Source organism: Buteo buteo, chromosome 22, assembly GCF_964188355.1.
Source record: "Buteo buteo chromosome 22, bButBut1.hap1.1, whole genome shotgun sequence".
In the NCBI taxonomy this organism is placed as follows: domain Eukaryota; kingdom Metazoa; phylum Chordata; class Aves; order Accipitriformes; family Accipitridae; genus Buteo; species Buteo buteo.
In genome coordinates, this window is record NC_134192.1 from 15,336,715 (window position 1) to 15,477,599 (window position 140,885).

The 140,885-nt window shown below is 45.2% G+C and overlaps 6 protein-coding genes, 1 long non-coding RNA gene and 1 pseudogene across 14 annotated transcripts; 5 read left to right on the top strand and 3 right to left on the bottom strand.

The window, feature by feature from the left end:
* Positions 1–6,073: 6,073 nt before the first annotated feature.
* Positions 6,074–7,360, bottom strand: LOC142043061 (uncharacterized). Its single transcript, XM_075053748.1, has one exon. It carries the CDS (start codon positions 7,358–7,360, stop codon positions 6,074–6,076), a length of 1,287 nt encoding a protein of 428 aa, XP_074909849.1.
* A 1,262-nt stretch (positions 7,361–8,622) lies between these two features.
* AGTR2 (angiotensin II receptor type 2) lies at positions 8,623–21,892 on the top strand. 4 transcript variants are annotated; one of them, XM_075053642.1, is made up of 5 exons: positions 9,405–9,640; positions 12,502–14,365; positions 14,781–14,957; positions 16,170–16,349; positions 18,061–21,892. In XM_075053642.1, the coding sequence occupies exon 5, from the start codon at positions 18,134–18,136 to the stop codon at positions 19,250–19,252; it is 1,119 nt and encodes a 372-aa protein (XP_074909743.1). In that variant the 5' UTR covers positions 9,405–9,640; positions 12,502–14,365; positions 14,781–14,957; positions 16,170–16,349; positions 18,061–18,133; the 3' UTR covers positions 19,253–21,892. The 4 variants fall into 4 exon arrangements, with proteins under 4 accessions (XP_074909744.1, XP_074909743.1, XP_074909745.1 ...); XM_075053644.1 differs by having other exon boundaries at positions 16,201–16,349; XM_075053643.1 differs by lacking the exons at positions 9,405–9,640; positions 12,502–14,365 and adding an exon at positions 8,623–9,085.
* A 1,213-nt stretch (positions 21,893–23,105) lies between these two features.
* On the top strand, positions 23,106–58,475 carry LOC142043012 (uncharacterized). The gene is made up of 4 exons (XR_012653920.1): positions 23,106–24,734; positions 26,271–26,476; positions 27,969–28,492; positions 55,716–58,475. It is a non-coding gene; the product is annotated as an uncharacterized LOC142043012 (long non-coding RNA).
* Positions 58,476–58,528: 53 nt separating this feature from the next.
* SLC6A14 (solute carrier family 6 member 14) lies at positions 58,529–75,590 on the top strand. Of its 5 annotated transcripts, none has more exons than XM_075053638.1 (14): positions 58,529–59,038; positions 60,411–60,579; positions 62,370–62,501; positions 64,075–64,236; positions 65,554–65,689; positions 66,430–66,562; positions 68,457–68,597; positions 69,664–69,892; positions 69,977–70,102; positions 70,194–70,312; positions 71,530–71,629; positions 71,868–71,977; positions 73,024–73,191; positions 73,797–75,589. In XM_075053638.1, the coding sequence occupies exons 2-14, from the start codon at positions 60,510–60,512 to the stop codon at positions 73,944–73,946; spliced, it is 1,776 nt and encodes a 591-aa protein (XP_074909739.1). In that variant the 5' UTR covers positions 58,529–59,038; positions 60,411–60,509; the 3' UTR covers positions 73,947–75,589. The 5 variants fall into 5 exon arrangements, with proteins under 5 accessions (XP_074909739.1, XP_074909737.1, XP_074909740.1 ...); XM_075053636.1 differs by lacking the exon at positions 58,529–59,038 and adding an exon at positions 59,599–59,676 and having other exon boundaries at positions 73,797–75,590; XM_075053639.1 differs by lacking the exon at positions 58,529–59,038 and adding an exon at positions 59,607–59,676 and having other exon boundaries at positions 60,419–60,579; positions 73,797–75,590.
* Positions 75,591–77,795: 2,205 nt separating this feature from the next.
* On the bottom strand, positions 77,796–90,757 carry LOC142043400 (sodium- and chloride-dependent neutral and basic amino acid transporter B(0+)-like). Its single transcript, XM_075054563.1, has 5 exons — positions 90,732–90,757; positions 87,717–87,886; positions 85,795–85,926; positions 85,291–85,452; positions 77,796–78,001 (listed from the first exon to the last, which is right to left on the bottom strand). The coding sequence occupies exons 1-5, from the start codon at positions 90,755–90,757 to the stop codon at positions 77,796–77,798; spliced, it is 696 nt and encodes a 231-aa protein (XP_074910664.1).
* Positions 90,758–102,629: 11,872 nt separating this feature from the next.
* On the bottom strand, positions 102,630–106,854 carry LOC142043401 (ubiquitin-conjugating enzyme E2 J2-like; annotated as a pseudogene).
* Positions 106,855–107,090: 236 nt separating this feature from the next.
* On the top strand, positions 107,091–114,348 carry LOC142043402 (sodium- and chloride-dependent neutral and basic amino acid transporter B(0+)-like). Its single transcript, XM_075054564.1, has 8 exons — positions 107,091–107,162; positions 109,616–109,844; positions 109,929–110,054; positions 110,146–110,264; positions 111,490–111,589; positions 111,828–111,937; positions 112,984–113,151; positions 114,259–114,348. The coding sequence occupies exons 1-8, from the start codon at positions 107,091–107,093 to the stop codon at positions 114,346–114,348; spliced, it is 1,014 nt and encodes a 337-aa protein (XP_074910665.1).
* Positions 114,349–128,034: 13,686 nt separating this feature from the next.
* Positions 128,035–134,861, top strand: LOC142043254 (protein FAM162B-like). Its single transcript, XM_075054192.1, has 4 exons — positions 128,035–128,318; positions 130,177–130,282; positions 131,691–131,799; positions 132,455–134,861. Exons 1-4 carry the CDS (start codon positions 128,186–128,188, stop codon positions 132,560–132,562), a joined length of 456 nt encoding a protein of 151 aa, XP_074910293.1. The 5' UTR covers positions 128,035–128,185; the 3' UTR covers positions 132,563–134,861.
* Positions 134,862–140,885: the final 6,024 nt, after the last annotated feature.

A 140,885-nucleotide genomic window follows, 5' to 3' on the forward strand; every position in this document is an offset into this window, starting at 1 on the left:
TTCATGAAAGTCAAGAAAAATTTGTGTGAGACTGGTGTCATGTAAACAACCTTCTTTGACCTTGACTACATAAACCTGGTCTGGATGTCCCCCTCCTCACCTGTCTGGAATGCTTTTTTTTTTTTTTTTTTTCCAGTGGTGAAAACAGGTAGGTGTGTTTTGTGCAAGAGGCATGTTGCAGCTTGTCTGCTGATGGAATGGGGATGAATTTGTGGATTAACCCAGATTACAGGTTGGTGCCTGGCCTTCTCTTTGGGCATCATCTTGGGCAAACAAGGTGGCACAGCTGTGGGCTTAAGCTACTTCAAAACTCCCACAAGCCAAATGCTTGGAGGAGTGTGGGAGCCCAACTACCACTATGTCATTCCCCATCCCATGCTCCAAACGATCCTATGGTGTAAAGGTGCTGGTGTGAGGGAGCTCTGTTCAAGTGCTATGTTGTCAGTGCTCCTGAACCATGTACATGATTGTGTCCTCACTTTTCTTTTTAAAGCGAGGAGGAAAAAAAAAAAACAACAAAAAACCCCAAGCCCCTCTTACTGTGACCTTGTCCTCCATGAGGCCGCTGCAGAAGCAGATACTGCTGGAAAGCGATTTCTGTTGAAGCAGATGTTACATAGATCATCTGGAGCCCGTGGTAAGAATCGCGTGGCTTCCCTTGGTTCCCCTCTTAGGGTTTTTCAGGTAATTAAGTGTAATCGTATTAGCAAGATTATCCGAGACCCGCAAGGCTCTGCCGTGGCAGCGCGGTGGGGTGACGTGGGTGGCGGTGGGCGCTGGATGAGTCCCCGGTGGCGCAGGTGATGTGATGCGCTGCAAACACGCGGGTCGTGCGGCAGAAGCTCCCACCCCACGAGAGCTGCTCTTGGCAGCCAGATGCGCGGGTCCCCTGGGCAGTAGCAGCCCCTGAACGCGTCCCCAGCACAGGAGCGACCGAGAGAAGCCTGGGGCTGGGCTGCCATCCAGGGGCGAGCGCCCGGTACTGCAGCCGGCTGTGCCCGCAGGGCGAGGGCTCCCGGGCCGGGAGCGGTCCCCCCGGGTCGGGCCGGGCCGGGTCGGGTCGGGTCCCCCCCTGAAGCGGGGTGCGGGGTCACCTGCTCCGGGTTGGGAGGCCAGGAGAGCGCAGGGAGCAGTTTGGAGCGCGGAGGACGGGGAGTCGCTAACGCCTGAAAACGCGGAGGGCCGTGATGCTTTGGGAATCGCAAGTTTGGGACGGGAGAGTGTGGCGATGCGGCTTCTTGGAGAAACTTTTGGGTTTAGCGCTTGAAAGATTATCTATTTATCTACTTACCTTGCTTGGTTTGAAAATGGTGGTTGGAGTGAGATGCCGCCTCCTTCTTGGCCCCTCTTCTCTGGTCAGAAATCTTCCTGTGCCCCTCCTGCAGCTGGTGCTTCTGGGCTGCGATGCCACGTACGGGCATCTTTCCTCATCTTTAACGGCCAGGTGCAAATCTCCTATTAGGTGCTGGTCCTTCAAAGCGTGTTGAGAGGTTGGTGCTGCTGGGAGCACAGCAGGGAACGCTCCATTAAAAGCAAAGGAAGAACAAGTTTATTTGAAGCAGCAGCTGCTTCTCTACTGTTATGCCTCATGTAGGCTTCAGAGATGAAAGTTTATATGAGAGCTAGTTGAGTGATAGGGACTTAACTTTTCTATGTGTAGGAGATGAAAACAGGGCGGGTGAAAGGGAGGAATTTGGCAGGGAGCTGGAGAGGGGCTGATGCGTCTGAGAGGAGACATGCAGGCGTCTTGCCTGCCTGCTGCGGGGGTCAGGGCATGGGATGTGATGGCACCGGCTGGGAAGCGCTCACTCTTCAGAGAATGCCAGGAGTGTCAGCAAACCCTCTCAGTGGTTTATTGCACGAAGCCTCATGTACAGCCAGCTGGGAACTTTCCACTGGTACAATTTTTTTATATGAAAATATGTAAACAAACCTTCCCACAGGAAATCGCGTATGTTTTCACTAAAGATGGAGCGATATACCGTAAGTAGAGTCACATCTATTCTGCTGAAACAGTGGTCTGGTGATTTATAGCACTGGGTAGAGGTATGGTATAATTAAGGTCAAAATTCTTAGACTTCGGAAGTGACCTATGCATCTGTTCTTTCTTGCTTCTTTTGCCTCCTGGTACCAGGTTAAAGGGGGAAGAATGGATATGCTGATAATTACTGAATGGGAAAGCATCTCCTTGTACTGGATATACTTAGGAAATGGGCTAACTCAGAGAAAACTTTTGGGTCAAAGCAAAGCAGAGATCTCACAGTGCAGGTCCAGTGCAGGGCAGGCAGGATAAACCTCTGTGCTTTCTCAAAAGAAAGCCCCTGGCAAGCAAGCTTTCAAAATAGTTTGTTTTCTGACAGGAGTCAGAGATGTAAACTTTAGCATATTTCTTTGTTCCTGCAAGTCTTTTTGCTCTTTCATATTCAATTATTTGTTTTCATTTATTCAATTACTTGGTTTTGCTTATTCAATTACATCCTTTTGTTTCCAAGGTTTTTTTAGCAGTGTCAGCTTTGTTCATGCTGAAATATTTATTTTTTTTTTTAAACAGTAGAGCTTGCTGCTGCCTTCATGAGTCATGTTCTTAATCTCAAGGATTATCCTTCAAATGTCTTTCCAAGCCCAGACTGCATCTTCAAGGCCTGTGTTTTTTGATGGAAATTTTTCTTGTATTCCTTGCAAGTTTCATTTTTTTCTGGATAAATATGTAGCCACATGTTCTTCCCAAGCGTGCTGTGTACAACTTGTTAAGTATTTCTATTGCTGCTTCATCATAGCACAGAAGCAATTTAGTTGTGCTCCTGTTAAGAGTTTAATGAGGTGGTGTCGTAAAAGTGGAAGGAATATTTTCTGCAAGCATCCAGATGAGACAAGGCTCTCCTTCATATCAACTTTTCACCAATTTATATTTTTGAATGGAAAAATCTAATTTTGTAGGGACTTTAAAATATCTCTGAGGTGGATTTTGCTTGCTTGTTTTTTACTTCTGTCTTCTTCTGTTGCAGATCAATAGCAGAGTGTAATGCAAAAGCAAGAAACAAACTGGAGATTTTTTTCGACTACCTCCCAAAGTATGTGAAGCTGAGGAAAGTGAGGATGGTGATGAATGTGCAAATAAAATGCTGAAACAGCACAAACAAAACGTAAGCAAAAATGTATTGACCATTGAATACTTTGCACAAATCTAATCACAAATCTGATCTGATAACCCGGAAGACGCAGCATGCGTGGTTTTATTGTGCAGCCCTAGTTTGTCCCTTCACTGGTGCAACAACAAAGGTTGGTCTTGCTCTGCGCTCCAAGGCAGGTTTCCCTTGTCAAAATGTGCTGGTTTCTATGTTTTCAGCACTAAGCAAAGGTTTATTTCTCTCTTACCTCTTATCAGCTTGGGATAATTCTTCTAAGGGTGGACAAATGTGGTGTGTCTGCCACATGTTCTATTGCTTCCTTCTGTGAGTGCTCAGTAAACACTGGGCATGTCTTGTGGCAAGTGTTTATACAGTGATAAATGCTGAAGATTTGGTCGTCTCTCTGGAATGTTATCTAGGTGCTCTTGCTTTTAGAAGTCAGGTGAGAAGTAATCACTGAAAGCATCTCAGAGAAAAAGCCAAAGAGCTGTAAAGAGCAACATTCTTTAGACCCAGCTGTGCTGCCACCAACCCACATCGCTGATGGCAAGGTCAGAACAAGGGAGGCAGCTGTGGTCAGCAGGGGTTCTGCTCATTGTGGCTTTAGGAATTACTAAATTCCTGAAGTCTTCCAATGGTGGAGAACAAAGAGACGCTGTGAGGCACAAATTCTGTCTGTGCAGATCGTGTCTTCTGTGCGCTGGCGGCCGAAGTCAAGGGAAGACTATGCTAATTCTGCAGGACAGGTCTCTGCAGGCAGATTTACTCACTCTACCTATGGTGCAATTTAATCTCTGCAGGAAATCCAGATCTGCCAAGTGCAAATAGCCAGGGTTGACTGTGCCTGGTGCCTGAAGGATGGGATTTGCCATCGCCGTTACTGTGAGCACTGGCAAATGGTGCTGCTGGTTCTGGAGGTTGTGGGACTGCTCCTGCAACCTGGCATGGAGAAGTGCTTCCTGCAGACCAGAGGGGTTTCCCCCTGCAAGGAGCTCTGTGCCAGGCAGGGGTTTAGCCCAGCGAGGTGTGCTGTTTGGCCAGGGACATGTTGCAAGTCAATAATCTTGCAAAGGAGAAATCATCCAAAAATACTTAGTATTTCTGGATGTGAAGACATCAGTGGACAAGGGAAGAGCTATGGATGTCATCTATCTGGACTTCTGTAAGGCCTTTGACACAGTGCCCCACAACGTTCTTCTCTCTAAATTGGAGAGATACAGATTTGATGGATGGACTGTTCAGTGTCTGAGGAATTGGTTGGATGGTCGCATCCAGAGGGTAGTGGTCAATGGCTCAATGTCGAGATGGAGATCAGTGACAAGTGGTGTCCCCCAGGGGTCCGCATTGGGACCAGTACTGTTTAATATCTTCATCAATGACATAGACAGTGGGATTGAGTGCACCCTCAGCAAGTTTGCAGGTGACACCAAGCTGAGTGGTGTGGTTGACATGTCTGAGGGACAAGATGCCATCCAGAGGGACCTGGACAACTTGAGAAATGGGCCCTTGTGAACCTCGGGAGGTTCAACAAGGCCAAGTGCAAGGTCCTGCACCTGGGTCGGGGCAACACCCAGTATCAACACCGGCTGAGGGATGAAGGGATTGAGAGCAGCCCTGTGGAGAAGGACTTGGGGGTACTGGTGGATGAAAAACTAGACATGAGCCAGCAATGTGCGCTTGCAGCCCAGAAAGCCAACTGTATCCTGGGCTGCACAAAAAGAAGCGTGGCCAGCAGGTTGAGGGAGGTGATTCCGCCCCTCTACTTTGCTCTGTTGAGACCCCATCTGCAGTACTGCATCCAGCTCTGGAGTCTTCAGCACAGGAAAGACATGGACCTGTTGGAGCAGGTCCAGAGGAGGGCCACAAAAATGATCAGAGGGATGGAACACATCTCCTATGAGACTGAGTTGGAGTTGTTCAGCCTGGAAAAGAGAAGGCTCCAGGGAGACCTTATTGTGACCTTTCAATACTTAAAGGGGGCTTATAAGAAAGATAGGGACAAACTTTTTAGTAGGGCCTGTTGAGATAGGACAGGGGGTAATGGTTTTAAACTAAAAGAGGGCAGATTTAGACTAGATGGGCAGTGACACCTTTCACTAGACCAGGTTGCTCAAAGCCACATCCAACCTGGTCTTGAACACTTCCAAGGATGGGGCATCCCCAACTTCTCTGGGCAACCTGTTCCAGTGCCTCACCACCCTGGCAGTGACCTGGCAGTGTCTCCCAGCAGCTGGAGGGAGGCAGCTCAGGCATATGACACTGGTGCGATGCCATGCCAGAGCTCATCAACAAAATGTGGGGAGACACAACTCGTACAGACCATCCCTGAAGCAAATGAGCTCTTTGCAGGGGTAAATGCAGAGCCGTGTTACCTGAGGCTCAATACCGTGAGGAGCAGCTGAGAAATGAAATGTTTTACTGGGTGACGTTTTCACCCACTCCTCCAAGACTGTCTTATACTCTAATAGCAAAGCACCTCATGTGCCAGCTGTGGGAAGCTATGACATGTTCACAGAGATGCTGATGGACTGAGCCTTTTCTAGGGACTCCAGATGTGCTGGAACACGTGCAATTTATTCCTGCTTCAGCAGTACTCACAATATCCCCAGTGCGGGCTGAAGGCAGGAAGGCAGCCCTTCCCCGAGAGATCACACGTGGCTGTGGTCAGTCTGGAAATGGCCGTGGTGGGGCCATGCTTCCCGGCCCTGCATCACCCAGCACAAGCCCCAGCCCTGAACTTGCTAATGTGAGCTTCTCCTTTGCACGAACATTTATATTGAATTTTGATATTAGCGTTTCAGATTTGAGAGTTGCCCATGAATGAAAGCATTTGTTCCTATATAATAAAATCCTTCTATTTCCATATAAAACTCACCTGTAATGAAAACCATTGTTCACAAACAAATAGTGAGAAAATAAAAAATTTATTTATAATTTAAATGTTGTCAAAATGTGGCCATGGAAGTGTCCCATCCCCTTGCAAAATACCATATGTGGCAGACAAGTGCCAGCAGGATGACCTTGCTGGGGAGAGTGGGGGGCCCGGAAGCCACGCTGGTCCTGGCCACCCTGCACTTGTCTTCGCTTGCTGGCTCAGGTGGCACTGTGCAGTCCATCAGGTCCCCTGGCTGGGGGACATCGAGTGCTGTCATGTTGTGAGGGCCCAGGAAGGCACAGTGCAGCCCTTTGATGGCTCCCCTCTGCATTGCGGTCCTCCGCCAGAACCAAAACATCTTGCAGTTGCATTTCCAGGGATTGTGGGATAAAAACACGTACTTCAGTTTTGGCAGTTCAGCTAACAAGCGGATGGGGAGGGAGCTGAGGTTGTTCTTGCTCAGGTGAAGGAAGTGCAGCTTGTTTAAGTATGAGAAAGCAGAGTCTGAGATCGAGGAGATCTGGTTGTTGTTCAGGTACAAGTTTCTCAAGTTCAGCAGATGTCTGAAGGTGCAGTCGACAGCAGTGATTCTGTTGGCTTCAAGGTGCATGGTCTTGAGCTGGATCAACCCGTTGAAAAGCTGATTAGGCAAATCGGCGATGAAGTTGTGTCCTAAATTTAACATGCCCAATCTGAGAAGCTTTGTAAAAGCGCCATTTTGAATGATCCATATCCGATTCTTCCTGAGATTCAGATCGTACAGGCTTTCCAGGTCCTTCAGGGAATCTCTGCCAATGGCTTCTATGTGGTTGCCCTCCAGCGACAGCCTTGTGAGGCTGGAGAGGTTCCTAAAGGCTTGTGGGACATACCGCATGTTATTGGAGGCTAAATCGAGCCTTTCTAAAGAAGGCAAGTGTGAAAATAGAAGCGGGTGGATTTCGAAGATATTGCAGTGGGACAAATCCAGGCTGATGAGGTTTAATAGTCCTCTGAAAGTGTTTGCGTGCAGGTAGGTGAGGCGTGAGTTCCTGCTGAGGTGCAGCTCTCGCAGCTGGCTGAGAGAGTGGAAGGTCCCCGGGGACAGGAAAGTCAGATTGTTTCCATCTAGCCAGAGGCTGTGGAGGAAAGTCAGGTTTCTGAAGGTGTTGGTGGTGAGAATCCGCAAATAATTATTGGAGAGGTTTAGAGACACGGTGGATGCTGCTATTTCTCCAGGGAGGGCTCTCAGTCCAGCTCTGTTACAGTGGATAATCTCTTCAGTTGCACATTTGCACATGCTTGGGCATGAATCGGAGATATTCAGACTCAGTCCAGCCTTTGCTGCACAAGTAAGTATATATATAACAAGAAAGAACATGACCAGCCACAAGCCAGCCACCGCATCTAATACCTGATGGTTAGCAGAGAAGGAGGCAAGAAAAAGAGCATGTACCTTTTGGATAGGTGAACCGCAAGCATTGCAGCGTCGTTTGGGCTGTGCTTTTAGTGCACAGTGAAAATAAATTAGCTGGTCCTTCCTGCTGCAGACCAATGGGGATCAAGTCTTTAGGCAGATAAAAGCCGATTAAGTGCCGCCCTGCTGTAAAGAGCATTACTGAAAGGCAAGGAGATTTCTCAGCTGAGCATCATGCTCTGACAGTGGTTTTTCCTGCAAGCAGCAGCAGGTAACAGACTTCCCTCAGGATCTGTCTGGGAGAAGGTCCTGCTCCTGGGTTGATGACCATTCTCAGGACCTGTTTGGTAGTTTGCTCAAAAACCTCTCTGTTTGGGGGGAGAGTGGTGGGGGGGCGTTTTTGTACTTTTGTCCAGTTAGGGCTTCAGTAAAGGCAGCTGAGAGCGGCTCTGCCATGCGGATATGAGATGGGGGCTCTCACCCTGGTGTGGCTGCTCATGCTGGCAGGTGCCCTGGGCTCAGGCTGTGATCCGGACGCTGAGGAAAGCGGAGCTGCCACTGAGCCCTGAGCACAGCCTTGTCCATGCCTGTGACTCCTCTGCAGTAAAACTGGAGACTGTCAGGAGCTGTGCAAACCTCACAGTCCCTGCCAGCTGGGAACATGTGGGGGAGTGCCATGTCCTGGTGGAGCCTCTTCTCGGGATAAGCCCTGAGCCATCTATGCGTGGTAAAAGATGATCCCCATGGGTGAAATGTGGAGCACCCCAAGGGCACGCTGCCCTTCCCAGGGCACTGCCTGTCTCCAGCAGTTCTGAAAATGCCGCTGAGCAGCTGGAGCTGGGCTTGGGTCCCTAAAAACCCATGTCCTTGGGCCCCTCTCTGTTTTTTATCCTACATCCAGAGTGCAAAGGAAAAGTGCAATGGGGGGACTGATTGATGCATCCAGCAGCCAGGAATCATCAGGCTGATTATTTTGCTTACGATGCCAAGAGGACTAGACTGGGGCCTTGCAGCTGATGTGTCAGCAGGGCTACCAGTGACACAGTTGCTGCTCTTGTTTTTTCTCACTCTTTTAATTTTTGTTTTCCCCCTCACTTCTCTCTGCTGGAGTTCTCATGTTTTTGATGTGTTTGTAGCACCTTCTGTCAGCCCCCTCCCTTCAGGTGCATTTCCCTGCTTTTAGTTTCTTGTTCTGTGTCAGCTTTTTTCTTTTTCATGTTTTACAGGTTTCCTTTCTCTCCCCTGCTCTGCCAGCTCTGTCCAGACAGTGGCCTAAAAACCCAAATATATGATATGCCCAACGGTAAGTGTGAATTGGACAAATTTGCAGATCCATTCTTTTCTCAGCAGAAGCAGATTGGGTTTCCTGTGCTGTTAAATTGCTAGTTCTGTTTTCTTCTTCATTTTTTCAAGAAACAACCCCCCAAAGAACAGCTTCTCCCTGGAAGCTTGGCTGGGATGGCCGTGTTGTGTAATAGAGACCATCTTCCAGCTGTAAACAACATCATTTATTTAGTTAGACAGGCTTTACCGCAGTGTTACTAGGGGCCAAAAGCTGGTTTTCATGCTGAGAGCAGCAGTGATGGCACATTGCTAAGGGGCTTGTCCTGGGAGCCCCAGAAGAAGGTGGAAATGTGTGCTGCTCATCCCATCCAGCTACTCACATCTGGGGCTATGCCAAAGGTTTTGGTGGGTGAATCTTTGTTTTCTGTATTCCCAGCTCAGCTGGGACTGCTCCTTTGAGGACATCACTTTGGAGGGGTGTCCTGCTGCTGGGATCTCCACAGCTTCTCTTACCTCCTGCTGCAGCACGGCTGGGAATATGCATTGCTCCACGACTTTGCCTGTGCATCCCTGTGAAGGAGGCAGGTTTCTGCTGGTCTTTGTGCAGGATGCGTGAGCTGCTCTGTGTCTGCTACGAATGGTCTCACCTCTAGCTGAAGTTTTGTAGCTCAGGCCGGCGAAGATGGATCACTTGCTCTGGTGTCCTTTTCATTCTACACAGGCTTTATTTCTGGCTGTAATTCCAGCAGTGTTGCCATGTTCTAGCCCTTATTTAAGCCCAGTGGTCTCTCTAATGCTCCTTGATTTCATATTGGAAATTTTCAGAGACGAAAAGCATGCCGCTCTTAGAGCTCATCATTGCCAGACGTTGCTTAACTGGATTAAAACATAGTGGTGAAACAGGACCACACAGCTGTACAATGTCTCCTTGCTTCAGAGCCTGTAGGCCCAAGGAATACTGTAAGTATCAAAATGACCAGAGCTTTACACCTTGTTGTGGGTTTAGCAATTCCAGCTGTTCCCTGTAACGACTCCATCATGCATGGGGGGGTGGCAGCTGCCTTGTCAGGATTTCAGCTCTGGTTGCAGCAGCCCTTGGAGTGGAAGGAACACAGCGGTATGCCATCACTCAACACTGTGGAGAGCTAAACCTTTGCTGGGGGCTGAGTGCTCCTTTGCAAGAAGCACTCAGCATTGCCTGTCCAGCTTCAGCTTCCTGAGCATCATTGCTGCAGTCAGCAGTAGCCAGCATCGCTAGCACATCAGATGCTGCAGAGACAAGGTAGAGACATGGTCCCTGAGAAGAACAGCCACATGATTTTTCTCTCCAGCTACATTTTTAACAAACACTTTCCCACTATGGTCCATTCAATTATGAGCATTCAGCTCTTGGGTGGTCTTTTCCAGGCTCAGCTCTTTGTGCTCCACATGCAGGGATTTTGGTTGTCTCAGTCTATCTGCTAGGAGGGTTTTCTGGAGTGCATCATGTGTTTTGGCTGAGGTGGCTCATCCTTCCGGCTCTAATGGAAAGGCTGAGCCACTGCAGGTCTTCTGTTAAAATGTATTCCACCCATTGGATGACCATGATTGTGTTTTGTCTTTTCTTCAGTAACTGATTTATCTGACATTTGGGATTTATAGCCCAGCACACCCACTTCAGAAATTGTTTGTAGCTGATGTCAAGAGCCTTGCCTAATACTGTAGATTTTAAGGAGCTGTATTCTCTACAGGATCGAGGTTTGATACAAGTAGTCCAAACATCTAATTTGGGGTGGTCTTGCTGGTCTAATGAGTTAAAGGAGCAAAGTTTGCTTTCTTTAGACTTTCTGGTGGGCAAAGGCAGGGTGAGCAGAATCGCTTAATAGCTTTGCTGATTAAAAAAAGGATTAAATAAGTTGGAATACCCAAGTGTCAGGAATATTCTGACTTCCCCAAAGCTTTATCTAGCTGGTGAACTTTCATGTGTATCTCAGCATTTTTGGTACATAAGAGAAATTCCTGACAAAAACACTTAAAAAGTGGGAAATTAAGCTTGCAGTGAGTATAGTTCAAAACAGCAAAGGAAGGAAGATTTTTATTTTTAATGGATTTCTGGAAAGAGACCCCCTGAGTACTCTGTAGCTCTATAAAACTGGCCATGGAGTCCTAGCTCTTCCTAAAAAATCACTTTGAGACCCTAAAAAGAAATGTGAAGTATGCTCCCACATCGTTTAAATGCCAAGTTATGTACAGATATCTTAATACTAATAAAGCCAAAGTTAGACAGGAGGGAGCTCTCTCCCACAAGCTGTGGGCATCAATGTCTTCACTTCTACTGCTTATCACAGCAACTCATCTGGGAGAAGTGAGCAGGAGAAAATTACCTGTGATGAAAAATTGTTCTTTATGAAAGCTGAATGTGGATTCCCGTTCTGATCTGGCTGAGCAGGTCTCAATTGCTGAAATGCTGTGCTTCAGCCATAGCAGCGTCAGCAGGATTTAGGCTCTATGCCCATTGTGGGCAAGCCCTGGTGCCTGGTGGTTTATCTTTACCTAGGGCCATGGCTCAGAGCTGTGCAGCACTCAAGAATGGAGCTCTGGCCAAGTCCGCTGCCTTCAGCAAGGCCAGGCGTGCTGCGGTGCTCCCCCCAAGAGCAGGCAGCAGTGCCAGGGTGCATGTGTACTCGCTGCCTTTAATAGCATCGGGTGCAGCATGTTTTCAAAGGCACTTATGAGCTTGTTTTCTTTACTACTTTTAGTAACTTGTAAAACACTCACAGCCAATTATTTGAACAAACAATGTCATGGACGATAATCTCAGTCTTGGCAGCACTATCAGCTGGACACAAACATCTCAGAAGAAATGCTTTGGAAAAGTTTTCTGGATGCTGGAGGTGAAAGGGGCGTTCCTCTTCCCTCCAAACTGCCTCTGCCACACTCTAGACACTGAACTGCTTCAAAAACTGACTTCTTCCAGCGTGGAAGGTCCACTGAATGGGACCAGAGCTCTCTGATACTGTACTCTGATGGGTCCTGGCTGGGTGGCCCTTGGGTTCACCACTGTGCTGCTGTGAAGGGGGAAAAGCAGAGCTTTCCCCAGGCCTGCTCAGTGCTTCCATGTGAAATCATGGCTCCAGGAGGGAAAATGAAACACTGACCAAGGTCTTCACTTTAAAAATGCTACTAGTTGTCCCTCCTGGCCAAAACACAGGGTTTGCAGACACCCACTGTCAGACCTGATCATGCTTCAGAGGTACATGAGACAGTGTTAAGACCCAGCATGCCAAGGCAAGAACCAAGGATGCTGGGTGTGAGCAGGACCCGCTGCCTTGGCCATCAATTTTCAACTGGTTGCGGCTCACAACCGTTCTCCTCCCTAAGGCCCCAAAAAGGATGAGAGGAAGCAGCCTTCTCTGCAGGAGTGCTCTGGTGCTGGGGAAGGATGAGGTAGATACTCCAATCTTACTTGCAAGACTGAGCAATTAATCCCTAAATAAACCCTTAAACAAACAAATGCGGGAAGCAGGAATGCATATAAAAGTTTATGGAGTGCTAGGGGAACCCAGCTGCAGGCGGGATGGTTTCGGTGAGCGTGTGCAAAAGGCCTGTCATTCGGCATGATGCAAATGCACTATCCAGCATGATGGAAATCATCACTCCTCCAGCAGTCTGTGGGTGCTGGATCCCCTCCTCCTGCTGCCAGTGCTTGGGCCAGGGAGTCAGGGCATCCTGCTGTAAATCGGCAACAGAGGAGTCAGAGCCATACTGACCTACGTTGGGTTATGCATCCTGGGGACCACATGTATGAGAGGGTTTTTTTCCCGTTTTCTGTTCTCCAAAAGGAACAAATCAAGCCCGTGAATACAGTCTGCATCTGGATCCCACACTGGTTTGAAGATTTGGCAGGCTGGCAAGGTTTAACCTCAAGAGCTGGCTCTGACAGTCTGCTGGCGCAGTCGGACACACTGCCTGTTTAGAATATTTCATCCCTGACAGCAGCACTTCCCTGCAAAAAACCAAGACGTAGGACTTGGAGTGTATGAATCCTTTTTTTTTTTTTTCTAATTTGCAGAACTGATCAGAAGTTGCTATTTGAAGTGTGTGTGTGTGTGTGTGGTTTTGTGGGAGTGGGTTTTTTTGCGTTTGCTTGGGGGTTTTTTAAATGCTTCTAGGACCTCTAGGTGCATGAGATCAAGGATAGAAAGGTAAACCTGAGTGCTGCATGTGAACATGCAGGAAAATTTCTTGCTTCTCTTGACTTGTAATTTTTTTTTTATTTTTTGTTTTCCTTGGTATAAAAGACATGCATAAAATCCTCCCCCAAATACATGCCCTAGGAAGCAGTAACTCCTCACCATTTAACATCAAACAGGTCGTCTTGTGGTGAAAACTCCCAGCTTTTGCAACTTTCCAGCCAAATGAATGGTAAAAAGGCCGAAGACTCTGCGCCTGTGCTGAGCTGTGTGCTGGACTCTGATGCAGTGACCCATGTGCTGGATTAACCAGCCTGGCTGTACAAGCTGGACAAACATGTCCTGCAAGCTCAGGGGGCATTAGCTCAGCTGCAGCACTACAGGCACAATGTTGGCTTGTGTACAGACAGCTTGGGCATCCGTACCAGGTGTACCTTCTATTTCACAGCCATTTGTTACAGGCAATGCTGAGAAATAGTGGGAGGAAGAAAGATGTAGTGGGGGAAATAGAAGAGGGAGGGGGTTTGTACATTGGCTAAATAAAGCTTTGGAGTGACAACTTGGGATCAGATAAGGAATCGGATGCATTGAGCACTGGCGGGGGGAAGAATGGGAGCAAGATTTGGCAAAGGGCAGCCTGAGGTATGACCCCCATTCCACCAGGCGCATCAGGCCCATGTCTTGCCTACAAAGAGGTATGAACCCAGCACAAAGTTTCAAACAGTTTTGGGGGTAGAACAGAATAGACACAGTCAGTATCTGTGAGGATCAGAAGCATTTCTTATCTTTTCAAAATAAACATTCTTATGCATTTGACTTTTTCCTCCGCTTACAAAGCACGCTGGATATTTGGTGAAGGATGGAGCAAGATCTTTCACCGGTCGTTTGTGTGCAAAGCAACTAGCAGCAAGAATTCCTGGCTGAGGGTGTCTTAACATACTGTTAGTAAAAAATTGAATGAATATGGGTCAGAGTGAGTGCCAACATCTCAGGTAACTTGCCTGAGAGCCAGCAGGCCTTCAGACCCGAGGCACGGTATGTACAGAGGGGACTGGTGGCAAAACGTGCATTTCTTCTCCTTTGCAGTTGGACAGGTGACCTCTGCACTTGCACATCCCACGTGTTCCTACTGACCTGCTTGGTAGAGGTTTGTTTTGAAGAAAGGACAGAGTTCTTGCAGCATGTCTCTAGAAGGTGCATCATCCGTTGAATGCCTCTTGAACAAAACAACAAGTCTCCTAGTAGTGGTTGTAGAATGCGGGAACTGAGTGCAAATCTTCATCTTAAAGCTTTTAGGTTAAGCCTTAACTTTTTCAGCCCCCAAGCTATTATGGATGTTACTGTTTCCTTTACAAATTTTGTTTATTTTTTTGTTGAGTGATGCAAATTTCAGTGGTTCCAGGGTGCCTTCTCTGCCTTTTCCATGACAACCTCAAAGGAGGGTGAAGAGAAATGAGTAGAAAAAGGAAAAGGAAGGGATGCCCCAAAATCAAACTAAATATTTATAGAATGGGTGAGTGTGTGCATTGGGGAGGTTTATATATATCTATCTTGAAATAACAAGGATATGCTAACATGTATGTTGTCTAACTCTGGCTGTGACATGCAGTGCTTGAGCCTTTGCGACAGATGAGGTTTCCCATCCTGTGCAGTGATTTGGTATTACCCTCCCTCAAGATACTGTGATGTTTGGATCTGTTTCTGGTTTATCTGCTCCCAGCATGTCATTTCATTGAGCTATTTCAGCTTGCTTTCCCTTCCAGTGTTTGCCCCAAGCACAGGGACTGTGCGTGCTTGCAGCCTGACAGTTCTGACCACTGACTGCTTTGTCATTATGTCCATGAAGCAGTAAATCAGGTGCACTGTGATAAATTGAAATGCTGCATGGGATTCCCCTTCTTTAAATAACCCATTGTCCTTTTGCACAGAAATGCCAAGAACTGGACTCTTAATATGAGGCAGATAAAGCCAGAAGCTGCCAAGGACTCCTCTCCCTGCCTTGAGAAGTAGTGCTCTCCTCCAGGGGATGGATATGAGTTTGCTGATGAGCTTTTCTAGCACTCTCTGCAGCTCTTTCTGGATCAAAGGCACAGCTGGGCAGAAAGGTGAGTTTGTTCTCCACAACCTGCTTAGCCCTTGGTTCCTCTGAAAATGCTGGTAAAAGGCTATTTTCCCTGTTGCATCATTCTTCTGGGTCACCTTGCTGTAAGCAGAGCTGGTTATAGAGCCTGTGGTGCCTGTTGCATCTGGTGTGCTATACAGTCCCAGAGCAGGGGCAGGCACTGGGGTTCCCCCAAGACACCACGGTTGGATACCCCTCACTGCAAAGCTACGCCAGTGTTCAAGGAATGGGATGAGCTTGGGTCCAGCTCCGGCTGGTGATGGACAGCCAGCCAGCAACACCTGGCTGGGGCAAAGGGGCATGTCACTAGCAGGGACTTCTGTGGTTGCTTTCCATCTGGCACATGCAGCCTTGCCTGGTGAGCACAGCACACATGTCCGCAGTAGATGGGCTGCTGCTGCAGAGGAGATCACACTCAGGGTATCAGGGCAAAACGTTTAAGGCTTACAGATACTTACTTTGCCCCAGTACTCATCCTCCAGGAGCTCCCTTGGAGCTCTTTCCAGGGGGAGGAGGCTGGGGCCAGACGGACCGCGTGACGCGAGGAAGAAGCAGATGTAAAAACTCAGTTTTACGTGAATGGGAAGTCGGTGTGAGCATGCAGCCTTGCCGATCTGCTCGCTTTCATTGTGTGCTACGCCAGTGCAGCCTCAGAGCCGAGCCTGCTCTCTGCCACGTGGATTTGTCCTGCTGCCCTCCTCGGTTCGAGCAGTGTGCCTGTCTTTGCAAGGACTCGGGCAGTGGCTTTCCCATCCTACTAAATGGGAGAAAGGGTCAGCCCCCTTACACAGGCAATGCTGGTGTGAATGCTGTGATGTTCCTCTGCTTTCTGTCTCTGTGTGTCCACATTACGGTCAGCTCTGCCAGAACTAACAGCCTATTCCGCTCTCAAATGTTAGCAAGTGCTGGGACTCCATAGAGTGCCTGCCCTCAGAGATGCCTGAATCCTTGCATGGAGGCTCACATGTGTTGCATGTACACCTTGGGGGCAGAAGAGGCTTGCGTGTGGGTGTATCCTCCTGGGTCAAGAGCTGCAGTAGAAAACTGCGGAGATATTTCTGTGAATTTCCTTTCTCTTTCTTGCCTTTTTTTTTTTTTTTGGATGTCTTGTTCTTCTCCCCTGATTTACTGCATGTGCTCACGTGGCTTTGGAAAGTTGGAAAGGGGGGTTCTCACACTGTTTTCCTTCCAAAAGGAAAAGAAGCTGGCAGGCGTTCATATTTCAGTTCTCGAGTTATGTAGGTTAAAGTCTCCCAGTGGGAAAATGGAAGATATGAGAGATCAGATTGCCGGTGGTGATACTTACTAAAAGGAAAACAGAAAAAAGGAGCATGTAATTCTAGAGCTACATCCAGACGAATGAGAGGTTTGAGAGGTATGTTTTCTATCTGCTGTTAGAACATAATTTCCATTGATTTGATTCAATTTGTGATAAAATGCCTCATTGTGTCTTAAGTAATAGTGTAAGTAATAGGAATGACTAGTTTAGAAGCAGATTCTAAGCCACCAGTTGTTCATGTGCGGGGGGGGAGTGTGTTTGTCAATGAAACCTTGTTCTCAGTAATGTAGCTAAAATTAATTATGGTGTGGTCCCTCTGTTAGGAGTGTGAGATACATAGTGCTTTGTGACTAGTTCTGAGATTTCAGCTTCTGTAGGTTTAAGTGAGGGGTTCAGGACATGATCGTTAAGGATGAAATGGGGCTGCAGACCCTCTCCTGAATCTTTGTCGTCCTCAAACAAAAAGCTTTCCTCTGGTTTAAGACATATTTGCTTATAGAACGTGGGCTTGTGATCCAGTATTTGGAAATTTAAATATCGGCACTCTGCAGAAATGTGCATTAATATTCTCCAATTGAATTTTCATTGTTGAGACAATATAATTAAAATCAAATTTCTGTCAGTATGTTTGAAGTAGCATATTGCATATTTTGCATTGAGCAGATGATAAGCTACGGTACACTAAACTGTTAATACAGAAAAATACATTTGGAATGACTAGTTGCCTTCTGTTAAATGAGAGATCATTGCCCAACTCCATTGTCTTGTCTTGGTCAAAATTTCTGTTGTTTTTAGGGCCCCTTGAGAATTCTTAAATGCCTGACTGGTTCCAGAAGGACTTAATTAAAAAGGAATTATCTCTTTCTATCATGTAAAATAAAATATTTGGGTATGATATCTTCTTTATTGACTATAAAGTCTTAAAGTTTGAAAAATGCCCTGCTTAGAGTGCAGACACAAGCTGTTGAACTGGAACAAAGACAGACCTGTCAATTAACTTTCTGATTTTAGGTGTTTTGTAGCTACATTTTCCCCTACTGAAACTCAGTTCTGATCTTTCTAAATGAATGTCAAATACTACAGTTAAATCCAATGCCTGGAAGGACTGAGTACTTGGCTGTCTATTGCTTGTATCTGCATTGAAAATATTTCTTTTACTCTTCTGATTGAAAGCCGTTGTGAGGGCAGGAGATGCAGATTTGCTTTGAGAAGGACTCTGATAGTAAATGGTATTTTGTAAAGACCTTTCAGTGTCTTTGTATCCAGCCCTGTGAATTTTAAAAACATCAAAGCTTGCTTTCCTAATAGCCTTGTTTAAAAGGCTGCTTTCATGCCTGTGAAGTCCCAGGAGACCCTCAGGTGTGAAGTACCTGATCCCCACTGGCAAGTGCTGCCTTTCTACATTATTTTAACTGTGCAGAGTGCTGGAAATAGTATGAGAAAGCTGAGAAAAGGATCATGAGGAGCTTCGATAATGTCTTTTGTCATGGAAGTTCCTGAAGTATCTCCAGCTCCTTAGTCAATAATTTTTCTGCTCTATTGGCCACAGAAAGCACCATCCGTAATCACAGATAAAACCCAGCTGCTCGCTTCTCTGCCAGGCTAATTAAAAAGTGCTGTGACCTCCCTAGGGCTAGCTGTGTCCTGTCAGTGGGATGGAGGAAAGGAGTCCAGCAGGGTTGCCTGGTATTTCAGCACTCAGCTTACTGACATAAGTTGAAATGGTTTTTATTTTATTGTGACTGTGTGATTCCAGAGCTAAGACAGCTGCAGAGTGCATGTCTAACACACGGTTTCTGATCTGCAGGTGAGCAATGTGATAGAAAAGTGCTGCTAGCACATGAATTTCCTCCAGAACCTCCCTTTTTACTGGCACCAACATGCAGAGCAACTACTCCCTGGTCGTCACCACCAGAGAAACTCTCCAAGTCCTCCATACATCACTGACAAACTCATCAGCTGCATCGCGCTCGCCCCCTCCCTGTCCACTTATCTCTTCAGATTATCAGTTTTCACTAATTCCAGCACTCTTCTCTGTGGTTTTTGTTCTGGGGTTGGTTGGCAACAGTGTGGTGGTTGTGGTGCTTTGTCGTCACAGTGGCCACAAAATAGTTGCTAATATCTACATTTTCAACCTGGCCATGGCGGATTTGCTGTGCCTTGCCACGCTTCCCTTCTGGGCTACCTACTACGCGCAGGGGTACAACTGGCTCTTTGGGTCTCTCATGTGCAAAATCTCCAGTTCTGTCCTGTGCTTGAACATGTTTGCAAGTATATTTTTCATTACGTGCATGAGTGTGGACCGGTACCACGCTATTGTCCATCCTATTCGCTCTCAAAGAAGAACTCCAGAACAAGCTTATTTTATAGCACTGGTTGTGTGGGGCCTTGCGTGTTCATCTTCCCTCCCAACTTTTTATTTCCGTGACACTCAATACATTGAAAGCTTGGGGGTCAATGCTTGCATTATGGCCTTTCCTCATGAGAATTATGCAAAATGGTCTGTGGCAACAGCCTTCCTGAAAAATGCACTCGGGTTCTTCATCCCCTTGACAGTGATCACCACATGCTACATCTGGATCAGAATGCACTTGCTCAAAGCACAGGAGTTTGGGAAAAACAAGCAGAAGAGGGACAAAGTCCTAAAGCTGGTGGCTGCTGTTGTTGTGGCCTTCTTAATTTCCTGGCTTCCATTCCACATTTTAACATTTTTGGATGCTTTGGCTCATATGAACATCATTAACAACTGTGACGTGACAGGGATCATCGACACAGCACTGCCATTCGCCATCTGCATGGCATTTGCCAACAGCTGCATCAACCCTTTGCTGTACTGCTTTATTGGGAACCAGTTCCAGGAGAAGCTCCATCGCTTGTTTAAGCGACAAGTTTATCAGTTCAACAGCCATCAAGAAAGCTCTTCTTTGAGGAAAGGGAGCTACTTCAGAGATGCTGAGACCCCCATGGGCAGGGAAGGGGGGCCCAAGTCCTTGCTGTAGGCACTGGGGCATGATGTGGGGCCAGGTCAGTGCAGCTGGCTGTCCCTGCAGTGGTGACACTCCTCTCTCCTGTTCCCTTTGTTTTGTGCCCATTCGTTCACCAGCTGTTTGAAGGAGAATCTGTTTTTTTCTCATACATGGGGATTTATTTTTCCTTCCTTTCTGCAATGAGCACTCAAGTTTTACATAGACAGAAGATTCAGGCAAATAAATATATTGATGGCATTTTAAATATTAGCTTCTGCGTGGCTGAGGTCAGGCGAGTGTTTAGTGTAACACAAAAAACCAAAATATACCAAAGGACCATTGCAAGATAGCTACAATTGCTTAGGTGCTGAGTATTATTCCCTAAGCTGATTTTCTAAAAGAGATTCTCACTAAAGAATGTGTAAATAAAGCAGTGCAGATACTTCTGTACCTATCTGTAAGAAAATATTTTGACCTTGATTTTATATATATATATATATATATATAAATTTTTAAAAATGTATGGGTAGAGATGTTGTATGTAAAATGCATCAAATATACCTCCTGCCTGCTTAGGCTTGGGATCCTCAGAACAGGTGGAGACATAGTTCTGCAAACTGCTGGAGGCAGGATAGTAGCCTTGGAGGAAAGTACAACCACATGCATGTTTTTATACCTTTCTCATAGCAGGTAACAGGTTCACAGGCCAGATGGTCCTTTGCTTTGTTTCAGTGTGGTCACTTTTGACAGTAATGCCCCAGGAACATGCTATGTCCCACTGCTGCTTGGGCATGCTGAGCCCCACGAACTGTCCAGCAGCCTTCAGGGAAAGGACTCGTTGATTGTCTAGAGTTTTTGCGTTTTAAATGTCAATTGCTACTGGAATTTTGAGGTACTGCGTACAGAAAGCCTAAGTGACTCTGTGTTAACACCCAGAAGCAAAACCATGGTGTGACTCACCCACATCTCAGTATGGGATTTTACTAATTTGTAAATAAAAGAAAGAGGGGGGGAAAAAACCCCTATTTGGCAAATATGATTCTATTTTGAGGTCACTTCTTTTGATGATTATTTGAAATTTTCTTTTGCTGGAGAGATACTGGTGCTTGTGGATCCTTCTGAAAGGATCATGTTTGATAGGGTTAGTCTATAAGGGATCTGTTTGCACCTTGCTCAATTGCCAGCAGGTTGTCCTCAGGCTGGGTGACCCAGGGTGACCGAAAGATCATTAGCGGTTTTGGGTCAGAAATTATACCTGCCGGTTGGGTAACCAGGAGTCTGGCCTCCCTGGAATTCCCAACACTGGCTGGTGCCTGGAGGCTGTGGGAACCCAGTGCAGGAGCCGTCCTTCACTGTCAGGGTGGGGTAAGTTTCTTCACTGGTGCCCGTGAAAATGGGATTATGCAAGGAATCTACCAGTCTCAGAGTGATGCAAGACGAAAAGTTTGTGCAGAACTTGGCAAAATGGGGGCTTGACCACAAATAACCCCTTCTCCCTGTCCCGTGTTCTGTAATGGGGTACATAGCTGGAGAGATGCTTGTCCCAGAAAGTGGAAGAGCTGCTAATGCTTCTCCCCTGGAATGTTTTTGTTGAAAATGTTCCGAGGAGCTAACAGTGTCTGGGGCGTCGGATATTTCTGGAAGGACAAACTGTTAATTGCTTAGCAATGAGCACAACAGCGCAGTCATGCTACAGCAAAACAAATCATCATACTACGAAAATTACCAGGTGTTCAAAGTGGCAGGCTCAGAGGAGTAATAAGAGGTTGTGGAGGCTTTTTACCTTTGCTGCAATACAGGTCAGTAATAAACACAATTGTGCCATTAATTGGCATCTTTGTAGTCTCAAAACAAAAGCTAAACTGCACCATCTGACCCCAGATGTGTGTACCTGTGTTTAAACTGTACCCATCCTGAGCAGAAATGCAGACTGCATGTTTTCTACACATCATTTTGGACCTGCTCAGAAAGAACAGTTTTTAACAAGTATCATGCCTTCTGCCTGGTGTGCAGCCCTGTGCAGATAGGGAAATACTACAGGAATCTGAAATCCAACTTCAGTTGCATTTACACCTGTGAGAGGCTGGAGAAAATTAGGACAAAACTTTCCCGAGCAGAGGGCAGTGATTGAGTATCTCCCACTGCTGCAGCTGGAGGGCAGGGATTAAAGACTGCTTGCTGGGGCTGGGGCAGCTGCACTCAGTGTTACTCTCCTAGAAACAAGGAAACAAAAAAAGAGTGTTAAATGGGAGGCAAAACCGAGAGGGGAGGAAAATTCCCTCTTTCAAAATGCAGTTTCAAAAGAAGTCTACCTTGAAGGTCATATTCTGCAAGAGTGACAAACCAAGTGACCCCATGAGCTCGGCAGTGTGATGTTTCTGTTTGCCAAATCTGCCTTGTACCTCTAATAGGTCATGAATTTAAGTAGTGTGGTTAAACAAACATCCAAAAAACTCTGTCTGGAGGGGAACCTGAGATGGAAGTGGGGGAGGTTCTGTATCAAGGGTTTTGCTTTATTTTTAGAGAAAATTGAATAATGTTGAGCTCTTCGAATTTCTTCCATCATGCTCAAGTTTATAATGAGACTTTTCAGGGATTTTTAACAGAAAATGTGGGGTTTTTTCACAGTTTCAGTGTGATGTGTTTATTTTTTCAGGATTTTCTGCAAAAGAATGTGGACAAAAATTTAAGCAGATATTTTTCCTTGCAAATTTAGAAGCTATTTTTTTCCTTTCAAGAGAACATTTTGCTGACATTTGCAAATTATTCTAATAGTTGTGCAGTGCTACAGCCTCTTTCCATCAGACCCCAATTCCCCCTCCTATCCTGGTCCTTTGCAAGCCCGGTGTTCCCTTAGGTGCTCCTAGAAAACAGCAGACAGCCTGTCCAAGGCAGGAGCCCTGCAGCCCTTTGGCAGAGTGCCCAAGCCTGGGAGCCCCGCTCAGGCCAGCCTTGCCATCCCAAAGTCCCCTGCGCCTGTCCTGAGATTGTGCTCTAGAGTGATTCACGCAATTTTGGCAGGGACATTGGGAGTGTGTGCAGTTGCTCAGCATCATGCTCACTCTGCAAGTATGGCGAGATGAATTTATGAGCAACAGCTGGTTTTTGGCTGGGGCTGCACCCGCTCTGCCCTGCCCATGGTGCAGTCAATGTCAGTGGAGAGGAAAGCCTGCTGTGGAAGGGGTGCGTTGTGATCTACCAGGCAGAATTGCTGATGAAGGTTTGGAGCCAAAGCTGAGTGTAGTAGAAAGGTTTCTTTGGAGAGGGGAATGTCCTGGAGCACTTCTGGGTCTGTCAGTGGGTCTTTCCCCAAAGAGGAATGGAAGGGATGGTTTCCTGCAAGGGTCAGTTGGTCTCTGTCATATTTGCACACCAAATCCTGTTTGTGGCTTCCTTTTCTAGCTGTAGTTGAGTACACTCAGCTTAAATGAACTGCAGAAAGAGTCTCAGTCCAAACTGAGCATCCTGTGTGTGTCCCTGAGCTGACTTGAATATGCAACTTCAATATATGAAGCAGAGAAAGTCACCAGCATTTATTAGCAGGAGCTAGTGCTGGGTGGTGAGCTAAATGCTTTGTTTATGTAAGATATACAATAAGAAATGTTTGGTACAGCATGTTCTCTCTGACAAGTCAACACAGCCTGAGCCTGGGCTGGCACCCACTCAGCACAATTGTCCCATTCCTCAGGCCAGATTTTGGGCACGAATATGATCTTGCCACCCTGCAGCCGACTGCCACAAATTGACTGCCCTTCACAACGCATCCCCTTGTCCTGGCTGAAGGGCAAGGAGGTGCCGTGGAGCAAGTGAACTGCTCATGTTTCCCCATGAAAATGAAGACTTTTGGATACTGTATTTGAATGCTCCTGGCAGGAATGCAGGAAACCTGAAACATGGGGATTGAGGTGGTCTGGCAGCCTTTACTCCATGCTGGCAGACTTGCTTCTCTCCTCTCAAATCTCCTTCCCTTAGAGGAAAATGACTGATGTTGTTGGGGGCTGCTCCATCCAGCAAGGTCCTGGGATGTGCCTTCCTCACGTCTGCCTGCTGCGGGATCCAGCTGGGTTCAACAGAGGGGCCTGTTGCTCTGGCCCATGGGCTCTGCTGGGAAGGGTTTGTGAGTCTCCTATGGCTTCATCTTACCAGATACCTGTCTACAGAAGGAGTCCAGGGCTATTGGCTTCAACATCACATATCATCTGGTCTGGGTACAGTGGTCAGCTATCGACTTGCCGTTTGGCAGAGCATCCAGTGAGGTACCTGGGTGAGAGCCAATGCTCCCCCCTGTTGCTAGGTTTCATTAGAATCAAAAGAGGAAAGGAAAAAAAACAACCCAAACCACCAGAGTAAAAATTGAGATTTGTTTATGGAAAACAGCAGGGTGTGTGTTTAAAGGGAAGTAATGCCTAACCCTGTAGGATACCCAGCTGCCAGCAGCAAGCCTGCGTGCATTCACCTCACCTAATGAGGTGTTTGCAGACCTTCTCCCACACCGGCATTTCCACATCTGTAATCACCACTCTGCAGTATTGCGGTGCCCTCAGCTTCCCCACCACTGGGAAGCAGGGCTGTGGGGTGCTGGGCCCATGTTTCAATGGGGGCACACCTACTGCCATGGACAGTAAGGATGGGAACCAGGGGGTCTAACACTGCTTCTGCACGGGAAGCCCAGAGGCCTCCCAACAGCACTCCTGTCCTTGATAATCCATAAGTTGTCCACCCATTCGTCCATCCATCCATCCATGCCTGCCTCCCCCCCCCCCTTCCCTCTCTGTTCCCAAGCTGTAATTCTGCCCGCTTAAAATGTCAGCCCTTACATCTCTCAAAGACCATAGATGGTGTTGTAACTCCTTCAGTTTCCAAAACCAGCTTTTTCAGCTTTGCTGTTTGTCTGCCACTGGGAGTGATGTGGGGCAAGAAGCCAGCGGGCAATTGCACAGGCCTGGCTAAAACGTTTCTGGACCTTGGACTTGGAGTGGAGAGCCTGGGAGAGGGAGTGAGCCAGCCTTCCTCATTGCCTCTTTCAAATGTTTACTTTTTGCTTCCTCTTCAGCTGAGACAGAATCTGAATTTGACACTATAAGCTCTGGATAGAACTCTGTTAATCCCCAAAACATTTCACAGGGACAAAGCAGAGTAATATGGAAGTGGATGAGGGTCATGACATTAATTTCCCTGCCGTGAGACACATCTGAACTTACCCCTTTCTCCCCTGCTGACAACCAGTAGCTCTTCAGTTTAAGCAAACATAAGTTTGTGAAGCTCCACTCCATGCCTGTAAGAAAGACAAGCAGTTATGGGAAGCCAGGTTCCAGTGTGAGTGTTGGCTTTAAGAACTGTAAATTTAAATATTTTATTGTTTTTACAGCAAAGAAGAAAATCAACAATACCCAACCCAATGAACTGCAGCAGTGCAAATGTGACATATCCAACACAGCTGCCAAGTCAACATGACAGCTAAAATGAAACAGAGGATGAGGCTGTCTCTAGAAATCTGACTCACCTTGTAACAAATGTAAGAAGCCTTTCTAGCAGCAAGGAAAATGATATAATCATTAAATGCATTTAGACAGAGATTTATTGGGTATATAATATACAGTTACTGTTGAATGATGTGTGGGAGAGCTTGCAGAGACTTAATGCAATGAAATGGGAGGATGTCACATTCACAATATATCCATAAGGAAGCGGAAGCAGCACATTATTGTTGCAGTTTAAACTTTGGATTAGCAGCGTCTTCTGCATTCCCTAGGGATGCCTCTGAGGTTGTGCTCTGAAGCTATCTGCCCACACATAATGCAGTTCATTCGTCGTGGAGGAAGTACATGCATGTAAAGGTGTTTGCTGTGCTGGAAGCATGGGGCTGAACTCTGAAATAACTTGCCTGTGCCCTAAACTTGCCCCTTTGTGCTTTGCTGCAAGATGGCACGTGGGCAGCTGGCGTGTAAGCCCTGAGGCTGGGCAGTGGGGAGCTGTCAGCTGCAGCCAGCCCTGCCCCAGGCACTCCAGGGCGTCCCGCTAGCTGGGGTGCCATGCCATATGCAACACACAGCCTCCTTCAAAAAGCACAGCAAAACATCTGCATTAAGCATTAGGATAGCATCCAAACATGCGGCTCTTTCGCAATGTCAGGAAAGTGAAAATTATGAATACAACGTGTGCTAGGCATGCAGCTGTGTCATGACAGAGTAGAAAAAATGTAGCAACTACCACTGTCTCTGGAGAAAATGAAGCACTCCATCTGTAGTCTTAAAATCTGTTGCTTCCCAAAATCTTTGATGAGATGATGTTTATGTAGTATGCAACTGTTTAGGGTCTTCACTTGCAGGGGAACATGGTAAGTTTTCTTTGCAGGTGCTGAGCAGCATTACTCTGTATTGTTTGACTTGCTCTAGTAAGTGCTTTAAGGAGTTTTACACATAATGAAATAGATCCCATGACCCTCATGCTGCTAGCATCTTACCCTGCAAACACCTTCACTGACCGCAGTGAGGTTTCTTCCAAAGTAAGGACAGTGCAATTTGGCTCTATACAAATCTACTGTTGTGAACTCCAGGGTTTTAGAGCATCACGAATCCCTTTTTATCATAAAGTGCTGAATGTCCTCATTTTACTGTATTAACTGCCTCCTTTTAGATGAGTATGGTGTGCAGAATTTGTTCTTCAAAGGGTTTGTGCTTCTTTGGAAGAGGATTCCTCTGTGTGCAATTCAGTATGCAGTAAATATGTTTGATAAAGGTCTACTTAAGAATGTACTTTCAGACCCACATAGACTTTGTAATGCAATCAACACATTTAATAGTAAAAAGATTTGTTTTTCTTTCAAATCTGTGGTATTAGACTGCTGCAGTTCAGAACATGTGGGCTATTATTAGGGAAATGATACAACCCAAGGGAGTTGTTTTCAAGGACAAGTCTAGGAAAAAAGACATCAGAGTATGATACTAAATGTGCTATGTTAACTGGTGAGACCCCCATGGACATCACTGGCTCTCAGCCTGGGATCTGGCAGTCTTTCATCTGATTTTATTTTGATCTTCATCCCCCACAGGAATGCAAAGAGATCTTTCTTTCATCCACTGTAACACCCAAAAAAGAAATTACCCAGAAGAGTCAGGAATGTTTGTTCCTTCAGCTCTAAGTCCAGCATGGATCTGAACTACAAGACAACTAGCTGCTTTTCTAGCTACTAGCTACTTTTCTGCTGAGATTTGATGCTTTGCAGGTAACTCTAGGATGAACTGGAAATACAAACAGGTAATGAAAACAGATAGGAAAGTTCTTAATGTTGGGCTACCCTGTAGCTAATTGAGCTGCAAGAGTACTCAGAGCAGATTTCATGCTGAAGGCAATAGCAAATTTTATCCATACCCAAGCTGGGTGGGAAATTATGTTGCTGTCGATTGCTAAGACAGCACTTGGGTTAAGCAAGACTCTTCTAAGGCATACCATTGAAAAAAAAAATTTGCTATTTGAAAAAATGTCAAAATTTCATGTGGAACGAACAGGGTGGATTCAGCATGAGGGTCTGTGAAAGCCTCTGAATAATTGCTGAGGAGTGTTCACAGGTTTTCCTTGGGTTGCAGAGCAGGTGATAGCACTGAGGACTTGTTGTGGTGTGCTGGGACATTGGTAACATGTGGCCCAGTGAACCAAGCTAGATGTGATTGGAAACACATGAAGAATTGAGAGGTTGCTCCCAGAGCTCCCTCCTACTGTGGATCCCGTCACAAATCTTTGCTGTGTTCATGTTGCCACCTGTGCGTGTCCTATAATCTTTGTCATAACATTACTACAGGTACATGTATTAGACCAGCTGAAAATATAACAGTAAATTCAATAACATTTAACATCCTCTCTGAACAGCTCATAATAAAGTAGCGTAATGTTGGCAGTTAACATCTACAGCTTTCGAACAGAGCATTTCCTTTGCCCTTGCTCCCTTTGTGTCTCCAAGCTCTTTCTAGACCCAATATTTAATGAGAGCACACAGAGGAGTTCTGTCTTCAGCTTCATTGGGGTCTTAAACCCTCTCTGTCACTGGTTCAAGAAGAAAAATACTCCAAAGAAGCAGTGGAGCTAAGTCAGAGGTACAGCAGCACAGCAGGGCAAAGGAAGAGCTATGTGTTCTTCTTCATGCAGTGACCTAAAGAAGTCACTAACCACTTTCCTCTTCATGGGGGTGTCCATATGACTCTCCAGAGTAGCAGCGGGCTGTAGATCACCCTTGTGATGGCTCTTCATTTAGTAGCTCTGCATGCTCTGGTCTTCGTTCTCTGCCTAGCATGAAGCATTTACCTCCTCTGTAAACAAATTCATCCCATTTCTACTAATGGAGGAAGTTGCTGTTCAGCCACACCGTGACAAAATACGCTTTATTTCCTCATATGATCTCACATCATAGCACATACTGCTCTAAAGGCTGAACGTGCTTGCAGGCATTTGTTTAGCACAAAGCTTATCCCACAGAAGCACAGTGATTTTGCAATAAAGGGATTGTGCTTTCTGTGGTTGGGAAATACTGAAAGGCAAATTAAGAACCCCTGTCCTGAAGCCATTTTGCCAGAGTGCTCTCTTGCTGTAGGCAAAACCTCATTTCCTCGTTAGCCTCTTCAAGAAAGCTAAATGCTCCAATTAAACTATTATGTGCTGGTCTCTGTGTTAGAAACCTCAATCCCATTAGATTTTTTACCAACCACGAAAGTCTCTTAAATGCTCCATGATTCATCACAGTTTTCTGCTTTTGCAGCCCACTTGGCAGCAAGAAGACACACTACTGGAGTACAAGAGCTTTGTTCAAAGGCAGGGGAGTAAGGCTCTGATTCCTTTTTTGGATCTCACCGGGGAAAACCTAAGCAGAGTAGAGTATTCTATGTTCACATCCTCTTTCCTTCTGTACGCTCTTGCACATATGAGTTTGATGAAGGGACATTGTGGGGTTTTTTTCAGGAATAAAATACTATGTGTACCTCCTTGGAGGTTGCTGTGTGGATAAAACATTGTTCAAGGCTCAGGCTGCTAGCCAAGTTACAGATACTCGGTTCTGTGTTCTGATTCGCAGTGAATGCGTTCCAGTTCAGAAACAATGAGCTGTTTTGCAATATTCATCTTAAAGCCCTGCTGAACAAAGTTCTGTAGATTTGCTTAACGATTTTTTTTACTTTTGGTTAAGTCCTTAGGTGATATAATGAGATATTAGACCTTCTCTGAAAGAAGACAGAGGCCACCTAGTGCCGAATTATAGGCTGCTGCAGAAAACCGTCCACTTGGAAGGTATGAAAACATAACTTCAATGTAATAAGAATACTATTTGTATTTTAAAAAAAAAAAGAGAGAGAGAATTAGACATTGAAAATCAAATTGCAATTGGCTGTACTTTTTAAAGTTCAGCATGTCTATTTTATGGGTGGATCTACTGCTTATCATAAAAAAAGAGTGAAATTTGGCAGTCTTTAAGTTACTGAAAGTTCAGTGTAGCACTCAGAAGACCAGTTCCACTCTGTTTGGTAACTATACTGACATATTTGTGAAAACCCCACTACCTCACAGAATACTATCAAAGCTGAGTGAGAGTTGAAGGGTAATTGAACAAAGGTAACTGGGGATGCCAGAGCAGCTGCTAGGGCACTCCAGAAAATCCCTGTGGGCCACTCTCACCTGTGAGCAGAGGTACCACTGGCACTCCAGGACCTCTGGCTTCCTTTATATTCAGTGGTGAAAAAGGTGCCCGAGCAGTTTGTTTCATGTCTTCTAAGTCTGAATTGCCTGCTGGCATTGCTCCTCTTTCTGACTTTTAAGGGAGCTTAGGGCTACTGGTCTGTTTGGAGGAGGGTCTGTCTCACGGGTTTTTTGACCTGATGTCCTTTTGTTGTCCTCTGGAGATACTTAGCTTTTAATGCATTGTCTGCACAAGGAAACTGGGCTCCTAGCTGGCTGTGCTTAATCTCACTTGCATGACTAATGTAGATGACGTGAATAGCTCTCCAAGGTGTGTATCAAGCATCTCTGTTAAGTATTGGTCTTGCATGCTTTAGGTGTTCAACCAGGCTTCCAGTGACACGTTTGCTTTCAAAGGGAATCTACTGTATAGAGAGTGCAGGGTAATCTGGATATATACAACCACTGTAGGGATATGCCTGTATCCATCTGGAATGAGTCTGTCTATATAACATGAAAGAATTTCCATGGGAGAAGAAAAAAACACTTTTCCATGCCTCCTTCTGAGCCATGGTGTTGTCCAAAAAGATGGCTGAAACAATTAAAGTTCTTAAATTTTAAATACATCATATTTTGGTGCTTAGTTTCTCTTGTCAGTCGCTGGCAGCTGGAACCTTCTCAAAGTTCAGTAGTTTTCAAATTAGACCCTAAGTATCTTCTCTAAAGCACCTAGAAACTGAGGTGCCCAAAATCAATGTCTCTGTGCACTTGTGCCCATTTTATTGTATTCAGGCAGTATCATGAAAATACTTCCTCCCTACAAATAGTCACTATGCACATCAAGACTTTATTTTAGTAAAGTCTGCAAGCCCAGGGAATGCTAGCATGGGACTTCACAAGTCATCGTATGTTGCCCGTATTATGGTCCCCGGTGGCATGGAATTCCAGTAAGGTCAGTTTTATTTTTTACTTAGCTATAATAAGAGTAGAGCTCTTGTGTACATGACTTCTCAAAAAAATTCTACATAGAAGTAAAAGGTAAAACAGAAGACCAGGTAAGATTCCATCTAAGATTACACATTGATGAAATCAGCTTTGTTCTGTGTTTGAGGCTTTTTGCTGCAGGCAGCCATAAATTGTTGTCTTCCAGATTAGATGGGAATAGCAAAAATAATAATAATTTTTTTAAAGTTGCATAACTTCAGAGGAAAAAAACATATTTAGAGGACTCAATGTGACAAACTCCACAGATGTGAATATTACTTTATACTTAAATTAAATATTTAATATGTTTGGAAAATGCTTGTGGCAGTGTCATGTGGCAATTCCAGCCCTTTTACATATTTCAGTAGAAGCTCTAACTCAGTCTGGCACCTACGTGGGTATTAAATTAATTTCAGAGCAAAGCAGTTTGTTTTCTATTTGCTGGAATCGAAGTTAGTCATAAGTTAATAGGAGCAGAAGTCCTCAGTGTCTGGCTTTAATGCCTCCCAGTTGTTTGGCTCATAACGAGTCTATCCCAGGTGTGCTGTTAGGTATGTCCTCTGTTCATGAATAGGACAGTTCACATAAGCTAGTGTGAGCTTAGGCTTTTCTCTACGCCTGTCTAATATCTGAAATTCTGAGATTTATAGACAGGAGGGATGTTTAGAATTGTCTACTCTTATCTCCTGCACAGGACCCTGGTGAATTAAATCTTGCTTCAGCCAGGGCTTGTGGTTGAACTTAATCAATGGTTTTCTACCTCTTTGGATGTATGAATCCTAAAAATGAAAGTCCTATGAAAGTGCAAGCACAAGAGAGTACTAGTAGGCTGTTGGTTTATAACTGTTCCTTGTAGACCCTTAGAAGTAGTCCACTGGATCTACGGATCACGGACAAGAGACTGAAAACCATTGAGCTGTGTTTTCCAACAGATTGGAATATATGATTGACGTCGAATATGACGGTTGAATATGATTTTAAGATGCTGGAAACAAATGTGCATGTGCCAAGGTGTACGTACGCAAACTCACTTGATCTTAAGTCAAAAGGTATCATAGGCACTAATGTTGATCCTCTTAGGTCTACAGAGTAGTGCCTCTACCTGTGAGCCATTGATATCAGTATTATTTACAAACCAGTCAGGTTGATCATGGAGAAGGAAAACACTCACTGCATGGAGGTTATCGAAAGTTCTCAGAAAATATTTTAGGTAAATACGGCATTCTTTGCTGATGGTGATCTACCTGGTAGGTGGTTCGTTAACTTTGAAGCAGCAGCAGATTGTATCTTCATGTCCCCTTCCAAAACACAGTCCAGGAACAGGGCACTATAATCAGAGTCTACAAATGGTGTGTTTGACTGTGTGTTCACTGCAATGAGCAGTCCCTCCTCTGGGGAACTTCTGGGCTGCAACTAAATATTGGAGTCCTCTCTTCAATATGTAGGGTCACAAGCAGCAAATTTGCTGTGTCTTTCTTTTGTACCTTTACCAAAAGCTGTTCCCTCCTCTATCTGAAGCAAAATGATTACTTGAGTAAATAAACACCACCTGGAAGATTTATCAGCAGCTCCCTTTCCTTTCAGAGTGCTAACTTCTGCCTGCAGAGTCCTCCAGTGTCTTCTGTCTTGTGCAATTGAGGAAATGTTCATAAATCCTTAAGATGATACAAGAACTGAAAGAATGCTCCAGAGCTTTTCTGATAAGCTTCAAAATTCCCTGGTAGTATTAATGTCTTAACTTTCCAAAACTGAAGAAATAATACAGATAAAAATTGCACACAGAATGAACAAACACATAAAAAATGCCATGTTTCAGCCAAGAGGGAACATTCTTCTGTAAGGTTCTTTTTAACAAGATACTACCAGATTTTTTGTCATTTCCAACAAAAACTAAAGCTAATATTGAGAAATCCGATGCTGCCTGTTAGTCTCATTCACTGCAATAACTCCTGATGAAAGACAGAAGCACCGAAAGGTTCACCTTGCTTTCCCTTTTCCCACATTTGCTTTTGTGCAAGCCTACTGAAGCTGTCTTTTAAAAGCTGTCAGATCAGTGTTTCAGAGCTGAACCTGACTGTCTTTGCCCTGAGTAGGGCTGGAGTCAGTCATCCTTGTTAGTAATGATCTCGTCGGTTCCACTTTTCTTTTTTTAAACTTCCCTTTTCTACTTTGCAAACCTCTGACCCTCTCTACTCACACATCTTCCTATCTGGCTCACAGCTCTTTACAGAGCTTTGGCACTGCATTCCTCAGAGCTGAAGTTAGATTTTGTGTCTGATTTTACTTGTCTTTTGTCTCCTGTGCCATGCTTGCTTTCTTTCTTCTGACCTTCCTTGGTTTCAGTAGAACTGGTTAAGCTTTATTTTTGTTTTCCTTCTGATAGAAAACACATTTTGCCGAGTGATTTTACTTTTTAATGCAGCAAGTTGCATATGGTCAGACACAAGAGTTAGTAATTTACACTGAGTTTCTTCCAAATTTGTTAACCTTATCCTCTTTCTTCCCTCAAACACCATTACACAAGTGACCAGAGTAGTGCTGGGATGCTCCTGGCATACGTAACTGTTACAGAACTTAGTACAGGAATCCTACCTTGTACTCCGTTAAAAAAGCAAGCACATCACCTCCTTTGGCTGTCTGAGTTTGCTGCTTGATTTACAAAGTGGGAAGCTATGGCTTCCTTCTTTACTTCAGCTCCTTCCTTCATTTTAGCTTTGGAGACTGAGGTTTCTTGCTGTTGGGAATGCTTGGTAATAGCAGTAAAACCAGTAAGTCTTCTTTTAGAAGAAAGGGTGTGGGTGGGCTGTCAAGGCACCTTCGACCTCCAGCATCAAACCCTCTTCCTCCTTCTTCCAAAATGTACAAAAAGGCCTTGTAACAGAGCGTCCTCAGGGAAGAGAATCCACTCCAAAAGACTTGCAATGGGAATTTTCTTACTTTTTAGCAAATACATTTCTTTAAACTACTATGCTGAGATAAATCCAAGGAAACCCCTAAATAAACCATCCAGTAATTATGCCTACATCTAAATTTGTCCCAGGATCTGTACTGGAGAATAAGACACCTCCCTAGAGGATCTTTCTTTAGCTCTTCCTAATTGTCTTTCTGTGTTACTTTTTTTTTAATCCCTGCCTGATGTAGGAAACCTAGTGGTGTTTGTCCAAGATTTTTGATCTAATAGCTTTCTAAGGGTCAGCTCGTTTTTTCACAACCTTCTAAATGACTTGTGTGAGTCATAAAGAACAATTATTTGTATAGGTGTGAATGTTCCTCTGGGTTCCTGCACAGAAAATCTGCCCCCCAAAATTACGCCATGAAAAATCTGTGACATACTTCCTGAAGAACTGGTCAAGTATTGATTCAGTGTGATCCTCTAAACTTTTTGCTGCAGGCCTTAATCCTCTAAACAGGTATTTCTCTAATTCTCAGTAGTGTACTTTGGGATGCCATCCAACACAGTCAGCGACAGCGCTTCCTTTTCTTTCTCCAACCAGGTGGCAGGTCAGAGGTTTTACTGTCACTTGTTTTTTTGGTGGGAGAGAAAGTGTTGCTGGGAGCACCTGGGGAGGGGGGAAAGGCTGCTGTTGTATCTACCTTTGGATGGAGGAAGGGAGAGGGACTGGTCAGTGTTTGGTTTTGATCTGGCAGCCAACAGGTTCCTGGTTTTGTTACAACTCCTTGGAAGCCTTGTCTCATGGAATCGCAAAACTCTCCCTATAGAGCAACAATTTTGTTCCTCCTCTGGAGCATAACTACTTTGGAAAGGTCCAGCTGGAGCACAGAGTAACCACAGGGTGAGGGGCTGCAAATCTGAGATCTGTCTTGGGCTGTTCAGTGGAGAGATCTGCTCAGAGCAGTTTGGAGGGGATGATGCTCTGCAGTCCATGCCTGGCTGCTGCGCTGCGCTCAGTGGGGAGGTCTCCAACACCAGCTAATGAGAACTGTGCTCACCAGCCCTGTTGCTGGGAAAGCAGAGCCCATTCTGATCAGACTGGGTGTGATTCCTAGACCAGCCTCTGATGAGGGGGAACACTTCTTTCCAACTACAGCTATGTATGCATCAGAGAACGCCCCACTGTTTATTAGTTGAGCAGTCTGAGGGGACAAGCCTTTAAGGGAAAGGCTTTTCTACATAGGAGGAAAGTTGTCCACGTTCTTCTCACTGTTGCATTACAGTGGAGAGGTTCTATGCCTTGGCACTCTCAGTGGACGCCATGCCAAACTACCACATAAGACACGACATCAGATGTGGCCTGTGTGGGTGGGCTCCAGTCTCGTGGAGGCAGGCTGGGGGGTTTTAACTTTCCCCAGGTGCAGGGCCAGAGGGGAGTCCTGAGATGGGGAGTCCTGAGAGGGGGTGAATATGGTGGGGTAGGAACCTGGGAAGGAGGAAATCTGTCTCACCTCTACTTTCTGCTTCAGCAGTGTCATGGTTTAACCCCAGCCAGCAGCTGAGCCCCACACAGCGGCTCACTCGCACCCCCTGTGGTGGGCTAGGGTAGAGAATTGGAAGGGTAAAAGTGAGAAAACTCGTGGGTTGAGAATAAGACAGTTTAAAAGGTAAAGCAAAAGCCACACATGCAAGCAAAGTGAAACAAGGAATTCATTCACCACTTCCCATCGGCAGGCAGGTGTTCAGCCATCTGCAGGAAAGCAGGGCTCCATCATGTGTAATGGTGACTTGGGAAGACAAACACCATCACTCTGAACATCTCCCCCCTTCCTTCTCCCCCCAGCTTTATAGGCTGAGCATGACATCCTATGGTCTGGAATATCCCTTTGGTCAGTTGGGGTCAGCTGTCCCAGCTGTGTCCCCTCCCAACTTCTTGTGTCCCCCCCAGCCTCCTCGCTGGTGGGGTGGGGTGAGAAGCAGAAGAGGCCTTGACTTAGTATAAACACTTCTTAGCAACAACTGAAAACATCAGTGTGTTATCAACATTACTCTCATACTAAATCCAAAACATAACACTATACCAGCTGCTAGGAAGAAAATTAACTCTATCCCAGCTGAAACCAGGATAAGCAGAAACACCTTTATCTTGAGGTGAAGTCCTCCTCCCATTCCTCCACCCTTTCAGTGAGGTCACTGTAGCTGAGGAATGTGTACACGAGTTTTGGTAGAGAGAAAAACACCCCTCTCTCACACCCAGATATGTCCCTTAGAGCCTACACTGTCCTAAGACTTAATAGCATGTCACCCGCTGGTATCATGATAATTTAATGAAAGATTAAACAGTATCTTCTCTTGCTAGTACTCTTCCCCAGTCTAGTCTGGGTCTGCTATCAGCTTCTGAGAGGCTGCCAGAGGTTCAGCTTTGTTGTCTTGAAGGGCTACAGAGTCCATGGACATTCCTCTTGTACGTGGATATTTTTACCCCCAGTGTGATCCTCAAGCAGGCATCAAGGAGCAAGCTGGCAGCTGGTCAACCTTTGCTTTCAGACAATGTTCTACAAACGTGTGCCAGCATGCCGCAGCTGATCGGGTATCTGCTCCCAGTCTGGGTCTGAAATGACAAATTCCAGGGAAGATTGGCTAGTGGGCGAGGGGAGGAGGGAGGTTAAGGACATGGAGCTCTTGGTCGTACGATGGAGAACATCTGCCTCTTTCTTCACTGCACTCAGATTGTGGAAGGGATGTATCAAGGGCTCAGGGCCCTGCCTGTGTTGAGGAACACACATCTATACATACAGCTTTTTGGAATAACCACACATAATCTTCAATACTGTACTAGTCCTACCGATAAATCAAATAGGTACAAGGTCTTGAGTTGCTCTGCACTACAAAATGCTATGCAAGGATAATCTTAGGTTAGATACATAGCTTAGTAGTTATCCCAGTTTTATATAAGAGGAAACAGAAAGTTGAAATTGCCCTCTCAAGCTGCGTGTCTGCATTCCAGGCATATCCCAGCCTCCCACAGGCTCCCTGACAGCTGTGGGTGAGAAAGAAGATGGAGGCTGGTCAGCAGTGAGTCTGTGTCAGACACAGGATGGATGTTTGTAGTTTTGAGTTCCCTGTTATGTCTGGCAAGCTATATGGTCTCTGCTTTAAAATTTGTAAGAATGTGCTATAAGCCATGAAAAAGTGAGATGATGCCAGTAATTCCATTTATCTCACCTGCTTTTACAAGGTAATAAAAAAAGAAAAATTGGTCTGTCTAGAACTTCTGGGAATTCTTTTCTTTGGAAACATTATGAAAAGCTGAATTTTTTTAGTTTACTATAATAGAATTTTTCTGGTAGAGTTTACTTCTAAAAGATCAAACCAACCTGATTAAAATATTTTTTTTTACTAGATCAAGGCATTTCATAACTTTACCATTGCAGCAATGTTAAAACCAAGATTTGTAATTGTATTAGACTGAAAGGAACATTAAAATTAAGTTCATTTAAATTGAAACAAAATATTTCCGTAGAGAACAGATACAAAATTAATGTTGCCAAAGACCCATTACACAACTCTACCAAGTTACTGCTCATTTGGAGAATTGTTCTGTGGGTAAATTTCCAGCCAGTTCTAACAGCAGTTGAAAGAAGGAGACTGGTGGGCTTTTTCCATCATTCCTAAGGCAAATAGTTTTTATAGGAACATAGAATTAAGGGCATCTTTTAATGAGAAGTGCCACAGCTTTTCATAGCAATGTGGTAAATACAAACATAATTTTATGAAGCAAGTAGAACATTTAGTTCAGAAGATTTAGTTTGGCAAATGCCAATTATTTTTAGAGTAGTTTCTGAATTCACCCTTGAAACTACCATGAGCATGGCGTTCCTGAGAGCTGTCTGTGCCCCTTACAGGAAGGGCAGATGATTGGTTTCTCTACAGTGCTTGTCCTCTGCAATTGCCTTGGATCCAGTCATGCACCTGTAGGGCAAGAGCGACTGTTTTGGTATTCCCTGTGAGAAGGCTCAGACTGTCTTTTCCTGGAGGTGATGAAATCCTGATCCCGCAGTGCCAGTTCTGTTTGCAGCTTTCTGATGTGTGCTTTTGTTTGCCATTCACTGGCGTTTAAGTCATTTCCACTAAATCAGGTTGGGTTACTACACTGGGGAATTCCAGTTCTCGAGAGAATGAATTATTCTGACCTGACAGTTATTTCTAGTCTTTACCCTGGTTCTCTCCTGGAACATCTCACCTTGCTCTCTGCCCAACTTTGGCATTCATTCTGTGATTATCTGTGACCTTTAGAAGTATTTCCTTGCCAAAACCAACCCAAATTCTCCTTACTGGTTCAGTAACAATTTCTTCAATCAGTGCAGTGCTTTAGTCAGTAGTGATTATCAGTTTTGTTTTAAGCTGCTTTCTGCCCACAACTGTGTACATGGCTTCATACAATATTCTTGATCAAATATGAGTCCCTACCAGATTTCTAATCTAATCAACGTATTCTGTGGAAAGACACAGTATTTTACCTAAGACAGATTGAAACTCAGCCCCAAATTCTGGGTTGCAGTTCAGAGCTCTGATTCTGAATTCGTCTGATGGCTCCACTTCTGAACTTGACCTTGTTTTCTAGTTGTTGTTCAGATAAACTGGCCTTCCTATAACATTTCAGCCGTTCAGAGAATAAGGGAGCTTATAGTCTTTCCTCTATGTGCACTCCCAAGAACAGCTTTTGAATTCAAAGCTTAACTTTATAGTCCTTACAGCCATCCTAATGAATCTGGACATTTATTGGAGTGCTTTCAAGATGAAAAGGGAGCATTGTACATAAGCAATCGTAAAATCTGTACTCAGTAAACTTTGGAACACTGATGGATTTCTTGTTTTTACACATTATTTGACTCAGAAAAACTATACAGATAGCCTTTCAGAAGATTTTCAAAGTACGGAAATACTGCTTTATTAATAGTGAGTGCAAAATGTCTTCACAACATATAAATCATCACACCGTCTTTACATGAAGAGCAAGTACTCAGTGGCAAAGTACACTTCAGTCTGAGAACTGGAATATGGGCAGACTTCACTGTAATCAGCAACCAAAAGATCTATATGCATGTAAGACCTAGGCAGAAATGTGGACATTGCATCACAGGAAAGTAGGGTTTTTCATTAGTGTTTTGCACAATATATAAGAGTTTTCGTAGACTGTAAATCATTGCTTGAACAAATTGTTGTGTAATGTGAATGCCCAGACCCATTTCCTAGTTTAGCTCCCTGTACCTTCAGCAAAAGTGAAATATCATTTTAAAGTTTTACTAAATCTTAAGAATTTTCATTTGTCTTACAAATAATAAGATTTACAAATAATATGAAGCAGTACCTTTGCATTAGAACAAGATATTAAAATTGAAGTTACTAGCAGCAGTTGGAGCCTTTACCCATTAAGTTGATAGTGCTGCTAGATTCCCTGTCCATAGTGAGTTGTACCTAGCTAATGGGGCTGACTTCCACGTACCTCATGATATGGTCAGGGTCTTCTACCTCAGAAGTTTATTTCTGATGGTATTGCTGTCAGAAGTTGTCCCAGTTAGAAAGCCTGTATCTTGAGAATCCTGTAGAATAAAAATTGCGAGGCTTATAATTAACAATGGACTTAATGACTAACTAAGCTTGACAGCAATGAAAACTTCCTGATTAAGAACACTGTAGAAACTTATATAAGAAGACATTTCTTTTTGTTTACACATTCTACTCTCAACAGTGTGTGTGTGTCTGTGATCTCGTATGATTTTTATGGTCATTCAAACAAACTATCTTTCTATTGCATTGACATCACCATTTAAGTTCATGCAATACTTTCCTTCCTGTAAGTACACACAGTACAAACAAAAATCAGTCAGAGCAGAAATGGAACTAAAAGAGGAAACTGTAACTGGTGTTGCTACATTTAGTAAAACAAGATCGAGACACATACCAACCTTGACCTGAATGCCACAGTGACGGTGATGAAAGGCAGTACAAGAATGGGTGCCGCTCCCACGTGAGTTGACACTGAACTCTGCCAGATGGTCCTACAGCCTCTCTATTTCTGTGGTGAATCTGCTCCTGCTGTTCATATTTCTTCAGCAGCACAAACACAAAGATATTTTTCTTCCTTACAAGAATGCCTTTTGTTTCATCAACTGCAGTGTGACCGCAGAGGTGTCAGAGACTGCAAGAACTGATGTGCATTTTATATGCCTCAGCATTTCCTAAAAAATAGGCAATAAACACCCCAAAACATTTATGTCCTTTCAAAGTCCTTATATCCTTAGATGATAATTGGGCTGCAGTTTTTGTGAGAGTAAGCTTTCTTCTGAGAAGTTCAGAATCTCTCTCTTTTTTTTTTTTTTTTTTTTGAGTGGAAAGGATCTTTTATTGGCTAGTTTAAGACCCAGTAGGAGCTGTGAGGAAGGCACATTAGCAGCTGTACAGTACCTTCCTTTTTTAAAGTGCTTTACAACACTAAGTATCTCCTTCCCCCGGATTTTATTCCCTCTCTCCCAATTGAACCACCACTCTGACTGAATGTCTGCTCTGCCTCAAATCAGTTTTCCTGTACGGGTCTGTTTCTCAGCACCTGTCTGCCTTTAATCAGCATGGCCAGGAAGCTCTTGGGGACCAGGACGGCCCTCAGTACCTCTGGCACATGGGCTGAGTCTCTTTGACCACCATTACCATACCAATCAAATAGCAATAAAACAAAAGGGTGAAATATTACCAATACTTCTTTGTAGCTGGAGTTATCTAAATATAAGTCTTCTAATAACCTGCATGAATTAGTGGCAAAAACATGGGCAGGGAATAGCATATGTGAAGAACAGGATGGGGAGTCTTTCTGAGGGAAGGATGTGACAGGGAGGGAGCTACTACAGGAGGGGGTCCCGTGTGTACTTTTCCCCAGGTATTACATGTTTGCTGCATAGGAAAGTGTAATAAATGAGCCTTGCCTTGCTCCAGCAAGGGAAGCGTGGCTTGGATCTCTTGTCTCATTGTGTATATCTGTACCTAACATTGTTCTGATTTGGATACTTTTGAAGATGATGATTCATACTTCAGAGGTTCTTGCTCCTCGATTAGTCATGACCTTGCAGTCCTTTTGCCTTCCAGGGATCCTAGCCATGGCCGTGTGTTCTGTCTGGTGTGAACAGAATTTCACTACATGTTCACACTCTCTGGTTGTCACCATGACATGGTTGGGTTTTTCAGGTCAGCATTGTAGGCACTGCAGAAATGCCTGCTTGGAAAGTTTTTATCTATGCAAATAAAGGGATCTGTGGGGAAAGGAACGACTGCTCTGTGGCCAAGATAACAGAGTGGTTTGTGCCAGATATTAAATTTCCTCTACCAGGTGCCAACTTCTCAGCACTCTCAGGCAGCAGCTGCTGTCCAGTCCAGCTCCCGTGCACTCACTGCCAAGGTGTTCAAGTCCAGGCAGACTGTGAATGAGAAAAGGTAGCTTCAGTGGTGTCTCTATTCCAAAGCATGTAACTTCCAGGATCTTTTGTGTTCAAAGATTTTGGACATGTTATTTTTCAATACACAGCCTTTCTCTAGCAGTAGCAGTTAAGCTAATATTGTAGGCCAGCTAGTTAAAGACAGAAACAGATTTTAACTGTGGTAAATACTAGGGCCAGATCTCGCCATAGCAAGAGCAGTAAGAGAAGGAGAGACGAAAATGAAAGCAAAAAATGGTTGAACCCTGCTGCTGGCACTTACAGAAGAACATTGCAGGTCTTTAAGGCAGTGCTGGGTGGGAAGAGGAGGCTGCTGGAGGGAGCACAAGGAGAGATTTTTTTTGCAGCTGTAGGACATAATTCCTTGTGTTAATCAGTACAGGAGCTTCCTCTTCTCTGAAGATAAGGAAATTGCAAGAAAGACAGGCCTGAGCAGTAGGTGAAGTCTCACCTTGCTTAAGTCAACAGAGTATCCTATTCTCTGTATGTGTGGTTTCCATAAATGCACAGGATTTTCTAGGCTGGTGGAAAGTTAGTGAGTTTGATAGTTCTGTATCTTGAATCTGCATAAAATACCAGTCGGATCCTGTTTGAAAAAAAGAAATCACTATTTCTCACAGATCTTTCAGCATGTTCCTGTTGACTCTGGAGGCACTTCAGGCAGTTAGGAGTTATTACAAGAATATATTGCAGTTTGGAGTTTGAAAGAGCGCTGTAGAAAGATAATCAAATTGTTAAAGATGCTCATAATGTTGTCAAAATTTTATTTATATTGAGGGATTGTCTGCTTAGATTCTCCTGAGCAGAATCCAAACTGAAAAATGACTGATTTTGAGTCTTGCTTTCAGGCTTGGAGTGCTGGCATGAGCTTCCAATTGTACAAACAAAGTTGAATCTAATTTTCAGCACTGTAATCTCTGTTCGATCCAAATTTAGGCATGATTTTTTTGCCCATTTTTGGAAAAAAAAAAAGCAAAGGGTGAATGCAACTAAGCTACAGAGAACTAGAAGCAAGTTTTTATGAAGTGCTAAATACACAGAGAATGAGCTGTGAGACGTATACACTTTCACCTTTGTTACTACAACTATAGCCTAGCCCTGGTGAGGTTATGTCTCTGAACAGGATAAAATAATGGCCTTCTGCAGTAATTGTTGTAGTTACTACACTGTTTCTTCACCTGCAGAGTATCTTTATTGCAGAAAGATGCCCATTAAAACAGGACACTGCCTTTGAACAAGGGGCTATAATGATTTTATGATTTTGGAAATGGCATTAATAAAAAATAACTGAAGCTGAGCACCAAAAAAATGCTCTTGGACATTAGAAAATATAATTTTATGGAAAGCTAGCTAAGAAAAAGGTCAGATAAAGCAAGACAGAGACTAACTACACCAGCTCAATACTTTTGGAACAGTAGAAGTATTAATGAATATGACACATGAAGCTATAACTTAAGATGTGCTACAAATTAGAAGCAGATGCTCATACCAGCTTGCCACAGGATGTTACCAGATAATAGAGTTCAAATCTAATAAAGGCAAGCTTGGTGTTGTAGCTTTTTCAACTTCAGCATCATTAGAAGGAAACACGAAATTATTTAACATCAGAAGTGACCAATAAACAAGAACACTTAATATGGGCTTGCTTGGACAGCATCCAAGATAGCCAAAGGTGTTTTCTGGTGGAAAACGTCATCTGAAAATTCAGTAGAGAATTTAATTTTTCTGTTTTCCACACAGAAGACCTGAAAACAGTTCACTGCCAGTTGAACTAGCATTGCCATTGCTTTTGATTTCTTTTGTCTCGTTGCTTGAATGAGGATTTTTAGCTTAAAAAAAATTTATGAATTTTAATTCAAAGCTAAAGTTTTTCAGTGTTTTTTTTAAACAAATGTCCAATATTTTTGCCTTAGGAGAAGAGACTTGAAATTCTTCACCTGTCCAAGGTCATCAACAGTACAAAATGCTACAAAACAGTACAGTACAGCTCTCTTCACAGCCTCTGTCACCCAGAACTACAGCAGAGGCTTAAACAGACAGAGAACTGAAGGGCCAAGAGCTGCCGCTTGTGCCAAGGGTGGGGACAGAGCCAACCCCTCTGAGTCCCACTTGTGCTTTTACTGGAAGGGAGAAGTATGATAAAAACTTGTAGTTAGCAGTACAGCACATTCCTCCTTACTGAGCTTGAGTACTTCCTCTCATTGCGGTGTCAGACTCAATCTTGTTTTCAGGTTTTTGCTTCAAAGGCTGGGCCAGGCCCATGCTGTGCGTGTGTGTTTCACAAGGTTCTGTTGACCTGGTCCCCAGACCTTTGCGGTATGACGATATTACCTATTTTCTTGAACTTTTCACTGGTTGGCCTTTACACTGTGACTGCTGCAGGTGGAACTACGTGCTAATCCATTTATGTCGTTTTCCTGCTCACAAGTCTATGGGAGGAGAGGGTTCGATAAAAGCTATGAGTAAACTCCTTTGGGGTAAAACAGAGAAGGCAAGGTTATCTTGGGTTATCTTTGTGTTTAAACTCCAGCCACTTCTATGTAAATAAATTACCTTCCTCAATGCCAGGCCAAGTAACTTTAAGGAAAGTTTAAAAAATAAACCTCACACCTTTGAAACAAACCGGCCAGAAAACGAAAACAGAGCCAAAAAATTGGTAATAACTGGGAGTTGCCACTTCACACAGCTCCATGACAGGTATTAAAGCATCCTACATTTCCACCTGCCACGGCTTCACAGCATGATATGTGGTTCCAGGAATCTGTGAGCAGGGAAAAGCAAAGTGGGGACACAGCAGGAGGTGTGCTGTGTGCATTTAATGCTGTCCTGCGGGGTGTCTCTCCTGTTACATGGGTTGGTGAGCACGAACAAATAGAGTTTGTGGCATAGTGAAGCTGACACTTCTAACTAGACATCCCTGCTCCTCAGCCCCTTCATTTTCTGATATTTTAACTACGAGGACTGCAGTGTATGTGGAGGCGATAGCCATAGCTGGAGGGCGGACAGGAGCACAGGAGGCTGTACTGAGTTTCAGAGGAGAGGCATGTCCGAGCAAGGACAGGAGTGCATTTGGGACGCTGGATGCCACGATTCTCCTACCACCTCTTCCTGCCTGACAGCATGAAGCTGGGAGCAGTGTTAAGGCCTGATGTTCCCAAATAAAACCACAGCGTTAGAGGATCACAATCACTGATATTGTCTCTCACAGTATCCTTCTGGATACACTGTCCAGCACGCTGCTAGACAAGTCCATAATACGTTGGGTGAGCACTTGGCTGACAGGTCAGGCTCAAAGGGTTATAGTAAATGGGGTTACATCAGGCTGGCATCCAGTCACCAGAGGGGCTCCCCAGGGCTCAATTTTAGTGGTAGAGCTCTTTAATGTTTTTATGAATGATCTGGACACAGGAATCAAATGTACATTAAATAAGTTTGCTGACAATACTAAACTGGGAGGAGCTGTGGGCTCCCTCGAGGGTAGAAGGGCCTTACAGAGAGATCTGGATAGACTGGAGAGCTGAGCAGTCACCAATGGTATGAAATTTAACAAGAGCAAGAGCCGGATTCACCACCTGGGACAGAGTAATCCTGGTTATACATGCAAATTAGGGGACGAGAGGCTGGAGAGCAGCCCTGCAGAAAGAGGTCTGGGGGTTTGGGTTGATGGCAACTTAAATATGAGTCAACAGTGTGCCCTGGAAGCCAAAAGGACCAACTGTGTCCTGGGTGCATCAAGCACAGCGTAGCTAGCTGGTCGAGGGAGGTGATCATCCCACTCTCCATAGCACTGGTGCAGCCCCACCTCAAGTACTGTGTGCAGTTTTGGGCACTTCACTCCAAGAAGGACATCAAACTATTAAAGGGTGTCCAGAGGAGGGGGACCAAGATGGTGAAAGGCCTCGAGCGCAAGACTTCCGAGGAGCAGCTGAGGTCACTTGGTTTGTTCATCTTGGAGAAGAGAAGGCTGAGGGGTGACCTCATCACAGTTGACACCTTCCTCAAGGGGGACAGCAGAGGGGGAGCTGCTGATCTCCTCTCTCTGGTGACCAGTGATGGGACACGAGGAAATGGACTGAAGCTGTGTCAGGGGAAGTTCAGACTGGACATAGAAAAATGTTTTTTACTGAGAGAGTGGTCGGTCACTAGAACAGGGTCCCAGGGCAGTGGTCATGGCACTAAGACTGTCAGACTTCAAGGAGCATCTGGATGATGCTGTTAGTCATACGGTTTAGTTTCAGGTCGTCCTGTGAGGAGCAGGGAGTTGGACTTGATGATCCCTATGGGTCCCTTCTGACTTGAGATATTCTATGATTCTATGATTCATTTAGCTCAGCATGGGCTTGCAGGGGAGGAGGCTTTTTAAGTTTTCCTGTGTTCAGGACTTGCTGACAGCATCAGGAATACAATTATTCAGAAAAACAAGGAAAAGACATTAGCTTCCCAATTTGCAACCTAAAAGATTCAGCTTAGCTTGGCAGGAGTTTACTGTAATCTTAAAAGCAAACAGCAAAGGTTCATAGGGTCCATTTAGTGGGTTCTGTGAAAATATATATAATTAAATGTAACTTGAACTAGTCTCTGGCAACTTCCATGGGGACCTACTGCGTCCTATTTGGGAAGCAAAAGGAATTTTATGTAGCCTTTTGGAATCCAATTCTCCACCTGGCCTACTGGTCTCTTTGCTCATACAGAAATCTTTTGATCTGAATGTAGCTGCAAATAAAAAAGAGAATGGCTGTTACATCTGTTAGGCATCGCACATGACAGATGAAGGTATAGTTTAACAAAGAATTGGAACAAGTCTGACATTTTCTTCCTGGTCTGAATAGTTGAATCCACAGAAATCATACTAGGCACAGAACTATTAAATTATTTGAGGGTTTTTAAAACAGAAACTAAGGAATAGGATTAAATAGGAGAAAATAAAATCCTAAGAGAAGGAAATTGATGATATTTTCTCATTTTGAATGAATACAAGAATTAAATCATCACATTTTCTTACAAAAGCTATATACACCCTTTGACTACTAGCTTAGGCCAACTATAAGTCCATTGCTATCTGACTTCAATCTTTCCTCTAAAAAGAGAGAGGGAAAAGTTTATTTTAAAAGAAGGTTCTCTTCACTGAGTAAGACTGATTGTATCCAAGTGTTTTGCCATAAAAAGAGCTGAAGGGGGACAGGAAGAATAAAATATCTAGAAAAAGGTGTTTTGTGGATTGCTTGACATGATTTTTAGGCTGTACTAGCATTTTATCTAGCTGCTGACTGTTGTTCATAGACACAGCCAAACTGCATATGTGGGACTTTGTTCCAATACCAGAATGTTGCTATTGAATAAACAGCCTTAGTCTCAACTACCTCTGAAAAAGCCCCTCGCTAGAGCAAAGAGCCATTGTTCCCAACACTAAAGGGTTGCCCATGTGCAGATGCCTCCTTGGAAGAGGTCACACTTAGCAAGCTCCCTCACAAGGTGTTTCAAGTCAAATGCCCAAGAAGGTCCCAGATCATTGCTGAGGCTTGAAAACTTGGCCAAGGAGGAGGACTGGTCAGGAAAACCAACCTGATGGGTTTCAGTACTCTTTAACACAGCTTGGTTTCTTCAGCAACTGTAAACACAAGTAATCCTTCTACAGAAAATAGTTGCCATGGAGCTTCTGGAACAGGAAGAAGTAGGTATTTATAGAAGTGGCTTGGAGGTCATCTGAGTGTCTTTGACCAATATGACTGACACAGGCTCCAAGGCTCATGCTCATCTCAGCTTTGCATGTGCAAATGCTAAGCCTGGAATCTCATTAGAGAGGCGGGGAATGGTGATAGTGTTAGTCAAACAAACAAGTTACACTTGTTATCCTTCTTCCACAATTAAGCTTGAACTTTGTCTCTTTCTCACCATCCTGCTGTGAAATTGGAATTTCTGTTGTGATTGCATGTGGCTTAGGTTTTGTGTATATTGGTTAAATGGTGTCTGGGCTACATATCAGTCGGTCTAAACTGGAAGAAGCAGGAGCAGATGCTCAAGAAATTTGTTGAAGAGAGAAAAGGAAATGGACAACACACACACAAACAGACCTTACCTACTTCATCTGCAAACTCTTGACACAAAATAAGTGTGGTCAAAAACCTTAGAGGCTGGCAGATTTCAGTAAAGGTGAGAAATTAGATATTGTGATCTCATAAAAGAGCTTTTGAAATATACTTAAATCCAATGAGGATAGATACAGCAGATTGACTCATAGAGATAGTTGCAGAGGACAACTGCAGGGTTTGGGTGACATCACAGAGCTTTATTATATCATTTTTGTAAGGTTTCCTAGTGTCATCACAACATTCGTGTATGTGACCGACCCACCATATTGTCTAAGCATGGGAGAGACAGCAGTGACTCTGGAGCTAATAGTTGCTGTGATTTCTTGTTTTAATGGCTCCTGTCAAGTCTTCAGTTTCCTGTCATCTCAAATGCCATCTCAGCAGAAGAGTTGGGGGGGAGGGGGAAATGCTTGGATTCTTTATTTGGTTTGGTTTTTTCTCTGAAGAAAAGTATCTTTTATTTTCCTGGCATTAGTCTGGCAAGAATTTGTGTTTTGTGGGCATGAGGAGATGACCTATGTACTGCTTTCTACCTGCTGAGCCTGTGAAGTGCCATACTATACCCAAACTGCATCTCCAGGCTTCAGAAACATTAGTATCTTTTATCTGCCTTTTCCTGTTTAATTGCTTCTCTATTGCTGTCAAAGCCTTGTTTTGAATTTTTTCCATAACTTTAAATGGCTTTAGGGTGTTAGAAGTTTTAGTTGTTCTATTTCCCTATTGTTTCTTTCTCTCATCTCCAGCAGGCTTTTGCTTTGGTGTTGATTTTTTAAGCACAGAGATTTTTTCTGAATTTCTCTTTTTCAGGAGTCTCACTTATATTACTACTGGTGTTCATTAAAGTAGATCTCAGGACTTTCAGCAGAAATGTTTGATATAACAAAATTAAAAGAGGACATCTCTGACTGCATCTGTTCAGCCTGAGATGAGGATAAGCTATTTCTCTTGGCTAGCTTTTAAAGGAAAAAAAAGTTTCAGCAGAAGGGCCAGAAAAAGCAAGACCTGAGTCCTTGCTTCAGCCGAGATTTCCATCCTTTTCAGTGGCATAACAATATTTCAACTGCAGAGGTTTACTTAATTTTATATGAAAAAAGCAAAAAGCCCATTCACCTCATAGGCAGGAAGCTGGACTATAGGTACATTCTAGCCTAAGTTGTTCTGTGATTCTAAATAGTATATTCCTGAGTTCTGTGGCAGAACTGATACAAATGCTCAGGTTAAGTTTAAGGAAAAAAAATGGCTATTACAACAAAATTTTAAAAATGTTTTGAAAGAAAAGTTAAAAACTTATGTCACAACATTTTTCCACCTTTTTTTTTTTTTTTTTAAATGCTTGAGCTTGTTGCTGAATTTGAGACAATTTAGTCTTTTGGAAAATCAGTTCTGATGAATTTGCAAAAACAAAGACATGTGTCCCATCTCCAGTGACCTCCTCCCAGACACTTTTCTCATTATAAAACAGACTAATATGATCTAATCTTCTCCAAATAGAGTTTAGCTTGTTTTGTCTCCAGTGGGAAATTACCTTCAAACATTAACCAAAGACACACCTTAATAAATAAATGTATTAAAGTGATAAAAACTTAGACTTACTGGTTCTGCTTTATCACTGCGCTAGGATCAACAGCTTTTCAAAAGGCTGGAGAATGTGCCTCTTCTGTTTGGGCTCTCATGTAAACAGGATGCTTAGATTGTCTTCAAAGGTTGCATCCTTGTCCTCCTCACTCTTTGTCCCTGCCTGTGGTTACCCATGTTCAAAGAAGCTTAATCCAGACTGGAAGAGGTGCAGAGAAGGAATGTCAGAATGACCAGAGGAACTGAGATGTAACTAGAGGAATTTGGTTTATTTACCTTAGAAATACCAAAGACTGAGAGGAGATATGACAGGTCTCAATAGACAAGGGCAAAGGGAAAGATGGGAGGAAAGAAGGGGAAGGGGGGGGATAGCAGCAAAGGAGGAAAAGCAAGCTGATTAAGCACAAGTACAGTTGTTAAAAAAAGTCCGTCTGATCTTCAGAACAGGGGGAAAACCCTAACTGGTTGAATTGAGGTTTGATCATTTTGAAGGAAATGGAATGACACTATGGTCCATAACGTATTAGATTGCATGACCTAGATCTGCCCTTCTCCAACCTCCTGCTTTGTGTCTTCTGACACCACAGTGACCCTTTCTGCTAAAGAAGCTAAGATCAACCCTTCCAGATCATCCATTCTAACAAATCTTTATAGAAGTGTTTACTTTTTTTTCCGATCCTGTAATAAGAATGCTTGATACCTTCTTTTGATAAAGACGAAGATCCAGGTGCCAAGTTGGTAAATATCCGTACGATTTTGGAGCAAAGCCAGCAAGTTAGCCATTTGCAGTCTGTTTTATCATTTGTGACCTTAGTGTGCCTGTGAAACCCCTGACCTTGTTTGGAGTGCCATGTGGTGATTGTATTCTTGTGTTTGCAATCTTTATCTTTCTAAGTGAAAGGCCTAAAACAGGTGTCCATGTCATTAAATATTGTGCCTGAAATATTCAAACTAGTGGAGATATTATCTGGCCTTGATTTAGGCAGATAAGGAAGGACCGGACCTCGATCTTTATATAAACAGCCAACAGCATAGCAGTAAATCTGTATGCCAGTGTGGCAGATTGAACTCTTCTCTCGGGTTCAGTTTCCTCTCCACCGTCCACACCCACTTTATCAGCCAATGCATGCCCATGGAGAAAGCATATTCATTGTCAAGTAAGCCAGTGAACCCTGAAAAACCTTAGGAGACAATCAAGGTGTAGCAGAATGTACCAGAATTTCTGATTGAATTGGTATCATCAATAGTCTTTTAGTCTTTGATGGGAAAAATGTTTCTTTCACAACTCCGTCAACCTCCTCGTAATCTTGTTGAGGTTAACAAATGAGAACATCTATTTGTCTAGTGTCTCAGCCAGTTACCTCAAACACACCCAGAGCAAGCCCCAACTGCATGTCATTTGAATGCAAATGAAAAAACATGATTGTCTTCTCATCAGTTAAGCAAGTGGGTAAATGCAGCCCTCATTGTTTGGCTTTATTTTCTACCATGATATTTCCTTACCCTCTTCAACATTCACTTAGCTAGGAAGGATGCTAGTTAAAGAAGTTTTGACACAAAACTGTGTAATTTAGCCTGTAAAGCAACACTATATATGGGCAAAAGCCAAGAAATGGGAAGCACTGAAACATCTGAAAGAGAAAGCCAGCCAATATTAACCCCTTGCTGGAAGGACTGACGTACCTGTGTTGTCCCTTGTACTACCAGTGCCTAGTTTAGTATCAGTGTCAACTTTAATGCTGCACACATACCTAGAGCCCTTCCTCAGTGTCCCAGTAAAGGCGGTAACCATGATTTACACCCTAGGAAGATTCAGGTAATGTCTTGTTCTATTTCCATGCATGCATAGCAGAATAGAGGTGACCAAGTTACATGCTGAACAATTCCTTCTTTCTGGAACTACATTCCAACATCAAAGCTCATTTTCCAGGAAACAAATAAAAAATAACAACAAAAGAACCCCTCAATCCAAAGCAAAAAGCAAATTTTCACGTAATTAACAAAGCTATGTCTTATGGGAGTGTCTCCTACCCACAGAATCTTGTATAAGCAAGACTGGCATGTCTTCCCCAAACTGGATGTTTGCTGGCACCATAACAAGCGCTGCTGAAAACAATGCTTGTAAGGTTACCATTTTGTTGACATATAACACTAGAATGGCTTAAATGAAATGCTACCTTAAAACATCCGTAGAACAAAGTGGCATGGGATTGGTTAATGAAATTCTGCAGTGACAATCAATAAACACAGGATCCTACAGTTTGGACATGAATCATCAATTTTAAAATGAAAAGTAACACTCAAAAATCATTGTTTTGAATGAATCTTATTTCTCCATACTGCAACAGCTCTGGAGTGTTTGTACTAAGTCCTGGAGTATCAGCTCAAGTGTGTTTGGAATTGGATGGAGTAACAGAAGGAAGTTTCCCAGGATGTTTCCTAGGCCTTCCCATCACAGACAGAAAATCTAATTCTCTCCTTCAGCTTTTGCAACTGTTTGTAAAAAAAACAAGAGAGACGATGATCCTTTGGCAATATGAAAATGAACATTATACAGCCATCACACCCAGATTTTCACTATAAACTGGAGCATTTCTCATACCTAGTCTTCTACGGATCAGTATTTGCTATCCATCCAGATTATATGTTAACTTCCCAGGGGCTGCTCAATCCCCTTTTTTCAGTAGTTGCTGCTGCTGTGAACGTGTCCTGGTGTTCCCTGCCAGGTGCATAAGTGCAGGTTCTTGTGTCTTGCTCCATCGCATGGAAAGGATGTCAGCGCAGTTTCTCACTTTGCATTCCTACACTCTTGTGCAAACCTTACTCCCTTGCTTGCCAGTCAAGGAGAGGTTTGTAATGAGGAGTGTGGGAGATTACAGGATTGCCAGACCAAGATTATACAAAGAAATTCATGAATGAAGAAAAGTTTGCAGAGCTTCACAGTCCAAAAGTATCTGAATGAGTGCCATCAGATGTTCGTAATTGCCCCAACTTGAAGGAAAAAACATGCCTTCATAATACTTTTTTCACTTGAACATTAAAACCAGCTACAGAAAATGCAGGTTCTTTGAGGATAAAAAAACAACAGTGTAAAACTCAACACATTAAACCTCTTCAGCTTTGAGGAAAGTGGAGTGTATTTTTTTTATCCTCTGCAGTAGAACATTTTTAGAAGTGGGCATCCTTTATGCTGCAGAGCAGCTGTAACCTGGTGGAAGCAGGTTGTTAACATTGGGTATACTGATACTTTCAGCAATTCAGCAGAGCAAAAAATGACACCATTTTTGTAAATTTTTCCCAAACTTTAGGAATGGTGGATGTACATTTTTTCTGCTAATTGTAGCAGAAGTATATATTTCAATCTCTTATATCTGAAGTAAAAAAGACAAAAAAAGCTTTCTCTGTTCATTGTGCAGTGATACTTGCCATGGAGAAAGAAGAGATAAAATTCTGTTTGTTCCATCTGGAGCCCTGATCCCACACAAATCATGGACACTAAAATGCTGACATGAGATGTGAATGAGTTGAGCTGCCAAGAAAGATGAATATTTCTCTGCATAACTAATAGCAAAATGTCTTCTGAGAGATTCCTTTCAGATGCACATCTGCACTGAGGCTTCAGATCAGGACTGTACTCAGTCCCTTACCTTTCTGTAGTGAGACTTCTTGAAGTCTGATAGAGACTTTGGCCCTTTCCCAAAATAAATTACCAGCCCAGAGTGGCAATTAGGTGGAACTGTAATCCAAAACTGTAATCCTAGAAACCTCATGCTGGGATGCTGCCTAAGCCTAACACGATTAGGCACAGGAAGTCAGGCAGCCTGGAAGACCCTGAGGTTCCTCAGTGTTGGCATCTCTAAGCGGCTTGATTAAAATCAGTGTTTCATCAGAAAATGGCATCTCTTTGGCTCTTGGGGTAGCTGCTCTGGGAGCCTGCTAAAAGGATGCACCTCCAAGCAGGTGTTACCACTGCCACCTTGCTGATGGCATGGCTATGTGAAGGGGGGAGTTGCCTTCACACTCATTTTACCCAGCCAAGGCTCTGGCCCTTTTGCTGGGCTTTTGTGGCCAGATATGGCTGTTCCCGGTACTGCTGGAGAAGAGGAGCTGCTGGACTGTGAGGATGGGCCGCTCAGAAGAGCCTGAGCCAGAGGGAGAGAGCCTCAGGGCTTGGAAAGGAAAGCCAGGGGAGTGGCCAGGTTTGTGGAAACCAGGGTGTGTGTTGTGGGTATTAAAATAACTTACGGTGTTTCTGGTTAAAGCTTTTTCCAATCAATTATGGATTATCTGGAGGGTGGTCAGCTTTCTTCCCTGCTTGAGGGGAATACAAATGCACTCCCTAGTTTTAGAGGTGAGGAGGCCCCGTGGTGACCATAAAGGAAATTATGGGTTCTGGGATTCATGGGGTCCAGTGTTTGTGTCCACTGCAGTTCACGTGTTTTCTGCTAAACAGGTACTGCAGAAAATACTTTAGCAACCCTACCTCTGCTCTCCTCTTTGTAAAAAGAGTGTAAAAAGACTATGTTCTGTTAAAAGGATTTCTGAGTCTAGTGATGGAAAGAGCTGTATAAGAACTAGATAGTAGTAGGAATATCTCTATCATTCATATTCTTTTTCTCTTTAGACTTAGAATTGTGTTATTTTAACAGGTGATTTTATGGTGTTATTACTTGACATGGGTATGCTTTTGCTTACGTGAGGAGTCCCACTGACTTGGATGAGCTATTTCTGAGAGTAAATTGCTAACCTGCTGGAACAGGTATCACACAAAGGAAAGTGTTGATGGAGGTATTTCCCTTCCTAAGATGTCGGGCAGGGCTAACAGCCTGACTTTTATCATGTTGTGAAGGAGGGCAATCACAAGGATAATTCTTTTAGAGAACCTATAGAAGGACTGCATGTAAATATGTAAAATTACCTCAAGGAAAAGTGGACTGAGCTGAAAGGTCTTCTTTTTGCTGTGTGGTAGTCAATGCCTGTATTTCAAAGCCTTACTGTTAGTCAAAATCTTCTCCAGAATATGCATTTATGTTATCTTCTGTGAAAAGCTGTTTGTGTGTAACTAGCAAGAAGGTATAGAACTTAAAAAAAACCAAAAACCCCAAACAAATAAAAAAACCCCTGTCCACAATCTCCTGGCTTTGCTGGATTCCAGAAGTATTAGCACTTGATACTGGGGAAGAATTTGAAAATTAAACTGTTAATGAGATTGATGAACTCAGTTCAGCATATTTGAAAACTAGTATTGTACTCATTCCTAGGCTTTATTTTACTCAATTAAAAATGACTCCTTAGTTTCTACTGGCCACGCCTCTGAAATATTTCCCAATAGGCAAGTCATTATATTCTGACACCTATGTGCTCCCCGATCATTAAATTTTGATAATTGCATGCTCCCAGGATTTAGTTCTTCCATACTTTATCTCTTCTCTTCTATTAGTTGTATCTGTTGTTATGTCTTCCACTCTATGATACTTGAGGTTTTGCATTTACATAGTGTTGCAGTTGCTCAAAGAACGTGTTTGGAGCATGCCTCTAGGATGGTCAGGAAGGGGGCAGGTGGAGTGAGACCTGGCTGATCCATCTTGAACAGGCTTGGATGTTTGTTTGGCACCAGGCTGCTTTGTCCAGGGAAAGCTGAGATGCTCTGGACCATGTGCGGAAGCAGAACTGGGGGAATTAGGAGTCCTGGGATGCAAATGCTGTTGTTCACAGCACTTTGGTAACTCTAATGCAAGTTAGTATTTCAGCAGAGATTTTCAGAGGTTTACGCAATTGATATAAACATCTAGCCTCTATTTAATCCTACTTTGAACATCCTAGTCTTTTTTTTTTTTTTGTTGCTTTGCTCCTTATTCTAGATGGAGCTCCGTGTTTGAGAAATATCATATATTCCCATATGGCAACTTTAGTAGTATCAGCCAAATTGACACGTTCTTAGGGACTGAAGACAGCCAGTGCTACAAGGAAGGCTATGGTATCCTGGAAAGAACTTTGGTCTGAGAGAGCGAAGGATTTGACAAGCACGTTCCATCCAAAAATTCCTGAAGAGACTCAAGTCTCTTCTCAGGTTCTCTTCAATTAAAACTCAAAAATAATAAAATCAACTAATGTGGAGATCAATGTACCATAGACACAAAACTGACAACCTTGAAAACAGTCTTGAAAACACCTTGATTAATTTTGTGGATGGAGATTTGTGGCTCCCTTTTTAGTGGCTGTGACAGTAAAATCTTCCAGACTTAGTGTCGTGGAAGAGCAGTACTGTAGAGCCTTTCAGTTCTACTGGTATATTTGAGTGAGTTTATTTCTGCCTTGTATTGTCTTCCCACATGCATATGTAAAACTTCCCCATCACTAACCTGATTACTGTGTATTATGTTAACTGCAGGTTGCAGCCTGCCAAAAATGCCCAAAGGCAAATTTGCTTTCCATACAGTTTCAAGTCCCCGCCCTCAAATATAAAAAAGGGATTTTCCTAGGAGCATGACTTAGAAGGCTTACGCATTTTGCTCTTAAAGCAATTTTGCAACTGTTCTGTTGTGAGGACATGAGCAAGTGAGCTTTCAGCTGCCTCTTTTGGGTTATGATAGCAGACTGTCCATAGAGGCAAGTAGCTCTGCAGGAATGACCTTTCTGCACTTCTCACCTCTGAGTTGGTCACATAGATGAATCCCAAAGTGCTGAAGTTGGGGAAAAATCTGATCAAGCGCCAGTCGTTGAGATTAGGCCAATACGGGTCTTTAATATAATTACATAATGCATAATAGAGTGTATTATTTAGTATTACATTAGTGAACCAAACTCTTCAGACATTACTGAAAACTTTCAATAGCCCCTTTCTAAGTTTCTGAATCAAATTTTCTTAGAATTTCCATTCCATTAAACCTTTAATGAAAATGAACTTGTGGCTTGAGATCCAAATGGAGTAGATGTGTGCTTCCTGATGGCCTGTTGAACAGCAGCAATGAACATCCCAGCTATACAGAACAGGCACAAAACTGATAAAGAAGGAAAACAGATCCAGGAAGAAGGATGTATAAAAGATAATCTCCTTTTACCATGAGCAAAATCTCAACCCTCACCCTAAAGGGATCAGCAGGGTTGGAAGCAGAATCTGCTTCATATCTCAGTTGTCTGGGTCATACAAACTGATGGATGGGGACCATTAGAACTAGGAAAGCCAGTATTGGCATGAGGCCTCAAGTAATTATTTTCCACTCTCCTTGTGTTTTGTTATAAACTCTGACAGTCTGCTTCCAGAAGCACCTCTCTCAAGCTGCAGAGGCTATTTCAGAAACAACTGCCTTTGTCTCTGTAATTTGCATTGCCTGTGCCCTTGACAATACCATCGTCACCTCTCCATCCTGTCTTCATAGCAGGAGGGTCACTTCTTGCCATGCCTTCTTTCTAAACACACTTCCACCTTGCTTACAGCTGGCACACAGTGAAATAATACATTTCTCACAAGATGGAGAATGCTGCCTTACTTTCATGGGTTGTTTGACCAATGACTTTTTATTTATTTATTTATTAAGTTAGTGGCAAAGGTTTGTTCTAGATCACCTGCAGTTCAGTTCACGACCAAGGAAACTGGCTTGCTCATTATCACTTCATCTTTAAATCAAGGCTGATGCTTTCTTAAGCAGAAAGCATTAATTTAAATGTGAACTGTAGGTTTTGATTCTGTTCACCTGTAGAGGAGTGGATAATTCATGCTGCTGCAGGAGCCAACAGCCTAAATTTTCTGCCTTGCTTCGCCTGTCAGTTTATAGCAATCCCTTCTGACTTTCTGATCCTCTCTTCTACAGAGTGCAACATGGCTGTGGAGTTCTGGATGAGAGTAAGTACGTGCTGTTGAGGATGGTTAGATGGTTTATGTCATCTTCCTCAGATTCTGAAGGCCAAGGTATAGTGGTTTTGTTTGATTTGGTTTTTTTTCGGTTTGGGTTTGTTTGGTTGGGAGTTTTTTGGTTTTCATGGGGGTTTTTTTTGTTGTGTTTTGTTTGTTTGTTTTTTCTTTCTGGTTGCTTGCTTTACAGCCATTTGGTTACCTGATGTTTGCCTGTAGCTGTAGGGAAGCTGCTGTGCTGATGCTGGAATAAAATAGGAGGGGACTGTTTCTGTCAGCCAGCAAATACAGCTATGGTGTTCCTCACTGCCATCTTTACCTTTGTGGGAAGGTGCTATCATCCTTGCATGGCTGTCTAATGCACTCTGGCATATGCCTTATTGTTCAGAGGTGTGGAGCTGGTTCATAACACCACACTGGGTACCATGGGGCAAGTGTCAAGTAGCTGCACTCGCAGGCATACCAGAATGGCAGATGTGTGTAGTTTGATTCCTGTGGCAGGGATCTCCATGGATAAAATGTGTTGATCTGTAGGTAGCCAGGCCCAGCTTCCATCAGCTTTTCACGTAGCATCCCTGTGTGCTGCTGGTGGGTTTGACTGTTAGCCTTGCAGAACACCAATAATTATTCCTGCACTTGAGCTCTTGTTTATTTTGGGCTGTCAGCTAGGGCAGATGTTATTTTGAACTACATGATTCATGTCTGGTAGGTGGACACTTCCACGTGCAGCTGCCAGTGCTGCTTGGTCTTCTCTGGGTGGGAGAAAGCTTAATTTGTTTTGAGATTCATGACTCTTTTTTGAGGACTCGTGCATGTTAGAGATGGCAAGGCTGCAGGCATCTCTTGCGTTCACTCTTGCTCCTCTTCTGGATCACTTTATCGTAGAAAGGACTGCCTGCGTTGTAGACACACCAGTGATTTCCTTTTACCACTTTAATGCCAGGATTAGTGCTATTCTAAAGCTGTTGCTTCTACGTGCAGAGTGGGTTTTCTGGTCTTTAGCTCCATCCAATTGGGAATGGGAGAGGTAAAGGAGTCCTGGCTTTGTCTGCTGAATTGGTTTTGAATTTGTGTGCCAGGTGCTGACATTAGTAAGCACTGCTATTGCAGAAAATACAGATTAAGAAACAGAATTTACTCATCGTGTTCTTAAATAAGCACACTAAACACATCTACTTCATCGCCATAGCTGTGTTTGTGTTAGCTGAGGGCAATACCCAACATCTAATAGCACTGGTGCAACCGAATGGAAAATATGGGTATCTCACTGCTCCTAGGAAATGTCCAAATTGTTTGCTGTGTAGTCGGCATGTTAAGGTTATCATTAATGGTTGGGGTGGGTTTTTTTCCTTTTCTTTTTTTCCCCCCATTGGATTAACAGAGTGTTCAGCAAATGGAGTTCATAGTAATCCAGGGGTGCTTTCCAAAGAAAAGAGGTTACTTAGGTACCTCAGTTATGCTGCTGGTCAGGAGATGGGGTATGTCATCTGTGGCAGAACCAAGCTGGCTTTGGTTTGCTGGTTGTTATCTCTGTCTTTCTAGCTGAGACATTCCAGTGGTAACTGGCTCGCAGGGTGCTTGGCCGATGGGTGGCTATGCTAGCTGTGAGGAACCAGCCTTCAGGGCTCAACCTGATGGCCTCAACCTCTAGTGAATGCAAATCAAACTGCTGTGCTATTCAGCTGCGTAGCTAACAGGGAGGCAAAAAAAGGCCCTGCTTCAGGCACAGTTCTCTTAATGATACTCATCTCTCCACTGATCACACCTGGAATTATGACTGTGCTGTGATTTTTATTTTTCCTCTTTAAATACAGAAAATGCATTAGAAATGAACATTCACATGGTCAGAAACAGAACACATCCCAGGAGTGGTACCTCCAGTATAGTTTTACTTTTAGTCATCTTGAGTTACACAGAGAGAATGCCAGCCAATGACTCCGCAACATTACAACATGCACTTAATCCTAATAAGGAGGGAGAGGCTGTGGCTAACAGGTTGTTTTTCATCTCATTTCATTTCTAAACAAGCTGATACCCAATTCTGAATCACAAGTTTGGAAGATAACTCGGTGCTTTTGTCAGGTCCAGCATTGTTTACAGGAACACTTTTGTTTCCCCCTGGGTAGACAGTGACCCACAGATACTGAAGTTACCCAAAATCCAACACCAAACCATGCTATCTCATTTTATTTCAAATTCATAACTCAAATCGGGATTGTCAAAAAGGTTCTTTTAGTTTATGTACAGTTCAAATAGGCTTTAGAAGATTGACTGATTTCTCAGTGTGTCCTCGTGGTTTGGGATAAAGACAGTTTAATGGGACAGAGAGGAAGAAAATAATAATGATAATAATAATAATAAAATGACAATAATAATAACGAATTAGGATATACAAAACAAGTGATGCACAACGCAATTGCTCACCACTTGCTGACTGATGCTCAGGTAGTTCCCGAGCAGCGATCTGTCCCTCTGGCCAACTCCCCCCCCAGTTTATATACTAGACATGACGTCCCATGGTATGGAATACCCCTTTGGCTGGTTTGGGTCAGCTGTCCTGGCTGTGTCCCCTCCCAGCTTCTCGTGCCCCTCCAGCCTTCTTGCTGGCTGGGCATGAGAAGCTGGAAAACCCTTGACTGAGTATAAACACTGTTTAGCAACAACTGAACACATCAGTGTGTTATCAACATTCTTCTCCTACTAAATTCAAAATGTAACACTATAGTGGCTACTAGAAAGAAAATTAACTCTATCCCAGCTGAAACCGGGACGCCCACACACTTCTCACTTCTGGTACACCTCTTAGTCATGACTACATCGAGCCATCCTGAGTAGCACTTTACTCAACGAGAAGTCCCACTAATTGAGGACAGAAAGTGTGTTTGTCACGGTGTGGATCTGGAAGAGCCATAGAAAAGAGGAGTTAGAAACGGAGGAGGGCAATTAAGCAGCCAGCCACCAGTGTCCCCTTGTGCCTGTACGGGGAGTGTGCTTTGGCCAGTGTCCTCCTGCGTGTCCCTAGGGGATGCCTGGGGAAGGTGGCTTTGGTGGGTGAATCAGGGGAGTGCTTCAGAAAATGCCTTTGAGTCGTTGCTCGTTAAATTCCTCCTCTGGCGACGGCTTCGCTTTTATGACCTGCCCTTTCCATGCCTCTCGGGTAGGTGGAAGGTGTATTGAGAAGCCGAAATCTCCATGCTGGTTAACCCCCTTGTGCCCTTGGCTTCGCGCGTCCCCTGAGCCCGGACTCCAGCCCGGAGCAGGCTAAGGAGGAATGAGAGGCAGGTGCGGGTGGGGAGGGAGCCACGAGCGGGGTCTCCCGCGAGTGAACTAGGCGAGGCAGGCGGGCAGCGCCGCTGTGGGGAGGGCTGGGGAGGTAGCGGGGTCCGTGCGTGACGGGGACGTGGCGGCCCTGTGGGCAGCAGGCGAGGGGGTGGGAGCGTGGGTAGGTGCCGGCGGAGGGAAGGGGAAGGTGGGGGGCGAGGGGGCGGGCAGGCGGGGGGGGGCTGAAGAGCCCGGGCCGAGGCGGCGAGCGGCGGGCGGTGCGCGGCAGGGGAAGTGGGTCGGGGAAAGGTGAGGAGGGGAGGGCGTGCGGAGGGCAGGGGGTGTTTAGGAGGGGAAGTGGGCAGGCGGCCGGGCAGGGCAGGGTGTTCCCAAGGAAGTGGGCGCCGGGCTGGAGGAGGGTCGGCGGGCGGGGGCGGGCGGCCGGGGGGTGCCCCGGGGGCGGGAGGTGCCGGCCCGCCCGGGCCGTGGGGCAGCCCAGGGGCTGCGGTTCCCGGCAGGGCGGCGGGGGGCGGGCGGGAGGCGGCGGCTCCGATAAAGGGCCGGGCGCCGGCCGGCGCGGGCAGAGCGGAGCGGTCTCGGCGGCGGCGGCTATGGGGATGCTCAGCCTGCCGGGCTTCCTCTCCTGCGGGAAGAAGAAGGTGAGGCGGCCGCGGGGGGTGGCCGGCCGGGGGCGGCCGGCCGGGGGCACCCGGGCAGGTAGGGGGAACCTGGGCAGGTGTGAATGCGCCTGGGCAGGTGTGGGAGGACACAGGCAGGTGTGGGCGCATCTGAGCGGGAAGGGTATGGAGGTGCCCAGGTAGGCATAGGGGCACTCGGGCAAGTGGGGTGCAGGTACCTGGGCAGCTATGGACGCGCCGGGCAGGTGAGGTATGGTGCACCTGGCCAGGTATGAAATTAACCGGGCAGGTGAGATCTGGACAGGTATGGGGATGTGGGGGCACTGGGGTAGGCAAAGAGGGATGAGCACCTGGGCAGGTCTGGGGGCATCAGGGCAGGTCTGAAGTGGGCATACAGGTGTGTGCTGGGGTGACTATCTGAGCAGGTGTGGGGATCTGGGCACATGCAGGGGCAGAGTAGGGGAGTCCACTGGAGGCGCAGCCCCCAGGAGCTGACAGCACAGGGGACTAAGGTAGGAGCAGGGCAAAACTGGCCATGAAGGCTGTTTGGGCTCTCTGGTGGGACCCTCCCTCACAGGTCCGTGCTGTCCTGTCACAGGGATCAGCTGCACTGACAGCCCACCTGGCTCTGCCCACCCTGTCTAGCTGCCCTGCCCAGCGACACAAAAGTGCTGCTCTGGACAGAGAAATGAGGATATGACTGCCCCGCTTGCCTATGTGGCAATCTTGAGCCTCCCTTCTTCTTCTCTTCCAAGGACTTCAGTTTGTCAAATGAAAAAGATGCCCACGCCAGTGACAGCGATGAGAACTTGGAGCGTGGCAACTGGTCAAGCAAAGGCGACTACCTGCTCTCCATGGTGGGCTACGCTGTGGGCCTGGGCAACGTCTGGCGGTTTCCCTACCTCACCTACCAGAATGGCGGAGGTACCTGTATTGAATGGCAGCATCGGGTGGGCACATCTTGCTATCCCCAAGAGAGAGGAAGGCCAGATCCGAGGGCCAGCCCTGAGGTCAGGCACATTTTGTCAAAGCTGGATGTGAGCATCACCCTGGGAACTGGGATAGTGCCCGCTGATGGGAATGGGAAGAGGAGGAGGAGGCATCCCTGTGCTTTTTGGGTACCAGCTGAAGAGGCAAATAGTATTTAGTTTTAATTGCAAAATTCCACCTGAGAATTCCAGAACTCTTCTGATTTACTTGTGAGCAACATGCATCTTTTTGTCAATGTGCCAATACCCTCTACTTAGCTAAATAGCTGTTCTCCCTCCCCAGTGCTTACCTCCCTGATATGTTTATAGAGAGCAATTGAATCCCCTCTCAACCTTTGTTTTGCCAGGCAAACAAGCTAGGCTGGAATAATTACCCAAGCTCAATAATTATCCCCATCAGATACTTGGGAAGTGCGAGGCAGAGAGAGCCTCTACGTGCTTGCACAATGAACTGGTGGCAAAGCCAAACAGAGGCCACTGGCTTCCCCGGCTGCTATTCCGGAGTTCTGTCTACTTGCCAGGCAACCACTGGTAATTAAAGAGAGCGTAAATGCCAAGTAACTGCGGAGGACTTGCTCGTATGTACTTACTTGCTCTGCCTAACAGTCGTTGGAAGTCAAATTCTGGACTGTAAATGCAGCACTGCCCATACAACTGCACTGCATGTGCACAAGGTGGCATTCATGGTACAGGAGCTTTACTGGAGCAAGCTTGGCTGGCTTGTATTACTTATGAATAATGAAGAAAATTGTGAAAACAAAATAACTCATGATATCAGCCCTTGAACTAGATGTTTCTTTTCTTATGTGCTGCAGCAGAAAGCTTTGCATTTTAAGCATATTCGTGCTGCTGCTTGTATCCTGCTCTGTGCCCCTTGCCCATGATTGATAAAGACAGCTGTTACATCCTTGTTTCGAAACACAGGAGTAATCCAGTTAATTCTGTGGGACTATTTACTTCCTTAAATTACAGCAGGTATTTGCAGTTCCTTGCACAACTGGGTCCTCGATTGCTTGAAGTTCACTGAGGGAGGAGAGGACAGATTTCCGTGGGGATATCAGGTCACGCTTAGGAAACCTGTGCTCTCACTTTCCATATCTTTTGTGCACACCCAAAGACGTGCCAGTCCCTTTCACAGAACAGGGCTCACATTGATATCAGGTTAATGTGCACTTCAAAATGGCCTCGAACAAGAGCCACGCTGCGATGCTGTTTGACACAGGAGTCAGCCAACCATAGAAAATAATTTTCATGCTTGGACGTCCAGTAGCTACTCTAACAGGGCAGTTGGAAATCACAGCTAAGTACGTGAAGGAATGGATCTGTTCCTTTTTAAACTAAAAGCTGGTAGATGAAATAGAAAGCAGGCAAAGCCGATGGTGCCTACAGCTGAGCAGTGTCCCTGCTTGTATGAGAGCAGTATGTCTTTAAGAGTTTTTGTAAAATCCTTTGAACTCTGTAAAAGAGAAGCCATCCCACGTAAATCACCAGTTCTCCTGGTAATCTGTGTCTCTTCATCGCAGGTACTGTTTAGCCTTAGAGAAAACAGGAATTAGAAACAAATCTCTCTATTCTGCAAAGAGCAAAAAAACCCCCACAGTGGGATATTTGAGGCAGGGGGGGGAAAGGGGTGTATAAAATGTGATGGAACTGTGGTGAATACTGAAAGATTCATTGTTTTCCCTGTGTGTGTGTTTGTGGGTTTTCTTCCCTCTCTCCCCTCAGGTGCTTTTCTAATCCCATACACCCTGATGTTGGCCTTAGCTGGCTTGCCCTTATTTTTCATGGAATGTTCCCTTGGGCAGTTTGCCAGTCTAGGGCCAATTTCCGTCTGGAGAATATTACCGTTGTTTCAAGGTTGGTATTATTATGTTTCCTCAGATCTTTTTTACGCTATTAATAAGCAGATGTGAAATAATGATTTCTTCACAAAGTTACTAATTCTGAGAAGCCGGTTTCTGTGTAGAGAATATTCGCAAGCTTACGAGGTCAGCATTATGTTCTCAAGTAGAAATTCCTTATTACTCAATTAATAAACAGATCTGGATTAAAGATTTCCCCAAAAAAGGTTGTCAGTTGTGAGAGGCTTTATCAATGATTCTTCTGGTGTTACACAGCACACCACCCTAACTGCAGCTGTCCAGACAGAAGGAAATCACCCTGTTTGCTCTGTGAGGGAAAACCTCAGTTAAACACCTTGCACTGCGTGCAACAGACAGAAAATCACTTTTAGAAATTAACTTTATTGCTGTTTCTTTACACTTTAACGTCCTATATAGCTTGCAAGGCAGTTCCATGTTGGATGAGCTAATTCTGTATTTGGCTGCCAGCAGTGGCACAGGCACGTGGGTCTGATTGATTCATGCAATGCTGTGCACATATTCATCCAACTCATTGCCTTGTGAGTCATTTGCTGGTGTGACAAAATAGGCTAGACTCCGACTTTGTAAGGTGACGTGCCTTTTGTGATAAGAGAAATAGTTGCATTCTGTAATGATAGTTTGCCTGTCTCTGTGAGGGTTTGAATTTCATAGGTGATTCCTGTGTTTGGAAACAATTAACCATGTGCTTTACTCACTCCTATACATCCAGGTCTTGTAGCCATGGGTGTAAAGGACTATGCAATTGGTCTTGTTTGTCCTCTTTATCTACCAGAGGAATTAGTGTAGGAACAAGGAATTTTCTTTCTGATGCAATAAGAACATTACTCGCCACCTTCTACAGAAACAAAAGGGATTACAGTCTGGCTGGTTGCCTGAACACTTACTCTTTTTGCCAGTCTCTGTTCTGCAGCACAACCAACCTTTCAGGAGAGCAGTGTTTTTAACTTTAAAGCAGAAGTCTATAGACACATTAAATCTTTTACGTGTCTGTGAAGATATAAACTTAAATATGGTCTCTAAGATGATTAGGACAGTTTGGCAGACTTTCCCAAACTTGCAGAACAATGTTCATTTTAACAAAGGAGGAGAACAGTATTATTGGCACAGATTTACTGTTCTGTGTTGCTTCTCATTTATTAGCAAAACCATTCATTACAGTGGGATCTTTAAAATGGCTTAGTCAGTCCTAGTGTAGTTTCTTTTATTTTACTAAGCAACCAAAGCTTCCCACTGAACTGGGAAAGAATAAAATATTGACTTTCTCCTTTAGACTTGGACTTAGCAACTAGTCCAATTTTTCTGTGGGCCTGATTCAAATTCTGTGTCAAAACCATATTTGAGATGGTCAGTTTGGATCACATCCCTTGTTTCATGGCTTTAGCCTTTCCCTGTTCAGTTGCTGTTAAAAATTATTTAAAAAACAAACAAAAAAACAGCTCAAATTCTTCCCAAGTAGCCTTTTAGAAGTCAAGTGAAGGGCATTCTTTTTTCCTTTTTTTCAACCCAAGTTTGGGGTATTTAAGACATTGTGTCTTTCTCTTTCCTAGGAGTGGGCATCACAATGGTCATCATCTCAACATTTGTGGCGATCTACTACAATGTTATCATTGCTTATGCGCTCTACTACTTATTTGCCTCATTTCAAAGAGTGCTACCGTGGTCAGACTGCTTTTCCTGGGCAGATGAGTTCTGCAGCAAAACACGACTAGGTACTGTACTTAACAGATGGGTCTTAATATTATTGTTTTGGATAATTGCACTTTGTACTGTTTTCTGGGAGAAATTACAGGAGCAAGACAGCTACCCGTGGCTTGAAAAATCCTTCCTGCTGTTTTGTCTCTGAACACACAGGAGTGATGCTTGTCTGCTTCCCTGGCAGCAGCTCTGGGTGCTTGGGAAATCTACAGAGAGCTGGGCTGAAACCTCCTTGTTGCATCCTTTTTATTCTCCTTTAAAACCTAGGGTTTCTTCTAGTACGTACAGTCCTCAGAAATACTGCGTTCCCATTTCATCAGGCTTCGTGGCAAAGCACATACCTTCCTGTCATGAAGCAAGAGTATTGCTGTAGCTTTTATCAGAGGTTCTTTCATTGCCCCTTGCCTCCTCTGTAGCTATGGTAATCCTGAGCACCAGTGAGGCACTGGTTTCACACTTTATTATCTTTTAGAACATATCTCCAAACTATTGTTCTTGATGTTTGGCAGCACATGTACGGCCAAACACTTGTTATCTCACCAGTTTCCGTATCAGACCAGTTTAAGGCAAAAGGTGAAGTTGGTGAGGGAATTAGTAGTTAGTAGCTGGAAGTGTGTTGCCAAGTGTTAATGTAATTGTAACGCTCTTAACCATATATCTGAAAATCTCTTCTAAGATTTGTAGGTTTCATAGAATGAAGTTGAGATGCTTTATTTAACAAAAAGTTGATGCTTGCTTATGGGCTAAACAAAAATATTTTAGCTCAAAATGTCTAAGTGCTGGAGGAATACAAAACTGAACTGAAGAAGCTGTCCTGAAATAGGCTTCAACAAGACTTTTTCAGAAAATGCCGATATAGTGTCCTTCACTTTATATTCTGGCAAAAAAAAAGTCCCAGCCCAAAAAACCCAAAGAGTGTTCACCCTGCCATGCCCCCCACCCCCCACCCCAGCGAAATGTTCAAAGAGCTCTAGTAAGACCTCTGCCATAATAAGATGAAGTTGCTAGAGGATGATCTGTGTGTAACCTTAGTTTGAGACAAAGGTTTTCATAGAGTAACCAAGGCTACAATCTTAACTATCCTCAGTTCTGATTTTTGCAAGTATTCTGGACAGTAAGTGAAAGGTGGAGCGAGCACACCACATTCTTGGTGTTTTGATTTACAGTCAAAGTAACAAAGTCACAGCTGCAAGTGATAGATCAGGTTTGTTTATAAATATTGTTAGTAGGCAAACTGAAGCTGTAACTCTTTAGAAAACGGTTGCTATAATAGTCTGATTTTTATACAGTCATCACTGTGTTAACAATCCCTTTTTCTTGCTTGCTTTCAGTAAGCGACTGCAATGCAACCTTAGATGGAGAAATCATTCATGCAAACTACTCGTTCATCACAAGCAACAATCTCACGTGTATAAACGGCACCATGAACTACAAAACAGTGCAATTTCCCAGTGAGCAATACTGGAAGTAAGTAAATATTTTAAAGAAATTGCTAAAAATGCATTTATTATGCATTGTGGTTTTGAATGCATCTTTTATTTTTGTCTTATCTTGCTGTCCAGAAACAATCTAGCCAAGGGAGGTGGGTATGCAAATCTGTGCAGAGGGGACTTAAAATTTAATTGATGAGTATAGGCCCTTAAAAAAAAAAAAAGAAAAAGAGAGAAACAAATGAGTCAACCTGTAGCAAACTGAAAAATACTCCAGCTTAAAGAAGTCCTCATGTCTGTAGTCGTGGTAGGGGCTACTTAGCATCTTTATGTATAGTATACACTTTTTTCAGGAGTTACTGTGCAAAATCTATTCACCTTATTCTGAATCTGGGCCTGTTGCAAAATTGCGATTTCTTTAGCTACATGGTTTCAATTTGCCTCATGTTCCTTGGGTTCCTGGGAACTGATTCTTCTCATGGGCTCTTCTCTTGCCATCAGAATTTCATGGTTAACATGAAAGAGCTGAGGTAGGCCTGATGGAAGATGTATGGAGAGCTGAGGGCTGGTAGACTTTAAAAAGAGGGGGAAAATGCACTTAAATATTAAATTTTTCAATGCCAATCATGCAGTTCTAACTGCACGCTCATGGAAGCTGCTGCAGGGTCTTGTAATATCTACAGAAACCAGCTCACTTCTTTCCTTCAAGAAGTAGCTGAAGGGGAGGATTGTGTGCTGTTGTCACCCTCTTCTCATTGCAGCATTTTGTGTTTTCAGTAAAGTGGCTCTTCAGCGCTCGAGTGGATTGGATGAGACTGGTAACATCGTGTGGTATCTGGCTCTCTGCCTCCTCCTGTCCTGGATGATAGTTGGAGCTGCATTGTTTAAAGGAATAAAATCTTCTGGAAAGGTAAGAGGAAGAGCAAGTAGCAGTCTTTTGGCCTGATCCTGCTCTTCCAATGTCAGTTGGACTCAGGGAAGATTAGCACAAGGCAGTATGCAGTCGTAACCCACTGCCCTCTACTGGGCTTGGCATTAGACCTTTTCTCTGCTCTTTGGCTTTTGTGACTGTTACATAAAATATGAGTAAGGTGCTGATTACACAGCAATTACTTAACACATGGGTCTTTTAGCGCCACCAGGGCTGCCATGTATTTGAGGATCTTGCTGTCATGCAGGTGATTCCAGCTGAGTTTTGGCAGTCACCTGGCCTGTTATGATGGATATGTGCATGTGACTGCACATGCGTGCACACACCCTGGGAACACCCGGTAATTATTTGCACCTCCAGACTATTTGAGATGTTTGGACAATACAGGTCAAGTCCAGCGAACAAATGTGCATGTGCAGGTTCCTGACAGATTGTGAAATGTTGTTTGTACTCAAGATTTCAAGCTGCTTTTAGGGAGCAGGTCCATAGGTGCTTGTTTTCAGGCTCTGGCTCTGCTGAGCTCCCATTTCCATGTGCTGGAGCATGGCTGCCTGGAGTTTTCCTTGGGCTAGGCTGGCTCCTCTCCAGACTTCAGGCAGGATGAATTCCATTCTTTCCCGCCTGAGGCCCTTTTCCTGGTTTAGTTCCTTCCTCCCCATACTTCTTACTTACCCCATGTTGCATCTCCATCGGTCACTTCTTCAGCCTTTGTTGCCTTCATTCTTTCTCTCACCCTTCCTGCACTGTTTTTTCGGTTTTTTTTTCTCCTTTTGATTCCTTCTGTCATTGTGCCTTTCCATGGTTCCTTGCTGCCTGTCTTCCTTTCCTCAGTCTGATGTCTCCTCCTATTCTCCTTTTTATTTGGAGCTTTCAGCCTTCCGTCTCAGCGCTTCAGGGTGGAGTATCTGTGCTTTCCCAGCCACAGTTGTTCTGCCGCATGGCTCCTCTTAAACTCGCATTCTTTGGGTTCCTGGCAATTGGCTCTTCCTGTTGTCACTTCTCTTCTGGCATGAAGGTAAGCCTCTTTGAGGACTAAGGTAAGACTCAGAAGAATCTAGCTAGACAGGAACAAGGCAAAGATGAAGAGCGGACAGAATTGACTATTCTGGGCAAATATGAAGGAGGTCTTCAGAAATGGCAGACTTGCCATACGATGGTGCAATGCTATGGCTTGGTGTAACCAGCAGTACCAGGTCAATTATCTGTCTGCGTAACACTGAAACTAAGACTTGAGGAACAAGAGTATTGTTGAATATAGCCTGCATGATAATAGCACTGCTTAGCCCTGCTTCTAGCCTGGATCCCATCGTGCTAGAAATTGTGTAGACAAATAACAAAAAAGATCTGTGTCTGAGAGAACCTAAAAGGCCTTGTTCCTGGTAAAGAAAGCTTCCAGCATGTGTTTTTTTTTTTTTTTGTTTGTGTTGTTTTTTTGGTTTGGGGTGGGTTTTGTGTTTGTTTTTTTGTTTTTTGTTTTAATTAAGTTTCAACAGGAAATAATTCCGTCCTGGTCATCTAATTTTGACTGGCTTTCAGTTTGCATTTGCTAGAAGCATTGCCTAGCAAGAGACCTCTGGGGTAGATGAGTCCAGGCCTTGCCACAGCAGTAAATCATGTCAGAAAACACATTTCTGAAACTGGTCAAGTGCTATCTAAAAAGTGGATATGTGGCTTGGGCCTTCTGCTTCTGCTGGAATGCAGCTCCAGAACTGGCTAAGCCAGATGGTTTAGTGCTTGGCCTGTGTTCACTTCCCTGGTCACCTGTTTTTCATTTGTACCAGCAGATCTTAGCCTAAAACCTGGCCATTCCTCCTGCACCAAGGCCTGTGCATCCCCTTGCTTCTAATGAGTGTCCCTGCCCTTCTTTCTGCAGGTCGTCTATTTCACTGCACTCTTCCCATACGTCATCCTGCTCATATTGCTGGTGCGAGGTGCCACCCTGGAAGGTGCTCTGGATGGCATCGAATACTACATTGGGAGACAGTCCAACATCACCAAGCTGATGGAGGCAGAGGTGAGAGGTAGTGTCATCCCCAGAAGCGTGACACACTTTTATGGTTCTGTGGGCTTGTCACTTAGAGAGCAACTTTTTTTATTCAGTCAGGTGCTTCTTCATGTCCTGCCCTGCATTTTGTATCTGCAGCTGTGTTCTGTTTTTTCAGCAACCCCCAGCTCTATCGGAAGTCCAAGCCCCTATTCTAGATACTCTCAACCTAAAAACAATAGCCACCCTCTGCCCCGTCCCTGTCACAGCAGACAGTGATGACAACTGTGGTATTGCCTCTGAGCAGCTCTTGCAGACATGCTGGACTTTCATCCTAGCAAGGCCTACTCAGAAAGGTCTTGCTCTGGGATCAAGCGTTGCTCTCATTGCATCAGTCCCACTTGCTTTGGTTACTGATAATTTCAAGGGACTTTATCAGAAGGTTGAAGGGACCACTGAGTTTGAAATTCAGGCTGTGCCTTGCCCAGGAAATTAGCTTGGAAAGTTAGGTGGACCGGGAAGGGCACCTTTCACAATGGAAGCCTGGATTTTTTTGTTCTGGCTTATGCCAACATTAGTTCAGTTTTACCAAAAGCAGACATTGAGTGCAATATTTATTTTTGGTGGTTTATGTAAGCTTTTGGTGCTAACTAAGGAGCTGCAGCAGAGGCAGAAGTGGTTTGTCTGGGTCACGGTGTGAGAAGCACAAGTTGGAGAGCACATGGAAGTTCTCACTCCTGCAACCCTGTCCTGGTTTTCCTTATTCATTGGCACTGTGACAAGATTCATATCTCAAGAACCCACACATGTGAATGAATGGAAGCTCTTCTTCAGGGTTAGCACAGTAAGATTTAGAGTATTTGGCAACATACTCAGGATGTGGCCTTCAGAGATCATAGAAGGTATTGTTTGTGCTTAAGACTGCAAGGTCACCAAGCATGCTCTATCCCACCTACTCTAAAACTTAAATGAAATAGGATTAAACATTCAGGTTAAATGTAGAGAAACCCTGGAGCTTCCACAGAGGGCCGACTTAAATGTTTCTGATACGTACTGTAAGTTAATACAATAATGCCCATGTTCTTATCGCTGGTAGGTTTGGAAAGATGCGGCCACCCAGATATTCTACTCCCTGTCCGTGGCATGGGGCGGGCTTGTTGCTTTGTCATCGTACAATAAGTTCCACAACAACTGCTACTCGGATGCTATTTTAGTTTGTGTAACCAACTGCGTCACCAGCGTATTTGCTGGGTTTGCGATATTCTCCATCTTGGGACATATGGCGTTTGTGTCCGAGAGACCCGTCTCGGAGGTTGTGGACTCAGGTAAGCTGATCGTCACGCTGTCGGTATTGGGACTTGCTTTGACCAAGGCGTGACAGTAACCTCCTTCCTTCCTCTGCTTCCCAGGATTTGATCTGGCATTTGTAGCCTACCCAGAAGCTCTCTCCAGGTTACCGGTTTCTCCTCTGTGGTCCTTCTTGTTTTTCTTCATGCTCCTGCTCTTGGGACTTGACTCTCAGTTTGCCACCATAGGTGAGTGGGGTTTTAAGTAACCCATGGCCTTTCCAATGAACATTGCCTTTCTTAATTGTGCTGCTCAAAACCCACGCTTCTTCCTTTGCAGAAACACTTACAACCACCATACAAGATATATATCCCAAAGTGATGAAAAAGTTAAGAATCCCTATAACCCTGGGCGTGTGCATATTGCTCTTCTTTCTCGGTCTTATCTGTGTTACTCAGGTAAGACATTCAATTCTTTCTTGGCTGTAGCTTTAGTTACGCTGCAAGCGATAAACTCAGGTCAAAATATCCTTTCCAACTGTTCCTGTTTGCATGGATTGATCTGAGAGAATCTTGAATTCTGCCAGTGTGCCTGGACATGCAAATAAGAAACTCCCAGAGGGAAGCTTTGAAGAACCCAAGGTTTTCGGTGATTATTGAACTGAGATGTGCTTTTAAACAGAAGGCCTGTACAGAGCCTGTGAACCATCAGCCTGATTTATTGCTCCTCGGTTCAGGAGATTCTTTGTGTAATCTCAAGCATACGCATACAGTCTGTCTGCAGTGCTGTGGGTACTGCTAATAGATGCCAATGGGATCTTTTTGTTCAGAACTGACTGCCAAACAGGACAGGATTTGAGAAACGGCCTATTCGCGTCAGAAAAACCTATTAGCTCACAAGCATCTGTAGATTGTATGATTACTTCTCCTGTGTGTGTGTCTCTGTGTGTGTGTGTGTGTACACGCATACATATATACACATACATAAAAGGAATTTTAAGTATACTGTGAAAACTTCTTGAGGCAATTGCTTTTAAGGATGTAAAGGTTCATTGCCATGACTCCACCTAGAAATGCAGATTTATCTATGCAATTAGACTGAGAATGTGAAGGAGACAATTGGAGTGAATAGACAGTTGTGTGGTCAAGCAAACATGATGGCAGGGAAGCTTGCAAAGATCTCAGAACACAAGAGTGTGAAAAGGCTTAAAGCTTGTTTCCTGCTCTGTGATCCTGCTATTGCATGCTGGTATTTAAAGCTGTGTTTAACCCACGTGGACAACTTGTGCGTGTAGGAGTATACAGGCCTACCAGAACTGATAACTGGTATAGCTGTTGCTGTAGCTCAGTGTTAAACCTTTGGCATCAGCTTTAATAGAGTAAGTTCCAAATTTACATTTTGCTCTCAGCTCTCTAGATATACTTTGCGTGCACATGTATCTTGTTATTAATATACAGATCGAGAGTATTTTGTCAGATGTGTTTTTCCACTTGACATAGAGATCTTTAAAGGAAATAATATTCAGAAACATGGACTTAGCCTAGAGAACTGGGAACTTCAGAAACTCAGACTGGTGATTAGTTAGACTGGCTTGAGCAACGCAACTTGTTTTATTTGCATAAAGATGTTACTGGGACTGGGTACATTTTTACCTCTTTGTTTTTTTGTTCTACAGGCAGGAATTTACTGGGTTAACCTAATAGATCACTTTTGTGCTGGATGGGGAATCCTTATTGCAGCTGTCCTGGAGATAATAGGCATCATCTACATTTACGGTAAATTATTTGCCTTGAAAATCCATGATTTGACTATGCAATCCCAGGCAGAGTGTATATTAAACATTAATTACCGCAGTAAAGCATTTATAACTTAACTGGCTGAAAAGCTTTAATGGTTACCACCAAACCGGAGAAACTGCCCTTGACCGTTGCCTTTCTTCTATCCCTTGTGAGGCACCACACCTGCAAGGGAGGCACCTGCTTTACAGTGCACCCTACGCTGGTCTTTCAACAGGAGGAAACAGGTTCATTGAAGACATTGAAATGATGATTGGAAAGAAGAGCCGTTTGTTCTGGCTGTGGTGGAGAATGTGCTGGTTTTTCATTACTCCTGTGCTGTTAATGGTGAGTGCAGATGACTGGATTGTGTTAGTGTGACAGAACCTATTACTTTGATATTGAAGAGGTTTCCATGTGAAGATTCAGGGCTGAATGCCCAGGCCCTATGTATAAAGAGCGGGTATGGCTGTGCCAGTGAAGCAAACTACGTGCTATCTGTGCTTTCCGACACATACCGCTCCTCCTTGGGTCCTCTCCAGGTGAGGCTGGACCTTCAGGTCACTTGCTAGTGAGCTGGGTCTGCCCTCTGAGGAGACACACGGAGCAACCAGATTGTCCATCTTAGCAGCTGGATTATCTTCATTTCTGACTGGGAAAATGTTTTGAAAACCTAGATTTTTTCCCCTTTGAGGGGAATCCCATTTTCAGGACAGATTCCTGGCTTGGGTTTGTTCTTTGGATGTCCAGCTGTTGCCCTGTCTAAATGAGACCTTTTTATGTCCTGTTATGTGTGTCTCAGTTTTTCGTTACTCCGGCACTTCTAATTGTGAGTGGTGATGGTTGATTTATGTTACTATGAGAGAATCCATTAACATCCCAAATCCAGGAGCAGTACCAAGTCACTCTGGCCAGCATATTGCCTTTAATCTGTCCAGACTACAGTTTAGAAAATGCTGCCCCTAAAACATCTTATTTCTGCAGCAATATTTGCCAACAGTTGATCTCAGATTCTTTCCCATTTGCCTGTAAATAGCGGACCATGGGAACATATAAAACATCCAGAGAAAGGTACTGGGCTCATCCAGCAACTTGCATGTTCTCCAACATGAGATGTCAACAGAACCCAGAGATCACGTTCTTTTTAAGCAGAGATGTACCTAAAGTGTTAGGGTGCGTATCAGTGTTGTCTTTCAGCCCTGTCCTTCAGTCTTACTGCTTGGCTGTGACTGGACACCAAATCCTGCCCAACCGTTCTTGCACTCAGAAAGCAAAAGGGAAATGTGCCGAATTTGTAGATGGCCCCTTTTTTTAACCAACTTGGAAATACGGTGCAAGTTCAAGTTAGCTGGACAACTGCTTTTCTCTCTTAATCTCTTCGCCATTTTTTATAGGCAATTTTGGTCTGGTCTTTGGTCACGTTTTCACCTCCCACGTACGGCTCGGTGTTATATCCAGCCTGGGGAACCGCCGTTGGCTGGTGCATGATCATCTTCTGCGTCATCTGGATTCCCATTGCCGCTATTCTAAAAATAGTTAAAGCTGAAGGAAACCTTTGTCAGGTAAGGATGCAAAAAAGGTGTCATAGCCTCAAGTCTTGCTTTCCTTGGCATTGTCAGGAACACCTGTGCTGTCTTCTCCAACACACGTTCAGTACCTTGAGGTATTCGTTAATTGGATTTTTAGACCAAAATATCCCTCTGGTAGTTGCATCAGAGGCAAATTTACCCTACTGTGTCCTGATAAGAAGATAAAGCCTAATTCTCTGGGAGCGCAGCCACACATTCAACGGTGATTTTCATGGTTTCTGCTGTTATTCCAGCTGCTTTAAATTCTCTGAAGAATTTCTATCTCTTTCTATCCCCATATCATTTTCTGGAGTTTTGCCTCCCATTCCTCACAGAAACGAGCCAGTGCAAGATCTGATGTATGCTCTTCTTGCCAAGCTTTGCCAGAGTCCTGCTGGTCACAGCTTTCCCGGCTTGTTTGACTTCAGTGTCCAGAATCCACTGAACCCAAGGACATTTGGAATGATTTTTAATAACTTTGATGATTTGTTTGCCATTTGTTGAGTTGCAGAGCATGTTTAGAGTTACAGCTTTGCTGAACTTTCACAATAGCCCAGACTAAGGTAAGACATTAAATGCTCTTGTTTTTTGCTTTTCAGCGCATTGTAAGCTGCTGCAGGCCCGCTGCAAACTGGGGTCCCTACCTGGAATGTAACAGAGGAGAAAGATACAGCCATGTCGTAGATTCCAAAAAGGAAAAGGAACACGAGATTCCTACTGTGTCTGGCTTCGTATACACTCAACAATGAGATAGCCATTTGGATGACAAATTTTTAACCTACGTGTGCTTTTTTTCTTTAATTATTAGAAAGTGACAATGCAAAACAACAACAACAAAAAGCAAATCAACCCCCTGCCCTTCAAAACCCCCCCCCCAAATGAAAGTGAGCTGTATTATTTATTTTTGGTGCTATATGCTTGGGGAGGAATAGCTAAATTAGACACTGAGATCTCCCCAGAGATTTAGGTGGAGAGGGCAGGAAAATGCATTGCAGGCTTCCCAGGCTGATGGACTGGGCACGCTTAACCCCATCCAACCAGTATCCAGCTGGACTGCAGATACGGTTGTGGAAGAGAATAAAGATGCATTCTGGTGCTTCCCAGCTACAGGAAATTTGAGCCGAAAGGTGCTGTGCTTGCATGCCCTGATGTGGTATGGGCAGTTACTACCTTCTGCTGTGCTTTGCCACCCACAGTGGTGTGAGGTTGGCAGAGAGGTGAATGGGTGTGCTGCTGCCTGGGACTGTAGCTCAGGGAACAGGAATAATTTTGCTCTAAGCCTTGCCCAGTGCTGTGAGGCTGCTCAGGATTTGATGTTCACTACAGTGTATGTGTGTTTTGTCTGTGCATCTAAATACTGAGTGGCAAAAAATTGCCATCACAGGAAATAAGGCCTTAACATGGTGAAGAGCAGGCTTCTTTCTATTTCTCATTATTCCCCTTGGGATCCCCAAAGAGCCATCTTCTGCATCATGCCCCATGCTCAGCATTCATCTGTCTGTAATTCAAAAATCCCATGTTTCCATACCCTGTCATTAGGCTCTGCAGAATGAAATAGTAACTATTGAATTCTGTTGCATCTGCTCTCCTACACTCACCAAGGCTTTACCTATCAGTTTGTTTTCTGCATCTTTCACTGAGGCTTGGGTTTTCCTTTCCAAAGGAGACTCAAAGTGCTTTTTAAAAACTCAGTGGTGTCAGTGTTGCAGTAGAGCCAAAAGAAGCAGAACTTTACCCCAAGTGAAGGTTACAACTGCCTTGTAGTGCTGTTACTCCAAAACTTGCTGAAATCATGAGATTATTGAAAACTTAGGAAATTTGTAATGCATTTGGGAACACAGACTTACATAGGCAGGAGGGGGTTAGTTTAAGAGAACCTGACTTCACTTGTAATACAAGTGAATTCCTGGTAAAGGAAAGAAAGTTCTATGGATTGAATGAGTACATTTTGTGTGCTGAGGAACATCTCTCATACTGTGATAATGCTTCCATGGGAACAGCGCAGCAGGGTTTCTAGCTGTCACTTCCTCTCAGGGCTTTGTCACTCTTTCTGGACATGAAGGAGTGTGGATAGTGGCTTGTTGCCCAAGCTGCATACCTTGGTGTATGTTTTATACTGGTGTTTTTGTGACAAATCAACACTTTATGGCAAATAAAATGTGATTTTCTGTTTTTAATGGTTTTGGAGCTGGAAAATGAGATTTTAGCCTTTTGTATGGAGTTGGCGGGGGGTGGGCAGTTGGTGGGAAGGGAAGTACCATCAACTCTTCTGTGATCCTAAGCCTTTGGGAGATTGAACTGGAAGGATTCAACCTCCAGAAGGCCTTTCTTATGGAAGTTAGGATCTAGTGCAATAGCCCTGTTTTGGAGTGGACTCAAAAAATACAGAAAGTAATTGAGGAGGGATTTATTGAAAGCACTGTGGGAGTTCAGCCTATAACAGAAGCTGGTTGAGAGGACCCCTTTTCTGCACTCCAGCTGCTCTAGGGTTGTGGTCTAGCCATGAACCAGCAGAAAACAGTGCTGTCACTGTCCCTAATGTGTGAAGAGTCTGGGAGCCAGAGGGAGGCTGAGCTGCAAAGCTGTTGTGCTCATCCCCCAGTGCACCGTCCATTGGAGTGCCATAGTGGGCAGCAGTTCATACCTGGGAAGGGACAGGCTCTGGGAAGGAGAGAGAAGTTAAGCAAGTAATGAGTGAGAGCACTCCAAGAGGTGGTGGGGAAGCAGCCTGGCCAAAACAGCTTCAGAAAGAATACAGGAAAGTTTCAGCAAAAGAGATGCTGAAGGCTAATACCAGCCACCTACTGCCTTGCAGGAAACCCCTGCTGCTGCACGCAGGGCTCCTTTGAGGCTTCTTCTGCTCTGCACTTGTCTTATGCACTTCTAGGGGCTGTTTTCATGATGTTGCACTATCAAGGCCTCCCAGAAGAGTGACAGAAGAGCATTTCTTGAGGGCTGGGCATCCAGTTTTGGTGCTTTCTCCTTTCTCCAAGGTGATAAAAAATAGTTCTGAAGGCAAGGTTTGCTGTCCCGGCCCCAGGCAGAGCTGGGATCCCTCTCTGTGTGTGTATGTCTAACATCATCCTGGCACATCCAGTTTCTGTTGCTCTCTTTGGATGAGTTGATTTACCCCTTATGTTGCTGACTACTGGCATCTGCTGAGAAGTCTCAAAGAGGCTGTTGTTGTTTAGGAGTTGGCATTCATATTCCTCACCCGTCACAACTCTGGCCCAGCATCTAGGGTTGTTCAATAGCCCCCAAGGATTACATGAACAAGTGGTGTCCCTCAGCACTGCTCTACAGGCAGGTTGGACCCAGCAGACCCAGGCATAGTCCTCAACCAGGCTGGTGCCCAACATACTAATGTTTGTTGGGTTGAAAAATCAGCAGTGCCAACCAGTGCAGCATTCCTAGTAAGGGAGAATGCTCTATGCTGAGCAGGTGGTCAAAATGCCTGGAGTCTGGGCTTTTTTAGTTTGAGGAAAAAAAGGAAAAATGTTCTGCTTTGGATGCAGCTAAACAGGAGTGAAAGGAAAACTCTTGGAAAGAGAAAAGTAGAAGTGGAAAAGAAGTACATTTCCTGTGGATTGGCTCAAAACACAAGTATGTTTTCAGTCAGGAAAGAGAGCACAGACGTGTGCAGTTCCAAAATGCCACATCTGTAATGCGGAAACACTTTAAAAGCGGTATTTCGGCTGGCGTTTGTATAGGTATGTAAAGCCATAAGTTAGGGGCCGAGCTTATGAAAGCAAATGTAAAACCCCAAAGTTATTTCTTTTGCAGAGGCTGTTCGTAGGCGTGATGTTAGATTTAAAAAAGAAGTCTTTAATGTCATTTCTACCCCGTCATCTCTTTGCAAGAGGACATTTTGCAGCCGGGGCTGCGTGGCGGTGTGCTGACCAGCAGAGAGCAGCGTGCGCCCGTGTCTTCTGCTGCGCTCCCAGCACCCGGGGAGCGGGGGCCTGCGAGGGGTCGGCAGAAGCCCCCGGCCCAGCCCGACTCTGCCCGGGATGCTGGCCCGCTCGCTCGCTGCTCGCTGTTCCATGGCCCTGGAGATTGCATTGGAAAGCAGCGGCCGTGAAGCTGAGTCATTTGGCACTCGCTCCCACCTGGCTGGTGGCTGTTGAACAGTGTCGGAGCTTTGAATCAGACTGGCCCTATCGAAAGGTCTTTTTTATCCAGACCCAGATGTGTGAAGAAGAGAGCTGGTGCTCCCGTTGAACTCCTGCGCGGCTGCAAGCCGAGCCTCACGGTAGCAATATGGTTGCCCTGTGAAAGCCACTCTGGCCTCTGCAGGCTGGAGTTGACCACGGGTCGTCTCGGCAGACCGGTTGTCCCAGTGAGTGGACCTTTCCAGCCCCACGTCGCAATTCCGTCACACTTTGTGCACCCCCACTCCCAAGTCCCCAGAGCTCCCCTGAGCCTCACGCTGTTCTCGTTCTCCATGCCTGTGGGTGATGTGGCCCTGCTGAGGTGTCCCCTTCCTGCCTTTGTTGTTTAGTTTTTTGTAGGAAGCAGCAGCACAGACCCAGAAGCAGCATGCGTGTTTGCAAGTGAAGGCTTTATTTTCTTGTTTCAGCTCTAAATCTAATTGTCCATCATTTTGTGGGCCTATGGCAGGGCTTTGTGTCATTGCTTGGCTTCAGGTCCATGGCCGTGGCTTGTTTGCTGCGGGCACCGTGGCACCGCAGGCCAGCTCTGAGGGATGGCGCATCTGCCACGCAGTCGTAGCGCAACTCTTTGGAGAGGGATGAAGGAGAAGCGAGAGGTACCAGGGTGTGAGCAGAGCTGACTTGCTGGGGAGCTGCACAGGAGTGAGGAGGTGATTGCACAGCCCATCTGCTGAGGGCAAGATCACATATTTCCTGTGAGTCACCTTCTGAAGGGGTTGGGAATGCTCCACAAAGGCTGGTGCAGCAGAAGATCCCGGAACGTTCAAATTGAAACTGGTCTTGAAACAAATTAATGTCTGCTGGCCCCAAAGAAGTTACTGGGGCAAAAGGGTTTACATTGTTGGAAGAACCTTGGAAGAACCTGGCTTCAGTGATTTCGGTGACGTTTGCTTTTTTGTCCAAATGGTCTTTCTTTTGGAAGGTTAGTAAATACAGACTACCAAGTACTGAAGAAGAAAAATATTGCAGTTTAAGAAACACCTCTTGAAATTTAGAAAATTATTTTCTCGGTCTGAGCTGCTTTGGAAGGGAGGTGAGGGGGAAGTGGACTTTTTGACTTCTTGATTTGGAATGAGGAAATTATTGTTACAACTGTCTGAAGGATGACAAAAATCTTTTCCAATGTAGCGCTGTGATGCAAATAAGGCAAATGCTGGCGGGACCCTTTAAAGAAAAAACCATGTTACCCTAATGATGTCAGTTATTTTTTAAAAGTTAGCGTTTGGCCATCCCTGAAGGGGATTTGGGGAGCCAATATCTAACCTCAGGTTCCTGTGAGTCCCAGGAAGGCTCCAGATCCTCTGTGTAGATTAGCCTTTTGGGTAGACGATATAGGGGAGGGGAAGAAATGAACTGAAATCTATGGGCTGTACGTAAATGGCATCTGATGAAAGGAATGAGGAAAGAAGGCTATATATAGCATCGATTGTTCCCGTGTAAGTATTTTTCATTGATTTTTGTAAATTACTTGTCTGTAAAAAGGGGGGGTAACTGGGTATCTGAGCCTGTACAGGGCAGCAGACCAGCTCTGGTCCTGGCTCTGGTTCTCCCTGTCCTCTCTCTTGCCCCGGTGGGGGAGTCTCTCACTCTGCTCAGTGATGCAGAGGGAGATGAAATACGTGTGGTCAGAACTGGATGTGGGGAGAGATTTTCCTCCGCGGTGAACGGACCTGGTTCATCAACTCATGCTGACTGCAGCTGCAGTTTCATGTGGAGCCTTTTGGCCAGATGCAGTTTCAGAGGTCCGTGTTCCCACCTCCCCTCCAGCTCTGGTCCTGGTGCCTGGTTAGCAATACCGTTGAGCTTGTCGCTATGCGAGAAGGAACGACCTTCCTCTACACTGGTTTGGTGTGATGATCGGTTTAAAAAACAAAAAATGAACAGTGCTGGTAGTTTTTGTCACAGGATCATTTAGTAGATCCCCTGAAGGCTAGAGCCATAGAAATCAGATGACTCAGAGACAGCAGCATCTGACCAGGCAGGGGAGGAGGTGATGTGGGACTGAGAAGCTATGGTGAAGGGAAGATGGAGCAGTGGGTTAAACTGGATCTTCCACCGAAGGAAATGCCGTGGGAAATGGCAGCCTTACCTGAGCTGACTCTGCTCGATCAAAGTCAGGCTGACTGATAGCACAGCCATAGCTGCTAAAAGAAGGTTTTCTTCCTCAATAAAACAATCTCAAGAAGGCTAGAGATAAATTTCTTGAAGTGATTTATCCGTGCATGATAACTAACTCAGCCCACTACGAAAGCGTAAAGCTGCACCTCAGTGAAGCATGGAGTCAGCGTGGAGGTGAAACGTGCACGTGCATCTCGAATGTGATGTGCCGCTGCCTCAGCCCAAAAGTCAAAGCAGAACTGAAGAGGTACACTGAAAGCACCAAAAGACAGCCTGAGCGTTGGAATAGGCTCTGCTCAGCAAGCAAGTAAAAGGAACAAGGATTTTGCTTTGCAAAAATCAGGGCTGTGGAGCAGAGCCAATAGCCATCTACGGAAATCACAAGGGGACTGACGAAGGGGACTAAGGAATGGCTATTCCCTACCTGTAATAGTTTTAGAACCAGAGAAAAGATGGGAACTTCCCAGGTGGCAGCTTTAAAGTGAAAGGCGGAGTGTTTTGTCCCATGCTCAGCCCAGCGCTGGAGCTCCTTGCCAAAAGGTGTTGGCACTAAACGGTTGCATGGCTTCAAAATCTTTCAGGAAAACTAAGGAAAAAAGCCCCAAAACTCAACAAGACCCTACCTCTGGTTCAGGAGACTTTGAGAATGCAAGGAAAGTGGGTCTGTAGTGCTTCTACTGCTCTTACGCTCCAACCCTGGGTGTCTATGCCAGGCTGGTGCCAGAGACAAGGTGCTGGCCTGGCCTGGGCCTTTGGTTTGATCTCATACAGCTGTCCTGGAGAGCAAACCTTGAACTATATGTGATTCATATTTGCAAATTTTAACTCATTTACAAGAAAATGCAGATTGCTGCCAAGAGAAACCTACCGAATTCTCTCTCTCTCTCTTGCGCGTACTCTGCCAGGCACAAACGGATTCATGTTCCACAGAGCCTGAACGCAGTTTCATCTGGACATCTGCCTGTAGTGCACAGTCTCCTGAGTTCCAGACTTCATTATTTCTCTTCAAGCAATCAGGAAGACAGAACTTCTTCTGGTGCAGACTCTCTTACTATGACCAAAATACAGGGAAAGCTTGACTAGCTCTGCTGTGTACAGCCTGAGCTCCACGATGTGAAACAAGCAGCAAGCACCAATGACAGCAGCTTGCCTCCACAGGAAGGATAATTGTTGCCCACCAGTGTTAATAAAAGTAAAGAAAGATAAATAAATTTAAAAGGTGAACCGTGGAGTTCGCAAGAAAGCAGAGAGCTAACGTTCACCACCACCACATAAACTGGATGCAGATAAGAAAAATAAAACAAAAAAACAAAAAAAACAAAAACCAAGGCATGCAGTGCTCTCCCCCTCCTGTCGCTGCTTTTGCAGAGTGGAGTCTCCACAAACAAGGAGAAAAGGAATCACCAGCCCAAGTCTAAGCCCTACAGTAGTATGCATGAGCCGGTCCCTAAGAATACAGGCAGATATAGCCAGTGGTTTGAACAAAGGCACCAAGACAACACTGTCCCTAAGAGTGCAGGCAGATATAGCCAGTGGTTTGAACAAAGGCACCAAGACAACACTGTTTCACCAAAGCCTCTGGACCACTATGCAAAGCCCTGTGTGACATTTTTCACTCTCCTGCCCTCTCCACGCTGCACCTGGGGGACTGTACATCTTTTAGGAGATGCATTTCCCTGATGGTCCCTTTGGTTACATAAAAGCTGCTGCGAGCAAATCTCATCCTCCAGGTAGCTTGTGTCTCACCCAGGAGTGTTTGGAAGAGTTTCATGTCCCTGTAGAGGGATTGTCAAGACACAGCTCATAAATTTGAGGAGGCACCTGGCCCTGTTATGGACTACTGTGGTGTGCATTGCTGGGACAAACTGTCCCCAGGGTAGTGCCTCCCCCTGTGTTACCCAGGATACGTTTGCTCCTGTATTGATTGCATACATCTTCAGCCAGTCACTAAAAGGGGAAATTTGACCCCACAGTGCAGGGGCTCATAACGATCTTGGCAGGTTTATTGGCCTGATCGATGGTATGTGACTTCTCCACCAGAGCTGAAAAAAAATGTAAGTCATCCTTATATTAAAACAAGTGTGGGGAAAAGATGTTTCCACAAATAATTGTTCAATCTTTTAAAATTAGATTTCTTTTTTCCCTAAACTATTGACTAATGGACTGAGGAATTTCTAAAAGACAATGCCATTTTTCTCAGGAAAGAAAATCATTAAGTGACAAGTGAACAACAAGTCTGTCCTTGTCAGTGTGTTTCTCAGGCTCAGCTGAGGGAACAGGTGTGGAAAAGGTTTAAATTAAATGGTTCTCCAAACTCAGAGTCAAAATGTAAATTGTTAGGATTCTGATGCTTTTGTTTTCCTTTCAGGGTTTTGCACAGTTTTGCTCTACGGTCCAATTGTGCATTATTCCAGAAATCAGTGGCCTGGTGCAAAGCTCATCAATGCATTAATTTCCTTGATTGTAAAAGCTGCAACTTCATCACAACACCCTGAACACCTTGGAGGATTTCCTGTGGGTCCTAGGATCTTTGCTGCTTGCATCTGGCACATCTGATGAAAGAGTCTGGATTTGTATATTAACAACAAGATATACCTAAATGCTAAGTACATACAAACATTTGAGAGGAAGATTTGAATTTGGAACTTACTGTATTACAGCTGATGCTGAAGTCTTAATACTGAGAAACAGGAACAGCTATACCGGTTATCAGTTCTGGTAGACTTGTATACTCCTACATGCACAAGTTTTCCACATGGGTTAAACACAGCTTTAAACACCAGACTTAAATGTTTAAGTCTGCCCTCTGTGGAAGCTCCAGAGTTTTTCTATATTTAACCTGAATATTTAATTCTGTTTCATTTATGTTTTAGAGTAGGTGGGACATAGCATGCTTGGTGACCTTGCAGTCTCAAGCACAAACAATACCTTCTATGATCTCAGGAATGTCACATCCCAAGTATGTTGCCAAATATTTAACTCTTATTGGGCTAACCCTGAAGAAGAGCTTCCATTCATTCACACATGTGGGTTGTTGAGATAAATCTTGTCACAGTGCCAATGAATAAGGAAAACCAGGACAGGGTTGCAGGAGTGAGAACTTCCATGTGCTCTCCCACTTGTGCTCCTCACACTGTGACCCAGACAAACCACTGCTGTGAGAAACTCTGCCTCTGCTGCAGCCCCTTAGTTAGCACCAAAAGCTTACATAAACCACCAAAAATAAATATTGCACTCAATGTCTGCTTTTGGTAAAACTGAACTAATGTTGGCATAAGCCAGAACAAAAAAATCCAGGCTTCCATGTGAAAGGTGCCCTTCCCGGTCCACCTAACTTTCCAAGCTAATTTCCTGGGCAAGGCACAGCCTGAATTTCAAACCCAGTGGTCCCTTCAACTTTCTGATAAAGTCCCTTCAAATTATCAGTAACCAAAGCAAGTGGGACTGATGCAATGAGAGCAACGCTTGATCCCAGAGCAAGACCTTTCTGAGCAGGCCTTGCTAGGATGAAAGTCCAGCATGTCTGCAAGAGCTGCTCAGAGGCAATACCGCAGTTGTCATCACTGTCTGCTGTGGCAGGGAGGAGGCAGAGGGTGGCCATTTGATTCCTCTAGCACTTACAAATCCATACAAATCCACTGCAAATCCTTAAGGCTGGTAGAAGGCACTGCTGCCAGTGCCCATCTGTGTTCTCATTCTCTGGTTGCTCCTTCCCTGTTCTCAACTCAACCCCCCATAGCCCCTTGCTTTGCTGTAAGCATTGTCTGCATTGCACTGAGATTTAGATGTGGGGAGTTTCTTCTGTCTGACACATTGAATTAAAAGTCTGTTCTGCTGGGGCACTTTCTTTCCCTTGAGAGAGAGCAAGTTGAGTTGCAGGTCTGGGCTGTGACAGCAGAAGATTACTTTTTTTATTATTATAATTTTTTTCCAACCCTGAATCCTGGCATCCTACAGTGTGGAGCGAGTGCTTCCTGTTGACTCTGCCTCTAATATGCACACCTGAAAATAGCACAACTGAACTTAGTTAGATTGATTTTTAAACAGATTTGCAGGGAATAATTGAGGGGGAGGTGGTGTTTACTAAACTCATGAAGAATTCCCCCTTCCCCTCCTATTCACATGTATATATGATATTTAGAGGGAATCAGACAAATGGCCAGCCTTTTTTTCTCTTTGAATGTGCTGTCTATTTTTATAACTGAACCTGTACCTATGTATAAAAAGTGACACATCTTTCTTTTACTAACTGGAGAAGAAAATCTTAAATAAAATGGAATGAGATAATTTTATGTAAAAAACCCCAAACAAACAAACAAAACATCACAAGTATAAATTGCGAGAGGAATGGCTGGAGAGCAGCCCTGCAGAAAGGGATCGGGAGGTGCAGGTCAGCAGCAGGCTCAATATGAGTCAGCAGTGTGCTCCGGCAGCCAAGAGGGCAAACCGCATCCTGGTATGTGTTAAACACTGTATAACCAGAGGTGATTACCCTGCTGTATTCATCATTGGAGCAGCCTCAACTTGAGTACTATGTGCAGCTCAGGGCACCAGAATTTAAGAAAGATGCGAAGGTCCCTGAATGCATCCAGAGGAGGGCAACAAAGCTGGTAAAAGGGCTGGTAGGAATGTCCTATGAGGACCAGCTCAGGACTTCAGGATTGCCTAGTTTGGAGAAAAGGAGGCTGAGGGGTGACCTCATTGCTTTCTACAGCTTCCTGAGAAGGGGAAGTGGAGAGGGAGGTGCTGATCTCTTCTCCCTGGGATCCAGTGATAGGACACGTGGGAATGGTAAAAAGCTGCACTAGGGGAAGTCTAGACTGGACATTAGGAAACATTTCTTTAATGAGAGGGTGGTCAAAGACTGGAAAAGACTTCCTAGAGAAGAGGTCAATGCCCCAAGCCTGTCAGTGTTTAAGAGGCATTTGGACAATGCCCTTAATACCATTCTTTAACTTTTGGTCAGCTCTAAAGTGCTCAGGCAGTTGGACTAGATGACCATTGTAGGTCACATCCAACTGAAATAGTCTAGTCTAGTCTCGTCTAAATTTTGAGCTAAAATATTTTTGTTTAGCCCATAAGCAAGCATCAACTTTTTGTTAAATAAAGCATCTCAACTTCATTCTATGAAACCTACAAATCTTAGAAGAGATTTTCAGATATATGGTTAAGAGCGTTACAATTACATTAACACTTGGCAACACACTTCCAGCTACTAACTACTAATTCCCTCACCAACTTCACCTTTTGCCTTAAACTGGTCTGATACGGAAACTGGTGAGATAACAAGTGTTTGGCCGTACATGTGCTGCCAAACATCAAGAACAATAGTTTGGAGATATGTTCTAAAAGATAATAAAGTGTGAAACCAGTGCCTCACTGGTGCTCAGGATTACCATAGCCACAGAGGAGGCAAGGGGCAATGAAAGAACCTCTGATAAAAGCTACAGCAATACTCTTGCTTCATGACAGGAAGGTATGTGCTTTGCCACGAAGCCTGATGAAATGGGAATGCAGTATTTCTGGGGACTGTACGTACTAGAAGAAACCCTAGGTTTTAAAGGAGAATAAAAAGGATGCAACAAGGAGGTTTCAGCCCAGCTCTCTGTAGATTTCCCAAGCACCCAGAGCTGCTGCCAGGGAAGCAGACAAGCATCACTCCTGTGTGTTCAGAGACAAAACAGCAGGAAGGATTTTTCAAGCCACGGGTAGCTGTCTTGCTCCTGTAATTTCTCCCAGAAAACAGTACAAAGTGCAATTATCCAAAACAATAATATTAAGACCCATCTGTTAAGTACAGTACCTAGTCGTGTTTTGCTGCAGAACTCATCTGCCCAGGAAAAGCAGTCCGACCACGGTAGCACTTTTTGAAATGAGGCAAATAAGTAGTAGAGCGCATAAGCAATGATAACTTTGTAGTAGATCGCCACAAATGTTGAGATGATGACCATTGTGATGCCCACTCCTAGGAAAGAGAAAGACACAATGTCTTAACTACCCCAAACTTGGGTTGAAAAAAAAAAAAAGAATGCCCTTCACTTGACTTCTAAAAGGCTCCTTGGGGAAAAATTAAAAAAAAAAAATTAAATAAATGTGAACAGCAACTGAACAGGGAAAGGCTAAAGACATGCAATGAGGGATATGATCCCAGATCTACCTGGGAACATAATACTGATCTTGTAAGCTTGGGAATATTCTCTACACAGAAACCGGCTTCTCAGAATTAGTAACTTTGTGAAGAAATCATTATTTCACATCTGCTTATTAATAGCGTAAAAAAGATCTGAGGAAACATAATAATACTAACCTTGAAACAACGGTAATATTCTCCAGACGGAAATTGGCCCTAGACTGGCAAACTGCCCAAGGGAACATTCCATGAAAAATAAGGGCAAGCCAGCTAAGGCCAACATCAGGGTGTATGGGATTAGAAAAGCACCTGAGGGGAGAGAGGGAAGAAAACCCACAAACACACACACAGGGAAAACAATGAATCTTTCAGTATTCACCACAGTTCCATCATATTTTATACACCCCTTTCCCCCCCCTGCCTCAAATATCCCACTGTGGGGGTTTTTTTGCTCTTTGCAGAATAGAGAGATTTGTTTCTAATTCCTGTTTTCTCTAAGGCTAAACAGTACCTGTGATGAAGAGACACAGATTACCAGGAGAACTGGTGATTTACGTGGGATGGCTTCTCTTTTACAGAGTTCAAAGGATTTTACAAAAACTCTTAAAGACATACTGCTCTCATACAAGCAGGGACACTGCTCAGCTGTAGGCACCATCGGCTTTGCCTGCTTTCTATTTCATCTACCAGCTTTTAGTTTAAAAAGGAACAGATCCATTCCTTCACGTACTTAGCTGTGATTTCCAACTGCCCTGTTAGAGTAGCTACTGGACGTCCAAGCATGAAAATTATTTTCTATGGTTGGCTGACTCCTGTGTCAAACAGCATCGCAGCGTGGCCCTTGTTCGAGGCCATTTTGGAGTGCACATTAACCTGATATCAATGTGAGCCCTGTTCTGTGAAAGGGACTGGCACGTCTTTGGGTGTGCACAAAAGATATGGAAAGTGAGAGCACAGGTTTCCTAAGCGTGACCTGATATCCCCACGGAAATCTGTCCTCTCCTCCCTCAGTGAACTTCAAGCAATCGAGGACCCAGTTGTGCAAGGAACTGCAAATACCTGCTGTAATTTAAGGAAGTAAATAGTCCCACAGAATTAACTGGATTACTCCTGTGTTTCGAAACAAGGATGTAACAGCTGTCTTTATCAATCATGGGCAAGGGGCACAGAGCAGGATACAAGCAGCAGCACGAATATGCTTAAAATGCAAAGCTTTCTGCTGCAGCACATAAGAAAAGAAACATCTAGTTCAAGGGCTGATATCACGAGTTATTTTGTTTTCACAATTTTCTTCATTATTCATAAGTAATACAAGCCAGCCAAGCTTGCTCCAGTAAAGCTCCTGTACCATGAATGCCACCTTGTGCACATGCAGTGCAGTTGTATGGGCAGTGCTGCGTTTACAGTCCAGAATTTGACTTCCAACGACTGTTAGGCAGAGCAAGTAAGTACATACGAGCAAGTCCTCCGCAGTTACTTGGCATTTACGCTCTCTTTAATTACCAGTGGTTGCCTGGCAAGTAGACAGAACTCCGGAATAGCAGCCGGGGAAGCCAGTGGCCTCTGTTTGGCTTTGCCACCAGTTCATTGTGCAAGCACGTAGAGGCTCTCTCTGCCTCGCACTTCCCAAGTATCTGATGGGGATAATTATTGAGCTTGGGTAATTATTCCGGCCTAGCTTGTTTGCCTGGCAAAACAAAGGTTGAGAGGGGATTCAATTGCTCTCTATAAACATATCAGGGAGGTAAGCACTGGGGAGGGAGAACAGCTATTTAGCTAAGTAGAGGGTATTGGCACATTGACAAAAAGATGCATGTTGCTCACAAGTAAATCAGAAGAGTTCTGGAATTCTCAGGTGGAATTTTGCAATTAAAACTAAATACTATTTGCCTCTTCAGCTGGTACCCAAAAAGCACAGGGATGCCTCCTCCTCCTCTTCCCATTCCCATCAGCGGGCACTATCCCAGTTCCCAGGGTGATGCTCACATCCAGCTTTGACAAAATGTGCCTGACCTCAGGGCTGGCCCTCGGATCTGGCCTTCCTCTCTCTTGGGGATAGCAAGATGTGCCCACCCGATGCTGCCATTCAATACAGGTACCTCCGCCATTCTGGTAGGTGAGGTAGGGAAACCGCCAGACGTTGCCCAGGCCCACAGCGTAGCCCACCATGGAGAGCAGGTAGTCGCCTTTGCTTGACCAGTTGCCGCGCTCCAAGTTCTCATCGCTGTCACTGGTGTGGGCATCTTTTTTGTTTGACAAACTGAAGTCCCTGGAAGAGAAGAAGAAGGGAGGCTCAAGATTGCCCGATAGGTGAGCAGGGCAGTCATATCCTCATTTGTCCTTGGCATTGATGGGCAGGGCAGCTAGACATGGTGGGCAGAGCCACGTGTGCTGCTCATCAGCCTCTCTGTGATGAAGCCGGGCTTAAGCAGCCAACTCACATTTCTGCCTGTCAGTAGGCAGCTGCTACATGTGCAATGTCACCCTTTTCTTGAGGTGACATGCCATTTCATTGCCTCTGTATGCCTCTGTATGATCATCCCAAACCCTGGGAAAGGTCATGCTGGGGCTTTGCCAGAGCAATGACTAACTTTTGTTTTGCTGCCATGAGCTTTGTCCTTCCGACATCAGCTGTTATAAGCCTGCACTTTGTACCAAGGGCATATCAGACCCAGCCCAAGTCCCTTTTTAGTATTTGTTTGTAGAGATTAGCAACTCTAGGTCCAGGTTAGAAGCTCCACTGAATTTGGCTCCTATTAAGACAATTCATAACCTCATTCCTGTGTCCAACAAATATTTTATTGCACCTTAGCTAAAAACCTGGAGCTGATGAAGGGAATGAAGCAAGTGTGGATTATGGGTCCTCTTGGCTACAGCAGTGTCCCTTGTTTGTAGGCATTTCCATTACCATCAGGAGAGGTAGGAGTGGGTTCTCATGCTTCTTAATGGCAAAGATGAATCTTCCTAGATAAGGATCATTTGGAGATTCTTATCCTTGCAATGTTGGGCACTTCTTCTCAGACTGATGCACTCAGGGCCAAATCCTGTTCATTCTTGTGTTAGTGGCAGGCATAAAGCACAGCTCAGATGTAGTAGATAAGGTGTTTATGTGTGTGTTGGCTATTTCCTTTTCTCTCTATCGACTGATATGTAACCCAGACACCATTTAACCAATATACACAAAACCTAAGCCATATACAATCACAACAGATATTCCAATTTCAGTAAAGGATGGTGAGGAAGAGACAAAGTTCAAGCTTAATTGTGGAAGAAAGATAAGAAGTGTAACTTGTTTGACTAGCACTACCTCCATTCTCCACCTCTCTAATGAAATTCCAGGCTTAGCATTTGTACATGCAAAGCTGAGATGAGCATGAGCCTTGGAGCCTATGTCAGTCATATTGGTCAAAGACACTCAGATGACCTCCAAGCCACTTCTATAAATGCCTACATCTTCCTCTGCCAGAAGTTTTTCTTCCTGTCTTTTTTTGCCCCACCAGCCTTGGCCTTCTCCCTCTCTCCAACCTTAACATCTCAAACTCCACCTCGTATAGGAACCAGCTATGGCCATTTCCTTTTGTTGCCCAGTTTGCTCAAGCCTCACTCCATGAACAAGAGGGAGAGCTACTCCATGCAAAATACCCCTTGTCACCAACATCGACACCACCTTCTTGCCAGGCCACAGGAGCAGCCTCACTCCATGGGACAGCACCCTTCAACCATACGCCTCCATCTCACTGATGGTGCCTTCTTCAAACCACTGGCTACATCTGCCTGCACTCTTAGGGACCAGCTCATGCATGCTACTGTAGGGCTTAGACTTGGGCTGGTGATTCCCTTTCTCCTTGTTTGGACAGTGCCTTGCACAAGAGAATCCCAGGCAGTTACTGGTGTGCCTATATAGTATGGTAAAGAGATAATGAGAAGGATGAAAATGAGAGACTCATCCTGGGAAGATATATCATGATTACAAGGGGACGAGGAGCTGCAGGAAAAGAAATTACATCCTACATAAATAAGACTTTACTTCTTCAAAAATAACACAAAGCTGTCCTGCATTTTCTGCACTACGTATGTCATGGAAGCGCATAGGCAAAGCCATTGCAATGTGCTGTCTTACTGAAAGAGGAATTTGTTCAAGAATAGAGCTTATCATAGGTACACGACATGTTTCCAGTGTGCTACCCACATTAGGTGGGCAGCTCTCATTTGCTTAGACTTCAGTAAAACATCTCTTACGGGTACAAATACTATGCTTGGAGAACTGGAGATTCTTAAAAAAGAGGTAAGTTGGAGAAGGAAGTGGCTAAAGTGGGGATGGTGTGTCACCAAGTTCACACGGAGATTGGCGAGAAGATCATCTAGGAAAACTGGATGACCTCAAGGGCCTGTGTTGTAGAAATGGGACAAAGAACACACAGTGCAAGTGCAAGGTCAACATTTTGGTCCTAAGGATGAGGATTTCTAGATACATTTGTTTAACTTAGGGTGACTGCAGGTTGCCAGGTGGATGCTGCCATGGAAAAAGCAGATGAGATACTACAATGTACAAGCAAAGTCATTCCACTAGAAAGGAAACAGTTTTTGTGTCCTCATATGAGATATCTGGAATAGCCTGCACTGCTCTGGTTCCTCAAGCAAGTTACTCTAGAAGAAAAGGAATAAAGGAAGAAATGAGGGGAATGAGTCTTTTCCTTGGCTAACAAATTACAAATGGAGAGGAATCTTGGTAGAGATCTCCCTGAGAAACTGAATGCCAGAGAAGAAGGGCAGTTAGGCAGGGTAAATCACAGCACTGATACCTGAACAATGGGTATAAGGTGCTCATGATGGATGCCAAGGGCTGCACCTTTCCTGGTGCTGTTCCTTGTACCTTCCAGCAAAGGAGCAGGGCTGTCTCCATCCTCACATTAGCTGATGAAGCACATGTGGTAGCACAAACAGCCAGGCCACATGGCTCACCAGGCTCCTGCAGCATTGCTGGGAGGATTGACTTTTGACCATAACTGCACAGTCAGTGTTTACAAAATAAGTTTCCAGGGAAGCAAAATAACACACCGAGGAAATAATAAGCAGCAATGTGATCAGATGGGAGAAGGAGATCATTTCATTACCTGAACCAGGCCTCATTATTCACCATTTCCCTGGCAAGAGCTGATAGATGCAGGCTAATGAATCTTAGCACTCCGGATGAGCGGGAGGAGTGCCGGCTCGGTGCTGCCGCATGCTAAGCAGGACCAGAGAATCAGTAAAATATGAACTCATCCATTGCACCACTGCAGCGAGATGAGAGAGGGTTTTAGCCACTGCTGGCTTGGTCTTACTGAGTAACCCCAGCTGTGGGAACGCTGTGCCTGCTATCTGGCCCAGGGGAGTGAACTGAACTCTAAATATCCCAGGAATAATAGGGGATCTGCCACATGGTCTGCATACACTGGTGATAGGTGCAAGGGCCAGAGTTGGCTCTTTCAGGAAAGCCTTCCAGGACCAACAGTACCAGCTGGAGACTTCCCAGACTGTCCTGGCAGTTAAACATCATCCTGGGCCTGGTCATGACACAAGGAAGACATGAACAGAGGAAGAGGCAACAGCATCAGCACGGAAAAACACAATAGCAGGAACTTTGCCCGCTTCTGTGGCACCTTTGTTTCCTCAACACAGTTGCCCATTGGCTACTGTGGCCATTCCTCCCTTTAAAAACCCAGGGAAACAGCTAATACACCATTCACTGTACACAATTACTAAAAAAAAATTTAAAAAAATCAACAAAGTAAAACCAAGCAATGCTCAAGAAACCATTACAAAAGGGGAGCAAACCTCTTTAACGTAAATGAGTTCTCAGAGTTGCAAAGACTACCTCTGTTTTTTCTATACTTTTGCAGACCTCACAAGCAACGTGGCCCCCAGATTTCATATGAAGAACCAGAACACTTGGCAAGGCTCCTCTGGAAGGAGCTTACACACTAGCAGCCAACGTAGGATGAAAACCTATTCAAAGAGGAACAGGCATGGGCTGACATTACAGGGAAACGCTGCCCTCATCTGTCTTCCAGTGACAGGTTTTATTTTCCTGCCTACTGTGCCTAAACCATTCATCACTTCCAGAATGAAAAGACGACTCTACTGTTGCAACCAACTCTAAAGTCTGTGCCCGGGCCTCTGTTTGCACTGGAGCCACTAAGCAATGCTGTCGTCGCCAACTGGAGTCAATATGACCATGTTGCTGCAATGGAGTTGAAACGTAGAAATATCTTGGTTCTCTGTATTGAAGATAGCCTCTTGGCTCAAAAGAAGAAAATGTCTCACACATTCTTTATAAAACTAAAACTGACCAAAGAAAAAAATAATCCCCAGTGTCAGCTGAGTGGGAGTACTGAGAGGCAGCACTGGGGTTCAGCAGGAGCAGAGCAACGCCTGCTCCTGCAGCGATTTGCAGGCTAGTGCACCAGGCAGCAATGCAGGGGCCTGGAGGCCTGCAGCCCAGCCTGTGACAGAAAGCCACCGAGAACAAGGCTGGTTTGCCTCTTCCATCCACATTGGTAACACTCCAGCGCACGCACACATACACACATACACACAGAGCGGAGGCACATGTCAAGCACCATCGGTGGCCCTCAGGAAGGTGAAATGAAGGAGAAATTCAACGTGCATTCATATTTCATAAAAGTATAAGCTTTGAAATTGGAAAATTACACCTAGTAGATGAAGTGTAACACTAGCCAGTTCTGTATGGGTTTGGGGTGCAGAAGGAGCACCTGTTAAACCTCTGTGGGACAATGCCGCCGGACAGCCAAGGTCTACAGAAAGTACTCTGGCTGGTGGAAGTGCAGATCGCAGTACGTATCCGTTAGCATTTGCAGAGCTCCAGAGGAGCACAGCTCTCAGAGCAGATGGAGATGCTTCTCTATCGAGGCCTGTGTCTTTTAGTTCTTTTAATGAAGTTAGCCCTGCTGAAACTCTGAGAGAGGGACTGGAAAGTCCGATTCTGCTGGGTCACAGGTTGCTGACAGTTCTCCTTGCTTGTGCCTTTCCCCCTAGATTCCCATTCTTTTTGATTTTATTTTGTAAATCCTGGATTTAATCAAAGTCTGCATCTCCAAAATTGAATGTACGGTTGCCCGGCATCTTAATGCCTGGAGCATCGTCCCAGCACAAGCAGACAGGTCTCCTTTGGTGGCACCAAACTGACTCTCTGGAGATTTGGGGCAGGGGTGTACGATCAGCCCCAGGGTTTGGAATCCAGCTGCATGATTTCAGGTCTCCCACAGCAGCATGGTCAGTTCTCACCCAGCCAAAGGCTGCGGCCAGCCGTGGGCACTGCGCAGCCGCAAGCTTTACCCAGCCAGGCAGCCAGGTGATGGGAACCAGCTCCATCCTGTATCATCCAGGCTCTTATATCACTGTCCAAGGGGAGCAGACTGGCCAAAGCTTGCCAGAAACTTTACGGCCCATGCAGAAATGCTCATTGGAATGTTTTTAACATGTTTCTTGAAAAAAATACCCTCTGCCCAGCAGAGCTAGTCAAGCTTTCCCTGTTTTTTGGTCATAGTAAGAGAGTCTGCACCAGAAGAAGTTCTGTCTTCCTGATTGCTTGAAGAGAAATAATGCAAGTCTGGAACTCAGGAGACTGTGCACTACAGGCAGATGTCCAGATGAAACTGCGTTCAGGCTCTGTGGAACATGAATCCGTTTGTGCCTGGCAGAGCACGCGCAAGAGAGAGAGAGAGAATTCGGTAGGTTTCTCTTGGCAGCAATCTGCATTTTCTTGTAAATGAGTTAAAATTTGCAAATATGAATCACATATAGTTCAAGGTTTGCTCTCCAGGACAGCTGTATGAGATCAAACCAAAGGCCCAGGCCAGGCCAGCACCTTGTCTCTGGCACCAGCCTGGCATAGACACCCAGGGTCGGAGCGTAAGAGCAGTAGAAGCACTACAGACCCACTTTCCTTGCATTCTCAAAGTCTCCTGAACCAGAGGTAGGGTCTTGTTGAGTTTTGGGGCTTTTTTCCTTAGTTTTCCTGAAAGATTTTGAAGCCATGCAACCGTTTAGTGCCAACACCTTTTGGCAAGGAGCTCCAGCGCTGGGCTGAGCATGGGACAAAACACTCCGCCTTTCACTTTAAAGCTGCCACCTGGGAAGTTCCCATCTTTTCTCTGGTTCTAAAACTATTACAGGTAGGGAATAGCCATTCCTTAGTCCCCTTCGTCAGTCCCCTTGTGATTTCCATAGATGCCTATTGGCTCTGCTCCACAGCCCTGATTTTTGCAAAGCAAAATCCTTGTTCCTTTTACTTGCTTGCTGAGCAGAGCCTATTCCAACACTCAGGCTGTCTTTTGGTGCTTTCAGTGTACCTCTTCAGTTCTGCTTTGACTTTTGGGCTGAGGTAGCAGCACATCACATTCGAGATGCACGTGCACGTTTCACCTCCACGCTGACTCCATGCTTCACTGAGGTGCAGCTTTACGCTTTCGTAGTGGGCTGAGTTAGTTATCATGCACGGATAAATCACTTCAAGAAATTTATCTCTAGCCTTCTTGAGATTGTTTTATTGAGGAAGAAAACCTTCTTTTAGCAGCTATGGCTGTGCTATCAGTCAGCCTGACTTTGATCGAGCAGAGTCAGCTCAGGTAAGGCTGCCATTTCCCACGGCATTTCCTTCGGTGGAAGATCCAGTTTAACCCACTGCTCCATCTTCCCTTCACCATAGCTTCTCAGTCCCACATCACCTCCTCCCCTGCCTGGTCAGATGCTGCTGTCTCTGAGTCATCTGATTTCTATGGCTCTAGCCTTCAGGGGATCTACTAAATGATCCTGTGACAAAAACTACCAGCACTGTTCATTTTTTGTTTTTTAAACCGATCATCACACCAAACCAGTGTAGAGGAAGGTCGTTCCTTCTCGCATAGCGACAAGCTCAACGGTATTGCTAACCAGGCACCAGGACCAGAGCTGGAGGGGAGGTGGGAACACGGACCTCTGAAACTGCATCTGGCCAAAAGGCTCCACATGAAACTGCAGCTGCAGTCAGCATGAGTTGATGAACCAGGTCCGTTCACCGCGGAGGAAAATCTCTCCCCACATCCAGTTCTGACCACACGTATTTCATCTCCCTCTGCATCACTGAGCAGAGTGAGAGACTCCCCCACCGGGGCAAGAGAGAGGACAGGGAGAACCAGAGCCAGGACCAGAGCTGGTCTGCTGCCCTGTACAGGCTCAGATACCCAGTTACCCCCCCTTTTCACAGACAAGTAATCTACAAAAATCAATGAAAAATACTTACACGGGAACAATCGGTGCTATATATAGCCTTCTTTCCTCATTCCTTCATCAAGTCTCCCTCACCCAGGCGAGCAGCGCCGGTGCCGTCAGCGGAGCGCTCTGGCGCGGTGCGCGGCGTTCCTGGGGCGGGAAACCTGAGGGGAGCCGAGAGACCCGCCGGCAGCCGGCTGCTCGCGCCACAGCGCCTGAGGAGACCTGGGCGGGGCCGGGAGCGGCGACGGCCGAGCGCCCCGGGGAGCGCCCGAGCGGGGCGGGCCAACGGCGCGGCGAAGGTGCTGTAGCTCCGCCGGCCCGGCCAGGCGGCCACGGCATCCACCCGGCAGAAGGCCGTGTCCGCTCTAAACTCTGCGCCCGCCGCGAGTGACGCGGCTTCCCAGGGAGAGCTCCGGTGGGAACACGCTGCTACCCAGGTGTCAGGCTGCAGGCTGCGCCCTGCCTTATGCAGGGAGCACACCTGTGGGAGGTGGGCCCGGGGAGAGGAACTCCTCCGCTCAGTGACAGAGCTCAGGGAGGAGGTGAGGAGGTTGAGGCGCATCACGGAGTGCGAGAGAGAGAGAGACTACTGGAATCGCAGCCTACCTTCCCTGGGACAGGCCCGTCAGGCAGACTGGACGCACGGTACAGAGGATTGCCTATCCTCTCCCCACCCGCCAGAATACGGTGACCCAAGGGATAGGGGGCAATGGCGACAAGTTCCTGCCCGCGAGCAGGCGCGTCTCCTCTGTGACCACCCCACCTTCCCAGGTGTGCTTGCACAATAGGTGCGAGGCTCTGCGAGTAGAACTGGACAATGACACGGACGGTGGTTCATCTAGGTTGGAGGTGTCACCAAGGTTAAGTCAGCCTACAACCCGTGCCAAAACTGCTTCTGTAAAGAAAAAAAAAAAAAAAAAGGTGGGTCATTGTCAGAGGAGACTCTTCTGAGGGGAACGAAAGGCCTGATATGCAGACCAGACCCTGTACTTAGGGAAGTCTGCTGCCTCCCTGGAGCCTGGGTTAAAGATGTGGAGAGAAAGCTTCCTACCTTGGTACGGCCCTCGGATTATTATCCATTATTGATTTTTCATGTAGGCAGCAATGAAGTTGCAATAAGAAGTCCAAGGGCAATCAAGAGACACTTCAGGGCCTCGGGACAACTGTTTAAGGGCTCAGGAGCACAAGTAGTGTTCTCCTCTATCCTTCCAGTTGCAGGGAATGATGAGGGAAGAAAGAGGAAGACCCAGCAGATCAATACCTGGCCGTGAGACTGGTGTCACTGGCAGAATTTTGAGTTTTTTGATCATGGGTTGGCCTATACAACACTAGGCCTGCTAGTGACAGATGGGGTACGCCTGTCTCAAATGGAGAAAAGGATCTTTGTGCAGCAGTTAGCAGAGCTCATTGAAAGAGCTTTAAACTGGATTTGAAGGAGGAAAGGGATAAAACCAGGCTTGCTAGAGATAAGACTGGGGGCAGCATGGCAGCATTTGAGGAACGGCGTGCTAGCATCAGCCTGCTCCATGATGTGGTGAGTACACTGGAGCACACTTGGAATGTCTTTATACTAATGTACACAGCATGAGGAATAAACAAGAGGACGTAGAAGCTTTGGCCCAATCCCAGAGCTATGATATCATTGGCATATGTGAAACCTGGTGGGATGTGTCCTGTGACTGGGGTCCTGTGATGGACAGGGTCTTCAGGAGAGATAGGCAGGGCAGGGGAGGTGGTGCTGTATGTAAGGGAGGGGTTGGATTGTATGACACTTACAGTTGGTGATGGCACAGTTGAGAGCCTCTGGGGAAGGATAAAGGGGAAAGTAAATAAAGTGGATGTTGTTGTGGCAGTACTGTCAACCACCCAGCCAGGACGATGACACCAATTAATTATTCTACAAAGAATTGAGAAATATCTCTAGATCAACTGCCCTTGTCCTTATGGGTGATTTTAACTTCCCAGACATCACCTGGGAGGATCATACAGTGGACACAAAGAGGTCCAGGAAATTTCTGAAGCATGTTGAAGATAACTTCTTGGTGCAGGTACTAAGGGAGCTGACTAGGAAAGGTGCCCTGCTAGATCTGTTGTTTGTAAACAGAGAGGGAGTCATGGGCAAAGTGGTGATTGGTGGCTGTCTTGGTCACAGTGACCACAAAGTAGTTGAGTTTCAAATCGTTAGTGATAGGAGAAAGACTGCCAGCGAAACTTTAACCCTGGGTATGGGGAGAGCAGATTTTGGGCTGCTGAAGGAGTTAGTTAGTAAGGTCTCCTAGGAATCTGCTTTTAAAGGTATTGGGGTCCATGAATCCTGGTCACTTTTTAAGAGCCATCTCTTAAGAGCACAGGAGCAGGCAATTCCAAAGTATTAGAAGTCAAGCAAGCAGGGCAGAAGACCAGCTTGGCTGAGCAGGGATCTTCTTCTATAACTTAGGTGGAAAAGGAAAGTGTATGGACAGTGGAAGCAAGGACAGGTGACATGGGAGGACTACAGAGATGCTGTCTGCCACTGTAGGGAGTAAATTAGTGTGGCCAAAGCTCGATTAGACTTCAAGCTGGTCAGCACTCTGAAGGACAACAAAAAGAGCTTTTTTCTAAATATGTTAATAGCAAAAGGAGAATCAGAGGTACATTGGTCTGTTGCTTGATGAGGTTGGTCACCTCAGAAATAGGGACGTAGATGAAGCAGAGATGTTTAATGCCCTCTTCACCTCTGTTTTCAATACCGATGATGGGCACTGGGACCCCCAGAGCCCTGTGTTGGAAGACCTTGACTGGGGAGATGATAAACTCCCAGCTGACCCTTAACTTCTTTGAGACTTGCTGCTCCAGCTGGATGTGCATAAATCTATGGGGCCCAATAGGATTCAACCCAGGGTACTGAAAGAGCTGGCCAATGTCATTGTGGGACCTCTCTCCATTATTTTTCAATGGTCCTGGGAGGCTGGAGAGGTCCCAGTCAACTGGAAGCTGGCAAATATTGTTCCACTTTTCAAGGAGGGTGAGAAGGAAGACCCTGGTAATTACAGGCTGTTAGTCTCATTTCAGCATGTGGTAAAATTATAGAGAAGTTTATTCTGGGAGTTACTGAAAAAAATACTTGAGAGACAATGCAGTCATTGGTCATAGCCAGCACAGGTTCATGAGGGGAAAGTCCTGCTTAACCAAATTAATTTCTGTTTATGACAAGGACACCCATCTAGTTCACCAAGGGAAGCCAGTAATGTGGTCATTTGGGATTTTAGCAAAGCTTTTGATACTGTCTCTCACAATATCCTTCTGGATACACTGTCCAGCATACTGCTAGATAAGTCCATAATGCATTGGGTGAGCACTTGGCTGACAGGTCAGGCTCAAAGGGTTATAGTAAATGGGGTTACATCAGGCTGGCGGCCAGTCACCAGAGGGGTTCCCCAGGGCTCAATTTTAGGGCCAGATGATTTTATAAATGTTTTTATAAAACTTTAATGTTTTCATAAATGATCTGGACACAGGAATCAAATGTACATTAAATAAGTTTGCTGACAATACTAAACTGGGAGGAGCTATGGGCTCCCTCGAGGGTAGAAGGGCCTTACAGAGAGATCTGGATAGACTGGAGAGCTGGGCAGTCACCAATGGTATGAAATTTAACAAGAGCAAGAGCCAGATTCACCACCTGGGACAGAGTAATCCTGGTTATACATGCAAATTAGGGGACGAGAGGCTGGAGAGCAGCCCTGCAGAAAGAGGTCTGGGGGTTTGGGTTGATGGCAACTTAAATATGAGTCAACAGTGTGCCCTGAGAGCCAAAAGGGCCAACTGTGTCCTTGGTGAATCAAGCACAGCATAGCTAGCTGGTCGAGGGAGGCCATTGTCCCACTCTACACTGCACTGGTGCAGCCGCACCTCAAGTACTGTGTGCAGTTTTGGGTGCCTCACTCCAAGAAGGACATCAAACTATTAGAGGCTGTCCAGAGGAGGGGGACCAAGATGGTGAAAGGCCTCGAGCGCAAGACTTCTGAGGAGCGGCTGAGGTCACTTGGTTTGTTCATCTTGGAGAAGAGAAGGCTGAGGGGCAACCTCATCACAGTTGACACCTTCCTCAAGGAGGGCAGCGGAAGGGGAGCTGCTGATCTCCTCTCTCTGGTGACCAGCAATAGGACACTAGCAAATGGACGAAAGCTGTGTCAGGTGAAGTTCAGATTGGACATTAGGAAAAAGTTCATCACTGACAGGGCAGTCGGTCACTTGAATAGTCTCCCAGGGCAGTTGTCATGGCACCAAGCCTGTTCGGAATTCAAGGAGGGTCTGGATGATGCTCTTAGTCATATGGATTAGTTTCAGGTTGTCCTGTGAGGAGCAGGGAGTTGGACTTGATGACCCTTATGGGTCACTTCCAAGTTCAGATATACTATGATTTTAAGTGCTATTTACATACAGCCCATAGACTTCAGTTCATTTCTTCCCCTCCCCTATATCGTCTACCCAAAAGGCTAATCTACACAGAGGATCTGGAGCCTTCCTGGGATTCACAGGAACCTGAGGTTAGATATTGGCTCCCCAAATCCCCTTCAGGGATGGCCAAACGCTAACTTTTAAACAATAACTGACATCATTAGGGTAACATGGTTTTTTCTTTAAAGGGTCCCATCAGCATTTGCCTTATTTGCATCACAGCGCTACATTGGAAAAGATTTTTGTCATCCTTCAGACAGTTGTAACAATAATTTCCTCATTCCAAATCAAGAAGTCAAAAAGTCCACTTCCCCCTCACCTCCCTTCCAAAGCAGCTCAGACCGAGAAAATAATTTTCTAAATTTCAAGAGGTGTTTCTTAAACTGCAATATTTTTCTTCTTCAGTACTTGGTAGTCTGTATTTACTAACCTTCCAAAAGAAAGACCATTTGGACAAAAAAGCAAACGTCACCGAAATCACTGAAGCCAGGTTCTTCCAAGGTTCTTCCAACAATGTAAACCCTTTTGCCCCAGTAACTTCTTTGGGGCCAGCAGACATTAATTTGTTTCAAGACCAGTTTCAATTTGAACGTTCCGGGATCTTCTGCTGCACCAGCCTTTGTGGAGCATTCCCAACCCCTTCAGAAGGTGACTCACAGGAAATATGTGATCTTGCCCTCAGCAGATGGGCTGTGCAATCACCTCCTCACTCCTGTGCAGCTCCCCAGCAAGTCAGCTCTGCTCACACCCTGGTACCTCTCGCTTCTCCTTCATCCCTCTCCAAAGAGTTGCGCTACGACTGCGTGGCAGATGCGCCATCCCTCAGAGCTGGCCTGCGGTGCCACGGTGCCCGCAGCAAACAAGCCACGGCCATGGACCTGAAGCCAAGCAATGACACAAAGCCCTGCCATAGGCCCACAAAATGATGGACAATTAGATTTAGAGCTGAAACAAGAAAATAAAGCCTTCACTTGCAAACACGCATGCTGCTTCTGGGTCTGTGCTGCTGCTTCCTACAAAAAACTAAACAACAAAGGCAGGAAGGGGACACCTCAGCAGGGCCACATCACCCACAGGCATGGAGAACGAGAACAGCGTGAGGCTCAGGGGAGCTCTGGGGACTTGGGAGTGGGGGTGCACAAAGTGTGACGGAATTGTGACGTGGGGCTGGAAAGGTCCACTCACTGGGACAACCGGTCTGCCGAGATGACCCGTGGTCAACTCCAGCCTGCAGAGGCCAGAGTGGCTTTCACAGGGCAACCATATTGCTACCGTGAGGCTCGGCTTGCAGCCGCGCAGGAGTTCAACGGGAGCACCAGCTCTCTTCTTCACACATCTGGGTCTGGATAAAAAAGACCTTTCGATAGGGCCAGTCTGATTCAAAGCTCCGACACTGTTCAACAGCCACCAGCCAGGTGGGAGCGAGTGCCAAATGACTCAGCTTCACAGCCGCTGCTTTCCAATGCAATCTCCAGGGCCACGGAACAGCGAGCAGCGAGCGAGCGGGCCAGCATCCCGGGCAGAGTCGGGCTGGGCCGGGGGCTTGTGCCGACCCCTCGCAGGCCCCCGCTCCCCGGGTGCTGGGAGCGCAGCAGAAGACACGGGCGCACGCTGCTCTCTGCTGGTCAGCGCACCGCCACGCAGCCCCGGCTGCAAAATGTCCTCTTGCAAAGAGATGACGGGGTAGAAATGACATTAAAGACTTCTTCTTTTTTAAATCTGACATCACGCCTATGAACAGCCTCTGCAAAAGAAATAACTTTGGGGTTTTACATTTGCTTTCATAAGCTCGGCCCCTAACTTATGGCTTTACATACCTATACAAACGCCAGCCGAAATACCGCTTTTAAAGTGTTTCCGCATTACGGATGTGGCATTTTGGAACTGCACACGTCTGTGCTCTCTTTCCTGACTGAAAACATACTTGTGTTTTGAGCCAATCCACAGGAAATGTACTTCTTTTCCACTTCTACTTTTCTCTTTCCAAGAGTTTTCCTTTCACTCCTGTTTAGCTAAAGTTACTAAAAATCATTCCAAATGTCCTTGGGTTCAGTGGATTCTGGACACTGAAGTCAAACAAGCCGGGAAAGCTGTGACCAACAGGACTCTGGCAAAGCTTGGCAAGAAGAGCATACATCAGATCTTGCACTGGCTCGTTTCTGTGAGGAATGGGAGGCAAAACTCCAGAAAATGATATGGGGATAGAAAGAGATAGAAATTCTTCAGAGAATTTAAAGCAGCTGGAATAACAGCAGAAACCATGAAAATCACCGTTGAATGTGTGGCTGCACTCCCAGAGAATTAGGCTTTATCTTCTTATCAGGACACAGTAGGGTAAATTTGCCTCTGATGCAACTACCAGAGGGATATTTTGGTCTAAAAATCCAATTAACGAATACCTCAAGGTGCTGAACATGTGTTGGAGAAGACAGCACAGGTGTTCCTGACAACGCCAAGGAAAGCAAGACTTGAGGCTATGACACCTTTTTTGCACCCTTACCTGACAAAGGTTTCCTTCAGCTTTAACTATTTTTAGAATAGCGGCAATGGGAATCCAGATGACGCAGAAGATGATCATGCACCAGCCAACGGCGGTTCCCCAGGCTGGATATAACACCGAGCCGTACGTGGGAGGTGAAAACGTGACCAAAGACCAGACCAAAATTGCCTATAAAAAAATGGCAAAATGCCTTAAATGCCTTAGAACAGTCGCATAGGAATTTGGACTTCCCCCCCCAGAAACGTGGCGGCATCAACAGCCCAATTGAACTGCATCTACAGCAATGCACACAGCATGGGCAACAAACAGGAGGAGTTGGAAGCCAGTGTGCAGCTGGAAAACTATGCTATAGTTGCCATCACAGAAACATGGTTTGATGACTCACAAAAACTTGAGTGCTGCAATGTATTGCTATGAAGTCTTCAGAAGGTATAGGCAGGGAAGGAGAGGCGGTGGGCTAGCCCTGTATGTTAGGGAGTATTATGACTGTCTAGATCTTGACAACAGTGATGAAATGGTGGAGCGTTCATGGGTAAGAATCAGGGGGAATGCCAACAAGGCAGATATCATAGTGGGAGTCTGTTATAGACCATCCAACCAGGATGAAAAGGCAGATGAAATAGTCTATAAGCAACTGGGAGAAGTCTCACAATCACTAGCCTTTGTTCTTGTGGATGACTTCAACTTACCAGATGTCTGCCAGAAATGCAATACAGCAGAGAGAAAACAGTCTAGGAGGTTCCTGGATTGTGTAGAAGATAACTTTTTGACACAGCTGGTGAGTGACACGACTAGGGAAGAGGCCCTGCTGTACCCGTTATTTGCGAACAGAGAAGGACTTGTAGATGATGTGATGGTTGGAGGCATAGCGGTCGTGAAATGATAGAGCTTTTGATTCTTGGAGAAGTAAGGAGGGGGGCGTCAGTAGAACTGCCACCTTGGACTTCCAGAGGGCAGCCTTTGGCCTGTTTAGGGGCCTGGTTGACAGAGTCCCTTGGGAGGCAGTCCTGAAGGGCAAAGGAGTCCAGGAAGGCTGGACATTCTTCAAGAACAAAATCTTAGAGATGCTGGAGCAAGCTGCCCCTATGTGCCAAAGGATGACCTGGTGGGGAAGAAGACTGGCCTGGCTGAACAGAAAGCTTTGGCTGGAACTCAGGGGGAAAAAAAAAGAGTTTATGAACTTTGGCAGAAGGGGCAGGTAACTCAAGAGGACTACAAAGATGTGAGGTTATGCAGAGAGGAAATTTGAAGGGCCAAAGCCCAACTAGAACTTAATCTGGCTACTGCAGTGAAAGGCAATAAAAAAAGGTTTCTGTAAATACATTAATGACAAAAGGAGGGCTAAGGAGAATCTCCATCCTTTATTGGATGTGGGGAAAAACATAGTGACAAAGGATGAGGAAAAGGTGGAGGTACTTAATGCCGCCTTTGCCTCGGTCTTTAATGAGAGTAAGACCCATTGTTCTCAGCATACCCAGCGTCCTGAGCTGGAAGACAGGGATGGGGAGCAGAATGAAGCCCCCATAATCCAAGGGGAAATGGTTAGCGACCTGCTACAACACTTAGACATACACAAGTCTATGGGGCTGGGTGGGATCCACCCAAGGGTACTGAGGGAGCTGATGGAAGTGCTCACCAAGACACTTTCAATCATTTGCCAGCAGTCCTGGTTAACTGGGGAGATCCCAGCTGACTGGAGATTAGAAAATGTGACGCCTATCTACAAGAAGAGCTGGAAGGAGGATCCATGGAACTACAGGCTTGTCAGGCTGACCTCAGTGCTGGGGAAGGTTATGGAGCAGATCATCTTGAGCACCATCACACGGCACCTACAGAACAACCAGGTGATCAGTCCCAGTCAGCATGGGTTTATGAAAGGCAGGTCCTGTTTGACTAACCTAATCGCCTTCTACGACAAGATGATCTGCTTTGTGGATAAGGAAAAGGCTGTGGATGTTGTTTACCTGGACTTTAGTAAAGCCTTTGACACCGTTTCTGACAGCATTCTCCTAGAGAAACTGGCTGCTCATGGCTTGGACGGGTGTACTCTTTGCTGGATAAAAAAACTGGCTGGATGGCTGGGTCAAAGAGTTGTGGCGAAGGGCATTAAATCCAGTTGGCAGCCGGTCACAACTGGTGTTCCCCAGGGCTCAGTATTGGGGCCAGTTCTGTTTAATATCTTTATTAATGATCTGGATGAGGGGATCAAGTGCATCTGTGTGAGTCAGCACAGGCAGGACGCAGGAACAACCACAAAACCATGGATGAAATGCAAAGTATAAATTTATTTTCATTACCTCACCAATCTTCCATTACTATCCCACATTCCACCCCCTCACTCAAGGGACTGCTTCCGCTGAGGCTGGCAAAGGTGGAGGTGTCCATTTGGGCTTGCGGGATGTTTTTTTTTACAGAGGCATGAAATAAATGCATATAGAAAAAGGAATAAAAATATCCCTACAATAATGCTTTGAATCACGTGTCCCATCTATTCTGTCAGGGAATTAAACCACTCAGCTAGCCAGGCACCACCAGTAGATTGTTTCATTTGATGCATTAAGTCCTGGAGATGTTGAATGTCATTCTCTACACTGGCTGATTCATCAGTGATGTTGAAGCAACACATACCTTTAAAAGCAGAGCAGTGTTTATGGTGTCAAAGAAGGAGATAGTCCACCGCCAGTTGATTTTGTAATGTTCCTTGGCGCACAGCCATTACCTACTTGGAAAGAAAACAACGAGGAACATTAACATCAAAATAACTTACCGTAGCATAATTCTGTAATACAGCTACTGGCTTTGGCATGCCGATGAAACATGTTGTCAAAATATCTGCAGCTGTTAATCCTCCCTCAATACAAAAGGCAGGTGAGTTAGTTACAGTAGAGGCCAACCAAATCCAAGTATTTACATGTTAATTTTGTGGAAATGTGTCCAGGGCACATGGTTGTAGTACAAAACTACAAAGCATGATGACCCAACCTATGATAAGGAAAACAGGAGTGTCATCTCCTTCCAGTAATGCATACACCATTGCTCCTTCAGCTAATATTACTCCAGGTTTGATAACCTGATATGGGGTAATTGCCCACAAAGGTTGAAGAGCTATGGCTTGCACTTTTTCAGACTGAACTTCAATTTGATGTTGGGTTCATGACACCAATAACACTGTTCCAATGCTATCTCCTCTAGATAAGGCACAAGTATTCATTGAAGATACTTGAAATACAAGAACTCAAGAATCTGGTATCAACAGGGGATGTAAAATAAGAGGAGAAGTTGGGGTACAGAACCATATGGCATTCTCAAGGGTTATTATATGAATCTTCACATCTAGGCTAATCGGTTGCGGTCCCACCATGCAGTCTGTCCATATAAGCAATTCCATTTCCCCTGTAGTTAATATTTTGGGAGAGATACCATCTGGAAGAATTTCAATCCTCACCATGTTTTGTACTGAAGGTGTTATAATATGATCATAGGGTGTTTGATTATGAATATTCCAGTTGTTTAACAAAAAAACCTGCTGTAATAAGATGTGAACTCCAATGTTGTAAAGTTTTAGTACTGGTTAGCTTCCTTAATTGTTCCTTCAGCATCCCATTCATTCTTTCAATCAAGCCATTAGCTTGGGGATGGTAGGCAGTGTGGAATATCCAATCTGTCACTAGCCCTTGAGGCCAATCTTGGACATTATGTCCACCAAAGTGTGTTCCTTGGTCACTTTGTATTTGTTGAGGAGGTTCATATTGATGAATAAGTTGTTCTAATGCTTCAACTGTGTTATGCTGATTAACATATTCGGTGGGTTTAGCAAAAAAGAGTCCTGACACTGTATCCACAGCAGTAAATACATATCGCCAGCCCCTCAACAGGAGCAGGGGGCCCGTGTAATTGACCTGCCAGGTATTCAAGGCCCACTGACCCTGTTTCATCTTTCCCCATGGCCTATATAATGCTGTGTACAAATAGTACAATTATGTGCACATGCTTTATAAATATGTAAAGGCAGAGGAGTTTGATTATGAGCAATGTCCCATGTGCACATGGTATGAGCTGAACGATGTCCACAAGCTATATGCACATTTATAGCTTGAGCACGTACTTTGGCAGAGGTCATATCATCTACTCCCCTATTATTTTGTTCAAGTGAATCATCTTTTCGATGAGCTGAGACATGCCTTAATTTAAAGGATACCTTTGTACTTTTTGCCAAATTTGTTGCCATATATCTGCCCCTCATATAGGGTATCTTTGAACATGCTAATCCTCTTGGGCCCAGTGGGGTAACCATGTTGTGAGGCTTTTGTATACAACCCAACTGTCAGTGTATAAGTAACGTGATGTGCCTTCCCTTCCTGGATAGCAAGTGATGCTGCAATCAATTCAGTCCACTGACTAGATGCTTGTACACCTGTTTGCCATAATATAATACCTGGAACTGGAGTATATGCAACTGGTCTCCATTGTCTTTGTCCAGTTGCCCTGTATGTTGCACTTCCATTGGTAAACGAGGCATCTTTTTTGTGCTTACTGTTTTTGTTTAATCTCCTCCACCACTTCAGGGAAGAGGTCACAGAAGTCTTTATCTTTTAAATTAAAAGCTAAGCTTTGTGCCGTGAGTTGTCTTTGTGAACTCTGATGTCTCTGTGCTGCCCAGTGTGGGGTTCTTTTCCACCATAAAACTAAGGCAGCCCATGAAGATCGTTGGGACTGGCCAAGCTAGATTCCATGTATTCAGGTGGAAATCAGTGATTGAAAGACCCAACCTTGTACTACACTTAAACCTTCCATTAGGTGTAATCATACAAATACTAAGAGGTTTAAAAAGAAATTCTTTAGGGAATATTATTTTCCCATGATAATAGCCACCTTCACAGGGAGTAATTTCTGGTCCCCATACAACATAGTGCCATTCAACGATATTAGATGGGAGGGGTTCTGCACAGATATAAGGCACTGGATCTTTCTTAACTCAAAGGTAGTCTTGTTTAAGGCTGTCTAGCTGTTGTTGGTGGTCTCTTATTACTGTTGTTGCTCATCTCTCCCTGCTAGAGCAGGCCCTCCACTGCCAGGACACCCCACCTGCCTGCAGCTGGAGGCCAAGGGAGGGAGGGAAGGAGGGATGATTATAAACATGCTTAAGTGACCTGCATTTCGGGTGTAGAAAAATACATATATAATTCTAATTGTTGTTTATCCTTGTGTGTTTAACAAGTAAAACATCTGTGTTTAGATAACATAGGCAGATGGTAGACTTAGAGGCACCCTATTGAACATGCTTGAGATTCCTGACCTGCTGTGGGAAAGATCAAAGCACAGTGGTAAACTACACCTGCGCAAATCCCTGGTAAACAGGCAAAAACAGCAGGGTTGGCAATCCTCTAGCATGGACAGAGCTCCATGGTACCTGCATTCCCTCTTCTGTGCCTCTGCCCAGGTGCTGTTTCAGGGATCCCCCAGTTGGTGAGTTAATGCAAATAAACTTACTTTTTGCATTTCATCTGTGGTTTTTTGGTTGTTCCTGTGTCCTGCCTGTGCTGATTCACACAGCACCCTCAGTAAGCTTGCAGATGACACCAAGTTGGGCAGGAGTGTTGATCTGCTTGAGGGAAGGAAGGCTTTATGGAGGGATCTGGACAGGCTGGATTGATGGGCTGAGGCCAGTTGTATGAGGTTCAACAAGGCCAAGTGCCGGGTCCTAAGCTTGGGTCACAACAACCCCATGCAGCACTACAGGCTTGGGGAAGAGTGGCTGGAAAGGTGCCTGGTGGAAAAGGACCTGGGGGTGTTGGTCGACAGCCAGCTGAATATTATCTGGCAGTGTGCCCAGGTGGCCAAGAAGGCCCATAGCATCCTGGCTTGCATCAGAAAGAGTGGGGCCAGCAGGACTGGGGAGTGATCATCACCCTGTACTCAGCACTGGTGAGGCTGCACCTTGAGTGCTGTGTTCAGTTTTGGGCCCCTCACTACAAGAAAGACATTGAGGTGCTGGAGCATGTCCAAAGAAGGGCAACAAAACTGGTGAAGGGTCTAGAGAACAAGTCCTGTGAGGAGCAGCTGAGGGAACTGAGGTTGTTTAGCCTGGAGAAAAGGAGGCTGAGGGGAAACCTTGTTCCTCTCTACAACAGCCTGAAAGGATATTGTAGTGAGGTGCGTGTTGGCCTCTTTTCCCAAGTAACAAGTAATAGGACGAGAGCAAATGGCCTCAAGTTGCACCAGGGGAGGTTTAGATTGGATATTAGGAAAAACTTCTTCACCGAAAGGGTTATCAAGCACTGGAACAGGCTGCCCAGGGAAGTGGTAGAGTCACCATCCCTGAAGGTATTTAAAAGACCTTTAGATGTGGCCCTTAGGGACAGGGTTTAGTGGTGGACTTGGCACTGTTAGGTTTATGGTTGGACTCTATGAACTTAAAGGTCTTTTCCAACCTAAATGATACTATGATTCTGTATCAAATGTGCAAACCTCTGAAAATCTCTGGGGAAATACTGACTCACATTAGAGTTACCAAAGTGCAGTGAACAACAGCATTTGCAGCCCAGGATTGCTAATTCCCCCGGTTCTGCTTCCGCACATGGTCCAGAGCATCTCAGCTTTCCCTGGACAAAGCACCCTGGTGGCAAACAAACATCCACAAACACAGCTATGATGATGAATTAGACATATTTGGTATACATATTTAGAATATGATGAGTAAATTCTGTTTCTTAATCTACATCTTCTGCATTAGCAGTGCGTACAGGGACAGGATCATGATCGATTACATTATTAAAGTGTTAATGTAATTGTAACTCTCTGAACCACATAACTGAAAATGTCTTCTAAGATTCATAAGTTTCATAAAATGAAGTTGAGATGCTTTATTTAACAAAAAGTTGATGCTTGCTTACGAGCTAAACAAAAATAATTTAGCTCAAAATTTGTAAATGCTGAAAGAATCAAATAGCCACACTCTGGCTCCTCCCTGCCACAGCAGACAGTGATGACAACTGTGGTATTGCCTCTGAGCAGCTCTTGCAGACATGCTGGACTTTCATCCTAGCAAGGCCTGCTCAGAAAGGTCTTGCTCTGGGATCAAGTGTTGCTCTCATTGCATCAGTCCCACTTGCTTTGGTTACTGATAATTTCAAGGGACTTTATCAGAAGGTTGAAGGGACCACTGGGTTTGAAATTCAGGCTGTGCCTTGCCCAGGAAATTAGCTTGGAAAGTTAGGTGGACCGGGAAGAGCACCTTTCACAATGGAAGCCTGGATTTTTTTGTTCTGGCTTATGCCAACATTAGTTCAGTTTTACCAAAAGCAGACATTGAGTGCAATATTTATTTTTGGTGGTTTATGTAAGCTTTTGGTGCTAACTAAGGAGCTGCAGCAGAGGCAGAAGTGGTTTGTCTGGGTCACGGTGTGAGAAGCACAAGTTGGAGAGCACATGGAAGTTCTCACTCCTGCAACCCTGTCCTGGTTTTCCTTATTCATTGGCACTGTGACAAGATTCATATCTCAAGAACCCACACATGTGAATGAATGGAAGCTCTTCTTCAGGGTTAGCACAGTAAGATTTAGAGTATTTGGCAACATACTCAGGATGTGGCCTTCAGAGATCATAGAAGGTATTGTTTGTGCTTAAGACTGCAAGGTCACCAAGCATGCTCTATCCCACCTACTCTAAAACTTAAATGAAATAGGATTAAACATTCAGGTTAAATGTAGAGAAACCCTGGAGCTTCCACAGAGGGCTGACTTAAATGTTCCTGATACGTACTGTAAGTTAATACAATAATGCCCATGTTCTTATCGCTGGTAGGTTTGGAAAGATGTGGCCACCCAGATATTCTACTCCCTGTCCATGGCATGGGGCGGGCTTATTGCTTTGTCATCGTACAATAAGTTCCACAACAACTGCTACTCGGATGCTATTTTAGTTTGTGTAACCAACTGCGTCACCAGCGTATTTGCTGGGTTTGCGATATTCTCCATCTTGGGACATATGGCGTTTGTGTCCGAGAGACCCGTCTCGGAGGTTGTGGACTCAGGTAAGCTGATCGTCACGCTGTCGGTATTGGGACTTGCTTTGACCAAGGCATGACAGTAACCTCCTTCCTTCCTCTGCTTCCCAGGATTTGATCTGGCATTTGTAGCCTACCCAGAAGCTCTCTCCAGGTTACCGGTTTCTCCTCTGTGGTCCTTCTTGTTTTTCTTCATGCTCCTGCTCTTGGGACTTGACTCTCAGTTTGCCACCATAGGTGAGTGGGGTTTTAAGTAACCCATGGCCTTTCCAATGAACATTGCCTTTCTTAATTGTGCTGCTCAAAACCCACACTTCTTCCTTTGCAGAAACGCTTACAACCACCATACAAGATATATATCCCAAAGTGATGAAAAAGTTAAGAATCCCTATAACCCTGGGCGTGTGCATATTGCTCTTCTTTCTTGGTCTTATCTGTGTTACTCAGGTAAGACATTCAATTCTTTTTTGGCTGTAGCTTTAGTTACGCTGCAAGCGATAAACTCAAGTCAAAATATCCTTTCCAACTGTTCCTGTTTGCATGGATTGATCTGAGAGAATCTTGAATTCTGCCAGTGTGCCTGGACATGCAAATAAGAAACTCCCAGAGGGAAGCTTTGAAGAACCCAAGGTTTTCGGTGATTATTGAACTGAGATGTGCTTTTAAACAGAAGGCCTGTACAGAGCCTGTGAACCATCAGCCTGATTTATTGCTCCTCGGTTCAGGAGATTCTTTGTGTAATCTCAAGCATACGCATACAGTCTGTCTGCAGTGCTGTGGGTACTGCTAATAGATGCCAATGGGATCTTTTTGTTCAGAACTGACTGCCAAACAGGACAGGATTTGAGAAACGGCCTATTCGCGTCAGAAAAACCTATTAGCTCACAAGCATCTGTAGATTGTATGATTACTTCTCCTGTGTGTGTGTCTCTGTGTGTGTGTGTGTGTGTGTGTGTACACGCATACATATATACACATACATAAAAGGAATTTTAAGTATACTGTGAAAACTTCTTGAGGCAATTGCTTTTAAGGATGTAAAGGTTCATTGCCATGACTCCACCTAGAAATGCAGATTTATCTATGCAATTAGACTGAGAATGTGAAGGAGACAATTGGAGTGAATAGACAGTTGTGTGGTCAAGCAAACATGATGGCAGGGAAGCTTGCAAAGATCTCAGAACACAAGAGTGTGAAAAGGCTTAAAGCTTGTTTCCTGCTCTGTGATCCTGCTATTGCATGCTGGTATTTAAAGCTGTGTTTAACCCACGTGGACAACTTGTGCGTGTAGGAGTATACAGGCCTACCAGAACTGATAACTGGTATAGCTGTTGCTGTAGCTCAGTGTTAAACCTTTGGCATCAGCTTTAATAGAGTAAGTTCCAAATTTACATTTTGCTCTCAGCTCTCTAGATATACTTTGCGTGCACATGTATCTTGTTATTAATATACAGATCGAGAGTATTTTGTCAGATGTGTTTTTCCACTTGACATAGAGATCTTTAAAGGAAATAATGTTCAGAAACATGGACTTAGCCTAGAGAACTGGGAACTTCAGAAACTCAGACTGGTGATTAGTTAGACTGGCTTGAGCAACGCAACTTGTTTTATTTGCATAAAGATGTTACTGGGACTGGGTACATTTTTACCTCTTTGTTTTTTTGTTCTACAGGCAGGAATTTACTGGGTTAACCTAATAGATCACTTTTGTGCTGGATGGGGAATCCTTATTGCAGCTGTCCTGGAGATAATAGGCATCATCTACATTTACGGTAAATTATTTGCCTTGAAAATCCATGATTTGACTATGCAATCCCAGGCAGAGTGTATATTAAACATTAATTACCGCAGTAAAGCATTTATAACTTAACTGGCTGAAAAGCTTTAATGGTTACCACCAAACCGGAGAAACTGCCCTTGACCGTTGCCTTTCTTCTATCCCTTGTGAGGCACCACACCTGCAAGGGAGGCACCTGCTTTACAGTGCACCCTACGCTGGTCTTTCAACAGGAGGAAACAGGTTCATTGAAGACATTGAAATGATGATTGGAAAGAAGAGCCGTTTGTTCTGGCTGTGGTGGAGAATGTGCTGGTTTTTCATTACTCCTGTGCTGTTAATGGTGAGTGCAGATGACTGGATTGTGTTAGTGTGACAGAACCTATTACTTTGATATTGAAGAGGTTTCCATGTGAAGATTCAGGGCTGAATGCCCAGGCCCTATGTATAAAGAGCGGGTATGGCTGTGCCAGTGAAGCAAACTACGTGCTATCTGTGCTTTCCGACACATACCGCTCCTCCTTGGGTCCTCTCCAGGTGAGGCTGGACCTTCAGGTCACTTGCTAGTGAGCTGGGTCTGCCCTCTGAGGAGACACACGGAGCAACCAGATTGTCCATCTTAGCAGCTGGATTATCTTCATTTCTGACTGGGAAAATGTTTTGAAAACCTAGATTTTTTCCCCTTTGAGGGGAATCCCATTTTCAGGACAGATTCCTGGCTTGGGTTTGTTCTTTGGATGTCCAGCTGTTGCCCTGTCTAAATGAGACCTTTTTATGTCCTGTTATGTGTGTCTCAGTTTTTCGTTACTCCGGCACTTCTAATTGTGAGTGGTGATGGTTGATTTATGTTACTATGAGAGAATCCATTAACATCCCAAATCCAGGAGCAGTACCAAGTCACTCTGGCCAGCATATTGCCTTTAATCTGTCCAGACTACAGTTTAGAAAATGCTGCCCCTAAAACATCTTATTTCTGCAGCAATATTTGCCAACAGTTGATCTCAGATTCTTTCCCATCTGCCTGTAAATAGCGGAACATGGGAACATATAAAACATCCAGAGAAAGGTACTGGGCTCATCCAGCAACTTGCATGTTCTCCAACATGAGATTTCAACAGAACCTAGAGATCACGTTCTTTTTAAGCAGAGATGTACCTAAAGTGTTAGGGTGCGTATCAGTGTTGTCTTTCAGCCCTGTCCTTCAGTCTTACTGCTTGGCTGTGACTGGACACCAAATCCTGCCCAACCGTTCTTGCACTCAGAAAGCAAAAGGGAAATGTGCCGAATTTGTAGATGGCCCCTTTTTTTAACCAACTTGGAAATACGGTGCAAGTTCAAGTTAGCTGGACAACTGCTTTTCTCTCTTAATCTCTTCGCCATTTTTTATAGGCAATTTTGGTCTGGTCTTTGGTCACGTTTTCACCTCCCACGTACGGCTCGGTGTTATATCCAGCCTGGGGAACCGCCGTTGGCTGGTGCATGATCATCTTCTGCGTCATCTGGATTCCCATTGCCGCTATTCTAAAAATAGTTAAAGCTGAAGGAAACCTTTGTCAGGTAAGGGTGCAAAAAAGGTGTCATAGCCTCAAGTCTTGCTTTCCTTGGCGTTGTCAGGAACACCTGTGCTGTCTTCTCCAACACATGTTCAGCACCTTGAGGTATTCGTTAATTGGATTTTTAGACCAAAATATCCCTCTGGTAGTTGCATCAGAGGCAAATTTACCCTACTGTGTCCTGATAAGAAGATAAAGCCTAATTCTCTGGGAGTGCAGCCACACATTCAACGGTGATTTTCATGGTTTCTGCTGTTATTCCAGCTGCTTTAAATTCTCTGAAGAATTTCTATCTCTTTCTATCCCCATATCATTTTCTGGAGTTTTGCCTCCCATTCCTCACAGAAACGAGCCAGTGCAAGATCTGATGTATGCTCTTCTTGCCAAGCTTTGCCAGAGTCCTGTTGGTCACAGCTTTCCCGGCTTGTTTGACTTCAGTGTCCAGAATCCACTGAACCCAAGGACATTTGGAATGATTTTTAGTAACTTTAGCTAAACAGGAGTGAAAGGAAAACTCTTGGAAAGAGAAAAGTAGAAGTGGAAAAGAAGTACATTTCCTGTGGATTGGCTCAAAACACAAGTATGTTTTCAGTCAGGAAAGAGAGCACAGACGTGTGCAGTTCCAAAATGCCACATCCGTAATGCGGAAACACTTTAAAAGCGGTATTTCGGCTGGCGTTTGTATAGGTATGTAAAGCCATAAGTTAGGGGCCGAGCTTATGAAAGCAAATGTAAAACCCCAAAGTTATTTCTTTTGCAGAGGCTGTTCATAGGCGTGATGTCAGATTTAAAAAAGAAGAAGTCTTTAATGTCATTTCTACCCCGTCATCTCTTTGCAAGAGGACATTTTGCAGCCGGGGCTGCGTGGCGGTGCGCTGACCAGCAGAGAGCAGCGTGCGCCCGTGTCTTCTGCTGCGCTCCCAGCACCCGGGGAGCGGGGGCCTGCGAGGGGTCGGCACAAGCCCCCGGCCCAGCCCGACTCTGCCCGGGATGCTGGCCCGCTCGCTCGCTGCTCGCTGTTCCGTGGCCCTGGAGATTGCATTGGAAAGCAGCGGCTGTGAAGCTGAGTCATTTGGCACTCGCTCCCACCTGGCTGGTGGCTGTTGAACAGTGTCGGAGCTTTGAATCAGACTGGCCCTATCGAAAGGTCTTTTTTATCCAGACCCAGATGTGTGAAGAAGAGAGCTGGTGCTCCCGTTGAACTCCTGCGCGGCTGCAAGCCGAGCCTCACGGTAGCAATATGGTTGCCCTGTGAAAGCCACTCTGGCCTCTGCAGGCTGGAGTTGACCACGGGTCATCTCGGCAGACCGGTTGTCCCAGTGAGTGGACCTTTCCAGCCCCACGTCACAATTCCGTCACACTTTGTGCACCCCCACTCCCAAGTCCCCAGAGCTCCCCTGAGCCTCACGCTGTTCTCGTTCTCCATGCCTGTGGGTGATGTGGCCCTGCTGAGGTGTCCCCTTCCTGCCTTTGTTGTTTAGTTTTTTGTAGGAAGCAGCAGCACAGACCCAGAAGCAGCATGCGTGTTTGCAAGTGAAGGCTTTATTTTCTTGTTTCAGCTCTAAATCTAATTGTCCATCATTTTGTGGGCCTATGGCAGGGCTTTGTGTCATTGCTTGGCTTCAGGTCCATGGCCGTGGCTTGTTTGCTGCGGGCACCGTGGCACCGCAGGCCAGCTCTGAGGGATGGCGCATCTGCCACGCAGTCGTAGCGCAACTCTTTGGAGAGGGATGAAGGAGAAGCGAGAGGTACCAGGGTGTGAGCAGAGCTGACTTGCTGGGGAGCTGCACAGGAGTGAGGAGGTGATTGCACAGCCCATCTGCTGAGGGCAAGATCACATATTTCCTGTGAGTCACCTTCTGAAGGGGTTGGGAATGCTCCACAAAGGCTGGTGCAGCAGAAGATCCCGGAACGTTCAAATTGAAACTGGTCTTGAAACAAATTAATGTCTGCTGGCCCCAAAGAAGTTACTGGGGCAAAAGGGTTTACATTGCTGGAAGAACCTTGGAAGAACCTGGCTTCAGTGATTTCGGTGACGTTTGCTTTTTTGTCCAAATGGTCTTTCTTTTGGAAGGTTAGTAAATACAGACTACCAAGTACTGAAGAAGAAAAATATTGCAGTTTAAGAAACACCTCTTGAAATTTAGAAAATTATTTTCTCGGTCTGAGCTGCTTTGGAAGGGAGGTGAGGGGGAAGTGGACTTTTTGACTTCTTGATTTGGAATGAGGAAATTATTGTTACAACTGTCTGAAGGATGACAAAAATCTTTTCCAATGTAGCGCTGTGATGCAAATAAGGCAAATGCTGACGGGACCCTTTAAAGAAAAAACCATGTTACCCTAATGATGTCAGTTATTGTTTAAAAGTTAGCGTTTGGCCATCCCTGAAGGGGATTTGGGGAGCCAATATCTAACCTCAGGTTCCTGTGAGTCCCAGGAAGGCTCCAGATCCTCTGTGTAGATTAGCCTTTTGGGTAGACGATATAGGGGAGGGGAAGAAATGAACTGAAATCTATGGGCTGTACGTAAATGGCATCTGATGAAAGGAATGAGGAAAGAAGGCTATATATAGCATCGATTGTTCCCGTGTAAGTATTTTTCATTGATTTTTGTAAATTACTTGTCTGTAAAAAGGGGGGGTAACTGGGTATCTGAGCCTGTACAGGGCAGCAGACCAGCTCTGGTCCTGGCTCTGGTTCTCCCTGTCCTCTCTCTTGCCCCGGTGGGGGAGTCTCTCACTCTGCTCAGTGATGCAGAGGGAGATGAAATACGTGTGGTCAGAACTGGATGTGGGGAGAGATTTTCCACCGCGGTGAACGGACCTGGTTCATCAACTCATGCTGACTGCAGCTGCAGTTTCATGTGGAGCCTTTTGGCCAGATGCAGTTTCAGAGGTCCGTGTTCCCACCTCCCCTCCAGCTCTGGTCCTGGTGCCTGGTTAGCAATACCGTTGAGCTTGTCGCTATGCGAGAAGGAACGACCTTCCTCTACACTGGTTTGGTGTGATGATCGGTTTAAAAAACAAAAAATGAACAGTGCTGGTAGTTTTTGTCACAGGATCATTTAGTAGATCCCCTGAAGGCTAGAGCCATAGAAATCAGATGACTCAGAGACAGCAGCATCTGACCAGGCAGGGGAGGAGGTGATGTGGGACTGAGAAGCTATGGTGAAGGGAAGATGGAGCAGTGGGTTAAACTGGATCTTCCACCGAAGGAAATGCCGTGGGAAATGGCAGCCTTACCTGAGCTGACTCTGCTCGATCAAAGTCAGGCTGACTGATAGCACAGCCATAGCTGCTAAAAGAAGGTTTTCTTCCTCAATAAAACAATCTCAAGAAGGCTAGAGATAAATTTCTTGAAGTGATTTATCCGTGCATGATAACTAACTCAGCCCACTACGAAAGTGTAAAGCTGCACCTCAGTGAAGCATGGAGTCAGCGTGGAGGTGAAATGTGCACGTGCATCTCGAATGTGATGTGCTGCTACCTCAGCCCAAAAGTCAAAGCAGAACTGAAGAGGTACACTGAAAGCACCAAAAGACAGCCTGAGCGTTGGAATAGGCTCTGCTCAGCAAGCAAGTAAAAGGAACAAGGATTTTGCTTTGCAAAAATCAGGGCTGTGGAGCAGAGCCAATAGCCATCTATGGAAATCACAAGGGGACTGACGAAGGGGACTAAGGAATGGCTATTCCCTACCTGTAATAGTTTTAGAACCAGAGAAAAGATGGGAACTTCCCAGGTGGCAGCTTTAAAGTGAAAGGCGGAGTGTTTTGTCCCATGCTCAGCCCAGCGCTGGAGCTCCTTGCCAAAAGGTGTTGGTACTAAACGGTTGCATGGCTTCAAAATCTTTCAGGAAAACTAAGGAAAAAAGCCCCAAAACTCAACAAGACACTACCTCTGGTTCAGGAGACTTTGAGAATGCAAGGAAAGTGGGTCTGTAGTGCTTCTACTGCTCTTACGCTCCGACCCTGGGTGTCTATGCCAGGCTGGTACCAGAGACAAGGTGCTGGCCTGGCCTGAGCTTTTGGTTTGATCTCATACAGCTGTCCTGGAGAGCAAACCTTGAACTATATGTGATTCATATTTGCAAATTTTAACTCATTTACAAGAAAATGCAGATTGCTGCCAAGAGAAACCTACCGAATTCTCTCTCTCTCTCTTGCGCGTGCTCTGCCAGGCACAAACGGATTCATGTTCCACAGAGCCTGAACGCAGTTTCATCTGGACATCTGCCTGTAGTGCACAGTCTCCTGAGTTCCAGACTTGCATTATTTCTCTTCAAGCAATCAGGAAGACAGAACTTCTTCTGGTGCAGACTCTCTTACTATGACCAAAATACAGGGAAAGCTTGACTAGCTCTGCTGGGCAGAGGGTATTTTTTTCAAGAAACACGTTAAAAACATTCCAATGAGCATTTCTGCATGGGCCGTAAAGTTTCTGGCAAGCTTTGGCCAGTCTGCTCCCCTTGGACAGTGATATAAGAGCCTGGATGATACAGGATGGAGCTGGTTCCCATCACCTGGCTGCCTGGCTGGGTAAAGCTTGCGGCTGCGCAGTGCCCACGGCTGGCCGCAGCCTTTGGCTGGGTGAGAACTGACCATGCTGCTGTGGGAGACCTGAAATCATGCAGCTGGATTCCAAACCCTGGGGCTGATCGTACACCCCTGCCCCAAATCTCCAGAGAGTCAGTTTGGTGCCACCAAAGGAGACCTGTCTGCTTGTGCTGGGACGATGCTCCAGGCATTAAGATGCCGGGCAACCGTACATTCAATTTTGGAGATGCAGACTTTGATTAAATCCAGGATTTACAAAATAAAATCAAAAAGAATGGGAATCTAGGGGGAAAGGCACAAGCAAGGAGAACTGTCAGCAACCTGTGACCCAGCAGAATCGGACTTTCCAGCCCCTCTCTCAGAGTTTCAGCAGGGCTAACTTCATTAAAAGAACTAAAAGACACAGGCCTCGATAGAGAAGCATCTCCATCTGCTCTGAGAGCTGTGCTCCTCTGGAGCTCTGCAAATGCTAACGGATACGTACTGCGATCTGCACTTCCACCAGCCAGAGTACTTTCTGAAGACCTTGGCTGTCCAGCGGCATTGTCCCACAGAGGTTTAACAGGTGCTCCTTCTGCACCCCAAACCCATACAGAACTGGCTAGTGTTACACTTCATCTACTAGGTGTAATTTTCCAATTTCAAAGCTTATACTTTTATGAAATATGAATGCACGTTGAATTTCTCCTTCATTTCACCTTCCTGAGGGCCACCGATGGTGCTTGACATGTGCCTCCGCTCTGTGTGTATGTGTGTATGTGTGCGTGCGCTGGAGTGTTACCAATGTGGATGGAAGAGGCAAACCAGCCTTGTTCTCGGTGGCTTTCTGTCACAGGCTGGGCTGCAGGCATCCAGGCCCCTGCATTGCTGCCTGGTGCACTAGCCTGCAAATCGCTGCAGGAGCAGGGGTTGCTCTGCTCCTGCTGAACCCCAGTGCTGCCTCTCAGTACTCCCACTCAGCTGACACTGGGGATTATTTTTTTCTTTGGTCAGTTTTAGTTTTATAAAGAATGTGTGAGACATTTTCTTCTTTTGAGCCAAGAGGCTATCTTCAATACAGAGAACCAAGATATTTCTACGTTTCAACTCCATTGCAGCAACATGGTCATATTGACTCCAGTTGGCGACGACAGCATTGCTTAGTGGCTCCAGTGCAAACAGAGGCCCGGGCACAGACTTTAGAGTTGGTTGCAACAGTAGAGTCGTCTTGTCATTCTGGAAGTGATGAATGGTTTAGGCACAGTAGGCAGGAAAATAAAACCTGTCACTGGAAGACAGATGAGGGCAGCGTTTCCCTGTAATGTCAGCCCATGCCTGTTCCTCTTTGAATAGGTTTTCATCCTACGTTGGCTGCTAGTGTGTAAGCTCCTTCCAGAGGAGCCTTGCCAAGTGTTCTGGTTCTTCATATGAAATCTGGGGGCCACGTTGCTTGTGAGGTCTGCAAAAGTATAGAAAAAACAGAGGTAGTCTTTGCAACTCTGAGAACTCATTTACGTTAAAGAGGTTTGCTCCCCTTTTGTAATGGTTTCTTGAGCATTGCTTGGTTTTACTTTGTTGATTTTTTTAAATTTTTTTTTAGTAATTGTGTACAGTGAATGGTGTATTAGCTGTTTCCCTGGGTTTTTAAAGGGAGGAATGGCCACAGTAGCCAATGGGCAACTGTGTTGAGGAAACAAAGGTGCCACAGAAGCGGGCAAAGTTCCTGCTATTGTGTTTTTCCGTGTTGATGCTGTTGCCTCTTCCTCTGTTCATGTCTTCCTTGTGTCATGACCAGGCCCAGGATGATGTTTAACTGCCAGGACAGTCTGGGAAGTCTCCAGCTGGTACTGTTGGTCCTGGAAGGCTTTCCTGAAAGAGCCAACTCTGGCCCTTGCACCTATCACCAGTGTATGCAGACCATGTGGCAGATCCCCTATTATTCCTGGGATATTTAGAGTTCAGTTCACTCCCCTGGGCCAGATAGCAGGCACAGCGTTCCCACAGCTGGGGTTACTCAGTAAGACCAAGCCAGCAGTGGCTAAAACCCTCTCTCATCTCGCTGCAGTGGTGCAATGGATGAGTTCATATTTTACTGATTCTCTGGTCCTGCTTAGCATGCGGCAGCACCGAGCCGGCACTCCTCCCGCTCATCCGGAGTGCTAAGATTCATTAGCCTGCATCTATCAGCTCTTGCCAGGGAAATGGTGAATAATGAGGCCTGGTTCAGGTAATGAAATGATCTCCCTCTCCCATCTGATCACATTGCTGCTTATTATTTCCTCGGTGTGTTATTTTGCTTCCCTGGAAACTTGTTTTGTAAACACTGACTGTGCAGTTATGGTTGAAAGTCAAACCTCCCAGCAGTGCTGCAGGAGCCTGGTGAGCCATGTGGCCTGGCTGTTTGTGCTACCACATGTGCTTCATCAGCTAATGTGAGGATGGAGACAGCCCTGCTCCTTTGCTGGAAGGTACAAGGAACAGCACCAGGAAAGGTGCAGCCCTTGGCATCCATCATGAGCACCTTATACCCATTGTTCAGGTATCAGTGCTGTGATTTACCCTGCCTAACTGCCCTTCTTCTCTGGCATTCAGTTTCTCAGGGAGATCTCTACCAAGATTCCTCTCCATTTGTAATTTGTTAGCCAAGGAAAAGACTCATTCCCCTCATTTCTTCCTTTATTCCTTTTCTTCTAGAGTAACTTGCTTGAGGAACCAGAGCAGTGCAGGCTATTCCAGATATCTCATATGAGGACACAAAAACTGTTTCCTTTCTAGTGGAATGACTTTGCTTGTACATTGTAGTATCTCATCTGCTTTTTCCATGGCAGCATCCACCTGGCAGCCTGCAGTCACCCTAAGTTAAACAAATGTATCCAGAAATCCTCATCCTTAGGACCAAAATGTTGACCTTGCACTTGCACTGTGTGGTCTTTGTCCCATTTCTACAACACAGGCCCTTGAGGTCATCCAGTTTTCCTAGATGATCTTCTCGCCAATCTCCGTGTGATCTTGGTGACACACCATCCCCACTTTAGCCACTTCCTTCTCCAACTTATCTCTTTTTTAAGAATCTCCAGTTCTCCAAGCATAGTATTTGTACCTGTGATAATAGCATATTTCCTTACATTCTGTGTGGTATCCAAATATTTTGATGGTTCTAGTATTTTGTACCAGCCATGGAAACTGGTTTGCTGCTAGGTGACTGTAAAAGTGAGATTTGGTAAATAATTATTAGAAAACTTATACTAACACTATGATTTAAACAATAGACAAAAGTACAGCCAAGCAATTAACTAGTAGAGGTAGTTACTCATAAGTTTTGCAGTTCTTTGCTCTTATGACTAGATGTTCCTGTATGCTAGATGAGAACAATGTTGAAACTGACCACATGTGATTGAAACTGCATTAAGCTTCAAGATCAAAGAACAAGGACAAGAATAAAGACTTCAAGGACAGCCAACAAGAACTTCAAATAGGTCGGTGGTCGTAAAAGCAGCCCTTCGACTCAAATGGATCCTTCGTTGCACATGATTGGATATAGGCAGTACTATGATAATCAATTATAATCATTTTTATGTATATGTATACTAATCTGATTAATGTGCAATTAGTTATTCTATATAAGCTGTTTGAGCTAAAGCTGTGATATGCACGCTAGGTGGAACTATCCCCCGTGCATCCAGCACTGCAATAAAGAATGCTTGCTTTCTAAAACTCCAAAATGACTCTTAGAGAGTTTCTTCGTCCGGCTTTTTGGTATCAGTGAGAGATGTTTTACTGAAGTCTAAGCAAATGAGAGCTGCCCACCTAATGTGGGTAGCACACTGGAAACATGTCGTGTACCTATTATAAGCTTTATTCTTGAACAAATTCCTCTTTCAGTAAGACAGCGCATTGCAATGGCTTTGCCTATGTGCTTCCATGACATACAAAGTGCAGAAAATGCAGGACAGCTTTGTGTTATTGTTGAAGAAGTAAAGTCCTATTTATGTAGGATGTAATTTCTTTTTCTGCAGCTCCTCGTCCCCCTGTAATCATGATATAGCTTCCCAGGATGAGTCTCTCATTTCCCTCCTTCTCATTATCACTTTACCATACTACGCAGGTGCACCAGTAACTGCCTGGGACCCCTGTGCAAGGCACTGTCCAAACAAGGAGAAAAGGAATCACCAGCCCAAGTCTAAGCCCTACAGTAGTATGCATGAGCCGGTCCCTAAGAGTGCAGGCAGATATAGCCAGTGGTTTGAACAAAGGCACCAAGACAACACTGTTTCACCAAAGCCTCTGGACCACTATGCAAAGCCCTGTGTGACATTTTTCACTCTCCTGCCCTCTCCACGCTGCACCTGGGGGACTGTACATCTTTTAGGAGATGCATTTCCCTGATGGTCCCTTTGGTTACATAAAAGCTGCTGCAAATAAGTCTCATCGTCCAGGTAGCTTGTGTCTCACCCAGGAGTGTTTGGAAGAGTTTCATGTCCCTGTAGAGGGATTGTCAAGACACAGCTCATAAATTTGAGGAGGCACCTGGCCCTGTTATGGACTACTGTGGTGTGCATTGCTGGGACAAACTGTCCCCAGGGTAGTGCCTCCCCCTGTGTTACCCAGGATATGTTTGCTCCTGTATTGATTGCATACATCTTCAGCCAGTCACTAAAAGGGGAAATTTGACCCCACAGTGCAGGGGCTCATAACGATCTTGGCAGGTTTATTGGCCTGATCGATGGTATGTGACTTCTCCACCAGAGCTGAAAAAAAATGTAAGTCATCCTTATATTAAAACAAGTGTGGGGAAAAGATGTTTCCACAAATAATTGTTCAATCTTTTAAAATTAGATTTCTTTTTTCCCTAAACTATTGACTAATGGACTGAGGAATTTCTAAAAGACAATGCCATTTTTCTCAGGAAAGAAAATCATTAAGTGACAAGTGAACAACAAGTCTGTCCTTGTCAGTGTGTTTCTCAGGCTCAGCTGGGGAAACAGGTGTGGAAAAGGTTTAAATTAAATGGTTCTCCAAACTCAGAGTCAAAATGTAAATTGTTAGGATTCTGACGCTTTTGTTTTCCTTTCAGGGTTTTGCACATTTTTGCTCTACGGTCCAATTGTGCATTATTCCAGAAATCAGTGGCCTGGTGCAAAGCTCATCAATGCATTAATTTCCTTGATTGTAAAAGCTGCAACTTCATCACAACACCCTGAATACCTTGGAAGATTTCCTGTGGGTCCTAGGATCTTTGCTGCTTACATCTGGCTGCTCCTCTATGATCAAGGTGGGCTTAAGCAGCCACCCCACATTTCTGCCTGTCAGTAGGCAGCTGCTGCATGTGCCAAGTCACCCTGTGCTTGAGGTGACATGCCATTTCCTTGCCTCTGTATGATCATCCCAAACCCTGGGAAAGGTCATGCTGGGGCTTTGCCAGAGCAATGACTAACTTTTGTTTTGCTGCCCTGAGCTTTGTCCTTCTGACACCAGCTGTTATAAGCCTGCACTTTGTACCAAGGGCACATCAGACTCATCCCAAGTCCCTTTTTAGTATTTGTTTGCAGACGTTAGTGACTCTAGGTCCAGTTTACAAGCTCCCCTGAATTTGACTGCTATTAAGACAATTCATAACCTCATTCCTGTGTCCAACAAATATTCTATTGCATCTTAGCTAAAAACCTGGAGCCGATGTAAGGGAACGAAGCAAGTGTGGATTATGGGTCCTCTTGGCTACAGCAGTGTCCCTTGTTTGTAGGCATTTCCATTACCATCAGGAGAGGTAGGAGTGGGTTCTCATGCTTCTTAATGGCAAAGATGAATCTTCCTAGATAAGGATCATTTGGAGATTCTTATCCTTGCAATGCTGGCCACTTTTCCTCAGACCCAACACACTCAGGACCAAATCCTGCTCATTTTTGTATTAGTGGCAGAGAGCAGCTCAGATATTTTTCACCTGGGGGAAATGACTGCCCCTGTTGTAGAACATACCAAGTGTGTTACATCACTTGCATTTGCCTATTAAGGGACTGATGCCAAAAGATTCATATGGTGTAAATAAGGCAAGATTTACCCAAGTCAGTGGTGTTTGTGTGGTTTTTGGTTTTGTTTTGGGTTTGTTTTTTTTTTTAGTAGTAGTGTGGTTTACTATCTTATTTATGGTTGCTAGGTAAGATTTTTCAAATGGTGGTGACAGCAGCAAATTTGGAGGAATAAGGATAATATTGGTAGAAAATGCAGGACCTTTCACTAACTGGATAGGGGAATCCTGATTTCATTTTTTAAAGCAAAGCTGAAGTTTACCCAGAAAGAGGGGAGGGACTCCTTCATTGTCACTGCTCTCTTTTAGCAGATGCCTTGTTTTATTGATTACACTCAAGATTATAAAAAAAATGAATCTGAGTGTCCTGAGGTGATTAAAGCCTCATGCTGCTGCTTTTCAGAGCTCTTTAGAAACCCTCTGAGTCTGGTTTTGCTGTAAAATGCTGTGACTGTTCCCTTGATTTGACTTGACCATGGTGAGAAATAGCTAAGGAGTTTTTAGTTTCTTGGGATTTGCATTTGAGTTTCCTTAGGGTAGATGATTTCCTGATATGGGGAGGATGTGACTCACCTCCTGGAGACAACTGAAGCCCTGGGAGTGCTGCTCCCTGGGGACTCTGGAGAGGAGGGATGGGCTCTTGGGCTGAGACTCTGCAGGTAAGTGAGATTTTTCAAAGCAATTCATTGCTCTTGCTGTATTAAATTGCGCTGCTGGAGAATACACAGTTGTGTGGAGGAATATTTCCCGACTCACTTAGAATTTCATGAGCCATGAGTCTGTCCAGGATTGCTTGTTTATCTCATCTAGGAACCAAGACAGCTCTGCTGCATATTTAATTAGATGGGGGGAAGGCAAAGAATTTTAAGATAATCTTATCTTCTGCTCCTTCTCACAGCCCTCATGTAAAAAGTTTGCATGGCATGCAAAACGGAGCCTTATGGTAAGCCTTTTGGTTCTGAGGACACTGCACATGAAAACAGCTTTACAGAGTAATACCTTTTTCAGCTGAATACTCCTATGAATCCCTTTGTGTATATGACTAAAAAAAATTGTTGTGCAATCTTATGAAAATTAACCAGGAGACATAAAGAGATGTGTGGGAACCTGGGGCTTCTGGAGGAATAAACTTTTTCATTCCTGTGGCTGTTGAAAGGAGAAGAAGAACAGGTGAAGAGAACCCGAGTCCAAGTTTCTCATTGCTGCAATAGGCTGATAATAATCAGAATTAAGGTACTGGGAATGACAGTGTAAAGTCAGTCAGAAACCAAAGTGCAATAGAATTTTACGAAGAGCAATGGATTTTATATTGTGGCCTTTCAGTTCCAGTTCTACAAGGGGTTTTGTGTACATTTAGGGAGGGGATGATGACTGGCTGCTAGTCCTTGCTGCAGAGTCAGCTGCAAGAGCAGAGTCTGAGGTGGCAGAAGGGGTGTGAAGGTGATGGAGAACCGGGATGGTGTCCTGTGAAGTTTTGTGTTTAGTTTTCAATCTTCAGTGTTGGCACCAGTGTGCAGCAAGTGTTAAAACTATGTATCACTCTCACACAAAAACCAGAAATGTCAAGAGCCTGCACCACCACCACAGCTGGGAACCATCTTATGCTCTCTCTGAGCTAACTTGCTCCTTTGTAACTCAAAACCCTTCAGATCTGTGTTCTCCCCTTTCAGCAAGGGTCAGAGGAAATCTGGGGGACGTCTGGACAGCTAGTCTGTGTGTGAGTTGTTATCTGTACTGTCCAGGGCTTGCTGAGGAGCTGGGGTCCTGCTCTCCTCCTGACAGAAGGATGTGGGAGGAGGATAAGACGGTGCTTTAAGCCTTGTTTTGCTAATTCCACATCTCTAAACATCCCTGTCTGTGAGCTTAATGGTTATGAAATAATGGTTGCACTCTTCTAAGAAGTCACTGATGGGTATGAAGTGATAGCTTGGTGAGAGGAGTGAGTGGATAAGCCTCATGGGGATGTTTTGTAACCTGGGGGGGAGAGGGGAATGTGCATGCACTGGGCTAGGCACAAAACATCTCTAAGGAAGACAAAGGCCATCGGGCTACACGCAAGGCTGCCTTGGTCCAAGAGCATTCTGCATCTCTCTGCTGTTCGGGAAGGGATTCAAGATGCTCTGGGCCAGAGAGAGATCCATGGTGCACAAGGGAAAGCTTGATTTCCTAACACAGTGGTGTATATAGCTTTTTACTAGCTTTCATGCACTGCAGTAAAACTCACCCCGGCATTAAGCATTCACGGTGCCAGAGAAATGAGTAAAATTCAGGAACAAGTAACTGCCTTTGTGGTTTCATGAGGACCTCTGTGTCTTTGACTTCTAAATGCTGGCATAATAAATCTTGAAGTGCTTTTTTTGCTCACAGCAGGTGTGATTAATACAGCTGTTAGCTGGTGTGTCTTCTAGAGGAAACAATTGGCAACCCCTAGGTGGATAAGCACTGGAGGCCTGAAAACCCCACGATTTTCTCTGCATTTGAGAAACTAAGACATAAAATAAAAATGTTCTTTTTTTTCTTTTTTTTTCTTCCCTCTTCAAATCCATAATCAGACATGACGTAAGGACAGCCACTTCTCCAATAAGCATTTTGGAGAGTGCCTGTTAAAGTGAAAATGCTCTAATGCTGTGCACAGCTGCAGCTCCTGTGGGGTCAGGCAGCTCTAAGTGCAATGTGAGCATCATGGCAGCACATCCCATCCACTGCCACCCAGAGCCTTCTGCCCACCTGGCTTGGGGAGTGAGGGATGTCCAGGTGTACATTGCCTCTTTTCCACTCAGCAGCTCTTCTGCAGGGTGAGAAGGGACCCTGCAGGGTTGCTCAGGGATGCTGAGCCTTGTAAACTTTGTGCTATAAATGCACCTTTCCTCCTCCTCATGCCTGTCTCACCCCAGGGAAATCCTGAGCAGGACACAAATATCCTCGGTGACTTTACCAGGTTTCCCTTCTGCTTCTTCCAGCATAATCACATCCACTGACTTCTGCTTGTTAACAGGTCTTGTTTGCAGCTGGAAGCTCAAGCCACCATTTATTTTCTGTATGGGTTTGTAGTCTGGAAATGGATCTAATTTGCTTTACCAAATTACTAGCAAATTAAGCTAAACACATTGTGTTGTGTCCGGATGCATTGTGGAGCTTTCATGAAAGAGGAAAAACCACGTTTGTCGTTGCTGCGAGGTTCTTCTTTCCTCGGTATCAATAACTTTGTGTTCTCAAAAAATACAAAATGTCTCTATAAATGGTAGAATTTTTCCTTGGGGCCAGGAGAAGGGTAGCTTGAGCTGCACGTGTCTCAGATCTTTCATCCTCTCAGCCCTTAAAGAATATCCTTGCCAACATCCTGAGCTCTATTCCCTTGCAGTTCCTCCCCTTGCTCTTAGACACACTTTGATTATCTGCAATATTGCATTTGATAGTATAACTAAATAGTTCTGAAAATTTTCCTTTTGGCAACTGCTTCTTCCCTTTCAAATGGATTTTTTTTCCCTACTTGTAAATCAGCTTTAGAGCCTTGTATGTCTAAGGACAGTAAATACCCCACTGCTCCAAATGAGACAAGTATTTTGCATTTCCATTTCCTGACCCATCAAAGAGAATTTTGTGCAAAACGCAGGAGAAATGTCGAAGTGATAAAATAGCATTGTTTTCTGGTTCATTGTCTGGTTAGAACAGCTGATGTTATGGAAAATACCCAGCACTATCCAGACTTTGTGGAAGTTGAATTCAAAGAGGGCAAATACTTTATAGGTACTGCTACATTTTGGTGACAATTTCACTGACTGACAAATACTGCATCACCTGAGGTTTTTGACATAATTTCTTAGTTTACTGATTCAAACTGAAATATGTCTGAAATATATTTCTTTGCCAGGAAAGTTTGCAGTCTGGATGTGGGATGGACTCCCCATCTGCATTTATAGCCACAAACATCAGCTTTAGTTTCCTTCTGCCAAACCACATTTATTCTGAGATAGGGAAAATGCTGCTCCTCTTCAAAAAGTCTGTTTAACGCAACTGATTTGCAAGATTATTTTTTAGCTGAGAACAATTAAGAACTCTAACAGCTTAACCGGCTGTGATAATTAGCAGTCACTAGGCCTATCTTTGGGGAAATACAGCATGCTGTCCTATTTTAGTCCTACCATAGTAAGGACTGAGAAAATAATGTAGACACTCAGCTCTCCTGAGCAGCTCCTTGGGACGGAGAGCCTGGGGCAGAGCCCAGGCTGGGCGTGAGCTGCTGCAGCGGTGATCTCTGCCTGCCTAGCTCATAAGGTGTGTCGTTTTGGTAAACACGGGTGATAAATTTAACTAGTCATCATGACGCAAGCAAAAACGGTTGGCAGCCAGGGTGGAAATGCATGTTACTCCCTTCTTACAGGAAGGGGAACTTTTACGTTAATAACTCCTAGAAGCAGCCTTCTGGGCTCCTGCTGGTCCGCTTGCGTGCTCCCAGGCGAGTGGGGAGGTGGTGGTCCAGACTGGGATGCTGGGGGGGCTGCTGGGGCGCAGCCCCGGGCTGTGGCGGTGGGTGGCTCGGCCGGCCCTGCACCCTGCCAGAGCCGTTGGCGACAAAGTGAAGGGCGCTCGGGACGAGGCTTTGGAGACGGCTAATCCAGGTGGGTAGAAAGGCTTTGGTTGCTATTTCATGCTGCAGCACGGAGGGAAAGGGTATTTGCAGGAAAGGGTGAGAAAATGACCCTTGCTGTCATCTGTGGGTGTGTTAGCAGTGCTGCGTCTCCTGGGGTTACAAATGCTCCCGAGCCATGGAGGACATTGAGAGCCCTGACTAGCACAGGGATAAAGTTTTTGTGTTAAATAGCCCTCCTCCCAGGGCAGCAAATACAAACTGATACTTCATGTCAGGGTACCTGTTAATTAAAAAAAATTAATGAATGTTCCTCCTCCTCCTACCCAGCTGCCAGGTTTCCAGAGGAGGACCAGTGCACACTCCCGCATGTGCAGGGCTGGTACAAGTGGCAGACTTGCACCCCTCTGCTCCCCCTGACACTCCCTGCCAGATTTACATCCACAGCCGTGCGTGCTTGGGGCAGGCAGAGGGCATGGGCTGCTCCCACATGGGCACGCTCCCTGGCATGGAGGTAGTTTCTCTTTTTAATCTGTACCACCACCTCCTTGGCCGTGCTTTTGCAGACTTCTCACCCAAGCAAGGCTGGGTTATATGGGGTTGTCTATGCTCCCATGGGATGGCTGTGGTTTCCAGCATGGGGCTTTGCCCTTGTCTTCCCTGGGATGGAGCCTGTCCTTTTTAGCGATGCATCTTATTGCTTGCTGCGGATCTGATTCAGACACTTGCTGGTACTTCAGATGTAGCTCTCCTAGTCTCACTGGCATTCTGTAAGAAAACAGGAGAAGCAAGAGATTAAATTTAACTGAGGATCTGGGTGCCAAGATTTGCCCCTGGGATTTTTCAGCCATTCACAAGTCCTGGCATGCATGAGCAGGCCTGGGGCCAAGGCACTCAGTGTAATTTCACCATCTCAATACAGGCAGAAGAGATGCTCCCTGTGCCCTGTTCTGTAGTGGTAGTAATTTCCTTTCAGCCAAGCACCAGCAATCCAGCACCAGCCAGGGAGTACAGGACATGGAGACTAGGGACATCTTCATGTCCATCCTTTCCTGCATGCCCTGGTCAACCATGGGGCATTTCTAAACACCAGTCCCACATTTGCAAGCACAGGGCACTACAACCTAGAATCTTGGGTGCACCTGCCTGGGTGTGTGAGCAGTCCCAGCTACCTTGTGATGACCACCTGTACAGGTGTGCAATGCAAAAGCCAGGATTTGAGCTAGCCATTGCTTACCCTATTTTTGCAGGATCTCCCTGCCACTGCCCTCATTGTGGCCTGTCATTGGGCTTGTTTCCATCAAGAGGAGCCAGAGTCCCTTTTCTCATTGTGCTCAGGGTGACAGCATGCTAATGGCACCACTGTGGTAGTCTGGTGGGGTGTAATGTATCATCATTAGAGTACAGTAATGTGGTACCCAGCTTGCATGAGAACAACTGCCAGCCTCCCACCAGGCTGTATTTTAACAGACATCTCTCCCTCAGCGCTTTTAGAGGGAGATGCTATCAAGGAGTTATTAGTGCTGCTGGCAATTTGCTTAACTCACTAGTTGGGCCATTTAAAAGCAAGATGCTGTGGGCTTTGGTGACTTCAGCCCCACATCCTTTCCCACCTTAATCAGGAAGGTTAGTAGAGATTTTTAGTTTAAAACGTACCTAAACTAAAGGGGGAAAAAAAAAAGTAAGCAAAATGAAATAAGCTGCAAATGTAACAAAGCATCTCACACCAGCTGCTGAGTCCTTTTGACGTTAGAAAGCACATTTGGTTCTCACAGAATAAAAAAGTACCATTCTGAACTTTCAATCCTTTTCCCCCTGTAATGACAGCTTTTTTCCTCTTCCCTTCTTTAAGCTTAGCTCATTGTTTTCTTTTATAAAATCTCTTACAGGTTACAAAACTTTCAAAAATGACAGAAGGCCTACAAATTTTGACAAAAAGGTGCTAGTATGGGCAGGACGCTTTAAAAAGGAGGAGGACATTCCCAAGCACATATCGTAAGTAGACCTGCCTGAATGATGCTTTTGGCTGTGAACATACACATTGAGACCCCAGCCTGCATTACCCAGAATTGTGCTCACATGGTGAGGGTTAGTGCTCCTCCAAGCTGATGGGGCCTGCTGCTATGGGTGTCCAAAAATAATCAGAATTTTTGGAAACATGAACTTTTTGGCATGCCTGGTGAAGTAAACTGGATTCGCTTGGTTTAGATATCATTAGTTTTAGACTAAGCTGAAGTGTCTTGTGTAAGACAAGTGGCTTTAACTCAAACGTCACCATGCTAAACTGTCATCCACTTTGGATTTTTGCATGCTTTGTTAGTTTTTATTGATTAGCAATTAATAACACTGTGTAAATTTTAAAAAGAAGTTGGGGCTATATACAGCTTTGGTGGCAGATATCTGCAATGAGTTCCTCACATCTGGGCTATGGTTTCACCAAATTGTTGAGGTATTTGTTAAAGGACTGTCACTCAGTTTTGGATACCTAATGCTTCCTTATTTGTGATATCCTGGGGGCTCCTCCAGCTGTCCTTCCCCTTGCAGGTGTAAGTAAATCCATGGTTGGATACGATTTCATGAATGACTCATTGCCACGTTGCAACCTCTTGCAAGTGTGAATCGTCGGATAAATGCTGCAAGTCATTCATGGAAGGTGGTGGAGATTTCCCAGTGACAGCTGTGGCTGTTCAGCTGCTTGGGAAGACAACTCTGCATGGATGGCACAGTTGTCTGCTCCAGCTCAGGCTCAGCTTCCCACTGCAGGCAGATGCTTGTAGTGCTGGTGCCAGCTGCCTGGCAGAGGGCCACGCTGCAGCGGGACAGGGCTGCAAAGCACCACGTGCAGCTGGGATGGGGATGTGGCCACAGACCCAGTCACCACTTGCTGTGCCTCCTTGCTGTGTGAAAACTCTCTGTTGCTCTTGGCCAAGATGTCATGCGTGTGCTTTTATTCCACTGAGGGTGGCATTGCCTGGCCCTGGTGGCATGGCCCCAGTATCTCCTGGTGTGGTGCAGCACCCTGTGCCCTGCCTTGCAACACCCAAAGCTGGGGTCCTTGTAATTCCATTATCACAATGGAAAGACTTTCATCTCCTTGTCATTTTTCAGGTGTTCACTCTCATATGCAATAAAAGAAGGCAGGAGAGCAGGATTTGTTATTCTTCTTGTTACAGATGACTGTTGGGAGCAGCAATACCCCACCTGTGTGGGAGGGTAGCTAAAACTTTACCCCATAGGCTAATTTTTTGAGTGGTCTTCTAAGCACTTGCAGAAAGAGAAGGCTGAAACACATTGTACATTAATAGGCAGTTGCTGGAAGACTTGAGGTTTCATTACCCAGCTCCCCATGATCTCATTTCACACATGCTGCTGCAGGATGGAAACTCTGTTCTGTCCTCTGCAGGTCTGAGGTCCTCGATGCAGCAAGGAACAGCATCAGGATAAAGGTTTGCTACATCATGATTGCACTGACCTTGCTGGGCTGTTTGACCATGGTTATCACAGGCAAAGAAGTGAGTATTGTTTCTGGGTGAACTGATCCATTTAATGTATGGCCCATTTATGCTCTCTTTGTAAATAAGCTCCAGAGTGACAGGTAGGTTTGGGAATATGTCCATGTAAGCAATATTTGCACAGGATTTCTATCACTCCATTCCCTGGAGGAGAGATTGGCATGGGGAAGCATAACTTGCTGATGAATGTATTGCTTCTGACCCATTTTGCCATAAACCTGTGCAGTGCAATGCTCTGTATCGTGGTATCTCTACAAGAGGCCGGTCCAAAGGTTGTGGAGTAGCTCAGACAATGTCAATGGTACCTAGTCCTGCCCTGCATCCATGGGCTATGACGGTCCTACCTGCCTAGCCTGCATGCCACCATGGCCACTAAGAGCTGTGACACTTACTTCTGCCCATCCCACTGGTGGGGAAGGAGGGTCTCCAGCCTGACTTGCATGTACCAGTGCACCTGTAAACAATTTACAGTGTAATTTTCCGCTAATCAGAGCTGCAAATGCTGAAAATTTGGTAAAACAAGGAAACACATTAACTTCTGTCATTGCAAAATATCAAAAAGAATAGTGGGGGGTCAAAGCAAGTGGTGCAAATGTGGGGAAGTCTAGTGGTGGGAAATGTGTGCATGCAATGACTTTCACCATTTCTTTTCAAGGCTGCTAAAAGGGATCATACGCTGCTGAGGATGAACATGGAAAAGAAGGCCAAATGGAGGGCTGAAGTGGAGAAAGATCAGGAGGCAGTTGTTGGGAAGCCACAATGATTGGGAATGGATTTATTTTAACAGCAGGATATAAGTGATTAGCATATGTACTTGTCTTCATTTAACTCTTTGGAGCTTTTTCACTGAAACTCTCTCAGGGCAAAGACTTCACTGCTTAAAAACTGCTCCATACGAACTGGGAAACTCCTATGGAAACTCCAACAGCTGCTTTCTGTGGCCTCTGGTCTTTGGCACTGGGTTCAGCTGAAATATAGAAATCTCTTCTAAACTGGAAAGTATGGGAAGGGTCAATGTTGGAGTCCCCAGCTCAGGATCAGCTTTTACTGGTGCTGCTGATGCTCTGCGTGGCTGTGGGGCCACCTCCTTGCAGCCAGGAAGGATGCAGCCCTACATCAGAGAGCATCCCATTCTGTGCAATGCCTCTAGGGCAAACAGTCTTGGCCAAAGTGGCCCGGGGCAGGGGGAAATGGAGTCTGAAATGCAGTCACAAAGAGGTCAATTATCTCTACCTCTGAGCCTGCTGCCATTCCTGTCCCCTCTCCCTCCCCAGCCTCTCACGGGATCCCGTGGGCAGGGGAGAGGGGGGCCATGAGAATGAAGAGGTGCTGGGAAGATGGAGGAGTGAGAGCAGACCCTGTTGACTGATTTGGGCCAAAAGGGGCTTTGGGCCAGAGGAGGTGGTGGTGATGTGGAGTGGTAGAATGGGCACGCAGAGTGGTTTGGTTGCTGTGGGGCAGCCTGGGGAACCTGTGCCTGGTGCAGGGAGCCTGGCCTGGAGGCACCTCTTGTCCTGTTGCACCTCACTGCTTTTGCGTTTTCATCTTCTGCTTCCAGTCATTGTCGTGAAAGTTCCCTAGCACTTCCTTAGTTGTGATTTTAGTCAGGAGTAATTGTTAATACATGGTTTGCTAAAACTGGATTCTTTTTAATCATCATAGTTCATTAATTCATAATAAAACAGCTGTCCAATTACATCTAAAACAAACACATTTCTTCACAGCTTCATTTAAAGTGTCACCAAACTCTCTGGGATGATGTTTAACAGATGGGAGACATCCTAATGAAATATTGAAAGTTACATTTTCATGAAGTGATCTACCTTCAAGATAGGCCCCAGTTCATGCTTGTGGGTGCTGACAGTCTGAGCCCTTGTCTGTCATTCATAACCCTTCAAGACCTCTAAGACAGGCTGGTGGAGCTGGGTGTGCTGCATGGGGTGCCAAGGGACATGGAGTGACAAAACCCAGCCATCTTACCCCGGCTGCCATAAGAGAAGGCAAATGCTGTAACCACACTTAGCCTTTGTGCCATGTCCTGAGCATCACACCAAGGCTTGGCCTTTGCAAGGTTTATGAGTTGGAGCAGTTGCACTTGTCTTCCAGGGGAGTCTGGAAGCTCCTGCTGAGGTCTCTGAGGTTTATTGTGCCAAAAAACATGTCCACTTACTGCTGCTGTGTCACTACACGAACAAACTGCTGGCAAGGATGGGCTGGGGCATTGGCAGGCGGTCAGCGGTTCTTGGGCTGGGAGGCTCCATCTCCTGTGCCTGTGGTTGTTGGGCAGCTTTCTCCGTCTGATGCTACTTAGGAGCACTTTTCTCCACATTGCATGCCAATTTAGGATGAGGAGCATGTGCGAGGGGGATGTTACGTCTGTCACAGCTCAGTGTTTGCAGTCCTTGTTTCCAACTCACAGCCCCGTGCAGTACAATTCACCAAACGTGATGTCTGCTCCCTGTAGTATTCCTCACGAAGTGCATCTCAGGGAAGTGAAAATAATGGTCTAGGACAAGCACAGAGTGAACAAGTCTCTGCTGAGAAGGCACTTTTGTCTGCACATGTGATATGGGCTCTTTCATTTTACATGACCTGCTTTTCTTAGTGCAATAAACCTCAAGAATTACCTCAAAGTTAGCATTCATTTGGGAATGAACTAAAACAGCTCATCAGACTTTTTTTTTTTTTTTTAAATTCTTAAATGGCTTTCATGTGCCCTTTTTAAGAAGGCACATGTAACACTTAAAGGAACCCCTTTCAATGCTCGTAAACAAATCCACATCCATGTTCTGAGCTTCTTTGACTTACACAGGAAAGGAGATGACCACAACCATATATAAAGAACAAGCAAATTAATTGTGACATGTTCCACTCTCTGTTCTGCACTTCCCTCTGCCTGGAGAAAAACCAAACTGCTTCAAGTGTGAGCTATTATCGAATCCTCTTAAACAGCCCGGGTCTCTGTTGACTAGTGCATAAAGCTGCCGTGTTACACATTGTTTTTAAGAAAAAGGAAAAATCAGTTCCTCCTCCCTGAGCCACTGATGGTGGGCCAATTGTGAGCAATCAGATGACCCAGGTGCTTCTGTGCTCTCACAAAGAGCTATGACTGTTATGTAGGGAATAATCCTTTATCAGTCCCGACTACATGATTATTCAATTTAATATCATAGTATTGCCCCAAAAATCAATCGGACCAAAGCTGGCTTGCACTGGGTGGGGGGTGGGTGGCTGCTGGTGTACACAGCCTCGGTTGGAGCCGTCCCCTGTAGTAACTGGAGATGCCAGCAGAGGACATTGCGCAGCTGATGCCTCTCCAACACTGGAACTTAGCACTGCTTGTTAAAATCCATTTCCATCTGTGTTTGCAAAGTCCTTTGACTCTTCTCTTAAAAAGCTTCTAATTAACACAGCTTCCTGAATGTACAATTGGCTAATCCTCACCCACCACCTTACAGTTGTGGTTCTTTTTTTATTTCCCCTCCCATCTATATTGCTTCAGTGTCACACCTGATCCCCCAGTCATTTAAAAAAGGGATGGGAGTTTTTATTAGGTAGGAGCTATTCTTTCCTTTTTAATAACGTGCCTTGTATTTCCCCAGCCTAGCCCTGAGGACAATGTGAGGGGCTGATTCCTTTCCAAGGCAGGGGATAGAGCTGAGAGTGTGCAGGTTTGCTGCGATGCTTGGGGAGACCAAGGGTGAGTCCTTTCAACTCTCACCTGCTCATTTACTGCTCTGTACTGGGAGGAAAGAATGCTTCTCCCCTTGCAGGATTTTTGCCATTTTAATGAATTCCCATATGGAAATGGTTAACAATGTGCTGGTGGCTGGTGCCATAGAGATTTGCATTATATTAACAATTATTGGGGAAGATTTTCCCTAGTAGCTGGAGTGGATCTAATTCTGCTTCCACTAAAATCAGTTCTGCAGTTCCTCCTGGCTGTAGATTAACGTTATCATCCACCATTTTTTTAAATTTCACTGACTTCTAGAGACTCAGATTTCCCAGGGAGCCAGGCTGCTGTGGGGCAGAGCTGGGTGCACCAAGCTTTCTTCTGCTAAAGTGGTGAGATCAAGCTTGTACAGGAGGCTCTGCATAGTGAGCATAGCAGTGTCCCAGAGAAAAGGTGTGAGATAGGAAAGCCTAAGCTCAGGAGATCTCAGTCCCTTCCTTACTCATTTTGCCTCTCTTTTGGACCTGCTCAAGGGGTTTCTAGTGGTGCTTGATTTCTTTCCATCCATCAGCTATGTGCAGCTCTTCTGGGATGCAGCAAGGCTGACATGATTCTGCACTTGCAAAGGACTTTTTCCCTGGATGCAGATGAAATCTTGCCATTCAGGAAGACCTCATTTGAAAGAATGGGGAAGTCTTTAAGTGTTTAGTCTCCCACCAAGCTTGGAAACTGCTGCTTATTTTAAGGCTGAATGCACCTAGCTTCAGCTTCCAGGCATTGGATGTTGTGTTCAGTATGGAATATAAAATATCCCATCTCAACTCTTTCCTGTGTGTAACCAGTCGCCCCTCAGCTATTGTTTGCAGTTGGATTCCTGCTATGTTCAAAACACCCATATTTTCTAACCATTGCTTGGTGGGTATCACTGGCTTACTGGCCATTTAAGTGACTGACACTATAGTGAATTTATTCCTGTATCAAGAAATTTACTACATTAGTAGCCTCTTCATAAACAATCCAAATAGATTTTGTTTGTTTGTTTTAGCATAGAATCGATAATCTAGTACTTTTGCAGAAAGAAAGGATGTAAAAGCTTTCCAGGTTTTACTGACTACCCTGGAAAATTAAAAAGCAGTGGTTATGCATCAGAAACTTGTTCTCCTCTGTCTGTGCCCAAGGCACCAGCACCTGCAGGAGCAGCATGGCCAGCCAGTGGTTCCAAATCTGCTTTTGTTCCTGGGACTGTCAAGGGTCAGCTCAAATGAGCTTTGAAGTTGAAGGTCTTCTCTGGGTAAGATGCAATGATGGTTTGGATCTGTAAAAGGACCTGCTCCTTCCTACCACAAAGATCTTTCCAGCTTGGAGCAGCCTCATGCTTTCTCCTTTGCTCAGCATCATTGCAGCAAATAAGCACTGGCTTCTTCTGGCCCACAGGTATCTGGGGTCCTCATGCCCATCATGATTTCAGATATGGCTTAAACACCACTTTCCTGTCTGGATTTGGCACAAAGTCATTCTAGCCTAGCAGGAAAGCAAGGCCAATGTTCAAAGATTTGAATTAATTAATGGATCATTCATTAATGCATTGAGGTAGCATTAAAGCAATTTTCCATGGTTAAGTAGTTTGATGATCATTAGTGCTCTGTGATTTACTGCAAAACCTCTGTGACAGTCATATGGTGAGTAGGTAGCTCCTGAAGGGCTCTGAAAGGACCTGACCATTTAATTTCTTTGGTCTGTGAAGGATCTGGACACAAATCTCATCATTACATTAGTCTAGCTCGCTCCACACCTTGCCTGTGTGTGAGACAGCTTTCTACATGGAAATCCAAAGCTGGGATCTGACTCTTCCTCTGCAGCACTGTGTTCCTCAGTGAAGGAACCCAAACTTTGAGCTATTTGGGCAGGGACTGCTGTTTGCTCTGTGTGTGAGGGCTTGCCATAGGGAGGAGGTCAGGCTGGAACAGGATTTCATAGAAAAGAGGTGGGTTCACTCATGGCTTATGTATGCTCTGCAGCATGAGCAGAGGTATCAGAAACTGCTGGTGGGACTAGACCAGAAAATTGAGGGATTTGCATGCTGGTCTGTAATATACTTCTCCCAGATGATGTATGGTCCTGAGACTTTTTCTAAATGAAATGGAAACCAAAATAACCCAATGAATTAGTCATATGCTAATTACAATCATTCCTAATGGTTCATGTTTCTGTTTCCACAGAATGTATGAATGCAAACACAACTCTCGTGGTGCACTGTGAATTGCACCACGGTTACACCGATCTCCTAGCTCCCTGGTAGCTATTTTATCATTGTCTAAGCATTGTCCTGCAACAAATTTCTAACAGTCGGGCTATAATCTTTACAAAGGACATCCATTAGGGCTGTAAAGATATCATTAAAGCAATGCTGCTCCAGGGGGAGTGGAACAATCTCTAGAATGGTTTCAGAGTGTACTAAGGCGCTGGAGTAAACCTTGAAAGGTAGGCAGTTAAATATCCCAGCATTTCAGTGCTCTAAGCCCCATGAGAGGGCAATTTTACTTGACAAACAAACTTTAATGCAAAGCAAAAATACAACTATTGCATGTTGTTCTCTCCCACTCGTTTCCTTTTTTCTTCTCCTAAGAGCCGTTGTGCAGGTGGCACTGGGGATGCTGTGAGCTGGGGACCGCTGGGTGCCCACTGCTGTGGCATGAGCCTACGCATGGGCAGTGGGATGCTGTGGGGCTGGCAAGAGCCGCACAGTGAAACTCTGCAGAAATGGGCAAGAAGCTGCCTGTGCAGCTGCAGTATCTAATGTGCCAATTCCCACAGCCTTTCTGTAGCTGCTAATGTTCAGTGTCTGAGGAGTTTTTAATCTACTTGCTTCTTGTTGCCTTTGCTGAATGCACCAGGGAGGGATCTTGAGCTCATTTCAGGTGAAGTTCATGTGTCTGTGGACTTCCATGGGTGACAGCTGGATGTGCGAGTGTCTGCTGCTGCTGGGAGGACACAGGTGTCCTGCCGAGGTGGGCTCTGGGAGCCACGGAGGAAACTGCACAGAGTGAGGAGCAGAGACAGCTGCTGCTCAGATGGTGCTTTGCGTACCGCTCCCCAAAGGTGGCTGATTCCCTCCCGGTGTCCTTTGCTCCGGGTGAACCTCTGACCTGGCACCTGGGTGCTCCGCAGCAGATGGTGCCATCCTCCCAAAAGTCAGGCTGTGAGATCCCAGCTGCTTAGGGGCTCCCGGGACAGCATCAGCTCAGTCAGCACAGGTGAGAGCTGCAGTCCCACAGCCTGGGGCTTTCACCTGCCCATGGGGTGATGGGGCTGAGAATGGGGTGCCTGGCTGTGGGGGGGCCAAGCAGAACAGTGCATCCACCCTGCTGTCACATCCTTCCTCTGTTCAACCTACCAGCACAGGCAGTTGCTGTGGTTCATCACCCTCTGGACTTCCCACAACACACGAACTCTGCAATATTCATCATGTGGGACACTGGCCTTCTTTTTAAGAAGTTCTTAATGTACAGTGACTACCTTAGGGCTGGTCTTCTTTGGGAAGAACTAGGACAGAGTGTTCAGCAGAACACCTTGAGCCCAAATATTTTATTTTGCTTCAAATAGAGAGAAATAGTAATAATAATAAAATTAAAAAAAATCAACCCTGGAAAAAGTGTGCCTGCACATGAGCCTGAGTCACCCATCTCCAGATCCACTTTCCATGCACAAAAGTTATGCACCAGCCTGGAAAATGATTTGCAACATCCCTCAGGTTTTTTCCTTTACACGTATATTTACATAAAGGAAGGTAAAAATCTCTGCAGCCTACCTTTATCTAAAAAGTAGGTTTCCTTTGAGACAGAGTGAAATAGTGTGGCTGTCTCATCTGAAGGAAGAATGATGCAAATTTTGCTTTCAGCCCCATGGAAAGAAGCTGAAAGTTTTGCACTAGGAAGAGGCAGCCAAGACTCTGCTTCCCTACTGCTACTGGGGGCTCTAACCTCTGCTGTCCTCATCGGCCCCTAAAGAACACCACAACGGCAGTCAGTGCAATGTCATCCTTTTTAAAGGTGGGGAAATCTGCACCCCTGGGAGCAGGGCTGCCCTGAGAGGAGGCAAGCACAGGTGGCGTGGGCATCACTCCTTTATGGGCTTGTTTTGCTCTTAGACCTGAGGACTTGGGATGAATGAGGTGTAAGGGCTGGGGTTTGGGGTTCTGGGAAGGGGTCCCCCATTGCCCAGGGGCCTGGAGATGCTGCTGGGCTCTATGTAAGACCCCGCTGTGGTGTGTAGCCCCTGTGGGGTTCCCCTTGGAATGTACCAGAAACATCCCAAGGGTGATGTGAGAGAAGGGAGGGCTTTGCTCCCTCTTCCTCTGACTTCCTCCTCCCTATTAACAGCATTTTCATCAACAAGGGAAAGTGATTTGAGTTGCTTTTACACATCAGCCAGGGGTCATGACCTGGAAATTAAGGCAGCCCCCTGCATGCACTTATCAGCCCTCTCATGGAAGCTTGGCTGGGGTCTGGATGCTCTCACACAGCAGTCGGTGCAAGCTCAGCGCTTCCCAGCTAATGCATTCCCTTGCTGCTCTGTATGCAGGCATACTTCTATAAACAGCAATAAAACCATGTACTTAACCAATAAAACAGGCATAGGAGCTCTGACATCCAGGCATCAGAGCTGAGATAACGACTCTCTTGGAAACTAACCCTCTGCGTAGACGGAACCATTATGATTTCTAACTGTACAGCTATTATCCTCCATTATCCCACTCATCGTCTCGCTGCCCTTGCCGGAGTGTGAGCTGTGTCATATGCCAGCTTTCAGCCCACTATTAGTGTCCCTGAGTCCCCAGCACCGATCCCCCTGGATGCTGTGTGGATGGGGCAATTCGGGTGCTCACCAGCTTTGGGGTGTTTGGCTGGGTGTCACTGTTATTTGCTCAGGTTTTGCTGAGTGTGAGATGAGCACTGTTTGCAGCCTGGGCTTCCCTGGCAAACCTGGTTCCCATAGGGAAGGGCTTGGCACTGCTTGCGCTGCTCATCACACACATCGTGCATCCTGACTAACAGCATACTTATGCATTTTATCGACCGACTCGCGTACCGGCCAATAAAAGCCTGTTGCTGAAGGGGAAACCTGTCTGCCTGCTGTAAAATGGCGTGTTTAAATCAACTGCGTGCTGTTTATCTGCCTCCACAAACCCAGGAGCAGTTGTACAGCACTGGTCTTCCAGAAACGCGGGCTTTGCTCTGAAGAGGTGGAGGAGCAGGTAACAGCTAGTGGTCTGAGATCAGGGAGTTGGAAACACAAGTTCATGTAAACTGCCCTGCTATGAAATGCAAAATTCTGTGGTTTTGAACTATGCACCATTTGATGCTTAATTTTGGAAGTATAGACCAAATGCCTTAGAAAAAGGAGGATTGTG

Coding starts and splice junctions, on each gene's coding strand:
- LOC142043400 (XM_075054563.1), bottom strand. CDS start 90,757: ATGGTGAATAATGAGGCCTGGTTCAG. Junction 85,927..87,716: donor CACCTACCAGAATGGCGGAG/GTACCTGTATTG, acceptor CTCTCCCCTCAG/GTGCTTTTCTAATCCCATAC. Junction 78,002..85,290: donor CTGCAGCAAAACACGACTAG/GTACTGTACTTA, acceptor ACTCCTGTGCAG/CTCCCCAGCAAGTCAGCTCT.
- LOC142043402 (XM_075054564.1), top strand. CDS start 107,091: ATGCTTGAGATTCCTGACCTGCTGTGGGAAAGATCAAAGCACAGTGGT. Junction 110,055..110,145: donor CTCTCAGTTTGCCACCATAG/GTGAGTGGGGTT, acceptor CTTCCTTTGCAG/AAACGCTTACAACCACCATA. Junction 111,590..111,827: donor AGGCATCATCTACATTTACG/GTAAATTATTTG, acceptor GTCTTTCAACAG/GAGGAAACAGGTTCATTGAA.
- LOC142043254 (XM_075054192.1), top strand. CDS start 128,186: ATGCTGGGGGGGCTGCTGGGGCGCAGCCCCGGGCTGTGGCGGTGGGTG. Junction 128,319..130,176: donor TTTGGAGACGGCTAATCCAG/GTGGGTAGAAAG, acceptor AATCTCTTACAG/GTTACAAAACTTTCAAAAAT. Junction 131,800..132,454: donor TGGTTATCACAGGCAAAGAA/GTGAGTATTGTT, acceptor TTTCTTTTCAAG/GCTGCTAAAAGGGATCATAC.
- SLC6A14 (XM_075053636.1), top strand. CDS start 59,629: ATGGGGATGCTCAGCCTGCCGGGCTTCCTCTCCTGCGGGAAGAAGAAG. Junction 66,563..68,456: donor GAATAAAATCTTCTGGAAAG/GTAAGAGGAAGA, acceptor TTCTTTCTGCAG/GTCGTCTATTTCACTGCACT. Junction 73,192..73,796: donor CTGAAGGAAACCTTTGTCAG/GTAAGGATGCAA, acceptor TTTGCTTTTCAG/CGCATTGTAAGCTGCTGCAG.
- LOC142043061 (XM_075053748.1), bottom strand. CDS start 7,360: ATGTTCTTTCTTGTTATATATATACTTACTTGTGCAGCAAAGGCTGGA.
- AGTR2 (XM_075053643.1), top strand. CDS start 18,134: ATGCAGAGCAACTACTCCCTGGTCGTCACCACCAGAGAAACTCTCCAA.